We start from the raw sequence: 144,179 nt of genomic DNA, 5'->3' as shown, positions 1-144,179 counted from the left end.
ACTATATCGATAAACAATAACAAAACAAAAAAATTAAATCAAAACAAAAACATTAGAAGTGTGGAAGGTTAAACCATAGACATAATGTTTAAAATAATTTTGAGGCTATGTGCAACTTTATAACCACAGTAGAGGTAACTGTAGATTTTCTAGTAAAATTTAAATTACTAATTTCTACTAAGAAGTAGAAAACCTGAACAGAACATTAGCTATAATGAAATTTAAATATATCTTAAAATAGGTACTATTAGAAAGATACCAGATGGTTATCATTGAGTTTTAGCTAATTTTTGAACTAATAACGATGGTTCAGTTTATTCAGATCCTAGGAAAAGAAGGAATACTCTCTAATTAACTTTGTTTAACTAGCATAAAACCTGATAACGACAGGCCAAAAGAAAAGTTATTAATCAGTTTCATTTGTGTTAAAAGGTAAACTGAGACACAGGCAGCATCAAGTCAAAAGTGGTTAGGAGCACTCAACAAATAGGAGCTAGTGGAGAGGTTTTTATAGAGAAGACCCCAAAGCAAAGCAAGGAAGTTATTTGATTGGCTATACCTTAAGCAGTCATTTTATTGGGGAAAGCTGAGTTGGCTGTTTGTGATTGGTTGTCCCTAAGGTTTATTTTCTCTGATTCCAGTGCACTGGCTCTGGGTTAGGTTTTGGTTTGCTTACATAAGCTACCAAGGCATTAGAGTCACCTCAGTCTAATAGCCTCCTTCTTTAATTACTTTAACATTTGTGATTATAGATGCAAAAATTCCAAATAAAAGGCTGATTTCAATAATGTAGTATAAAATTTGTACAATTAATTTTGTCCAAAAATTTGCTAATGTTGAAAGAACAACAAAATGACAAAACGTATTGCATGAACAAATTAAAGGAGAAAAAAGTATATATAGATATTTTTATATATATATACATATCTATATATATCAAATGATGCCAATAAGATAATGTGGTAGACAGAATAATGCCCCTTCTCCCATAATATGTCTAAGTCCTAAGCTTCAGAACCTGTGAATGACTATGTTATATTACATAGCAAAAGAGACTTTGCAGATAGGCTTAAATTAAGGATCTTTTGGGGCTTCCCTGGTGGCGCAGTGGTTGAGAGTCCACCTGCCGATGCAGGGGACAAGGTTCATCCCCCAGTCCGGGAGGATCCCACATGCCACGTAACGGCTGGGCCCGTGAGCCATGGCGGCTGAGCCTGCGCATCCGGAGCCTGTGCTCCGCAACGGGAGAGGCCACAGAAGTGAGAGGCCCGCATACCGAAAAAAAAAAAAAAAATTAAGGATCTTTTGAAATAAGAAGATTATCCTGGATCATCTTGAGTGGCCCCAAAGTAATCATACGGTTCTTTATAAGAGGAAGGCAGGAGGGTCAGAGTCAGAAAGGAGAAGTGAGGAAAGAGGGGGAGGTTAGAATGATGTGCTCTGAAGAGGGAGTAAGGAGCCATGAACCAGGAGTACAGGTGATTCTAGAAGCTGGAAAAGGCAAGAGAAAATATGTTCCCCTTTGGACTTTTCTTGTGGTCCAGTGGTTAAGACTCTGCGCTTCCACTGTAGGGGCCCGCGGGTTTGATTCTGGTTGGGGAACTAAGATCCCGCAAGTTCTGCAGCCAAAAAATAAAATAAAGTAAAATAAATTTTAAAAGCTCCCCTAGAGCTTTTAGGAGGAATGTTGCTCTGCCAACACCTTGATTTTAGCCCATAAGATCAATTTCAGTCTTCTAACCTCTGTCTGGATGAGTAAATCCCTTCAGAGCAGGAGGAGGAATGGAATGACCTATCAATTCATCAGAAAGCCAAGTCCTTCTGCCTTACTTCCTGAGATACTTCACTTCCCCCCCACCCCTTGGCCCAACCAGGATATTCTGCAATCCTTCTCCAGAAACTTCTTTTATGGAAACAAATTGGGGAACTGGTTCCCTAGTTCTCCTGTTCCAGTGGGGTCTTTGGGTACATCCTTAAGCATCTCAGTGCCCTCCCACATTTATTTCTCTCATACGGTAGAGCGGAATCACTCAAAAGGCACATTTTCTTCAATTTTTTATTTTGAAAATTTTCAAATCTCCAGAAGCACTCAAAGAATAGTACAAAGTACTCTTATACATGCCTATCCCCTGGATTCATCAGTTGTTAACAACTTGCCACTTTTGATAAACTTTATTTCCCATTTGAAAATAAATTCAAGTATCATGATACTTCACTACTAAATATGTCAGCACGTATCTTAAAAACAAGGACATTTTCTTACCACACACCACTAAACACAGTGTCTCACACATATATCACCACATACCGCAAAAAACACTCAATTGTTTTGGTACCACAAAAAACATACCACAAAAACCACTCACACTCACATCAGTAAACACAGTAGCACATCCCATGTATCTCTAACCACAACACCATGATCAGAGCCAAGGAAATTAATAATTCCACAATTCACTTGCAATTTCCCCCAAATGTTCCCCAAATGTCTTGTGCAGGTTTTTCTTTAATCAGGACACAAAGTTTATGCACTATATTTGAGGTTATGTCTCTTTAGTCTCTTTTAATCTAGAACAGTCCCTCCACCTTTTTGTTTTCTTTAAACATTGATTTTTTTTTTTTTAAAAAAAGGGACTTCCCTGGAGGTCCAGTTGTTAAGACTCTGCACTTCCAATACAAGGGGCGCGGGTTCGATCCCTGGTTGGGGAACTAAGATCCCACATGCTGCGCGGCGTCACCAAAAAACTAAAAAAGAAAAAAAGATTCTAGCATAGTTATTCTACAGAATGTCTTACATTCTAGGTTTATCTGGTTATTTCCTCATGGTAAAATCCAGGTTAAACATATTTGGTAAGGATACTACGTAGACAGCGTTGTGTCCTCTTGTTGTATCACATCAGGAGAAACATGAAGTCAGGTCATGTCACTATTGGTGATGCTAAATTTGATCATTTGGTTAAGGTGGTAATGGCCAGATATCTTAATTGTAAAGTTATATTTTTTCCTAACTAGTGAGTAACCTGAGGGTTGATAACTTACGACCACATTAATATCCTATTTCTCAACAATCATATGATATTTAATATAAGGTACATGTTACATAAATTAATATATGTGTTAATATTTCATGTAAATATGAACCATGAAATTGTATTATGTATATGGACTTTATATATGTGTATTAATGATGTATTATTAACACACATATATATACATTATTCCTCAGTGTTAGGTAATCAATCCATGTTATATGCCTTGTGAACCATTTAAGATATTTTATAGTATAATTTAGACTATAACCAATTTTTTATTCTGTTCCTGACTTGAATTTAACCCCCATAAAAATATAACATCACTGTAAACAAATATTCACTTTCAGGTTGTTGAGCTTCTCCATCATGCTCAGTGTTCTGTTAAGAACACTGATTGGCCGAAACACATATCTTGAAGAGAAAGTTGAGGGTCTTTATTGTGGAGATCATGATCTGTCAAGGAGGCAGGTGGCAAAAACTATCCTGCCTTACAAGACTTTTTCTTTTTTTTAAAGATGTTGGGGGTAGGAGTTTTATTAATTAATTAATTTATTTTTGCTGTGTTGAGTCTTCGTTTCTGTGTGAGGGCTTTCTCTAGTTGTAGCAAGCGGGGGCCACTCTGCATCGCGGTGCATGGGCCTCTCACTATTGAGGACTCTCTTGTTGCGGAGCACAGGCTCCAGACGCGCAGGCTCAGTAGTTGTGGCTCATGGGCCTAGTTGCTCCGCAGCACGTGGGATCCTCTCAGACCAGGGCACGAACCTGTGTCCCCTGCATTAGCAGGCAGATTCTCAACCCCTGCACCACCAGGGAAGCCCGAAGACTTTTAATAGTTGTGTACCATAGAGAACTTAAGTGTGAAGGTCTTGGTGAATAATCGTGGGTTTTTGCCAAAAATGAATGAGAAGTTTTTGTACCAGTAGCCAATTCCTATAGTCAGTTTGTATCAGTTTGGGTTCATTCACAAAACAAAAATTGTACCAGAATTTAAACAGAAGTTTAATATAAAGAATTATAAAGCAATTATAGGAGGGTAACTATAAAGACATCAGAGAATTTGAAAGGGTCCTTTATGGCTGAGGAAGGACAAACTTGGAAGGAGAGTCCCTCCCAGAAGCTGGGTTTCAGACCTCATTTGGTAAAGTGTGGTTGCAGCCCACTGGATGGCAAAGAAATTTGCTGGGATGCCAAGTACTCAGAGAAAGTTAGAATAGCACTACAGGTATGAGGCCTGAGATGCATGGTACCCACATCAGAAGAGTTCCAGGAAATAGCCCTCCAAGGGACATGCAAGCCAAAGCTGATGGGCAGGCATGCAGAGAGAGTTGGTATGCCACTATGGGCATGAGGTCTGGAGCACACAGTGTCTCATCAGGAGGACCTCAGCAAGGTGGTCACTGGGTCCAGTTCAAGTCTGCGAGACCTCCAAGAGACTGCATGCTCTGGAGCACAGCTGGTGCTGAGCATTACTGAGGGTTCACACGCACACACACACATACACACACATACCTCATAGACCATGAAGCAAGAGCAAGAAAAAGCAAAATACAGTGACCAGAACCAGGAAGAGATGCCCCCTTCCTCCTCCAGTGCCCTCTACTGACAAAGTTTCATATCATATTCACTGTAAAGATATGCTTAAAGAATCCAGTCCAGGGACTTCCCTGGTGGTCCAGTTGTTAAGAATCTGCTTCCTGAGGGCAGACAGCAGAAGCAAGAACTACAATCCTATAGCCTGTGGAACAAAAACCACATTCACAGAAATATAGACAAAATGAAAAGGCAGAGAGCTATGTACCAGATGAAGGAACAAGATAAAACCCCAGAAAAACAACTAAATGAAGTGGAGATAGGCAACCTTCCAGAAAAAGAATTTAGAATAATGATAGTGAAGATGATACAGGACTGCAGAAAAAGAATGGAGGCAAAGATCGAGAAGATGCAAAAAATGTTTAACAAAGACCTAGAAGAATTAAAGAACAAACAAACAGAGATGAACAATACAATAATTGAAATGAAAAATACACTGGAAGGAATCAATAGCAGAATAACTGAGGCAGAAGAACAGATAAGTGACCTGGAAGACAGAATAGTGGAATTCACAACTGTGGAACAGAATAAAGAAAAAAAAAATGAAAAGAAATGAAGACAGCCTAAGAGACCTCTGGGACAACATTAAACAGAAGAAAATTCGCATTATAGGGGTCCCAGAAGGAAAAGAGAGAGAGAAACGACCCGAGAAAATATCTGAAGAGATTATAGTCAAAAACTTCCCTAACATGGGAAAGGAAATACCCATACAAGTACAGGAAGTGCAGAGTGTCCCATAGAGGATAAACCCAAGGAGAAATATGCCAAGACACATAGTAATCAAATTGGCAAAAATTAAAGACAAAGAAAAATTATTGAAAGCAGCAAGGGAAAAATGCCAAATAACATACAGGGGAACTCCCATAAGGTTAACAGCTGATTTCTTAGCAGAAACTCTACAAGCCAGAAGGGAGTGGCGTGATATACTTAAAGTGATGAAAGGGAAGAACCTACAACCAAGATTACTCTACCCAGCAAGGATCTCATTCAGATTCGATGGAGAATCCAAAAGCTTTACAGACAAGCAAAAGCTAAGAGAATTCAACACCACCAAACCAGCTCTACAACAAATGCTAAAGGAACTTCTCTAAGTGGGAAACACAAGAGAAGAAAAGGACCTACAAAAAGATCCCAAAACAATTAAGAAAATGGTCATTGGAACATACATATTGATAATTACCTTAAACGTGAATGGATTAAATGCTCCAACCAAAAGACAAGACGGCTTGCTGAATGGATACAAATGCAAGACCCATATATATGCTGTATAAAAGAGACCCACTTCAGACCTACGGACACATAGAGACTGAAAGTGAGGGGATGGAAAAAGATATTCCATGCAAATGGAAATCAAAAGAAAGCTGGAGTAGCAATACTCATATCAGAAAAAATAGACTTTAAAATAAAGAACGTTACAAGAGACAAGGAAGGAAACTACATAATGATCAAGGGATCAATCCAAGGAGAAAATATAACAATTATAAATATATATGCACCAAACATAGGAGCACCTCAATACATAAGGAAACTGCTGACAGCTATAAAAGAGGAAATCAACAGTAACACTATAATAGTGGGGGACTTTAACACCTCACTTACACCAATGGACAGATCATCCAAAATGAAAATAAATAAGGAAACAGAAGCTTTAAGTGACACAATAGACCAGATAGATTTAATTGATATTTATAGGACATTCCATCCAAAAACAGCAGATTACACTTTCTTCTAAAGTGTGCACAGAACATTCTCCAGGATAGATCACATGTTGGGTCACAAATCAAGCCTCAGTAAATTTAAGAAAATTGAAATCACATCAAGCATCTTTTCTGACCACAACACTATGAGATTAGAAATCAATTACAGGGAAAAAAACGTAAAAAACACAAACACATAGAGGTTAAACAATACGTTACTAAACAACCAAGAGATCACTGAAGAAATCACAGAGGAAATCAAAAAATACCTAGAGACAAGTGACAATGAAAACACGACGATCCAAAACCTATGGGATGCAGCAAAAGCAGTTCTAAGAGGGAAGTTTATAGCTATACAAGCCTACCTCAAGAAACAAGAAAAATCTCAAATAAACAATCTAACCTTACACCTAAAGGAACTAGAGAAAGAAGAACAAACAAAACCCAAAATTAGCAGAAGGAAAGAAGTCATAAAGATCAGAGCAGAAATAAATGAAATAGAAACAAAGAAAACAATAGCAAAGATCAATAAAACTAAAAGCTGGTTCTTTGGGAAGATAAACAAAATTAATAAACCATTAGCCAGACTCATCAAGAAAAAGAGGGAGAGGACTCAAATCCATAAAGTTAGAAATGAAAGAGCAGAAGTTACAACAGGCACCGCAGAAATACAAAGTATCCTAAGAGACTACTACAAGCAACTCTATGCCAATAAAATGGAAAACCTGGAAGAAATGGACAAATTCTTAGAAAGGTATAACCTTCCAAGACTGAACCAGGAAGAAATAGAAAAAATATGAACAGACCAATCACAAGTAATGAAATTGAAACTGTGATTAAAAATCTTCTAACAAACAAAAGCCCAGGACCAGATGGCTTCACAGGTGAATTCTATCAAACATTTAGAGAAGAGCTAACATCAATCCTTTTCAAACTCTTCCAAAAAATTGCAGAGGAAGGAACACCCCCAAATTCATTCTATGAGGCCACCATCACCCTGATACCAAAACCAGACAAAGATACTACAAAAAGAGAAAGTTACAGACCAATATCACTGATGAATATAGATGCAAAAGTCCTCAACAAAATACTAGCAAACAGAATCCAACAACACATTAAAAGGATCATACACCATGATCAAGTGGGATTTTTCCCAGGGATGCAAGGATTCTTTAATATACACAAATCAATCAATGTGATACACCATGTTAACAAATTGAAGAATAAAAACCATATGATATCTCAATAGATGCAGAAAAAGCTTTCGACAAAATTCAACACTCATTTATGATAAAAACTGTCCAGAAAGTGGGCATAAAGGGAACCTATCTCAACATAATGAAGGCCATATATGACAAACCCACAGCAAACATCATTCTCAATGGTGAAAAACTAAAAGCATTTCCTCTAAGATCAGGAACAAGACAAGGATGTCCACTCTCACCACTATTATTCAATATAGCCACGGCAATCAGAGAAGAAAAAGAAATAAAAGGAATACAAATTGGAAAAGAAGAAGTAAAACTCTCACTCTTTGCAGATGACATGATACTATACATAGAGAATCCTAAAGATGCCACCAGAAAACTACTAGAGCTAATCAATGAATTTGGTAAAGTTGCAGGATACAAAATTAATGTACAGAAATCTCTTGCATTCCTATACACTAATGATGAAAAATCTGAAAGAGAAATTAAGGAAACACTCCCATTTACCATTGCAACAAAAAGAATAAAATACCTAGGAATAAACCTACCAAGTGAGACAAAAGACCTGTATGCAGAAAACTATAAGACACTGATGAAAGAAATTAAAGATACCAACAGATGGAGAGATATACCATGTTCTTGGATTGGAGGAATCAACATTGTGAAAATGACTATACTACCCGAAGCAATCTACAGATTCAATGTAATCCCTATCAAATTTCCAATGGCATATTTTATGGAGCTAGAACCAAAAATCTTAAAATTTTTATGGAGACACAAAAGACCCTGAATAGCCAAAGCAGTCTTGAGGGAAAAAAACAGAGCTGGAGGAATCAGACTCCCTGACTTCAGACTATACTGTAAAGCTACAGTAATCAAGACAATATGGTACTGGCACAAAAACAGCAACATAGCTCAATGGAACAAGATAGAAAGCCCAGAGATACACCCACGCACCTATGGTCAACTAATCTATGACAAAGGAGGCAAGGATATACAATGGAGAAAAGACAGACTCGCCAATAAGTGGTGCTGGGAAAACTAGACAGCTACATGTAAAAGAATGAAATTAGAACACTCCCTAACACCATATACAAAAGTAAACTCAAAATGGATTAGAGATCTAAATGTAAGACTGGACACTATAAAACTCTTAGAGGAAAACATAGGGAGAACACTCTTTGGCATAAATCACAGCAAGATCTTTTTTGATCCACCTCCTAGAGTAATGGAAATAAAAACAAAAATAAACAAATGGGACATAATGAAACTTCAAAGCTTTTGCACAGCAAAGGAAACCATAAACAAGACGAAAAGACAACCCTCAGAATGGGAGAAAATATTTGCAAACGAATCAATGGACAAAGGATTAATCTCCAAAATATATAAACAGCTCATGGAGCTCAATATTAAAAAAACAAACAACCCAATCCAAAAATGGGCAGAAGACCTAAATAGACATTTCTCCAAAGAAGACATACAGATGGCCTAGAAGCAGATGAAAAGCTGCTCAACGTCACTAATTATTAGAGAAATGCAAATCAAAACTACAATGAGGTATCACCTCACACCAGTTAGAATGGGCATCATCAGAAAATCTACAAACAACAAATGCTGGAGAGGGTGTGGAGAAAAGGGAACCCTCTTGCACTGTTGGTGGGAATGTAAATTGATACAGCCACTATGGAGAACAGTATGGAGGTTCCTTAAAAAACTAAAAATAGAGTTACCATATGATCCAGCAATCCCACTACTGAGCATATACCCAGAGAAAACCGTAATTCAAAAAGACATATGCACCCCAATGTTCACTGCAGCACTATTTACAATAGCCAGGTCATGGAAGCAACCTAAAGGCCCATCGACAGACGAATGGATAAAGAAGCTGTGGTACATATATACAATGGAATATTACTCAGCCATAAAAAGGAAGGAAACTGGATCATTTGTTGAGACGTGGATGGATCTAGAGACTGTCATACAGAGTGAAGTCAGAAAGAGAAAAACAAATATCATATATTAACGCATATATGTGGAACTTAGAAAAATGGTACAGATGAAACGGTTTGCACGGCAGAAATTGAGACACAGATGTAGAGAACAAACATATGGCCACCAAGGGGGGAAAGTGGCGGGGTGGTGAGGGTGGTGATGTGCTGAATTAGGCGATTGGGATTGCCATGTATACACTGATGTGTATAAAATTGATGACTGATAAGAACCTGATGTATAAAAAAATAAATAAAATAAAATTCAAAAAAAAAAAAGAATCTGTTTTCCAATGCAGGGGATGCTGGTTCGATCCCTGGTAGGAACTAAGATCCCACATGCCCTGAGGCAACTAACCCCTGCACTGCAACTACTGAGCCTGTGCACCACAACTAGAGCCCATGCACTCTGGAGCCTGCATGCCACAACTAGAGAGAAGCCCATGCGCCACAACGAAAGATCCCTCATACCACAACTAAGACCCAATGCAGCCTAAAATAAATAAATAAATATTTCTTAAAAATCCAGTCCATAGTCACAGAATAGGTATTGAAGGGTGAATTTGGAGCTGAGAGGCAATAACTGGGCACAGTCAACCCCTTTGTCTACTCAGTTTCTAAATAACTTTCTACGCACATTTGAGCTCCCATACAATAACAAAACAACTCTACATATCTGCCTAGCTAGGTAAAACTATCCAAACAAGAAAATGTACAATCCCAAGAGCTAGCTATATTGATTACTAATTAATTAATTTTTGGCTATATTAATTATTCCTCAAGCCAAAGTGGGATTCAGTAATAGCCCCACTGAATATTCTGTTGCCTAGAGAATAAATTGTAAAGTTAACCTCCAACAACTTCTTGTATATAAAATAAAAATGAGAAGAAAAAGTAGTTAGTACATACAAATAAACTCATACAACAAGCAAAGATTAAATATGTAAAGCTACTACAGTCCTCATGTCTAACTAGATATGAGGTCATAGTTGATGTCTATGACTTCTTTCTTCAACAATCCATTCTGTATTTCCATTGCCTTCGACAAGAACCTCAGATGTTCTAGATTCTTTACCTGGTAGATTTACCCAAACCTTCATTCCTGAAGATTCAGTGTCCTCAATCATTCTGTATTTTTTTCTTTTTATTACCTACATTTTCCATTAAGTTTTACTTTACTTTTACTAGTACATAGAAGTACTAAGAGGAATGCCAGAGATGTCCAGATATGTCCCTCTTTACCTCCATTGTATAACACTAACCTGATTTCTCCTTGGTAATTAGGGTCAATCATTCCAGCCAGCAGATTAACTTTTTTCCCCCGTTGGTACAGTGGTATAAGGAGCCCAAAATGTTCAAGAGGTAAGTCTCATCTTCCAATTCCATAGACCAAGTGCCATTGGTGTGTCTCCAGGTGGAAGAATTGCCCTCTTGGGAACTATTCTCTCCACAGCAGCAAAGCTCAAATTCCATGAGTGGGTTATTAGGTGTCATAGTGAGAAAAGCTACTCCCACTTCACTCCTTCATTTCTGGAGCATGTGTTTTACCTATAGGGGAGGCCATAATGGTCTCCAATTCAAAATATATACTGCATCCTGTAAAACAGAATTCCAACCGTTCAGGGTGATGTCTCCAACTGGTTCTGTAACTGAATCTTCAGTAAGCCATTCCATCTTTCAATGGGGCCAGCTGATTCCAGGTGATACAGCACGTGATAAGACCAGTTAATTCCCTGGGCATTAATGCACTGCTGCACTTCCTTTGCTGTGAAATGAGTTTCTTGTTCAGACAAAAATTTGTGCAGGATGCCATAATGGTAGATAAAGCATTCTATGAGTCTGTGGTTAGTGATGCTGGCAGAAGCATTAAAGGGAGGGAAAGGAAATCTAAGATAATATGTGTCTATACTTGTGAGGATGAATCTCTGCCTCATCCATGATGGAAATGTCTAATGTAATCGACCTTCTACCAGGCTGGTCCTCACAGGGAATGGTGCCTTATCAGGGACTCAAGGTTGGTCTCTGCTGTTGGCAAAAATTAAGGGGAAAGACTTTGCTAGATAACTGTTCCCCTTCTATTAAGAAAGAAAATGCTGGTCTTCCCTGGTGGTGCAGTGGTTGAGAGTCCGCCTGCCGATGCAGGGGACACGGGTTCGTGCCCCGGTCCGGGAAGATCCCACATGCCGCGGAGCGGCTGGGCCCGTGAGCCATGGCCACTGAGCCTGCGCGTCCGGAGCCTGTGCTCTGCAACGGGAGAGGCCACAACAGTGAGAGGCCCGCGTGCCGCAAAAAAAAAAAAAAGAAAGAAAGAAAATGCTGACACCCTGACCCCCAAATATATCTGCTTATATATCACTGGCCAGATTTATGGCACATGGTTGCCCTTAGTCACAAGGTAGGTTAGAAAATAAAATACTGAATTCCTCCAAAATCTGTAATGTAAATCAGCAAAGTAAAGGTGGGCTGAGACTGTCTATTATGTCTGTCAAACATCAAGCACCCACCAGAAGAGAACTGGTTTCTTGCAGGAAAGATACAAACTTGGGCCCAGAGTGAAGATTCTGGGTAAAGAGACAATGTTTCTGAGCTTAAGACTTGGGCAAAAATCACACCGTTAGAACTAGAGATACGTGCAAATCAGATTCTTTGGAGGGAAATAAGAGGACATGGCCTTAGAAACAGAAATCATCACTCCTGAGAGTAACCCCTGGTAAAACCTGTGAGGAAGGGCCAAGGTGAGACTCTCCTGGAAGTGGCAGACGCTGGTGATGCTTTGGATGGAGCATTTATTACCAGGGTAGATGAAAGAGTGTACACTCTGAGGCCTGTGGATAGAGGTAATAGTGACAGGCAGATGGCAGTTGGGTAGCACAGAAGAGGTAAGTTCCTACTCAACAATTTAAATAGCTCATTTGTCACAGAAACTGAAAAACGTGTTATGCACAGTGTTCGTTCCAAGTGTGTGTATAGACACAGTATGGAGAATTGCTATTTCCTTCATATTTTCTTTGGTTAGGATTATGGAACTACAAAAGCTATGAGTATAACAGTAATTTTGTATCACCCCTATGCACACTTTAATGAACAATGTGAAGTGTTTAATATTATTTTCTTTTTCCCTGTTATGTTTGTTCTGATTATATTTATGAAAATCTAATTTTATGTTTGTTGAGTCTAAAAATGAAAAAAAATTAAACATAAATTTATGTTTATTATATTTTCCAAAAGTCTTGGTCCACAACAGTTTGAAATTTTTAAATAAGAAAAGAAAAAAGATTTTGTCTTTCACCACAATTTGAGAAGCACTACTTTAAAAGACAAAGGATCCGTTTTTCGAACGGATAGCTGATAGTTTTCTGTATTCTAGTCAATATGACCAAAGAAATAAAATCTCATTTATATCCTTAATGAAAATTTCAAGGCCAGCTGTAATCTTCCTCCTGTAACATTTGTATGTCCCCAAATAACTAAAGACCAAACTAGTGTCCTAATTAAGAGAGTGCAAAAGATAAATTCTTTTATTCAGAGGTACCCCTCTTCTACCTCTAACACTGGGGGCATCAGTCAGCCCATGGGACATACCTTATTTGTCTTCTGCTGCAAGCTCAACCACCTCTTATGTCTACCTTCACTTCACTGTTTTTATTTAAAGATCAGATCAGTTTGAGTGCCTCGTATTTTAAATAACACTTATGACTTACTCTGTGCCTTCAGTATTTGTCCCTTGAAGGAACTCCCAGACATAGCAGAAACCACTCCTGCACGCTAGACACCAGGAGATCTTAGAAAGGTATTGTCCAACATGCAACAAGAAAGTAAAATTTCACGAAGGTTGAGGCCAATTTAAATTCATGTGGCTTGAGACAACTTTGGGATGGGGCAGCAGTCATAGTATAGCTCTCTGCCAAGTTCATTTAACAGAGACTCTATCGGTAGCATTGCATAAAATGGCTGCTCATGGTTGTCAAATTTAGTTAGAGAAGAACTAGCAGCTGGTTATCTGGGAACACTAAAACAGTCATTAATTATGCCCCAGAAACAGCTGCTGAAGCTTTGCCTTGGCTTTTCCACTGGCACTCTGCCCAAAGCCTGGTGCAGCTGACGTTCACCTCTATCTGTTGGTCCAAAATTATCAGTTGAAATTGCCACTCTGGCTAATATTTCCATGGGTTGCCAAGCTAAGAAAATGAAACTACTGAGACTGAATTAACAGTATCAAAAATTAAGAATCTTCATACATATACCTTCTATAGAACCCAGTCAATCCACTCCTAGGTATTTATCCAAGAGAAATGGAAACACAGATCTATACAAAGACTTGTATACAAATGTTCATGGTAGCTTTATCTGTAATAGTCCCAAACTGGAAACAACCCAACTATTCACCAACAGGTGATTTGATAAACAAACTGTGGTACCCTTACTCAGCAATGAAAAGAAAGAAACTGCTACACACAACAACATAGATGAATCTCACATCTGAGCAAATGAAGCGGATACCAAAGACATGGTATGATTCCACTTATATGGAGTTCTAAAGCAAGCAAAACTAATCTATGGAAATGGAGGTCAGAAGAGTGATTACTTCAGAAGAGGATGGTAGCTGTTGTCTGGGAAGGAGCCAAGGGAACTTTCTGAGGGAATGGAAAATATTCTATTTCTTCATCTGCGTGAGGGACACACAGTTATATGCACATGATGCATACTTAATATTTTTATATTTTATTATATGTAAATTATACCTCAATTTTTTAAAAGGGAAAGAGTGGAAAAAAAGACATTAAAAGACCTTTAGTCATTAAGGAAGTAGGTGGGGAAGTTTTAGAGACATGAGTCAGGGATAGAGTAAAGGATGAAGTAATGATGGGCAAACCACCTGACCCCTGTGGACTATTCTAGGGCCTACAAATATTTCAGACCTATGTGTAGGCTTTAAAACATGAGACCTACGATATAAAAATTACCATGTATAGTCAAATGTCCCTAAAATTCAATGTGACAGGTTTAATATTCAACACAATTCTATTGAGCTACATAAAAATAATTTTAATGTAGGCTACATGTGGGGTTTTTTTTACTGCATTTATTTGATTTTAAGTGTACTGAAGCCTTCATAAGTCCTTTAAGTTTATTGCAATCTTAAAGTAGCAGTGACTCTTTCTTCATTTCCTCTCTCCCCTCTGTATTTTGTCTCCCTTATTCCCACACTTCTGAGTTGGAAATAATCTTCTACCCCAAGGATCTTGGCCTCTGCCTTCTACATTTCAACTTCGTTCAACACACCCAGTTCCCATTCAACTCCTGGTGAAAGGACTTTTCACTAGGCCCAGTGCAGATCAATAGGACATGGAATTCTCTCTTATTAGAGATCTTCTTGAACCCATTTCCTCTACAGGACCCCAAACCATCCAATTTTCCCACAAAAAAAACGAACCAAAATCTCGGGTACCTTTGGGCAAAGTTTGAAGCCCATTGCACTAAATCTAAAGAGAAAGGCCAATGAAACATGATTAAATAAAGCAAGTACCCCTCCTTCTTACTTTAGCAAAACCCTTACACACCCTTCCTAGTAATTCTTGAGACACAGTCCAATGGAAATAGAGACTTCCAACAAATCCTTTGAAAATCACAAGGCAACTAACTTCCATCAGAATTTCATCTGAAAACTTCGACTTTACAGACATTATATCTTAATCACAGGCTTGGGAAGTAGGTGGTTATTTATTTATTTTCAGAGATGCTTCTTTTTGAAGTCTTTCTGTCAATTTTGAAGACATTATTTGGACTTCAGAATTGTAAGGAATGTAATTCTACTGAGAAGAAATGTAGATACCAGATCCATGTCTCCTAACTTTGTCTTTGGTTTTGCTGGGTTTTGTCTGATATATATATATTTTTCGATTTATTTATTTATTTATGGCTGCGTTGGATCTTCGTTGCTATGTGCAGGCTTTCTCTAGTTGCAGTGAGCAGGGGCTACTCTTCGTTGAGGTGCGTGGGCTTCTCCTTGCGGTGGCTTCTCTTGTTGCAGAGCATGGGCTCTAGGTACGCGGGCTTCAGTAGTTGTGGCTTGCAGGCTCAGTAGTTGTGGCTCACGGGCTCTAGAGCGCAGGTTCAGTAGTTGTGGTGCACGGGCTTAGTTGCTCCGCGGCATGTGGGATCTTCCCGGACTAAGGCTCAAGCCCATGTTCCCTGCATTGGCAGGCAAATTCTTAACGACTGCGCCACCAGGGAAGTCCCTGTCTGATATTTTTACCTCAGGTGCACATAGTTATATTAATAACAGCCTTTGTCCATTCAGGGCCCACATTAGGTTTTTTAGTTGGCTACTGTGGTAGACTTTGATATTATACCATACTTTTTACCACTTTTCTCTGGGCCTCTCCTTAGAAGAGGATTATACTTCCTGCCCATTGATATCAGGCTTGGTGATGTGTGAAAGTGACATGTGCCAGTTCAGAGCAGGAGCTTTAAGAGTAGTTGCTTGGTTTCACCATCTCTCTTTCCCCTTGCCATGAGACTGCCACATTTTATATAAGTGCTGCTTCTGCAATCTAGGTCCTGGAATAAAGATAACATGGAACAGACCAGCTGCCAACTTACAATGGACATGAATATGAGTGAGAAATAATTCTTTGCTGTTTGTCACTAAGATCTCAGACTAACTCGTTACAACGTGGTAATTCATTCTAAACTGATCAATTAAGTTTGTTATTTTAAATAATGTTATAAGCACTCATGAACCCACCACCCAGCATAATAAATATAACCTCGATAATAGCCTATATGTAACTATATGTTAACTCTCTCCAACCCCCTTCCTCTCCTGGTAATCACCATCCTGAATCCTGTGTTCATCAGTCCCTTCGTTTGCTTTTATGCAGTTTTACTGCATATGTTTTGCTAAAAAGTATATTATTAATTATTTTTTACTTGATTAATAAAAGCTACTTCATTATATGTAATCTTTGGAATTTACTTTTTCTTCTAATATTATTATATCACCAAGACTTTCTGTACTGTTGTGTCATTGCAGTTCATTCATTTTGACTGCTATCTAATAAGTAGTCCACTGTGAGAGTAAAGCACTTTTTCCTGTTGATGGACATCTGGGTTGTTTCTATGTTTTGGCTATTGAGAATGGTGCAGTGATGAACATTCTTGTGCGTGTCTCCTGGTGAACATGTGTAACAGCTTATCTTGGGTATACTCCTAGGAGTACAGTTCCTGGGCATGTAAATGTTCAACCATAGAAGATAAAAACTAAACTGCCGGGCTTCCCTGGTGGTGCAGTGGTTAAGAGTCCGCCTGCCGATGCAGGGCACGCGGGTTCGTGCTCCGGTCCGGGAAGATCCCACATGCCGCGGAGCGGCTGCTGGGCCCGTGAGCCATGGCCGCTGAACCTGCGCATCCGCAGCCTGTGCGTCTGGAGCCTGTGCTCCGCAACGAGAGAGGCCACAGCAGTGAGAGGCCCGCGTACCGCAAAAAAACCCAAAAAACTAATCTGCCAAACTCTTCACAAATGGCTCACTAATTTATGTTACTACCAGCAACGAATGACAGAACTTGGGAACACATCCTCTCCAACATTTGGGATTTGTACTGAATAGCTTTCTTTTGCCTCTCCTGATCAATTCTCTATCATTTTTCACCCTATTCTGTGCAGGAGAGGCTGACTTGCATCAATGTCAGTTATGTGTATAGCAAATATATATTCCTAATTTGTAACTTTTTTTTTTAAGACTAGTCAAGTGCAGTAGTGAGAAGGGGGGGAGGAGCAGAATGAGGAGTGCGATCTGTAACTGACTGTGAACAATCTATTGAGATAATGCACTACCTTCGGACAAGCTGTAACTTGTTTTCTCTAATTGCATTCCTTCAATGGGAGCCCTACCAGGAGATCAGAGGGAGAAAGGAAAGTGGATGAGGCATTTATCCCTTCCCCATTCCTTCCCTGTGGAAGCATGATGTTGGCTGTGACCCTCAACTAAAGTTCTCAGGTCTTGACAAACATTCCCTCTCCACATGGCCCTCTCTATTTGGGGGTTCTGGTACTCTTTTTCCCGGACACCTCTCAGGTTTAGGGTGATAATGGATCTCTGCCTCAAGATACTGTGGTTTCTCTACACTCTATCCACATTTTTATAAATAGTTCCTTTAATTACCTCTACTCAATGTACCCAATTTGAATGACTACCTATTTCCTGCAAGGCCTGGATTGATACATTATTGTTAGACTCTAACTTTTGCTGATCCAATGGGTGTTAAATAATATTTTGCTGTGGTTTTGAACTTGCATTTCCTCTACTCCTAATTACATTGAACATCTCAATGTATTTATTGATCTCATATATTTTTTTCTTGAAATGCTTATGTTTCTTGTCAATATTCATACTGGGTTGTTTTGCTTTTCTCCTTGATTTGTAGAGGGTTTTCTTGATATCAATTCTTTGTCAGCTATGTGTATGGCAAATGTCTTTTCCTAATTTATAACTTGTTTTTTTGGTTTAAGATATCATTTGATGAATGACCACTTAAAATGGCCAAATACATTAATTCTTTCTTTGTTAGTCAACTCTTTGGTGTTTTATTTAAGAAATATTTCCCTACCCCAATGTCTAAAAGACATGCAACTATATATTTTTAACCAGTGTTTTAAAGTTTTATGTTTAACATGAAAATCCTTCATCTTTATGGAGTTGATCTTGTGTATTATTGAAGGCCGAACTTCATCTTTTGCCAAATAAAAAACCAATTTTCTCCTGCTCCTTTGATTCAACTGTCCCTTCTTTCCTCACTGGCCTGATAGGCTGTCTCCATCTATACTGATTGAATGGTGGCCCAGATATACCATGTTCATTGACTGCAAGATTGTTGTTACTATGTCAATATTCATTCAAATTGATCTATAAATTCAATGTAGTCTCAATCAAAATCTCAGCACAATTTTTGTGGAAATTGGCAGGCTAATTCCAAAATGATATGGAAATGCAAAGGCTCTATTATAACCAAGAAAATATGAAGAAGCTGGAGGACTTAATTACCATCTACCAAGACTTGTGCTAATGTCACAGCCAATAAGACTGTGGTTTGGTGCAAGGATAAATAAATAGATCAATAGAACAGAATAGAAAGTCCAGAAACAGACTGAGCATATTTAGATACCTGATTTATGAAAAAGAAGCCATTGACATTCAATGGGTAAAGAATGGTCTTTTCAATTCATAGTGCTTGATCAATTGGATATTCATGTGAGGAAAAAAAATAAACCTTGATCCTTAATTCAAACTATACATAATAATTCAAAATTGATAATACACTTAAGTGTGGAAGATAAAACATTAAGGTCTCTAGAATAAACTAAAGGGAAATATATCTATGATACTCCTATAGGCAAAGATTTTTAAAATTGGACACAGAAAGCACTAATCATAAAAGAAAAAATATTGATGTCACTCAAATTTAAGAAATTCTGTTCATTAAGAAATATCATTAAGAGAGTCAAAAACCAAGCCACTGGGAGAAGATAATGTGTACATCTGACAAAGGATACATATCCAGAATATATATCCACAAATTAATAAAGATGGACAATTCAATAAATATATGGGCAATAGACTACAACAGGCATTTAGCAAATCTAAATGGCCAATAATATACAAAAAGGTACTGCAATAAGATACCACTATACTCCCAAATATCCTTTTGCCACTGGTTTCATCAAAAAAGGATCCAAACACGGACTTCCCTGGTGGCAGAGTGGTTAAGAATCCGTCTGCCAATGCGGGGGAAGCGGGTTTGATCCCTGGTCCAGGAAGATCCCACATGCCGCAGAGCAACTAAGCCCATGCGCCACAACAACTGAGCCTGCGCTCTAGAGCCCGCGTGCCACAACTACTGAAGCCTGTGTGCCTAGAACCCATGCTCTGCAACAAGAGAAGCCACTGCAATGAGAAGCCCGTGCACCGCGACAAAGAGTAGCCCCCGCTCGCCGCAGCTAGAAAGCCCGCGCACAGCAACGAAAACCCAATGCAGCCAAAAATAAATAAATAAATAAATAAAGATCTAAACAGAGTCTACACATTGTGTTTGGCTGTTATGTCTCTCAAGTCTATTTATTTATTTATTTATTTATTTTTAAATTTGGTTTACTTTTATTGGATTTAAATTATCTGAATTTTGAGGTTCAAGTCTCTTTTAATCTAGAATGTTCCTTTGTTTTCATGCCATTGACTTACTGAAACTGAATAGATCAATTGTCCAACAGAATATGCAACATTTGGGATTTGCCTGATTGCTTCTTTTTGGCATTACTTAACTTTTCCTCTACTCTTTATGTAAATTATAAGTTAAATGTTCAATTAGATTCCAATGAAACATTACTGGCCCTGTCTTTGTATTGTATAACACCAATCAGTACCTAGTATTTAGTTGTCCTACTTTGAGTCTGAGATTGACCAGTGATCTTTCCACTTTAAAGTTAAGTTGACTTTTATGTAGGGTGACACTTTGAAATCCTAAAAATATCCACTTCTCAATCAACCATTTATTTAGGGTTTTAGCATAGATTGATGATGATTCCTTCAATCAGTTATCTCATTTAAGGTTGTAAAATGTTGATTTTTCTAATTCTAGCATACTTTTTTTCTAGCATACTTCTTAGACTTATTAACTAGAATTACTCTGTACAGACTTTTCTTTTTAAACTACTTAGCTATTTGCAACCACTATTAGGACTATTTGTGTACTACGAAATACAGTTCATACAGAGAACTCTTTAATTATCACATTTTCAATATAAGGAGTTGGTGCACCAGCCACTGGTGAAAAATAAGTTTTGATTTCTTGCTATTTTTCCAGCATAATTTGATCCTATGGATTTTCACCAATTGTTATATTTCAGTCCTCTGTAGTCATTAATCTTTTCCTTGTTAAAATCATCTTTGGCCAGTGAGAGTCCCTTCAAGTTGGCTCCTGTGTCCTTTGAAATGACCCCAGTAATCTGATAACTTTCTTGCTTTCTGATATACTGAAAGGTTCCAGGCTTTTTGTAACTGATATCTGGTTTAACTGCAATGTGATGAGATTGCAGCTTAAGATATTAATCTACTGATATTTGCTTGATAGTTTCTTTATGGTCAACTTCTATAAATGTTCCATGTTTGCTTGGAAAGAATGTATATTCTGAAGTTGTCAGATGCATGCTCTAGATATGTCCAGCAGGTCAAATTTGTTAATTGTGCTGCTTAGATTATCTATAAGCCTAAAAACATTTTGTCTGCTTGATCAGTCAGTTAGAGAGACTGTAAAATCTCCCATCACTATAGTCATTTTAACTACATATTCTATCTACTTTCAGAGTTTTACTTACCACCACTTTACTGAAACTAATCTTGTCATGGTCACCAATAACTTTGCTGTTGCTAAAGAATTCAGTGGTCAGTATCCCATCTTCTTCTTTTTAAAAAATATTTATTTATTTATTTGGTTGCACAAGGTCTTAGTTGAGGCAGGCGGGCTCCTTTAGTTGTAGCTTGAGGGCTCCTTAGTTGTGGCATGCGAACTCTTAGTTGCAGCATGAGCGTGGGAACTAGTTTCCTGACCAGGGATTGAACCTGGGCCCCCCACATTGGGAGTGCAGAGTCTTAACCACTGCACCACCAGGGAAGTCCCTCAGTCTTTTTACTTGGCCAATTAGCAAAATTTGATAAAGTTCATCATTCCCTCCTTTTAAAAACTCTTTCTTCACTTTGCTCCCAATACCTTTTCCTCCCTAGGTTTTTGTTCTAACTCCCTGGCTCCACTTTCTTACCTCCTATGCTGCTTGCTTTTCATTTCTCTGCCCTCTAAATGATAGAGTTCCCCCCAAAGATCAGTCCTTAGATCTCTTGTCATCCAGTCTCATAGCTTTAAACACAATTAATATTCTAACAACCCATGAAAGTATATCTCTAGTCAGACATCCCTTCTGGATTCCAGATCCACATATCTAGTTGTCTAGTAGACTTCTGTGCTTGGAAATCTAGGCCTCTCCCTAGCAACCTGTCCATCCAGACACTCAAACAAGCTTGTCCTGTAGCTTTTCCATGTCAACAGATAGAAATTGCATCTTTTAAGTTGATCAGGTCAAAAATCTGGGCATCATCTTGATTTTTCTCTTTCTCTAATGAGCCACACCAAATCTATCAGCCAATCTTTATAGCTCTACCTTGAAAATATCTCAAAAAACTGACTACTTCTCAGTACATCAACCATTATCACCCAGATCCAAGCCTTTATTACCTTGAGCCTCTCAATTTGTATCTCTGGTTCCACATTAGCTCCTCTGCCCTCTAATATTAATAGGTCCTATAAGACAATCCCTTTAAAACATAAGTCATATTGTGTTAGTCCTCTACTTATGGCCTTCCAATGGTTTCCCACTCCTTACAAAACAAAAGCCAATCCCTTCCTAGACTCATCTTCAAGACACAACTTAATCTGGCCTTCAATCTCTTTCTAAACTTCATCACTTACTAGTCCCTTCTTACCTCTCTTTTCTCTGACCATAATGTCCTGCTTCTTACCATTCCTTGAACATGTCATGTATGCTCTCTGCAGGGTCTTTGAAATTTCTGTTCTCTAAAGCCAAATGTTCTTTATTCAAAATTTTCCATGACTCATTCCCACACCTCCTTCAGTTCTTTGCTCAAATGTCATTGTCTAGTTCCACTTTCAGTAGTGGCAGACTTGCTTATTTCAGACTAATCCACACAAAGATAATAACTATAAACTCTGGACTATGTTTTTACACACACACACACAGACACACACACACAATGTGAAGGCATTGAGGAAAAAATAAAAGTAGGCAAAAATTGAAGGGGAGTTGAACCTTGAAAAACAAAAAGTGCACTGTGACACATTAACATTTATATAGATTATCACCTAAGAGCACTTTACAGCCTCTGTGGCACGAGGTAGCTAAACACAAGTAGAAAGCCACAATCATACTGGCTTGAGAAGTTGGAGGATGATGTTTGAAGTTTCATGAAATGGTTTAATAATGAAGAGTTAAATTCCAGTAAGGAGGGAGCTACAGAGAAAGAGACTCAAGATCTACATACAAATTCTGCCCAAATCTTTGACTGATGCCTGAAACTTACAAGTAAAAGGAAACTCCAAAGAGCCTAGGGAAATCAACAACTAGAAGACTGGAAAAATGGAGCAGATATTTCAGTTACTGCTTATTCAGGGGAGACAGATTGTATTTTAAATCCAGCCAAGGGATTCCCTGGTGGCACAGTGGTTAAGACTCCATGCTCCCAATGCAAGGGGCCTGGGTTCAATCCCTGGTCAGGGAACTAGATCCCACATGCATGCCCAAACTGAGAGTTTGCATGCCACAACTAAGGAGCCTGACTGCCACAACTAAGAAGCTGGTGAGCTGCAAAAAAGGAGCCAGTGAGCCACAACTAAGAAGCCCACCTGCTGCAACTAAGACCCAGTGCAACCAAATAAATAAAATAAATATCAAAAAAAATTCCATCTATCAAGATTCTTATTAAAAAATAATCCAGCCAAGGTAACTGTTTTTCAGGACAAAAGTCACCACTGTTTTCAAGTTACATCTATATTGTAGTGTATATCAGAATTTCATTCTTTTGCATGGCTGAATAATATTCTATTGTATATATATACCACATTTTGGTTACCCATTCATCCACTGATGGCCATTTTGGGGCTATTGTCAATATGCTGTTATGAACATTGGTTTACAAATATCAATTTGAATTCCTGCTTTCAATTCTTTTGGATATATACTTAGGTGTAGAAATACAGAATCATATGGTAATTCTAAGTTTAACTTTTTTTTTTTTTTTTTTTTTGCGGTACGTGGGCCTCTCACTGTTGTGGCCTCTCCCGTTGCAGAGCACAGGCTCCGGACGCGCAGGCTCAGCGGCCATGGCTCACGGGCCCAGCTGCTCCGCGGCACGTGGGATCTTCCCGGACCGGGACACGAACCCGTGTCCCCTGCATCGGCAGGCAGACTCTCAACCACTGCGCCACCAGGGAAGCCCTCTAAGTTTAACTTTTTTGAAGAAATGCCAAACAGTTTTCCTCAGCAGTTGCACTATTTTACTTTCCCACCAACAATTCACAAGGGTTCCAATTTCTTCACATCCTTGCCAAAGCTTATTATTTTCCATTTAAAAAATAATAGTCATGATAGTGGGTGTGGAGTCATATCTCATTATGGTCTTGATTTTTCATTTTCATAATGACAATTGAAGTTGAGTATCTTTTCATGTGCTTGTTAACCATCTATGTATCTTCACTGGAAAAATATCTATAAAAGGCACTTGTCAAATTTTTGAACTGGATTGTTACTTGTTAGGAATTCTTCATATATTCTGGATGTTAATCACTTATTAGAAATATGATTTTTTCTCCCATTCTGTGAGTTGTCTTTTTGCTCTCTTGATAGTATACTTTTATGCACAGTTTTTTATTTTGATTAAGTCCAATATATCTACTTTTTCTTTCATTGTCTGTGCTTTTGGTGTCATAGCCAAGAAATTATTACCAATCCAATGTCAGTTGTCCCCTAAATTTTTTTTCTAAGAGATTTATAGTTTTGTCATCTTTTTTCTTGGTTAGACTCATTAGAGTTTTATCAATTTATTGATCTTTTCAAAGAATTAGCTTTTGTTTCCACTGATTTTCTCCATTAATTTCCTGTTTTCAATTTCAATGATTTCTAGTTTTTATTATTGCTCTCTTTCTGCTTGATTTAAGTTTAAATTGCTCCTCTTTATCTCATTTGCTAAGGTGGGAGCTTAAGTTATTGATTTTAGATATTTCTTCTTTTCTAATATAGTACTTCAAGCCTATAATTTCTCTCCAAGTACTCATTTCACTGCACTCCACAATTTTGATAAATTGTATTTTCACTTGGTTGAAAATATATTTGAATTTCTCTTCATAATTGTTTAACCCATGTGTTATTTATAAATCTGTTGTTTAATCTCCATTTTGTGACTTTTTTCAGCTTTTTATTATTGATTTCTAGTTTATTTCTCATTGTGGCCTGAGGCCATAATTTATATGATTTCTAGTCTTCAAAATGTGTTAGGTGTGTTTTATGGCCAGAATGTGGTCTATTTTGGTGAATGTTTGAACTGAGTTGAGAAGAATGTGTACTCAGCTGTTTTTGGATGAAACAGTCTATAAGCGTCAATTAAATTCAGCTGATCAATGCTGCTATTCAGTTCAACTATGTCCTTACTGATTTTCTGCCTCATAGACTTATCAATTACTTAAGGTGGGGTGTAGTAGTCTCCTTACGGTTCTATCAGTCATTTATATGATGATAAAATTCACATTTTATCCATTTAAAAAGTGTACAATTCAGTGGCATTTAGTGCATTAACAGCGGTGTGCAATTGTCACCACTAATTCCAGAAAATTTTCATCACCCCAAATGGAAACCCCATGCCCATTAACCAGTCACTCCCCAATCCCTCGTTCCCCAGTGTCCCTGGAAACTATTAATCTGTTTTCTGTTTCTATGGATTTGCCTATTCTGTATAATTCACCTAAATGGAATAATCATATAATATGTGGTCTTTTGCTTCTGGCTTCTTTCATGTAGCATAATATTTTTGAGGTTCATCTATATTGTAACATGTATCAGTACTTCATTCCTTTTTATGGCCAAATAACATTCTGTTAAATGGATACAGTATTTTTTTAAAAACTTATTTATTTTTTTGGGGGTGTGTTGGGTCTTTGTTGCTGCGTGCGGGCTTTCTCTAGTTGCGGCGAGTGGGGGCTACTCTTTGTTGTGGTGTGTGGGTTTCTCATTGTGGTGGTTTCTCTCGTTGTGGAGCACGGGTTCTAGGCACGCAGGCTTCAGTAGTTGTGGCATGCGGGCTCAGTAGTTGTGGCTTATGGGCTCTAGAGCACAGGCTCAGTAGTTGTGGCACACGGGGTTAGTTCCTCCGGGGCATGTGGGATCTTCCCAGACCAGGGATTGAACCCGTATCCCCTGCACTGGCAGGTGGATTCTCAACCACTGTCCCACCAGGGAAGCCCCTGCATATTTTGTTTATCCATTCATCTGGTAGTGGACATTTTCATTATTTCTACCTTTTGGCTATTATGAATATAGTTCAATCCGTTTTTTTTTTTTTTTTATTTTGCGGTACGCGGGCCTCTCACTGTTGTGGTCTCTCCCGTTGCGGAGCACAGGCTGCGGACGCGCAGGCTCAATGGCCATGGCCCACGGGCCCAGCCGCTCCGCGGCATGTGGGATCTTCCCGGACTGGGGCACGAACCCGTGTCTCCTGCATCGGCAGGCGGACTCTCAACCACTGCGCCACCAGGGAAGCCCTCAATCAGTTTTTGCCTCATGCATTTTGATGCTCTGCTCTTAGGTCTATACACTTTAATGATTATTATGACTTCTTGAGCAATTGATCTCTTTATGATTATTTGATGCCCTCTTTTCCCCTGATAATTTTCCTTGTTCTGTTGTAAATAATGCTGCAGTGAATATGGGAATGCATGTATCTTTAAATCAGTGTTTTCATTTTCTTTGGGTATATAACTAGGAGTGGAATTGCTGGATCATATGGTAGTTCTATTTTTAATGTTTTGAAGAACCTCCATACTGTTTTCCACAGTGGCTATACCAATTTACACTCCCACTAATAATGTACTAGGTTTCCCTTTTCTCCACACCCTCGCCAACACTTGTTATTTCTTGTCTTTTTGACAGTAGCCATTCTGACAGGTGTGAAGTAATATCTCACAATGGTTTTGACTTGCATTTCCTTGATGATTAGTAATGTCGCACATCTTTTCATGTGTCTGTTGGTCATCCATATGTCTTCTTGGAAAAATGCCTATTCAGGTCCTTTGGCCATTATTAAATCAGGTTGTTTGTTTGTTTTTGCTACTGAGCTGTATGAGTTCCTAATATATTTTGGATATTAACCTTTTATCAGACATATCATTTGCAAATATCTTCTCCCATTCAGTAGGTTGTTTTTTTTGTTTTGTTGATGGTTTCATTAGCTGTGCAAAAGCTTTTAAGTTTGATTAGGTCCCACTTGTTTTATTTTTGCTCTTGTTTCCCTTGCCTAAGGAGACAGATCCAAAAAAAAAAAATTTGCTAAGACCTGTAAAGAGTGTACTGTTTTCTTCTCGGAGTATTATGATTTCAGGTCTTACAGTAGGTCTTTGATTAATTTTGAGTTTATTTTTGTATATGGTGTGAGAAAATGTTCTAATTTCATCCTTTTACATGTAGCTGTCCAGTTTTCCCAACATCACTTATGGAAGAGGCTGTCTCTTCATTGTATATTCTTGCCTCCTATGTCATAGATTAATTGACCAGATATGTGTGGGTTTACTTCTGGGCTGTCTATTTTGTTCCATTTATCTATGTGTCTGTTTTTGTGCCAGCACCATACTATTTTGATTACTATAGCTTTGTAGAATGCTAGGGTTTTTTTCCCCAACCCTTTACATATTTCACTCCATTCTCTTCATGCTTACATAGTTTCTAGAGAGAAGCCCAATGTAATTCTTATCCTTGTTCTCCAGACTTCAGGTGTTCCCCCCACCACAAAACCTAGCTTCTTTCAAGATTTTTCTCTTTGTCTTTGGTTTTCTCCAGTTTCAATATGATATACAGTTGCTGCTTGAACAACACGGGTTTGAACTGTGTGGGTGCACTTATACATGGATTACTTTCAATAAATACAGTACGTATATTTTCATTTCACAGAATTTTATGTGTGGGGAAAGATTTGTGTTCAATTAGAAATCACAATATGTGGGATCAAAAGAACTAAGGTTTGAGTCCTAATTCTATCCAAACTGTTTCAGCCTCCTGTCCTTGGGTGAGTCATTTATCAATTCCTTTGTTTTTGAGACAGAGATAGCAGTATGTGGATTTTTGACTGTTCTGAGGGTCAGCACCCCTAATCCCTGCATTGTTCAAGGATCAACTGTACATATGTGTAGATTTCTTGGTATTTCACCTGCTTGGTATTTCCTGAGCCTCCTGGATCTGTCATTTGGTGTTATTAATTTTGGAAAACTCTCCTCCATTATTATTTCAAATATTTCTCCTTTATCTTTTTCTCCTCCTTCTGGCATCTTAATTACATGTATGTAACACTTTTGTTATTTATCCAGAGTTCTTGGATATTTTGTTCTGGCTTTTTGTTTTGTTTTGGAGTTGTTTTTAAACCAGTTTTTTCTCTTTACATTTCAGTTTGGCAAATTTCTACTGACATAGCTCCAAGCTCATCAATTCTTTGACCATATTCATTCTACTGATGAACTTATCAAAGGTATTTTTTGATTTCTAGCATTATCTTTTGATCTTTTCTTAGAGTTTTCATCTCTTTTCTTACACACCCAACTGTCTTGCATAGTGCCTACATTTTCCATTAGAGTCCTTTAGCATATTAATCACAGTTATTTTGAATTTCCTACCTGATAATTCCAAAACCTGGGTCATATCTGAGCCTGGTTCTAATGCTTGCATCATCACTTCAGTTTTTTCTTGCCTTTTAGCATAGCTTGTAATTGTTTGTTGAAAACTGGATATGATGTATTGGGTAATATAAACGGAAGTAAAATACCTTAGTGTGAGATTTTATGTAAATCTGGCTAGTAGCTGGACCATGTTTAATGTTTGCTACAGCTGTAAGTGACAGAGGCTTCAGTTTTCTCTGGTGTCATCGTTTCTTCCTCCTCTGTTGTCTTTGGGTTTCCCTAAGATCTCCTTCTTAAATCAAGTCTGTATCCTGTGGCTCTTTCCATTGCAATCCACTGTTATTATACAGGAGCCCTATCAATGTGGTGCTAAGGTGTGGGGGAGGGGAAGCATTCTATACTCTTATAATATTTTGGAAGTATTTTTCAGCCTTTTTTTCCCTTCTCCGTTTCAGTGAGACAGGAAGGTTAAAGGGGGCTGGCACTGGCTAGCTGCCCTTCCCTCCAGGAGATAGGGCTCTGGTAATACCATTTGCCTAGGAGAGCAGGAATTTATTATGTAGAACACTCTAAGTGTATTTCAAAAAGCCTGCCCTTTCCTAGTCCCAAAAATGAGGGGAGGGTGTTTCTTAGATCTTTACCTTGAGAACCTGGTGGGTTCTCAAGAGATAAAACACATGAAAGTGTGGGGGTTCCCTAAGGCTGGGCCCCCAGAGCTTCTCACACTCAAGCTAATCCACACTCACCTTTCAGCAATTCAACAAAACTATCATTTAAGTGTTCTTAACAGTTTATGGCTCCTGTGGCTTTTGCTCCGGGTAAGCTGATTTTGGCTGTTATCTATATTTTTCCATCTCTCCACAATTCAGAGTGGTGGTTTTCCCTGTGACCTCAATTCTCTGATGGGTTTAAGAAAAGTCATTGTTTTCATGAAGTAAGTCAGAAAGAGAAAGACAAATACCATATGATATCACTTATATGTGGAATCTAAAATATGATTCAAATCGACATATCTACAAAACAAAAACAGACTCACAGATACAGGGAACAGACTTGTGGTTGCCAAGGGGGAGGAGAGGTAGGGGAGGGAAGGAATGGGAGTTTGGGATTAGCAGAGGCAAACTATTATATATAGAATGGATAAACAACAAGGTCCTACTGTATAGCACAGACAACTATATTCAATATCCTGTGACAAACCATAATGGAAAAGAATATGAAAAGCAATATATATATATAACGAGTCACTTTGCTGTATAGTAGAAATGAACACAACACTGTAAATCAACTATACTTCAATGAAATTTAAAAAATTCTCCATATCATATGTCAGCAGGGAAATTAATATTAAAACAACCATGAGATACCAACTATACATACCTATTAGAATGGCCAAAATTTGGAAAGTTGACAACACCAAATGCTGACAAGGATGTGGAGCAACAGGAACTCTCATTCATTGTTGGGATGCAAAATGATACAGCCACTTTTTTTTTTTAATGAATTTATTTATTTATTTTTGGCTGTGTTGCTGTGCACAGGCTTTCTCTAGTTGCAGTGAGCAGGGGCTACTCTTTGTTGTGGTGCTTGGGCTTCTCACTGCAGTGGCTTCTCCTGTTGCAAAGCACGGGCTCCAGGTGTATGGGCTTCGGTGGTTGTGGCTCGCAGGCTCTAGGGCGCAGGATCAGTAGTTGTGGCACACGGGCTTAGTTGCTCCATGGCATGTGGGATCTTCCTGGACCAGGGATCGAACCTGTGTCCCCTGAATTGGCAGGAGGATTCTTAACCACTGTGCCACCAGGGAAACCAATACAGCCACTTTGGAAGAGAGTTTGGTAGTTTCTTATAAAACTAAACATCCTCTAATCAAATATTCCAGCAATCACACTCCTTGGTATTGATATTTACCCAAAAGAGATGAACACTTCTGTCTGCACAAAAACCTGCACACGGATGTTTACAGCAGCTTTATCCATACATGCCTAAGCCTGGAAGCAACCAAGATGTCCTTCAGCAGGTGAATGAATAAACTGTGGCATATCCAGACAATTCAGTGCTGAAAAGAAATAAGCTATTAAGCCATGAAAAGACATGGAGGAACTTTAAATGCATATTATTAAGTAAAAGAAGCCAATCTGAAAAGGCTACATACTATATGATTCCAACTATATGGAAAAGGCAAGACTATGCAGACAAAAAGATCAGTGGTTGCCAAGGGTTGGGGTGAGGGAGGAATGAATAGCAGAAAGGATTTTAAGGGCAGTGAAAATATTCTGTATGATACTATAATGGTGGATATATGTGGATACATTTGTCCAAACCCATAGAATGTACAACACCAAGAGTGAACCCTGATGTTAACTACGAACTTCGGGTGATTATGATGTGTCAAAGTAGGTCCATCAATTGTAACAAATGTACCACTCTGGTGGGGGATGTTAGTAATGGGGTGGCTAGGCATGTGTGGGGGCAGGGGGCATATGGGAAATCACTGTACCTTCCCCTCAGTTTTCCTGTTAACTGAAAACTTCCCTTAAAAAAAATCTTTAGGGCTTCCCTGGTGGCACAGTTGTTGAGAGTCCACCTGCAAATGCAGGGGACACGGGGTCATGCCCTGCTCCAGGAAGATCCCACATGCCATGGAGCAGCTGGGCCCGTGAGGCATGGCCACTGGGCCTGCGCGTCCTGAGCCTGTACTCCACAACGGGAGAGGCCACAACAGTGAGAGGCCCGCGTACCACACACACACAAAAAAATCTTAAAAAAATAATAGTAATAATTGTTGGTTCCCAGAGTTCAAAGGCGGGGGGAAGTCACTGACTTTCAGTTTGTTCAGGTTTTTTTTTCCTTGTTGTAAGGATGGGAGCAATGACTTCCAAGCTCCTTAAATATCAGAGCTGAAACCAGAAATCCTGAATTTTTAAATCAGTATGAAAACTTTAATTTCCAAAAGAGTCATACATTTCACATCATTACCATTCACTTACTTGCATAATCATCAGTGCTGGATGTTATGTCTTTGTAATTTCCCAGCTGGCTCTGCAGCTATTTCTGTTCTTGTTACTAAGTGCTAGCCAGTAAAATGTGAAGGAAAGTAATGTCTCCAACTTTAGATACCTGTCCTTAGAGTAAACTGATGTGCCTCTCTGCCCCCTTTTCCACTTGGTTCCTTGGGATGTGAATATGATAGTGTGCCATCTTGGGCTGTGTGAATAAGGTCACCACCCTAGGAGTGCTGGAAAACAAGAAAGAGAAGTCGTACCAGTTCTGTACTACCTAACTTCAGACTATTAAAGTAAGGATAAAAAAAATCAGGTTTTAATTTTATTTTAAGGCACTGTTATTTGAGGTCTCTTACATTCTAAATCTGTATCTCAAAACATTAGCTTTAACAATAAAGGGACCTAAAATACTTTAAATCAAACCCACACCAATCCTGTGAATTATATGCCAGTGTTTTCCAGCAATTTCACTGTCGTTTTTAATGCCATAAGTCAATTCTGCTATTCTGTTCCACTGTCAATATTTGTTCTATTTATTCACATTTTAACATTTTCTTTGCCCACTATTCTTGTTTCTCAAATCCTCTATCTAGGACCACTTATATATTTAAATAGCATGCCAACACCTCTCCTCAGTTCCCCTCCCTTCACAACTTTTTAGTCCACTAACAAAGAGTTTTTGAAGAAACCAGGGCAGATGTCAAAACAGCAATTCTTAAAGAGTGGTCGGAGAATCCCTAGGGGTCCCTTAGGTCAAAATATTTCCATAGTAATTCCAAGACTTTATTTTCCTTTTTCACTTTCATTCTCTCATGAGTGTAGAGTCTCCCAGTCTATATAACATGTGACATTGCTACAGAATGAATGCAGATAGGAGAAACCAGCTGTCTTCCATTAAACTATTAAAGGTACCTAAAAAATTATATAATGATGCCACTCTCATTATTTTTGTTTTGGAAAATAATTACTATTCATAAAATGTTATCATGTTAACATGTGATGATTTTATTCATTTTTAAATGAATTAAAAATTTTTATTTCAGTTTGAGACTTGCTGTTGTAAAATGTCTGCCTGTCTTAAGTCAGGTTGCCTGGGAAACAGAATCTGAGAGGAAGCAGATTGGGTGGAAGGTTAAGTTGATCTGTGATAGGGTTGCAATCTGTTGGGGAGCTCTGGATTGGCTCTTTGGACTTGCTCTAAATTGCCCTTGGGGAGGCAGTGTTAACCGTGCACGACCCAGCTCTCTTTGTGCAAGAGCAACTCCTATAGAGGAATTTAGCTGTGAGTTGTCAGCAGTCAAGATCCTCAGCAGCTGGCAGTACAATGAGGGGGGAATCTTGACAAGTCTAAGGCATAACTTACATTCTAGAGTTTCCTTAGTGATCGGGCTGAAACGACCCATGGCAGGACTACAGCTGAGATCACACCCTTAACTTCCACTTTACTGTCCTGCTTGTTCATGCCCTTACCATTCTTACTGGGAGAACTTCCTTAATAAACCACTTGCATAGGAATCCTCATCTTAAGGTCTGCTTCTGGCAGATACAAGGTAAAAGAATGTCCACAATAGAACTCGACTCCATCCTCCAATCTTTACCCCAAAATGTTTCTCCCTAGTCTGCTGCATTTTTAGCAAATGGCGACCATCCAGCTGTTGCTCTCCACAAAAATGTAAGAGCTATCCTTTATCTCTCTTTTCCTCATCTTTCATATCAGCAAACTTCAAATCAAGTCTAAAACCTAGAATGGAAATTCTCCAGGCAGCAGTTCACATGCATCCAAGTGGAGAGGGATTTATCGTAATTTGATTAATGATTTTTTTTTCAGATGTTATCTCAGTCACTTAGACCTTATTTCTATTCCTTAGGACAGGGAAAAAAACTTAGAGACCAGATCACTTTCTTGTTGACATATAATCAGCAGAACAGCCTTCCTAGACTTGAGATTCAGGTTTACTCTCAGGCACTTTATCTCACCCAATAAGCACAGACACTCTTAGTGGGAGAGGCTAAAAGAGGCCCCTAAGGTAGTCTTTATGGACTACAGGTGAAATTTTAAAATTTTCTGTTGACTCCAAAGCTATGTAAAGGGGCAGAAGATTTAAATGAGATATGAGCCAAATAAAGAAACATGAAGAATTGGGAATTCCCTAGCAGTCCAATGGTTAGGACTCTGTGCTTTCACTGCCGGGGAACTAAGATCTCGCAAGCTGCATGATGCAGCACAAAACGAACAAACAAAAATGAAAATACAAATCATGAAGGAGGAAATCAGGAGACTTCCCTGGTGGCACAGTGGTTAAGAATGCACGTGCCAATGCAGGGGACACAGGTTCGAGCCCAGGTCCGGGAAGATCCCACATGCTGTGGAGCAACTAAGTCTGTGTGCCACAACTACTGAGTCCATGTGCCACAACTACTGAAGTCCGTGCGCCTAGAGCCCGTGCTCTGCAGCAAGAGAACCACTGCAATAAGAAGCCTGTGCACTGCAATGAAGAGTAGCCCCTGGTTGCCCCAACTAGAGAAAGCTGGCATGCAGCAACAAAGACCCAACGCAGCCAAAAATAAAAATTAATTAATTAATTATTTTTAAAAAGAAAATCAGAGTGAAAAATGAAAGTTTAGACCCAAAAAAAGTTTTGCAACTAAAAATATACAGATCTTGTTATGTATATAATACATGAACTTTGAAAACTATTTTTTTTAAAAAAGAAGTCTACAAAAAAGTGTGCTGGCAAAATTGGACTTAGCACAAAATCTATGAAAGAAGAGATTATGAAATTACAACACTCATTTAGATACTTAAGTTTTGGTAAATTAATTTCATAAAAATCAGCACCTGCTATTTACAATTATAAGTCACTGTCAGTCTTCAGAAATAGCTAATAAAAGTAAAATTGACATTACTCATGCTTGTACTTCATAAATTTAGTTTGAGAAAGATTTAGTTTTGTGAAATCAGCTTTAAAATAAATGTAGCTGACATTCAAACATTCAAAGCTAAAGACTCCTTTTGAACAACATCGCCAATCCTAATCATGTTTTTAAAAAGGCACTAATGGTTTTCTGCATGTCAAATAATATTGTACAGGTGGTATAATTAAAAAAAAAATTACCTGAATGGGTGATTCATGTATTGTTACAGAGAATGAGATCCTTTGAGCGAAACTCTTATTACTGCTTCCACCACTGCTTCCAACCAAAACTAGATAGGTACATAAAACAAGGGTTGTAGAAGAGTGAAGCAATTTTACATAATTGCTTATGGCTACCTCAAGAAAATAAAAGTCTTTCTTGGGACTGGTGGTCCAGTGGTTAAGAATCTGCCTTCCAATGCAGGGGACGTGGGTTCGGTTCAATCCCTGGTCGGGGAACTAAGATCCCACAAGGCGCGCACCGCAACTACTAAGCACGCACTCTAGAGCCTGTGTGCCACAACTAGAGACCCTGCGTGCCACAACTAGAGACCCCATGTGCTCTGGAGCCCGCTCACAGCAACAAAAGATCCCACATGCCTCAATGAAGACCCTGTGTGTCGCAACTAAGACCCGATGCAGCCAAGTAAATAAATAAATAAATAAATATTTTAAAATGGCCTATAAAAGGCTTTCTTGTTTCAAAATATTGTAATAATTAACAATGATATTAATGCCTATGCTGGTTGTATGGAAACTTACAGTGCAAGACTAATATTGTAGAGTTAATTTCTCAGGAAAATCTTTTTTTCTCCACAATGACTCTAAGCATATTACTAACTTATTAACTATGAATCCAACAAGTCAGTTGCCAAATAATGCAAGACACATTGAGAGAGCAGGGATCATTAGACCTTGATGACGCCCTAAAATAGTAAAGAACCACATCTTGCACACCTAGAACAAACAAAACATTGTAATCAAATTGGCTGTGATAAAAAATAAAAATTAAATTAAAAAACGAACAAGAAGTAATGAGACATAATCTTAAAGGGCTTTTCCTGGCACTTTCCGTCCTAATTTACAACTTACAGCACAACTTCCATTATGGCTCTGTTGCCCTAGTAACCAGATTTGGTAAGAAGAAATGCTGCCGCCTTCTGGCCGTTTCACACAACAGCAGCTTTAAACCCAGCGCTAATGGTCACTTAATATTCAAAATAATTGCAGGCCTGTAAATGACACTTGCCATCAAAAAAAATCCTGGGGTTGTAAATCGACCAGAAAATTCAAAAGACGTCGGCAAGACACATTAAGAGAGTATGTATCATTAGACCTTGATGATGCCCTAAAATAGTAAATAAAATCACATTTGATTTGTCACACTGCCCTCTGATTTTCAAATTTTTAATAAATAATTATATACTTCCTTGAATCTAAGATATACTTGGTTGAAAACTGAGTTCTAAATTCAGAATGTGAAAATGTGGGGGGGAAAAAAGCATCATGGGATTGATAAAACATGTTAACTTCATATTATATAGTAAACAGAACTATCACTTTTAATTACTACTTTTCTGGAAATATTTTTCAAAAAATAGTTTAGCACCTGATAGGGCATATGAATCCATTGTAACATTTTATTTTCTGGGTATAGGCTTCCCCTAGCCCATAAATCCTGAGAAATAAGTACAAAAACACTATTAAGATAAGACATCCATATCACCATTGTGTATCATTAACTTTTAAGATTTATTTTATATGCTACCCATCTTTTTTTAAGGCATAAAAATTACAAGTAAAGCTAAAAGCCCCCTTTGACCAACACCCTCAATCCTAATCTCCTGCCAGAGACAACACTATCAATAATTTGGTATGTGTCCTTTTTAATCCATTTAAAATAGTTTTACATACATATTTCAATAATAAAAACAATTCTATTCTTTGTGAATGATTTCACTCCAATTTACATAAATGTTATTATATGGTATGTTTCATCTGGATCTTGATTTTTTTTTTCACTCAACATTATTTTAGATAGCAACCATGTTACACAATATAGACCAAGCTCATTTCTTTTAACTGCTGTATACCATTCCATTATTTGAATATATCACATTTTATTCATCCATTATCCCTTCAATATATATGTTGTTTTCAATTCAGATATATATATATTTTTTATTCGTATTTATGAATTTCTTTAGGATGTATATCCAGAAGTGGAATGGCAGGGTCCTTTTAAAAAATATTTCCCTGCCTCAAAGTCATAGACAATATCCTGTTATTTCCTTTCAAGAAGTTCAGAGTTTGGCTTTTCACATTTCAGTGTTCAAATCCTTTGGAATTCTTTTTCTTTATATGTTGTAAGGTTGTATGTAATTTTATTTTCCCCAATATGGAGATTCAAATACTCCCAACTGTATTTATTGACTAGGCCATCATTCTTCTACTGATTCACGATGTCATGTCTAATATATATATATATATATATAACAAGTTTGCATATATTCATTCATTTACTTCTAGGCATTCTATCCTGTAAATCCTTTTTATTTATCCATTAATGTTCTAATACCACACACTATTATATGACCATAACTTCATAATACGTGTAGTATATGGTAGAAGGTGTGTCCTCTCTGTTCTTATTCAATATTGTCTCAGCAATCCATAGACTTTTATTTCATATGGATTTTAGAATCATTTGGTAAAGACCCTAGAAAATTCTTGTTAGATGTTTGGAACTATATTAGGTCCATAGATTAATTTGGGGAGAAAAGACATTTTATGATATTGGGTTTTTCCATCTACATCCATCATATTTCCCTCCATTTACTCGTCTTTTGCCCTTCAACAAAGCTTTACAATTTTTTCATAAAGACCTTTTTCATTTTTTGAGACTATGCCAAGATATTTTAAAGTTAAGTAAAGCATGGATTGAATTTAAGAGAAGGCCTTTATTCATTTAGTACACTCGGCGTTTCTCACCTGTATGACCTCTCTTATGTATAGAAAGGGATGCTCTTTGAGAGAATGCTTTCCCGCATTCATTACATTCAAAAGGTTTCTCACCGGTGTGAATTCTCATATGTATTATAAGTAGTGAGCATTGAGAGAAGGCTTTTCCACATTTATTACATTCATACGGTTTCTCCCCTGTATGACTTCTAACGTGAAGAGTAAGGGATGAGATTCGAGAGAAGGCTTTACCGCATTCATTACATTTAAATGGTTTCTCTCCAGTATGAATTTTTTCATGTTCAAGGAGATTTTGTCTCTGACTGAAAGCTTTTCCACATTGATTACAATGATAGGGTTTCTCTCCAGTATGAATTTTCTCATGTTCAGTGAGATTTGATTTCTGACTAAAGGCTTTCCCACATACTGTACACGCATAGGGTTTTTCACCAGTATGAATTCTCTGGTGTCGGATGAGGTTTGACATCTGAATAAAAGCTTTCCCACATTCATTACATTCATAAGGTTTTTCTCCAGTATGAATTTTTTGATGTGTAATGAGATTTTCTTTCCGGCTGAAGGCTTTTCCACATTCATTACATTCATAGGGTTTCTCAGCTGTATGATTTCTCATATGTACAGTAAGGGATGAACTTTGAGAGAAGGCTTTCCCACATTCACTGCATACATAGGGTTTCTCCCCTGTGTGACTTCTCATATGTATAATAAATACTGAGCATTGAGAGAAGGCTTTTCCACATTTATTACATTTATAGGGTTTCTCCCCTGTGTGACTTCTCATATGCAGATTAACAGATGACATTCGAGAAAAAGCTCTACCACATTCATTACATGCATAAGGTTTCTCGCCAGTATGAATTTTCTCATGCTCAATAAGATTTTGCTTCTGGCTAAAGGCTTTTCCACATTCCTTACATTCATAGGGTTTTTCTCCAGTATGAATTCTCTCATGTTCAATGAGATTTGATTTCTGACTGAAGGCCTTCCAACAATCTTTACATGCATAAGGTTTTTCTCCGGTATGAATTCTCTGGTGTCTAATAAGGTTTGACATTTGAATGAAAGCTTTTCCACATTCATTACACTTATATGGTTTTTCCCCAGTATGAATTTTTTGATGTGTAATAAGATTTTCCTTCCTACTGAAAGCTTTTCCACATTCCTTACATTCATACAGTTTCTCTCCAGCATGAATTCTCTCATGTCTGATGAGGTCAAATTTATGATTAAAGTCTTGTCCACACTGATTACACTTAAAGGGGGATACAACATGTGATGAGCAATGGTAAAATGGTTTCCCATACTTATTACACTCATAATTTTTCTCTCTTATACAGCCTTTCTCATAACTAAGTAAGTCTAAATTATGTTCAAAACCCTTATCAAATGAGTCATATTCAAAGAAGTTTTGTCTTGAAGTAACAATGTCTGAGCCAAGAGGAAATACTTTTGCAACTTTTTTACATTCAATGACATTTTCCTTAATTAGAGTTTTCTTGGAGATGGATGTGATTTTCCTCACAAGTGTTTCCTGCTGCTCCTTGATCTGTTCATCATCTTCCCAAACTTCTAAAATGGAGGACCAAAAATTATAACTTTTGAATTCTTCTCCTACTGCATTATTGATAACATTTCAGAAATTTGTCAAAGTGGGGTTGATCTTAGATATTGGCTCTAGTCTCCCAATATGAAAGAAATCCAAAGTGCAAATGTCCCTAGTTTCTAAGATTTGAGAAGTTAACTCCTATAAATAATATTATGGAGAGAATACTGCCATTAATAGGCCCAAGCTGCTCTGATTGATTTAAAAAACATACAATGCAGATATCAGTAAAATGAACAGAATAATTAAGATGAAAGGGCAAACACATAAATGACTGGATAGCAAGTCAAATGACTAGAGGATAAAATTAACACTTGTGGTTAAACAAAACAGATCGAATGTATATGTTTATTTCTCCCACTTCTTAAAATTCCATTGAAATGACAGTAAAAAATAAACATTTAAACCCATAAGGACAAAGGAAATAGGAGTAAAAATAAGGGTAAACAAGACATTTCAACAAAATACTGGAAGGCAAAAGGGTAAGAAAACTGTCAACTGATAGCTTAGATAAGAAATTCAAGTTTTGAGCTACGAAGATGCAAACGTCCAACAACAAAGTGATTTGACAACAAAACACTAGAAAAGCTCAAAAATTGGAGGATTTAGGTACTTAAAAGGCAGGGATAAGAGTGGGGCTGAAAAACAGAGGATTAATTTAAAGCCTGGAGTTATATACTGATTTGAAGGCATGAATACATCTATATCATGAAGGTACATAAAGGAAAAAGGAGTCATTTGGATAATGCTCAGTAAGGGCTGGAGAAAAGGAGTCATGTAAAACACAGTTCATAAAGGAATAAGAAAAAATAAACAGGAACTGAAGAGAAATCAGAATCCTTTAGAGAAAAGAAGACATTTTCAGGAAGGGTGATCCACAGGATCAAATATAGAAGAGGAATTCCTGTTTCAATATGGTGGAATTAAACACCTCTGTGTCCTCTCCTCTCTGCAAACATGAAGAAAAAACAAAAAAGAAAATATATCTTCAATAAAACTAAAAGACAGCTAAACTCCAGTTCCAGAGTGTAAGGAAAGACCAGAGGGTACACTGAACCAGGCAGGAAAGAAACCCAGACACTGGCTGTTCTTTCTTATCTTAGACAGAAAGCATGGTGAACAGAGTTCTCCAAAACAGATGGAACACCCTGTGGACAGAATGAATGAGTCATTTTTTACAACAGTGGAATCCAGATGTGTTAAGACTGCATGGTGGCAGGAACATAATGGTCTTCTTCTGGCCCTGTCAAATGGTAGGGAAGGCAGAGCTATACAAGGAGATGCAAATAGCCATTATTCTTGTATAAGCAGGATGCTGGCATAGGAGGGTAGAAGAGATACTGAGTGCTAGAGGAAGCATGCAATTAATAATCTCTGATTCAGAAGAAGTAAAGGGCAAACCAACTCTTAACACCAAAACTTGTATGACAGAGGAAGTCAACAGAGCAACAGAGGCTTCCTACTAGCTCGAGTATTTTTCTAGACAGTCTCCAGCACTCTCCTTCTGTAAATAGTGGGTCCAGCAGGAAATAACCATGTTCAAAGATGAGGAATGGGGCTTCCCTGGTGGCGCAGTGGTTGAGAGTCTGCCTGCCAATGCAGGGTACACGGGTTCGTGCCCCAGTCTGGGAAGATCCCACATGCCACGGAGCGGCTAGGCCCATGAGCCATGGCCGCTGAGCCTGCGCATCCGGAGCCTGTGCTCCGCAATGGGAGAGGCCACAACAGTGAGAGGCCCGCGTACCGTAAAAAAAAAAAAAAAAGATGAGGAATGTAGTTATAAAAGGAACCAGTATTCAGATCTATACCACACTACAAGAATCAAAAAACATGAATATACAAGCTTACAGGAAAAACTGATACTGACTGATCAATAAGCCTCATAAAGTTCTAAAGCTTTCAAGAAAAACAAACCTATGGGCATCTAGGCAAATAAATCAAGTCACCTATGAGGGAAAACAATCAGGCTTCAGATTTCTCCAAGCAACAATTCAAAGCCAAGAGGCAGCAGAGGACTATCTAAAGTCTTCAGGGAACTGTCTACAAAACCTCTAGGAAAGACAGTATGGCTCACGAATTGTATACACAGCCAACTATCAACTAAATATAAAGGTTTTTAAAAAAAGATATTTGCTTGTTTGCAAAACCTCAGGGACTCCAGTTCCCACTAAATTATAAGCTCCATGAGCCCATGCCCAGAATAGTATTTTATCTATATTGTTATGACTATAAATGTGGTTTCCTTTTCCTTATATCTTCTACTCGGTTGTTGAAGTATACATGAAAACTACTGATTTTTATTTGTTAATTTGATACCCTACCATATCACTGGATTCCCTTACTATTTGTTGCAGTTGATTCTCTTGTGTTTTAAGGGTTATAATCTTATCATCTATAAATAAAGATGGTTTTACAGGGTCCTTTCCAATTCTTCTAGTACTGATTTTTTTCTCTTGTCTGTTACTTAGGTATAAACTTAGTAAGAAATTGACAAAAGGTATAAAGGAAACCTTGGAAAGCATTTCTGAAGGACACAAAAAATAGATAGACCTGAACAAAGACAGAGAACACGTTCTTGGATAGAAAACCTTGATGTTATAAAGATGTCAGCACTCCGAAAGTTAATTTATGCTTCTAACACATTCCCACCAAAAAATCCAACACGTTTTTCTCTGGAAAGAGACAGTTGAATGTAAAATTCTTATGGTGAAATAAACAATCAAGAATAGACAGCACAGGGCCTCTGTGGTGGCACAGTGGTTAAGAATCCGCCTGCCGATGCAGGGGACACTGGTTCGAGCCCTGGTCTGGGAAGATCCCGCATGCTGCAGAGCACGTAAGCCCATGCGCCACAACTACTGAGCCTATGCTCTAGAGCCCACAAGCCACAACTACTGAGACTGTGTACCACGAGCACTGAAGCCCATGCACCTAGAGCCCGTGCTCTGCAACAAGAAGCAACCGCAATGAGAAGCCCATGCACCACAATGAAGAGTAGCCCCTGCTCGCTGCAACTAGAGAAAGCCCACGCGCAACAGCAAAGACCCAACGCAGACACAAATAAGTAAATAAAATTAACAAAACAAAAAAAAGAATAGCCAGCACAACTCTAAAAAAAAAAGTGTACTCAACTAGGAAAAGAAAAGGACTGAGTGTCAAGGGTAAGAGACACTCACTTTTCAATGTTATCTTTTGGACTGTTTATATTTTTTAACTAACTGTGCATACATTATATTTCAAAAAAATTAAAGGAATGAGAGGTGTAAATAAGCAGGAAGGAGGTAACAATTTGTAAGCCAGAAACTTTTAAACCTATGTGGGATTGTGAGAGTTGTGAAGTACAATGGAAAGTGAGTATTGTTACAAAACAAATCTGAGGCTTTTCAAAATAGAAAGAAAAGGAATCTAACTCTGAAACAAATGTGTTTTAAAAATACTATACATCCACCAAATATTGAATGCATAAGAAAAAACCCTATGAACACAAAGCAAAGAGAGAGCTTAAGGATCATAGAGAGGGACACGAATCCTGAAAGTAATGCTGTAAATGAACTAGGGAAGTTTTGGTATCTAAAATTTGAAAAAAGGAAGATAGCTCCAATACAGTATTTGGAAGTGTCCCCATAATCTAAGGCATTCATACCTTTCGTCACTGTAGAAGACTTAAGCAAATCTTGGAAAATGTGAAATGGTATCAACCCCCTGAACAACTGTCATGTGTCTTTCTCATTCAGACCCGCATTTTCACTTATTCACCTGGACAGGGCCTCCCAAGCATTTCTTCTTCTATCACCCATGGCTCCTCTTCCTGCTCCAACTTGAAGATCACATCTGGTTTGGTGACTTGGCAGCCTATTATGAAAGACAACAAAGGACTTGGATATTAATGCTGGAGACAACCATCCAGACCTTGGTTTGAGTCCTGGGGACTTGAGGGCCTATGAAAGATGAGGATGGAGGAACTTCCACAGTGAGACAAAGTAATTAGCCTTTACCCTAAAGACAAGCACATACAATGAAATGAAGAAAGGGAAGGCTAGTTAAAGACATCTGGCAAGTTGAAGTCGTCACAGATTTCAAAGACAGAAAAGAATTCTGTGTAAAATTGCAAAGTTACCCTTACCCACTGTGACTAGGTTGCTATAGTTCTCCAGCATCACATCACGGTACAAGTCCCTCTGAGCAGGTTTCATTTGCTGCCATTCCTCCTGGGTGAGGTCCACAGCCACATCCTTAAATGTTACTGTTCCCTGTAAAAAGACAATTTGAAGTCATCAAAACTAAACACTGTGGTCAAAACATCTAAGAACCCATTTAGCTGATCAGATACCATATATCAGGCTTGCATATTTACGTAATTTTGTATTTATACTATACGGGAAAATATACTGTAATAGAAATACCCTGTAGAAGTATGTTAATTACTGAATCCACAAACTGATGAATTCATCATCTATTATTCAGGAAGCTGGAAATAGTGGTCACTGATTTATACTAGGCTGTGACAGAGATGATATAGACATGATTCATAGGTAACTGGCTCAGAACCTGTCCAAGCAATTATGTAATCTAGTAAGAAAGAGGACTTGGAAATAGTGGGGAAGGAGGAGAAATAAAGCTGGAGGAAGGAGGAGAGGTATGAAAATTTGAACATGCAAAATTTGATATTTCTAAGACTTCCAGATGGAAATGTCCACTATGCAGCTGGAGGTATGAAGAAAGGAGATGAGAATTTGTTAGCCATCAACTGAAAATTGGGAGCTGAATCCATGGCAGAAGGATATGAGTGGTTGTAAAGAACATATATGGTAGATTGGTTCAAGATGGTGGAGTAGAAGGACATGTGCTCACTCCCTCTTGCAAGAGCACCGGAATCACAACTAACTGCTGAAAATCATTGACAGGAAGACACTGGAACTCACCAAAAAAGATGCCCCACATCTAAAGACAAAGGAGAAGCTGCACTGAAATGGTAGGAGGGGTGCAATCACAATAAAATCAAATCCTATAACCGCTGGGTGGGTGACTCACAAACTGGAGAACAATTATACCACCCACTGGAGTGAGGGTTCTGAGCCCCATGTCATGATTGCCAACCTGGGGGTCTGGCAACAAGAGGGGGAATTCCCAGAGAGGCAGACTTTGAAGGCTGGCAGGATTTGATTGCAGGAAATAGACAGGACTGGGGGAAACAGAGACTCCACTCCTGGAGAGCACACACAAACCAGTGTGCACATCAGGACCCAGGGGGAAGGATCAGTGACCCCATAGGAGAACCAGACCTACCTGCTGGTGTTGGAGGGTCTCCTGAAGAGGCAGGGGGTGGCTGTGGCTCACCATGGGGACAAGGACACTGGCAGCAGAAGTTCTGGGAAGTACTCCTTGGCAGGAGCCCTCCCGGAATCCACCATAAGCCCCACCAAAGAACATGTAGCCTCCAGTGCTGGGTCACCTCAGGCCAAACAACCAACAGGGAGGGAACTCAGCCCTACCTATCAGCAGACAAGTGGATTAAAGTTTTACTGAGCTCTGCCTACCAGAGCAACACCAGCTCTACCTACTACCAGTCTCTCCCAGCAGGAAGCTTACACAAGCCTCTTATATAGACTCATCCACCAGAGGGCAGACAGCAGAAGCAAAAAGAACTACAATCCTGCAGCCTGTGGAACAAAAACCACATTCATGGAAAGATAGACAAAATGAAAAGGTAGAGGACTATGTACCAGATGAAGGAACAAGATAAAACACCAGAAAAACAACTAAATGAAGTGGAGATAGGCAATCTTCCATTAAAAAGAATTCAGAATAATGATAAAGATGATGATCCAAAACCTCAGTAAAGAATGGAGGCAAAAATGGAGAAGATGCAAGAAATGTTTAACAAAGACCTAGAAGAATTAAAGAACCAAAAAACAGAGATGAACAATACAATAACTGAAAAGAAAAATACACTAGAAGAAATGAATAGCAGAATAATGGAGGCAGAAGAACGGATAAGTGAACTGGAAGACAGAATGGTGGAATTCACTGCCGCAGAACAGAATAAAGAAAAAGAATGAAATAGATTATTACTCAGCCATATAAAGGAACAAAATTGAGTTATCTGTAGCGAGGTGGATGGACCTAGAATCTGTCATACAGAGTGAAGTAAGTCAGAAAGAGAAAAACAAATACTGTATGCTAATGCATATATATGGAATTTTAAAGAGCAGTACTGATGAACCTAGTGGCAGGTCAGGAATAAAGATGCATACGTAGAGAATGGACTTGAGGGCATGGCAGAGAGGGAAAGCTGGGATGAAGTGTGAGAGTAGCATTGACATATATACACTACCAAATGTAAAACGGATGGCTAGAGGGAAGCAGCTGCATAGCACAAGGAGATCAGCTCAGTGCTTTGTGACTACCCAGAGGGATGGAATAGGGAGGGTGGAAGGGAGGCTCAAGAGAGTGGGGATATGGGGATATATGTATACATATAGCTGATTCACTTTGTTATACAGCAGAAACTAACACAACATTGTAAAGCATTTATACTCCAATAAAGATGTGAAGAAAAAAGAAAAAAGAATGAAAAGAAATGAAGACAGCCTGACCTCTGGGACAACATTAAATGCAAAAACATTCACATTAGAGGGGTCCCAGAAGGAAAAAAAAGAGAGAAAGGACCCAAGAAAATATTTGAAGAGATTATAGTCAAAAACATCCCTAACATGGGAAAGGAAATAGCCACCCAAGTCCAGGAAGTGCAGAGACCCAGGCAGGATAAATGCAAGGAGAAACACACCAAGACACATAGTAATTAAATTGACAAAAATTAAAGACAAGGAAAAATTATTAAAAGGAACAAGGGAAAAATGACAAATAACATACAAGGGAACTACCATAAGGTTAACAGCTGATTTTTCAGCAGAAACTCTGCAAGCCAGAAGGCAGTGACATGATATATTAAAAGTGATAAAAGGGAAGAATCTACAACCAAGATTACTCTATCCAGCAAGGATCTCATTCAAATTCAACGGAGAAATCAAAAGCTTTACAGACAAGCAAAAGATAAGAGAATTCAGCACCACCAAACCAGCTCTACAACAAATGCTAAAGGAACTTCTCTAAGTGGAAATCACAAGAGAAGAAAAGGACCTACAGGGCTTCTGTGGTGGTGCAGTGGTTGAGAGTCTGCCTGCCCATGCAGGGGACACAGGTTCGTGCCCTGGTCCAGGAAGATCCCACATGCCTTGGAGTGGCTAGGCCCGTGAGCCATGGCCACTGAGCCTGCATGTCCGGAGCCTGTGCTCCTCAACGGGAGAGGCCACAACAGTGAGAGGCCCGTGTACGGCAAAAAAAAAAAAAAAAAAGACCTACAAAAACAAACGCATAACAATTAAGAAAATGGTAATAGGAACAAAGATATCAATAATTACACTAAACGTAAATGGATTAAATGCTCCAACCAAAAGACAAGATGGCTTGCTGAATGGATACAAAAACAAGACCCATATATATGCTGTCTACAAGAGACCCACTTCAGACCTAGGGACACATAGAGACTGAAAGTGAGGGGATGGAAAAAGATATTCCATGCAAATAGGAATCAAAAGAAAGCTGGAGTAGCAACTCATATCAGATAAATAGACTTTAAAATAAAGGATGTTACAAGAGACAAGGAAGGACATTACATAATGATCAAGGGAGCAATCCAAGAAGAAGACATAACAATTATAAATATATATGCACCCAACATAGGAGCACCTCAATACATAAGGCAAATGCTAACAGCCATAAAAGAGGAAATCAACAGTAACACAATAATAGTGGGGGACTTTAACTCTCACTTACACCAATGGACAGATCATCCAGACAGAAAATTCATAAGGAAACACAAGCTTTAAGTGACATAATAGGCCAGATAGATTTAATTCATATTTATAGGACATTCCATTCAAAAGCTGCAGATTACACTTTCTTCTCAAGTGCACACGGAACATTCTACAGGATAGATCACATCTTAGGTCACAAATCAAGCCTCGGTATATTTAAGAAAATTGATATCACATCAAGCATCTTTTCTGACCACAACGCTATGAAATTAGAAATAAATTACAAGGAAAAAAGGAAAAAAACACAAACACATGAAAGGTAAACAATACGTTACTAAATAACCAAGAGATCACTGAAGAAATCAAAGACAAAATCAAAAAATACCTAGAGACAAAATGACAACGAATACACGATGATCCAAAACTGATGGAATGCAGCAAAAGTAGTTCTAAGAGGGAAGTTTATAGCAATAGAATCCTACCTCAAGAAACAAAAAGAATCTCAAATAAACAATCTAACCTTACACCTAAAAGAACTAGAGAAAGAAGAACAAACAAAACCCAAACTTAGACGAAGGAAAGAAATCATAAAGATCAGAGCAGAAATAAATGACATAGAAACAAAACAACAGCAAAGCTCAATAAAACAAAAAGCTGGTTCATTGAGAAGATAAACAAAATTGATAAACCTTTAGCCAGACTCATCAAGAAAAAGAAAGAGCAGACTCAAATCAATAGAGTTAGAAACGAAAAAGGAGAAGTTACAATGGACACCACAGAAATACAAAGCATCATAAGAGACTATGACAAGCAACTCTGTGCCAATAAAATGGATAACATGGACAAATTTTTAGAAAGTTGTTACCTTCCAAGACTGAACCAGGAAGAAATAGAAAATATGAACAGACCAATCATAAGTAATGGAATTGAAACTGTGATAAAAAATCTCCCAACAAACAAAAGTGCAGGATCAGATGGCTTCACAGGTGAATTCTATCAAACATTCAGAGAAGAGCTAACACCCATCCTTCTCAAACTCTTCCAAAAATTGCAGAGGAACACTCCCAAACTCATTCTATGAGGCCACCATCATCCAGATACCAAAACCAGACAAAGATACTCCAAAAATGAAAATTACAGACCAATATAACAGATGAAAATAGATGCAAAAATCCTCAACAAAATGATAGCAAACAGAATCCAACAGCACATTAAAAGGAAAATACACCATGATCAAGTGGGTTTTATCCCAGGGATGCAAGGATTCTTCAATATACACATATCAATCAATGTGATACACCATATTAACAAATTGAAGAATAAAAACCATATGGTCATTTCAACAGATGCAGAAAAGGTTTTTGACAAAATTCAACACCAATTTATGATAAAAACTGTCCAGAGAGTGGGCATAGAGGGAACCTATCTCAACATAATAAAGGCCATATACGACAAACCCACAGCAAGAATCATTCTCAATGGTGAAAAACTAAAACTATTTCCTCTAAGATAAGGAACAAGACAAGGCTGTCCACTCTTGCCACTATTATTCAATATAGTTTTGGAAGTCTTAGCCATGGCAATCAGAGAAGAAAAAGAAATAAAAGGAATACAAATTGGAAAAGAAATAAAACTGTCACTATTTGCAGATGACATGATACTATGCATAGATAATCCTAAAGATGCCACCAGAACACTACTAGAGCTAATCAATGAATCTGGTAAAGTTGCTGCATACAAAATGAATGCACAGAAATATCTTTCATTCATATACACTAACAACAAATGATCAGAAAGAGAAATTAAGGAAACAATCCCATTCACCATTGCTACAAAAAGAATAAAATACCTGGAATAAACCTACCTAAGGAGGTAAAAGACCTGTACTCAGAAAACCATAAGACACTGATGAAAGAAATCAAAGATGACACAGATGGAGAAATATACCATGTTCTTGGATTGGAAGAATCAACATTGTGAAAATGACTATACTACCCAAAGCAATCTACAGATTCAATACAATCCCTATCAAACTACCAATGACATGTTTTACAAAACTAGAACAAAAAAATTTTAAATTTGTATGGAGACACAAAAGACCCAGAATAGCCAAAGCAATCTTGAGGGAAAAAAACAGAGCTGGAGGAATCAGACTCCCTGACTGCAGACTATACTACAAAGCTACAGTGATCAAGACAATATGGTACTGGCACAAAAACAGAAATATAGACCAATGGAACAGGATAGAAAGCCCAGAGATAAACCGATGCACCTATGGTCAACTAATCTATGACATAGGAGGCAAAGATATACAATGGAGAAAAGACAGCCTTTCAATAAGTTGTGCTGGGAAAACTGGACAGCTACAAGTAAAAGAATGAAATTAGAACACTCCCTAAAACCATACACAAAAATAAAGTCAAAATGGATTAAAGACCTAAATGTAAACCGGACACTGTAAAACTCTCAGAGGAAAATATAGGAAGAACACGCTTTGGCATAAATCACAGCAAGATCTTTTTTGACCCACCTCCTAGAGTAATGGAAATGAAAACAAAAATAAACAAATGGGGCCTAATGAAACTTAAAAGCTTTTGCACAGCAAAGGAAACTGTAAACAAGATGAAAAGACAACCCTCAGAATGGGAGAAAATATTTGCAAATGAATCAATGGACACAGGACTAATCTCCAAAATATATAAACAGCTCATGCAGCTCAATATTAAAAAAACAAACAACCCAATCCAAAAATGGGCAGAAGACCTGAATAGACATTTCTCCAAAGAAGACACACAGATGGCCAAGAAACACATGAAAAGCTGCCAACATCACTAATTAAAGAAATGCAAATCAAAACTACAATGAGGTATCACCTCACACCAGTTAGAATGGGCATCATCAGAAAATCTGCAAACAACAAATGCTGGAGAGGGTGTGGAGAAAAGGGAACCCTCTTGCACTGTTGGTGGGAATGTAAATTGATACAGCCACTATGGAGAATAGTATGGAGGTTCCTTAAAAAACTAAAAATAGAATTACCATATGATCCAGCAATCCCACTACTGAGCATATACCCAGAGAAAACCGTAATTCAAAAAGACACATGCACCCCAATGTTCACTGCAGCACTATTTACAATAGCCAGGTCATGGAAGCAACCTAAAGGCCCATCGACAGACGAATGGATAAAGAAGATGTAATACATATATACAATGGAATATTACTCAGCCATAAAAAGGAAGGAAACTGGGTCATTTGTTGAGACGTGGATGGATCTAGAGACTCTCATACAGAGTGAAGTAAGTCAGAAAGAGAAAAATAAATATCATATATTAATGCATATATGTGGAACCTAGAAAAATGGTACAGATGAACCTGTGTGCAAGGCTGGAATAGAAACACAGATATAGAGAAAAAACGTATGGACACCAAGGGGGGAAATTGGGGGCGGGGTTGTGTTGTTGCTGTTGTTGGGATTAATTGGGAGATTGGGATTGACATATATACATTAATATGCATAAAAGAGATAACTAATAAGAACCTGCTGTATTAAAAAAATAATAAAATAAAATTAAAAAAAAAAAACATACATGGTGGGTAAAGGGCCAAGGTCAGAATCAACCATTAAGCATCAAAGAAAGGGTCTTAGGTTTTTGTTTCTTGCTTATATTTACAGTCGTGGGATGAGAATCAAAACTATGAGAGTGGTGTGACAGAAACTAAAAAACAAATGATAAATTTTTAGAAAAGAATGTTACTTGATCACAAAAACCAACTCTTCCTCTCCATTTAAAAACTTCAGTATACAAATAAGGAAAAATCTTTACCTGCAAAGGCTCTGAGAAAGAAATATATATCCCATATTTGGGAGAATATTCAAGAAACAGTATAAATAAGATAGAAAAATGGGAAGTACAAATGGAAATTACCAAAAGCTGAATCACAATTAATGTTTCTCAGAAACTATCTCTATGATCATTACTACCATCAATATCGTCATCACTGTCATCTACTGAGTACTTATATGCCAAGCACTGTTAGAATTTCTTTAGATATATTAACTTCCAAAATTCCCTTAATAAGGTTATGAAGTAGCTACTGTTATTATCCATTTGAAAGGTAAAGAAACCAGCACTAAGAGTTAAGTTTCCTAGGGTCATAAAGCTACTATGTGGTAGAGCTGAGATTCCAGCCCAAGCAGTGTAGCTGCAGAGCCCATGTTTTTATCCATCATATTATACTTCTCCAAGTCAGCAGGAAGTCTCAGAATCCCCAAAATATTCCCCAATTCAAGATAGACAATTGGAAACACAAGAGAGTCCGCTGCCCTCTGAGACCAGGGGTGGGGGGCACACCTGGGCCTCTTCTATTCCTTGAGCCTAAGCCTCACCCCCCACAGCCCCCAGGGCCTTTTCCAGCCCTGTGGGTCCTGAGCATTGGCCGCACCAACCACCCAAACCTCACCCTTGCTTAGGCCCTGCCCTCCACAGCCAAGGCCTTTCCCCCCGTCCTTTTTTGTCTATTTCTTTTCCCTCCTCTTTTTTATTATTGTGGTACAGATGTACCTGCCGGTTGTTTATACATCTATATTTAAAATTTTATATTCTTCCTAACATATCTGTTAGTTTCCTAGTCTAATTTTATTTTTTACTTTGCTATTGTTCTTTTTTTTTTTTTGCCGCCCCAGGTGGCTTGCGGGATATTTGTTCATGAGCATGGGATCAGGCTGTAGCTCCTGCAGTGGGAGCTCTGAGTCTGAACCACTGGAATAACAGAGAACCTCAGACCCCGGGGAATATTCAACGCAGTGAGGTCTCACAGAGCTCCTCATCTCAGTACCAAGACCCAGCTCTACCCAATAACCTACAAACTCCAGTGTTGGAAGCCTCAGGCCAAACAACCAGTAACACAGGAATAATATCCCACTCATAAAAGAGAAAAAAAAAAGAGACAGCAAAAAAATATGTCACAGATGAAGGAGCAAGCTACAAGACCAAATAAATGAAGAGGAAATAGGCCATCTACCTGAAAAAGAATTCAGAGTAATGAGAGTAAAGATGACCCAGAATCTCGGAAATAGAATGGAGACATGGACTGAGAAAATACAAGAAATGCTTAACAAAGATCTAGAAGAACTAAAGAACAAACAGAGATGAACAACACAATAACTGAAATGAAAAATACACTAGAAGAAATCAATAATAGAATAACTAAAGCAGAAGAACAAATAAGTGAGCTGGAAGACAAAATGGTGGAAATAACTGCTGAGGAGCAGAATAAAGAAAAATGAATGAAAAGAATTGAAGACAATCTCAGAGACCTCTGGGACAACAATAAACACACCAGCATTCGAATTATAGGGGTCCCAGAAGAAGAAGAGAAAAAGAAAGGGTCTGAGAAAATATTTGAAGAGATTATAGTTGAAAACTTCCCTCACATGGGAAAAGAAATAGTCACCCAAGTATAGGAAGCACAGAGAGTCCCATACGGGATAAACCCTAGGAAAAACACACCAAGACACATCTTAATCAAACTAACAAAAATGAAATTCAAAGAAAAAATATTAAAAGCAGCAAGGAAAAAACAAAAAATAACATACAAAGGAGTCCCCATAAGGTTATCAGCTGATTTTTCAGCAGAAACTCTGCAGGCCAGAAGGGAATGACAGGATATACTTAACGTGATGAAAGAGAAAAACCTACAACCAAGATTACTCCACCCAGCAAGGATCTCATTCAGATTCGATGGAGAAGTCAAAAGCTTTTCAGACAAGCAAAAGCTAAGAGAATTCAGCACCAACAAACCAGGTTTACAACAAATGCTAAAGGAACTTCTCTAAGTGGGAAACACAAGAGAAGAAACAGACTGACAAAAACAAACCCAAAACAATTAAGAAAACAGTAATAGGAACATACATATCGATAATAACCTTGAATGTAAATGGACTACATGACCTAACCAAAAGACACAGACTGGCTGAATGGATACAAAAACAAGACCCATATATATGCTGTCTACAAGAGACCCACTTCAGACCTAGGGATACATATAGACTGCATGTGAAGGGATGGAAAAAGATACTCCATGCAAATGTACATCAAAAGAAAGCTGGAGTAGCAATACTCGTATCAGATAAAATAGACTTTAAAATAAAGACTGTTACAAGAGATAAGGAGGGACACTACATAATGATCAAAGGATCAATCCAAGAGGAAGATACAACAATTATAAATGTTTATGCACAACATAGGAGCACCTCAATACATAAGGCAAATGCTAACAACTATGAAAGGTGAAGTTGACAGTAACACAATAATAATAGGGGACTTTAATACCCCACTTACACCAATGGACAGATCATCCAAACACAAAATAAATAAGGAAACACAAGCTTTAAATGACACAACAGACCAGATAGATCTAACTGATATTTATAGAACATTCCACCCAAAAGTAGCACAATACACTTTCTTCTCAAGTGCACATGGAACATTCTCCAGGATAGATCACATCTTGGGTCACAAATCAAGCCTCAGAAAATTTAAGAAAATTGAAATCATACCAAGCATCTTTTCCGACCACAACACTATGAGACTGGAAATCAATTACAGAAAAACAAACTGTAAAAAACACAAATACATGGAGGCTAAACAGTGCACTACTAAATAACCAAGAGATCACTGAAGAAATCAAAGAAAAATTTTTTAAAATACATAGAAATAAATGACAATGAAAACACAGCAACCCAAAACATATGGGATGCAAAAGCAGTTCTAAGAGGGAAGTTTATAGCAATACAATCTCCCCTCAAGAAACAAGAAAAATCTCAAATAAACAATCTAACCCTACACTTAAAATAACTAGAGAAAGAAGAACAAACAAAACCCAAAGTCAGTAGAAGGAAAGAAATCATAAAGATCAGAGCAGAAATAAATGAAATAGAAATGAAGAAAATAGCAAAGATCAATAAAACTAAAAGCTGGTTCTTTGAGAAGATAAACAAAATTGATAAACCCTTAGCCAGACTCATCAAGAAAAAAAGAGAGAGGACGCAAATCAATAAAATTGGAAATGAAAAAGGAGAAATCACAACTGAAACTGCAGAAATACGAAGAATTATAAGAGACGACTACAAACAACCATATGTCAATAAAATGGACAACCATGAAGAAATGGACAAATTCTTGGAAAGGTACAATTTTCCAAGACTGAGCCAGGAAGAATTAGAAAACATAAACAGGCCTATCACAAGTAATGAAATTGAAACCGTAATTAAAAGTCTTCCAACAAACAGAAGTCCAGGACCAGATGGCTTCACAGGCGAATTCTATCAAACATTTAGAGAAGAGCTAACACCCATCCTTCTCAAACTCTTCCAAAAATTGCAGAGGGAGGAACACTCCCAAATTCATTCTACAAAGCCACCATCACCCTGATACCAAAACCAGAAAAAGATATCACAAAAAAAGAAAATTATAGACCAATATCACTGATGAACATAGATGCAAAAATCCTCAACAAAATACCAGCAAACAGAATCCAACAGCACATTAAAAGGACCATATGCCATGATCAAGTGGGATTTATCCCAGGGATGCAAGGATTCTTCAATATACGTAAATCAATCAATGTGATATACCACATTAACAAATTAAGGAATAAAAACCATATGATCATCTCAATAGATGCAGAAAAAGCTTTTGACAAAATTCAACATTCATTTATGATAAAAACTCCAGAGAGTGGGCATAGAGGGAACCTACCTCAACATAATAAAGGCCATATATGACAAACCCACAGCAAGCATCATACCCAATGGTGAAAAACTGAAAGCATTTCCACTAAGATCAGGAACAAGACAAGCATGTCCATTCTCGCCACTCTTATTCAACATAGTTTTGGAAGTCCTATCCACAGCAATCAGAGAAGAAAAAGAAATGAAAGAAATACAAATTGGAAAAGAAGAAGTAAGACTGTCACTGTTTGCCAATGACATGATGCTATACATAGAAAATCCTAAAGATGCCACCAGAAAACTACTAGAACTAATCAATGAATTTGGTAAGGATGCAGGATGCAAAATTAATGCACAGAAACCGCTGGCATTTCTATACACCAACAATGAAAAATCAGAAAGAGAAATTAAGGAAACAATCCCATTCACGATTGCAACAAAAGAATAAAACACCTAGGAATAAACCTGCCTAAGGAGGTGAAAGATTTGTATTCAGAAAACTATAAGACACTGATGAAAGAAATCAAAGATGACATAAACAGATGGAGAAATATACCATGTTCTTGGATTGGAAGAATCAATATTGTGAAAAGACTATACTACCCAAAACAATCTACAGATTCAATACAAGCCCTATCAAAATACCAATGGCGTTCTTCAAAGAATTAGAACAAAAAATTTTACTATTTACAATAGCCAGGACATGGAAGCAACCTAAATGTCCATCAACAGATGAACGGATAAAGAAGATGTGGCATATATATACAATGGAATATTACTCAGCCATAAAAAGAAACGAAACTGAGTTATTTGTAGTGAGGTGGATGGACCTAGAGTCTGTCATACAGAGTGAAGTAAGTCAGAAAGAGAAAAACAAATGCTGTATGCTAACACATATATGGAATCTTAAAAAAAAATGTTCTGATGAACTTAGGGGCAGGACAGGAATAAAGATTCAGACGTAGAGAATGGACTTGAGGGCACGGGGAGGGGGAAGGGTAAGCTGGGATGAAGTGAGAGAGTAGCATGAGCATATATACACTACCAAATGTAAAACAGACAGCTAGTGGGAAGCAGCTGCATAGCACAGGGAGATCAGCTCAGTGCTTTGTGACCACGTAGAGGGGTGGGATAGGGAGGGTGGGAGGGAGGGAGGCGTAAGAGGGAGGGAATATGGGGATATATGTATACATATAGCTGATTCACTTTGTTATACAGCAGAAACTAAGACAACATTGTAAAGCAATTATACTCCAATAATGATGTTAACAAATAAATTAAATTAAATACATGAGGAGTGCCTTTTTTAATGTAAAAAAAAAGACATGAGACATGGAGAAGAGAAAGGAAAATGGCAGACATAATTTAGTGTCAACATTAGTGGTAAATGGATTGAACAATCAAAAAGGCAGAGACCGTCAGACTGGATAGAAAAACAAGATCAAACTATATGCCTTCTATAGGAGACATACTTTAGGTTCAAACATAAAAGTAAACTGAAATAAATTGATGGGAAAAAATATATCATGCAAAAAATAACCATAAAAAAGCTGGAGTGAATATTAGACAAAATAAACTTTAATACAAAAACTGGGGACTTCCCTGGTGGTCCAGTGGTTAAGAATCCAACTTCCAACGCAGGGGATATGGGTTTGATCCCTGGTCAGGGAGCTAAGATCCCACATGCTGCGGGGCAAATGAGCCTGCGCGTCGCAACTACTGAGCCCGCACACCACAACTAGTGAGCCCGCATGCTGCAACTACAGCCCATGTGCCACAACAACAGGGTCCACGTGCTCTGGAGCCTGCGTGCCGCAACAAAGAGCCCATGTGCCGCAACCAAGAACTGACACAGCCAAATAAATAAATGAATATTTAAAAAAGGAAATCAATAAAATAGAGAACAGAAAAATAATAGAAAGAATCAATAAGGCCAAAAATTGGTTCCCTGAAAAGATCAACAAAATTGACAAACCTTTAAGTTGACTGACCAAGAAAAAAAGAGAATGCTCAAAACATTAAACTCAGAAATGAAAGAGGAGACATTACTACTAAACTTACAGAATTAAAAAGGATTATAGTGAAATATTATGAAGAACAGTATGGTAACAAATTAGATGATTTAGATGAAATGGACAAATTCCCAGAAAGACACAAAGTAATGAAACTGCTCAAGGACAGAAAAAAAGAAAATCTGAATAAACTTGTATCAAGTAAAGAGATTCAATTAGTAATCAAAAAACTACCCACAAAAAAAAGCTCAGGGCTAGATGGCTTCACTGGTAAATTCTACCAAACACCAAAGAACAGTTAATACCAATACTTCACAAAATCTCCCAAAATAGAAGAGGAGTGAATGCTCCTTCTATGAGGCCAGTATTACCCTGATATACCAAAGACAAAAAAAAGAAAAAGAAAACTACAGACCACTATCTCTTATTAATACAGAGGTAAAAAGCCTCAACAAAATACTAACAAATTTAATCTAACAATATATAAAAAGGGAACACAGATGTTTATAACAGCTTTAATTCATAATTGCCAACACCTGGAAGCAATCAAGATGTCCCTTAGTAGGTGAATGGATAAATAAATTGTGGTACATCCAGATAAAGGAATATTACTCAATGCTAAAAAGGAATGTGCTATCAAGCCAGGAAAACCACATGGAGGAACCTTAAATGCATATAACTAAGTGAAAGAAGCTGACTTGAAAAAAAAAAAAAAGAAGCTGACTTGAAAAAGCTATATACAGTATGATTCGGACTATATGACATTCTGGAAAAGGCAAAACTATAGAGACAGTAAAAAGATTAGTGGATACCAGGGCTGGAGGAGAGGAGAGCAATGACTAGACAGAGCAGAGAGATTTTTAGGTCAGTGAAAACACTCTGTATGATACTATGACAGACACATGTATATACATTTGTCCAAAATCCATAGATTATACAACTCAAGAGTGAGCCTCAACGTAAACTATTAGATTTTGGGTGATTATGATGTGTCAGTATGGGTCCATCAATTATAACAATGTACCACCCTGATGGGGGATGCTGATAATGGGGGAGGCTATGCATGTGTGGGGGCAAAGGGTATATGGGGAATCCCTGTACCTTCCTCTCAACTTTGCCATGAACCTGAAATTGCTCTTTAAAAACAAACAAACAGGGCTTCCCTGGTAGCGCAGTGGTTGAGAGTCCGCCTGCCGATGCAGGGGACACGGGTTCGTGCCCTGGTCCGGGAAGATCCCACATGCCGCGGAGCGGATGGGCCCGTGAGCCATGGCCACTGAACCTGTGCGTCCGGAGCCTGTGCTCCGCAACAGGAGAGGCCACAACGGTGAGAGGCCCGCGTACTGCCAAAAAACAAAAATCAAACAAACAAACAAATATATAAAGGATTATGTGCCATCACCAAGTGGGATTTATACCAGGAATGCAATACTGATTTAACATCTGAAAATAAACTAATGTAATACTCGATGCCGAAAGAATAAAGAACAAATCCATATGATCATCTCAACAGATGCAGAAAAAGCACTTGACAAAACTCAATACCTTTTCATGAGAAAAACTCAACATACTAGCAAAAAGAGGAACTTCCTCAACGTTGTTATAAGACAATCTACAAACACCGCACAGCTAACATCATACTAAATGTGAAAGACTGGATGCTTTCCCCTTATGGTCAGGAACAAGACAAGGATGTATATTCTTACCACTTCTATTTAACATTGCAGTGAAGGTTCTAAACAGAGCAATTAGGCAAGAAAATAAAGGTATCCAGATTGGGAAGGAGAAAATACAACTATCTCTATTTTCACATGACATGATTTTCAGAAAACATAAGAAATCCCACTAAATTTTATTAGAACTAATAAACAACTTCAGCAAGGTTGCAGAATATAAGATCAATAGTAAAGAAACAATTGTATAACTAGACATTGCAGTGAACATCCAAAAATGAAATCAAGGAAAACAATCCCATTTACAATAGCATCAGAAAAATAAAATACTGCTCAAGACGATGGAGTAGAAAGACCCTGAGCTCACATCCTCTCATGGGCACACCAAAATTACAACTATTTACAGAGCAACTGTTGATGAGAAAGACTGGAACCTATAAAGAGAACGAACCACAAGGTGGGTAGGAGTGGTAGAGTCAATGTATAGTCAAGACCCATACTCCCGGATGGGAAACACACAAATGGGAGAATAATTACAATTGCAGAGGTTTTCCACAGGGAGCGAGGGATCTGAGCCCCACATCGGGTTCTAGAGCCTGAGGATCCTGCACAGGGGAAGACAAGCTCCCAGAGCATTTGGCTTTGAAGGCCAGTGGGGCTTACTTTCAGGAGACCCAGAGGATTGTAGGAAATAGACACTCCACTCTTAGAGGGCGTACACAAAATCTCACATGCTCTGGGACTCAGGAGAGCAGCAGGAATTTGAAAGGAGCCTGGTTCAGACCCCGCTGCTGACCTTGGAGAGTCTTCTGGAGAGGCAGGAGGCAACTTGAGCTCACCCTGGGGACACAGAAACTGGCAGCAGCCACTTTGGAGAGTTCGCTCAACCACATGGACGCTGGTGCTGGCAAGTGCCATTTTGGAATCTTCTCTCTAGCTTATTAGCCTTGGGACTCAGCTCCACCCCACCCACCAGTTTGTAGGCAAAAGTACTCTGACTCCTCAGGCCCACCAATTAGCCAGGCAGGGACACAGACCCACTCATCAGCAAGCAGGCTGCCTTAAGATTCTCTGAGCCTACAGCCACCCCTGACATGACCCTGTCCACCAGGGGGCCCAGACCCAGCCCCACACACCAGAGATGAAAATATTGAGAGATGATACAAGCATGAGGGATGGAGAATGAAGATCTAATCTAAAAGCTATATACATTGCCAAGGAACCAGAATAAAAGAAAACCTAATAACACAAATGGAAAAAAAACAACTTGGAGTTGAAATAAAATTGAGATATTATGACTATGTGAAAGGAAAAAAATAATAAAAAAAGGGTAAATTGTAACTGTGGATAGGCAATGGTTTTCTTAGATATGACACCAAAAGCACAAGCAAAAAAAGAAAATTAAATAAAAATGGACATCAGAAAAATGTAAAAATCTTGTGCTTTCAAGGACATCATCAAGAAAGTGAAAAGACAACCCATAGGCTGGGAGAAAATATTTACAGATCATATACCAGATAAGAAACATATCTAGAATATATATGAAGATCTCTTACAATTCAATAATAAAAAGACAAACTAATTAAAAAATGGGCAAAGGGCTTCCCTGGTGGCGCAGTGGTTGAGAGTCCGCCTGCCGATGCAGGGGACACGGGTTCGTGCCCTGGTCCAGGAAGATCCCACATGCCGCGGAGTGGCTGAGGCCCGTGAGCCATGGCCGCTGAGCCTGCGCGTCCGGAGCCTGTGCTCCGCAATGGGAGAGGCCACAACAGTGAGAGGCCCGCGTACCGCAAAAAAAAAAAAGGGCAAAGGATCTAAATAAACATTTCTTCAAAGAAGATATACAAATGGCCAATAAGCACATGAAAAGATGCTCAACATCACTAATTACCAGGTACACGTAAATCAAAGTCACAATGAAATATCACTTCACAACCACTAGATGGCTATAATCAAAAGGACAGATAATAATAAGTGTGATGAGGATGTGGAGAGACTAGAATTCTCATCCACTGCTGGTGGAAACGTAAGATTGTACAACTGTTGTGTAAAACAGTGGGGCAGTTCCTTAAAAGGTTAAATGTACAGTTACCGTATAAGCTAGCAATTCCACTACATATAATGAGAACTAAAAATATATGTCCACATAAAAACTTGTACACAAATGTTCTTAGCTACATTATTCATAATAGCCAAAAAGTGGAAATAATTCAAATGTCCATTAACTGATAAAAAGATAAATAAAATGTCATATTCAGGACTTCCCTGGTGGTACAGTGGTTAAGAATCTGCCTGCCAATGCAGGGGACATGGGTTTGAGCCCTGGTCCAGGAAGATCCCACATGCTGTGGAGCAACTAAGCCATGCGCCGCAACTACTGAGCCTGAGCTCTAGAGCCCGTGAGCAACAACTACGGAGCCCCTGCACTACAGTTACAGAAGCCCACGTGCCTAGAGCCCATGCTCTGCAACAACAGAAACCACTGCAATGGGAAGCCCACACACCGCAACGAAGAGTAGCCCCCACTTGCCACAACAAAGACCCAATACAGCCAAAAAAATAAAACAGAAATAAATAAATACATTTATTTAAAAATATGTCATATTCATACAAGAGAATACTGTTTGGAAATAAAAAGAAACAAAGTACTGATACAAGCTACAAAATGGATGAGCCTTGAAAACATTATGCTGAGTGAAAGAAGACAGTCACAAAGGGCCATATATTATATGACTTCATTTATATGAATGTCCAGAATAGGCAAATCCATAGAAACAGAAAGTACAAAGGAGACTTGGGGGGAAATGGGAAGTGATAGCTCATGGGTACAGAGTTCCTTTTTAGGGTGATGAAATGTTCTAACATTGATTGTGGTAATGGCAACTCATAAATATACTAAAAAACATTGCATTATATACTTTAAATGTGTCAATTTTATGGTATGTGACTTATATGTCAACAAAGTTTTCTTAGGTTGTGAGACTGTTCCAATGTATTTCAAGTTTTAAAAAAATTCCAATAAAAACAGTTCCATCAGAAAATATTATTGATTAACTTATTATTCCACAAATATTCATTTGTGTCTCTAGCTAATGTCCCATCCCCCAGTGTGGGTCTTGAGTGAGCCATTTGTTAGAGCTAAAGGAATGTCAGTGAACATGATGTGAGTAGAGGCCTGAAATGCACTTACACCTGTTAAAAACAAGACAACAGGCCCAAAATGAAGTCACTTATGCTAAGCCTCATGTCACCAAACTGAGACTTACCTACAGTTTCAGCCTCTCCTAGAAATAAAATCTTAAACTAGTCAAGCAGGAATCACCTGATCAGCATTAGTGAGGTAATCTGCCTGATAGACCCTATCATCCCCTAAAGGAAAGTAACCTGGCCAGAACCAATCCACTTTTTGCTACTATAACTTCCTTATTCCCACTCCCTTCTGCCTATAAAAATCCTTGACTTGGTATAGCTCCTCAGAGTTCCTATGTATCTGCTAGATTGGATGTTCCCTGACTCATGAATCATTGAATAAAGCCAATAAGATCTTCAAAATGTAATCAGTTGAATTTTGTTTTTAAACAAACCCTTGACTTGGTTCATGTACTCCAGTGATCTGGCAAGTGAAGAGCCTGCCCCAGAAAGCTGCTGCTCTTTCACCTGAATGAACACACGTGGAGGAGATGTGAGCCCATGCCACAGCCTGAGTCAGGGCCAGGTGATCTGCAGCCCAAAGCAGAGCCCAAAGCCCACATAGTGAACCTGCATGAGAATAAAGGTCTCATAAAAGAAGCAGAAAAGCTGAAGAGATACCTGATTGAAAATTTTTCAAAGAATTAGGCTCTCAAAATGGAGGTGGATTTAGATATTTTTACTGGTTAACAGGCTGTAGAGTCTGACATCATGAGTTCAAATCCTGGCTTCAAAATTTAATCGTGTGGGAATTCCCTGCCAGTCCAGTGGTTAGGACTCGGCACTTTCACTGCCATGGCTCGGGTTCAATCCCTGGTTGGGAACTAAGATCCCATAAGCCTCGCGGCGCAGCCAAAAACAAAAAAGTGTTTTTTTAAACTAAACTCGACAAATAGCCAAATTTGAGCCTCATCTGTAAAGTGGCATTTTCCTGCAAGGGCTGTTATGAGGACTAAATGAGGCCAAAAATTGTGAAGCACTCAGAACTGAGGTTGGCACCCAATAATCATTCAATAAATGTTTCAGGAATAGATAACCCCTATGGAATATGAACCACTAAAAAAAATAGGGAAGAACAACAAAGAAAATATATTTTCTACTAGTGCTAGTAAATTAGCATTAAAACATCTTTCCCACTAACTAGTAAATTAGCATAAATTTCATACCAAAAAAAACCTGTGCTCCTGACGAAAATTATAAAACAAGTAACAAAAGTAAATATGGGTTAATTTCTAACTATATAAAATGATGAATCAGTGCTTTAGAACAAATAGTCTATTTTCCGAAGATGTTGACTCTCTTTACATACATATGTCAAGAATTCCATATTAGGAGCAAGGAACAAAGAGGATTGTTAAAAAACACAAATTCACATTTCTTGTCATTAAATTTTATTCCTCCTCCTGTCAGACAGAACCAAGAAAAAATGAGTATCTCCTGGGCCCTGGAAGGAAGCCTTAACATTTCCAGAGGTCCTGCTGGTATCACAGCAGTTTCCTCTCCTTTATTTTTAAGATACTTAATATGATAAATCTTTTTTTAAAAATAACAAAGTTTACAGTGAAAGCATAAAGATAATTACACGTCAGTTCTATGGTATATATGCTGACTGGCAACTTTTTTCTTTCTGACTGGCAACTTTTTGTAAAAGTTTTTTTTTTCCTTAAAGTTACACAAACATTAAACGAATATTCTTTTTAAAACTTAGAGCATAACACACAACATTTTTCTTATTTTTTCTTGGATATTTTACACACTTATTTTTCAAATGTCTTCTACAGTCAGCTTGAATAGACTTGCCTTAAAAAGAATATTTAGAATATGTGAGATTCCAATAAATCTCAAGATTAAAGAGAATTTATATTGATTTAATAATGATGATCTTTTCCAAAAAAAGTATGTATTAAAAATTTATTCAAATCCTCTTTTAGGTCTCAGTAATGCTTTAAAGGTTTCTTTCTCCCATATACATCAGATACAATTTTTTTTTCCTTTAGGATTTTGTTTCTACTCTTAACATTTTTCTTCCATTTTATTTATTTTTTAATTTTAATTTTTTTTGGCTGCATCGTGAGGTTTGTAGTATCTTAGTTCCCCGACCAGGGATTGAACCTGGGCCATGGCAGTGAAAGCACCGAGTCCTAACCACTGGACCACCAGGGAATTCCCACCTTCCATTTTACTTTTGAACTGGTTGGTGGTTTGTATATAGAAATGTTGTTGATTTCTGTATATTAATTTTGTGTCCATACTGTATTGAATTCTCTTGTTTCCTCTTCAACTGCCCACATACATAATTGTATCACCTAGATATAATTTTGTATGCACCTTCCCAATGTTTTATCTTTTTTTTCTTTTCTATATGCATATAGAATTATAGTAAATAAATGTGGTATCATGAGTAATCTGGTCATGCTCCTGACTTTAGTAGGAATATGTGTCATTTCCTGCAGGAAACATGGTTCTGGCCTTTAGCTTAGTATGTGTGTAGAATAATTTTTTAAATATCATGTTAAGGAAGTGTCCTTTTACTTCTATTTTATAAATAGATCCTCTTTAAAAAAGCTCAAATTCTGATTTCAAAAAAATTAGTAGCTTTTTAGAGCTGATTTTATATATATATATATATATATATATATATATATATATATATATATATATATATATTTTTTTTTTTTTTTTCCCGGTACGTGGGCCTCTCACTGTTGTGGCCTCTCCCGTCGCGGAGCACAGGCTCCGGACGCGCAGGCTCAGCGGCCATGGCTCACGGGCCCAGCCGCTCCGCGGCATGTGGGATCTTCCCAGACCGGGGCACGACCCCGTGTCCCCTGCATCGGCAGGCGGACTCTCAACCACTGCGCCACCAGGGAAGCCCTGATTATATATTTTTTTGAATATGATAAATTATATTAATGGATTTCCTTAAATTGAAACATCTTCCTGATAGACAGAAAAAAATGTTTCACTCAATTCTTCTCTAATTACAGACAGTACCCAACCTAAGACAGTTCGACTTATGAATTTTCGACTTTACAATGGTGCAAAAGTGATACACACAGAAAACACAGATACCTGGAATTTTAAATTTTGATCTTTTCTCAGGCTAGCTTTATTATGATACTCTCTGGTGATGCCAGGCAGTGGCAGCAAGCCATAGCTCCCAGTCAGCCACGTGATGTCATGGGTAAACAACCAATACACCCTTACAACCATTCTATATTCATTCAACTGTTCTGTTTTTCACTTTCAGTACAGTAGTCAATAAATCACATGAGATATTCAACACTTTATTATCAAATAGGCTTTGTGTTAGATGACTGAAGGCTAATGTAAGTATTCTGAGCATATTTAAGGTAGGCTAAACTAAGCTATGATGTTTGGTAGGTTAGGTGTATTAAATGTATTTTCAATTTATGATATTTTCATATTATGATGGGTTTATCAGGATGTAAGTCAGGAAGGTCTGTAGTCTACAATTCTTTGCAATTCCAATTAAAATCCCAACAGCGTTTTTTCCTTAGAGCTAGATAAACTGATTCTAAAATTCAAATGAAAGCATAGAGGTCCCAAAGTAGCTGAGGAATTTTTTAAAACTAGAACATTTGTGTAGTGGGAAGTGGGGAAATGCCTGCCAAGCAAACAGGGTTATTATAAAGTTAAAGTAGTTAAGACAATGTAAACACATACACACGCACACACACACACACACACACACACAGAGCATAGCACTGGTATAGATGTAGACAAACAGATTAAAGAAACAGAACAAAGAGCCTAGAAACAATTAAGCATGTATATTATAAAGGTGGCATCACAAAGTAAAGATCTATTTAACAAATGGTATTGGAACACTGGTTGCCTACATGCAAAAATAATTTTACTGATATAATTATCAGCAAATTCCTACCTTGGACCAACTACAAAATTGAATTCCAGTTGGATCAAAAACTAAATATGAAAAGCAAATCTTTGAAAAGAAACTATAACATAATATTAGGAAAGATATCTTATAAAATACCAACATTAGAAACTCATGAAAGAAGACTATTAAACATTAATGTTGCATATGTCATTTCAAAGAGGGCTTATGAGACCAAAACCAGGAGCTCTTAATGCTGTGACCAAAGACTGAAGTTCTCCATGGGATGTAATAGTCACTCAACAGTGCTATGTCTTCCTGAGGAGATACAAGATTTAACCACTTATATCCATGATTGCTGATACGGGAAAGTAAAAATAGATGTTTCCCAAGTTTAACAACAACAATAAAAGTTAATGTTGCATATTAATTTTGACTGAATTATTACTGTATGCACAAACTTATCATATGCTAGATGAAACTACCCAAATTTAAAGTTTATATACAACAAAAGATACACGATAACATATAAGTGACAAATTAGAAGAAGATATCTGCATAAATCCTAATGCTGAAGCAGGCATTCTTAAAATCCCTTAATTTCAAGTAGAAAAAGGACTAACGGCATAAAATGGACAATATGAACATTCGATTGGCAAAACTTGCATTTCTTCACTCATGAGTGGATTTCCATTTGTACAGTACCATAAGAGTGTGGTCCTAGAGTCAGGTTGTATGGGTTTGAATCCTGGCTTTACTGCACACCTGATGCATGAATTTATGTAAGTTTCTTAATCTCTGTGCTTCACTTCCTTTCTCTATAAAAATGAAAATAATATCTACTTTACAAACTTCTGATAATGATTACATGAAATAAGCTACATTAAGCTTATAGCACGATATACCTGGCACATAATAGGTACTCAATAAAGCTATTATACTTATTGCTGTAGAAGATTTTTCTAGCTGCTGTGTAGTCTATTCAAATATAAATAAAAGCTGCCATGTAATATATTTACATCCATATTCTAGAATGAATGCCCAGAAACATAGGCAGTCCATTTCTGTTTGATAGTCCAGACCAAGATGTCTGGCTCTGGTGTCTGAAAGGAACTGAATGAAGTTTTTGAAAGCTAACAGAGTGTCCTATTTGTAGATCACAACTCCTTATCTCCAGCTTTTTACTTTATAAGGAAAATTCACATGTGAACTAATTATTTGGAATCCTCTCATAAAAGATGGTCATTACCCACTAATTCAAAATACACCTAAAAAATGTATCTACAAATCTGAATAGTCTGTTTCTTTGTGACATTTTTATTTTAAAATATTTATTGCCACTTGCATTTTTTCCAACTGCTTGCTCATGTTCTCCACCCAATTTTCTTAATTATTGGTTTTTAAGAATTGTTAGTATATTTCTGCAAATGTATTACAAAAACTGTTCCCAGTTTTGCCTTATTACAGTGTTTATGGTAGTTTTATTGAAGAGAAGGATTAATTTTGTGAACACAAATGAGGCATCTACTCTTTTATCTTATCAGTTTCATATGTTAAACTAAAAAAGTAGGTCAATGAATACAGTGAACACATTCAAAGACATTTTCAGGTAGAAAGATTTATATAGCTAATAATTATTAACAATATTTATCATTTATGGAGCACTTACTATGTGCATTTAACCCTCTCAATATTCCTATGGGGTAAGTATTATTATTATCCCCATTTACAGATGATGTAACTAAGGCCAAAGAGATTAAGAAACTTGCCCATAATCATGCACTTACTGTCACTGAGCCAAGATTTGAACCCAAGTCTGTCTAGGCCCAGAAAACCACTCTGCCAAAAGGAGAAATAACTGGATAAGCCACACAATCATGTGGTCAATAGAAATGTGTGTGTGTTTCAGGATGGAAAAGATACGAGCTGAGGAAAAAGAGGCAGTGGAAAATATTTAAAATACAGGAGTGTGAAGGATTCCAGTGTTGGAAACAAAAAGAATCAACAGCAGAGGAAAATGAGTCATTTTGTAAGAAGATGAAGAATACTGTATCTTTTGAGACCATAAAAAAAGACGTGGAGAGTTACAGATACCAGAACTACAAAAAATTCTGCCACAGAATTTTAGTATATATTTTAGCTCAACTTAAAAAGTCTCAACTGAAAGAAATATATATGGAGGGTCATTTGAAAGAAGTACTCGATTTACTCTTCCCAATAATTCTAGTCTTTAATCTATGGCCAAGAAGGACTTTTAATAAACTGAGCTTAAAATCATAAGAATTATGGAATTATTTCGGATTTCTTTTTGACTTAAGTGCCAATGAAAAGCTTTTTACTTTCCTGAATTATAAGCTTTTTCCTCATAAGTAGTGCAAGTTATGGGATGAACTTTATGTCTCAGTTTGCTTTTGCTTCTCCAGATCGTATTCAAAACAATTTTTTTAAAGATTTTTTTTATATGGACCATTTTTAAAGTCTTTAGTAAATTTGTTACAATATTACTTCTGTTTTATGTTTTGTGTTTTTGGCCGTGAGAAATGTGGGATCTCAGCTCCCTGACCAGGGATTGAACCCTCACCCCCTGCATTGGAAGGCAAAGTCTTAACCACTGGACTGCCACGCAAGTCCCTCAAATTTGAACTCAAGTTTTATAATCCTGTATGGACCTGTTTGTGCATAGCCACATGTCAAATTTCCCCAGGTTCTGACCTGCTAGCTGTATTTTTCCTCACCTTGATTTTTTTTTTTTTTTTTTTTTTGCGGTACGCAGGCCTCTCACTATTGTGGCCCCTCCTGTTGTGGAGCACAGGCTCCGGATGCGCAGGCTCAGCGGCCATGGCTCACAGGCCCTGCCGCTCCGCAGCATGTGGGATCCTCCCAGACCAGGGCACGAACCCGTGTCCCCTGCATCGACAGGCAGACTCTCAACCACTGCGCCACCAGGGAGGCCCTCACCTTGATTTTTGATTTAGTTTTTTCCAACTTACTGGTAGGTTAAGGTAACCCACTGCAACTGCATTGTAAAATAATGCAGGAAACAAATAAATGCTTAAAACGTACAAGAAGGGACTTCCATGGTGGCACAGTGGTTAAGAATCTGCCTGCCAATGCAGGGGAGACGGGTTCGAGCCCTGGTCCGGGAGGATCCCACATGCTGTGGAGCAACTAAGCCTGTGCACCACAACTACTGAGCCTGTGTGCTGCAACTACTGAAGCCCGCACGCCTAGAGGCTGGGCTACGCAACAAGAGAAGCCACTGCAATGAGAAGCCCGTGCACCACAACGAAGAGTAGCACCTGCTCGCCACAACTAGAAAAAGCCTGCACACAGCAACGAAGATCCAACGCAGCCAAAAATAAATAAATTTAAAAAAAAAACACAACGTACAAGAGAACTGGTCATATCCTCTTCTTCCTTGAAAAGGGCAGAATCTGGAGAACACCAAGCTGAGGAAAGAGAAATAAAAATCTGTTTACTTCAGAGCCCCAGATAAAGGACTAGAGAAATCTTCAGCATCAGCTGTAAGATCACCTATAATGATCCTCAGAGCTTCGAGAAATATTAACCACCACCAGGCTACAGAGACACTGAAATGTACATAGATGGCTTGTAATTTAATCATATAGAGTTCTATGGGAATTTCTGGAGGGTTAAGTCTAGGGTACCCAATGAATCTATTTCCCTAGTTTCCTGCTATTTTATTCCTAATAGGAGATTTTTTAAGTACATAATAATAAATACCACAAAGATTTAAGGATTAAATTATTTATGAAGCACTGTAAATAATTTGGAAAAAACTTTAATCAGAGACAGGTTACAGGCATTGTGGAACATTCATATGATGGAATGAAATGCAGCTATAATCCTAAAGACATTTTAAAATAACGTAATTGACTTATTTTTTACTCTAAAAAAATTCAGGGCCTTCAGGTTAAAAATGGAAGACTGAATACTTGCATTTATTTCTGCTCTCTCTGAAACACAACCAAAATGAAAGAAACAATCTCACAAGGACAAAGAATACAGAAGATTTTAGCGGAAAAGAGATGTCAACAAAATTCTGAAAGATAGAGAGCAAATGACTGGTTTCTAACTTAGAGAAAGATGAAGCTTAAGCGAGGGTGGGGAAACCATGGCAGAACACTTGAAAGGCTCAGGAATGGAGGTATGAGGTACTTTTACAGGCAGGAGTTTGGGGTGGGGCTGAAAAACAGGGAACTACATACAAGGTGGGGTTGAAGCAATGTAGAGAAAATAAGGGAATTAAGTAAAAGCTGTCAGATTGAAAGATGAAGTGTTCCCCTCAACTTTTTTCCTTTCTTTGCCTCCCAAAAGCAGGAGTCCTGGCTTATACTCCTCAAACAATCTAGGACTTCTTGCTGGGAAAACTGACTAGCTCAAAAGAAAATGCATACAGATCCTGACATTTGGTCAACCTTCAACCTCGAACAAAACACCATATTAGAAAGAAGGGCAAGGAGAAGAGTGGGTGGGAGTCGGGGTGGGGTGAGGGTGATGAGGAAGGGGTTAGATAGAAAAGAGAGATAAATCTTTATTTCTACTGTCAAAAGTCAATAGGAAATATCTAAAACTGAAATCAAACATTAGCAGTATGAGGATGTTATTCAGGAAAGCAGAGCTGAATACCAGAATATCCAGAAAAAAATGTTCCAAGTAATTGCCTATGGGTAGTGGGAACAGGGTATTGGAAGGAATGGAACAGGAAACTTTTGTTTACAATTATATATTTAACAGCACTTTTAAAAAATCTAAATGTATATAAGAAAAATAGGAATTATATTAAAAATTTATTTTAAAAAACAGTTGTCAAGTGAATAAAATAAAAAACAAATGTCAGCACAGTCAATAACTTGTGAACTTTCTTGGTAGGAGTACTGAACTTCCTAACTCTTTTTACAGACTCTCTCCTAAACTCTGCCCATCTCTGAGCCACCTCACCTGTCCCTTCCATCATCTGGGTCAAATGCTCCGTTGTCACACAGCTACTGCTGATCTCTGAAGGTTGAGATGTCATTCAGGCCTTTCCCACTCTAAACAGAGGGGTTAAGATAGGGTGCACGTCTAGCAATTCCGGGGTCCACTCTATCTCAGGACTCCCCAGCTTCCAGGGAAGGTCTCAGATCAGGAGGTCTCCTTCCATGATAGATACCTGCTCTTCACTGTTCTTTATCCTCACGTCACAGATCTGTCTTATCTTTGTGGAGCCAGGAACTGTGGGCTTATAATATAAATCCAATTTACCTGATGTCTTCTCACTGGATCCCTATTGGAACCAGCCTCCAAGGTGGCCCCCAATGATCGTTGTCTTCTGGTATTCATGTCTTTCATACACCCCTCCCACACTGAATAGAGTTGACCTGCATAACCAATAGGATCTTGCAGAAATGACAGTGTGTGACTTCCAAGGTTAGATCATAAAAGATATGGTTTCTGTCTTGCACATTTTTGAATCACGCACTTTGAAGGAAGCCAGCCACCATGCCATGAAGACACTCAACAAGCTTTAGGAAGAGGCTTGTGCCAGCAGCCAACACCAATTTGCCAGCCATCTTGGAAGCAAATCCTCCAGTCCCCATTAGCCTTCTGATGACTGCAGCCCTGCCAGCAATTGACTGAAACTTCATGAAATATCTGAGCCAGAATACCCAGCTAAGTCACTCTCCACTCCCCAAAAACTGAGATAATAAATGTTTATTGTTGTTTAATATATGTTTATTGTTGTTTAAGCCACTAAATTTTGAGGTACCTTATTACACAGTAATAGATAATTAATACAGTCCCAAACAATTAGCTTCCTTGCTTGTAATTCACAGTCCCTGGAGTCACTGACCAGAGATGCTGAGACAGCAGGAGTCTGGAAGAAAACTCAAAGACTCAGCAACTCAGGTTGAACCAATAGAAACACCAAGAGTCTAGAAACAAAGTGAATACAATAGTGATGTTCACATAATATCTGCTCCTCAAATATCTTTCGTGAGCATAAAGGTGTAGGCCTGATGCAGTGACAGATATAAAGCTGAGTCAAAAAACATTCAGATTTTCATCAACCCCAGATCTGGTGTGAAAGAGAGGTGCATTAAAAGTCCAGCTATTCCATTTCCTATCTATCTTGACAACTGAGATAAACGAGAGTTGTAACACAGAACTCCCATACTCGTCATTTGAAATGAGAATTATACTCATGTCACAGTGACGTTGTCACATGACATTAATTTATCATCTATGGTGAAAAAAATGATACACAAGAGAGTAGGCTAATCCTTACTCTGAATGACAGAAAAGAAATAATAAAACAGAAAACATTCAATTATAATAAATTTTGAGAAGTGTTATGCTTGGTATATACCCCTACTGTCCCTCACACAGTTTCTATTTTTTTTGAATGGCAATTATCACTAACAAATTATATAATTTATCATGCATATTGTCTTTCCACCCCCTCATATAAAATACATGAAAACAGGGATTTATTTTTGTCTTTTTGCCACTGATAGTAGGTGCTCAAAAAATATGTTGATAAACTGGTATAGCCACTAGGGAAAACAGTATGGCAGTCAAAAAATTAAGAATAGAATTACTATATGATCCATAAATTCCACTTGTGGATATATACCTAAAAGAACTGAAAGCAAGGACTCAAACAGGTATTTGTACACACATGTTTGTAGCAGCATTATTTGCAATAGTCAAAAGAAACAAACAATCCAATTTTCCATTGACAGATAAATGGATAAACAAAGTGTGGTATATACAATCAATGAAATATTATTCAGGCTTAACAAGGAAGAAAATTCTGACACATGCTTTAACATGGATGAACCTTGAGGACATTATGCTACGTTAAATAAACCAGTCACAAAAGGACAAATACTGTAAGATCTGGTACACGGAGTACATAATGAGGTAAAGTCAAATTCATAGGGACAGAAAGTAGAATGGTGGTTGTCTGGAACTGGGGGACTGAAGGAATGGGGAGTTATTGTTTAATGGGTACAGTTTCTGTTTTGCAAGATAAAAAGAGTTCTATGGATAAACAGATGGTGATGGTGGCACAGCCATGATGGATGTAATGCCACTGAACTGAACACTTAAAAATGGTTGGTAAGATGGTAAAATTTTTGTGTATTTTTTTTGCTTTTATTGAGGTATATCTGATACACAAAAAAACTGCACAAATCTAATGTATATATCCTGATCAGTTTGGACATATGCATACATCTGTTAATACCAGTACCATAACCAAGGTACAAAACATATCCATCACCTCCAAAAACTTCCTTGTGTTTTGTGGTTTTTTTCCAGTAAGAACAGCTAACATGAGATCTACTCTCAACGTATTTTAAAGTGCATAATACCACTTTGTTAATATAGGTACTATGTTGTACAGGGCTCTAGAACTTATTCATCTTACATAACAGAAACTTTGTACCCATTGGAAAACAATTCCCCATTTCCCTCTCTCCCAGCCCCTGGCAACCACCATTCTACTCTCTGCTTCTTTGAGTCTGATTATTTTCAATACCTCATGTAAAAGAATCATGTAGTATTTGTCCTGTAACTGGCTTATTTCATTTAGCATAATGTCCTAAAGGTTCATCCATGTTGTCACAAATGGCAGGATTTCCTTCTTTCTTAAGGCTGAATAATATTTCAATGTACATATATGCCACATTTTCTCTACCCACTCATCTGTTAATGGATAGATGTTTCCATATCTTGGCTATTGTGAATATTGTTGCAATGAACATAGGGGTACAGATATTATGATAGCAAATTTTATGTCATGTGATGTTATCTCTATTTTACCACAATTAAAAAAATACACACACACAGAGTGTACCCTTGAACAACATGGGTTTGAACAGCGTGAGTCCACTTACAGGCAGATTTCTTTTTCAGTAAAAACATACTACAGTACTACTACACGATTTGAGGTTGGTTGAATCTGCAGCTGCAGAACCTAGGATACAGAGGGCCAACTGTAAAGTTCTACTTAGATTTTTGATTGCAAGGGGTGAGGAGGGAATCAGACCCCCACGTTGTTCAAAGGTCAGCTTTACATATTGAGCAAATGAATAAATACTAATTTGGGGTAATTAAAATTAGAAGAAAGCAAAATATCAGATAAGAATAACATAGAAATGGGTGGGCAGTTTGGAGTTGGCAAGTGTTCTAAAATCTTAAGTTAGGGTTTTGTTAAACATGCATGTTAAAAATTCAAGGATAAGAGGGCTTCACTGGTGGCACAGTGGTTAAGAATCCGCCTGACAATGCAGGGAACACGGGTTCGAGCCCTGGTCCAGGAAGATCCCACACGTCATGGAGCAACTAGGCCCATGCACCACAACTACTGAGCCTGCGCTCTACAGCCCACAAGCCAAAACTACTGAAGCCCGCATGCCCTAGAGCCCGTTCTCTGAGACAAGAGAAGCCACTGCAATGAGAAGCCCGCGCACCACACAACGAAGAGTAGCCCCCGCTCACCACAACTAGAGAAAGCCCACGCGCAGGAACAAAGACCCAACGCAGCCAAAAATTAATTAATTAATTAATTAATTAATTTAAAATTCAAGGATAAGAAACCAAAGCATTGGAGAAAGAAATGGGGATAAGGTAAACCTGCATAATAAAAAAGAAGGCATAATAGAACATAAAACAAATTTTTATCAGCAATCAAAATAAATGTAAATGAATTAAACTCACCTATTAAAATAACAGTCAAACAGGATAAAAAGAGGAAAAGCCCAGCAATATGCTCTTAACAACAGACAGACCTGAAGTATAAAGACATAAAGGGAAGGGGCTGTAAAATGAAATTCCTGGAAAATACAATAACAAAACACGAAAAGCAATATTATCAGACAAAAGAGAACATGGACCAAAAGACATTCACCAGGATAAAGAGGCATGTTTCTTAATGTCGTAGATTGGAATCTTGGTCCCAATGTTTCACCCCCTTCTAAGAGGATTACATATTCACACTTTTTGCCATTTAACTTTGCCTTGCCTTCTGACTGCGTGTAATTAATGTTACACTTAGGCACCTGAATAGCTCTGGCTAACCTAATATTAGTATACTAGGGAGCAGAGGTTTTTAAGGGTGTTTTTATGATCAGTCTTGCACTCTGGTGATCCACCAGAACACGTCCTGGTAACCACTGTCCTTTTAGCCTAAGCTGCAGAAAGAACACACGTGGAGCAGGTTTGAATCGATTCTGCAGTCCAGCCACCCAGGCAAGCCCAGCCTAGATAAGCTGAACACAGAACCTGCAAACCTGTGAACAGGAGAATAAATGTGTGCTGTTTCATGCCACTGAGTTTAAGAGTGGTTTGTTAGGCAGCATTATTATGATTACAATAACTAATACATATAATAAAAGAAGACACAGGAAGATGAAATAATAAAACTGGAAAAGATCACCAAGGGAAACTGGAGAGCAACAGAACCGGGCCAAGAACTGCTGGGGGAAAAAAAGGGCAGCAAAGGGGACTAAGAAAGAGTAGCCAGTGGGGAGGAAAGACCACGTGAAACCAAATATAGAAAATTTTTTCAAGCGGTTACCAATTATGCCAATGGCTACACAAAAGTCAAATGTGGTAAGACAAGAACCACTACACATATCACAATTGCAAACACCTCCACACTCACACACACTGCACATCTACCTGACAATCAGAGACAACACCACACACGTTATCATAAATCACAGACAATTACAAACATCACCATGACAAAAATATCCCATCACAATTACTCCACCACACTCAACACAACCACACCCCCATCACTGTCGCATCATCACAATCACATACACACAGGATCACAACCTCACAGACCATCATAATCACACACAGACTAACTCTCCACCAGTTTCTTGTTCTAATAACTCCAGCCACGCTCCAGGAGCGTACTCCCACCCCGAGCACTCTGCACTGCCACTACTCCAGATCCTCGGGGCCTCCTTAAAGGCTCCGCCCAGACAGCGGCGCGCGCTGGTTCAGCCCAGATTGCTTGAGGTCCTCCTTCAAGTCCCGCTCCGGGGACGCGGTAGCGTCACCTGTCGGAAACGCCCGAGTGCGCATCTAGCGCGCAGTTTCTGGGAGGCTGGGTGAAGGTGACACGCACGATGGCCCGAGCCAGGTGCCGGTAATGCCGAACCAACCCTCCGCGCCTGCCTCCCAACGGAAGTTCCACTACACAACACCTCCCAGAAGCCCTCACGGCCCGACTCAACTTCCGGCCAGAACGGAGCCGGAGTTTCCTGTGTGAGGGAGGCGGGTGGGCTAGGTCTGATCTGGTGGCTGAGCCCGAGCGTGCCGAGTTACCGCGAACTGCAACTCTGAGACCTGGCTAAACTCTGAAAGTTGCAGGAGCAGTCGTTTCGGGTGGACCCAGCGAGGGCGCTGAGAGGAATCGGCCGTGGGGCTCGCTGTGGACCACATTTCCCAGAGGGCCCGGCAGCCCGTCGCTTTTCTCGCGGGAACTCGAACTTTTCATCACGCCTGGCGGGAGCGTTAGATCCTTGAGGTGAGATCGTGGGCCCCTGGGGGAACCGGTTCAGCTCTGCAGGTTCGGACCCCCGGGGACCCGAAAGGCCTAAGTTGAGGAGACCGGAGGCCGATATGGAGCTCGGTACTTGGGCCTGTGCGGGCGGAGCGGCGTGAGAAGGGGGAGGTTATGCGACCCGTGTGCAGATATAGGATGCCTATCATTGTGGAATTGTGACTATGTCCCCCTATGGTGGTGTGTGCTTTGGTGTGTGCTTGTGACCCCGCGACACTGGGGTACTTGCAACTGTGCGAGTGTATGTATTCCGTGTTGAATTTGCGATTGTATCTGTGATACCGTGTTTGGCTCTGTGTGCGGATGTGGAGTGCGTGTTCCCTTGTTTTAAGAATGACTGCTTAAGGTATGTGGCACTGTGTGTATGGGTATGAGGCTCCTGTCAGCTGTGCGATTGTTACTCCAGAACTCTGTCCTTAGGAAATCTCTGTGAGGTTTTGTTAGATTATTGACCTCAACAGCAGTAACCTCAGCTTTCTCCTGAGACACTGGGATTGGACGGGACGCCCCATTCCTCTGATCTCATTCGCTTTTGTGCTGGGGGATGGGGATGGGGCTGACCTGTGACCTGACCAGTTTGAGCAACAAGAAGAACCTGGTGTCTTACGATGACTTTCTACTTTCCAAGTTCTATCCTTCTCCAGGTGAGGCGCAGAAGAGAAGGAAACAATGCATGCTGAACTTATACAAGCAGTTTTCAGGGTATGTTGGGGTTTCCTCTTTTCTTTCGTTCTTCTGAAAGTTAATGCTTAATAAAGATGCCGTTTGATTATAGGTTCCTATAATTTTCCCACTGGAGAACAGGATAGTTGAGCCTGCTACTGAAGCACAATAACTCCCATATACCTAATGTTTACTTATTTGGAAAATGGCTCCACTTCTGTTTGCCATGTTTTCTTCTTTTTATTTTTATATTTTTAATTTTTTTAGATTTTTTTTTTGATGTGGACAATTTTCAAAGTCTTTATTGAATTTGTTACAATATTGCTTCTGTTTTATGCTTTGGTTTTTTGGCTGCAAGACATGTGGCATCCCAGCTTCCCCACCAGGGGTCGAACCCACACCCCCTACGTTGGAAGGCGAAGTCCCAACCACTGGACCACTAGGGAAGTCCCAAATTTTCTTCTTTTTAAATGCAGTATTTATTATGACTTTAAAATAAAAGCATGATTATTTTAGAGATTTTAAAAACACAGATTACCAAGAAAAAATGAAATGAGACCACTCAAATAACTAGTGTTAACATTTTGGTGTATTTTCATTATTTTTCCGAAATCAGATTATGCTTCATTTATCATTTTATATCCTACATTTTCACTAAAAAGTATCATTCTTCTGTGTTGTCAAATGATCTTTGTAAATACCATTTTTCAAAGATACACTTTTTTTGTGAATGAGTTAGGGTTTATTCGTCAGATGAGCTGTGTCAGACATGAAATCTTTCAACACTTATTTAAAATATTTATTTGTACAAACACACATATACATAGATGCATGTAGGTTTGAGTTGCGATTTCCATAATTAATAATGAGATTGAACACCACTTCATATGTTTATTGGTTATCAGGGTTTCTTCTTTTGTGACACACCTGTTGAAATCTTTTATTTTGCTCTTGGATTATCTTTTTTTTAATATATAAATTATTTATTTATTTTATTTTTGGCTCCGTTGGGTCTTCATTGCTGCACACAGGCTTTCTCTAGTTGCGGAGAGCTACTCTTCGTTGTGGTGCACGGACTTCTCATTGCGGTGGCTTCTCTTTGTTACAGAGCGCGGACTCTAGGCGGGCAGGCTTCAGTAGTTGTGGCATGCAGGCTCAGTAATTCTGGCTCACAGGCTCTAGAGCTCAGGCCTCAGTAATTGTGGCTCATGGGCTTAGTTGCTCCGTGGCATGTGGGATCTTTCCGGACCAAGAACCTGTGTCCCCTGCATTGGCAGGGGGATTCTTAGCCACTGCGCCACCAGGGAAGTCCCTGGATTATCTCTTATTGATTCATGGGAATTCTTTATATTTTCTGGATATGGATCCTTTATTGATTATATTTTTCTACTATCTGGATTGTTTTATCACTTCCCTTAAGGTAGTTTTACGAATAAAATCTGACTTTTTTATTATATACTTTTTTATTTTTGGCTGCGTTGAGTCTTTATTGCGGTGCACAGCTTCTCATTGCTGTGGCTTCTCTCGTTGCAGAGCACGGGCTCTAGGCGCGCGGGCTTCGATAGTTAACAGCGTGGGCTCTAGGGCACACAGGCTTCGGTAGTTGTGGTGCACAGGCTCAGTAGTTGTGGTGCACAGGCTTAGTTGCTCTGCAGCATGTGGGATCTTCCTGGACCAGGGCTCGAACCGTGTCTACTGCATTGGCAGGCGGGTTTTTAACCACTGCACCACCAGGGAAGTCCCCCTAATTTTTTATCAAATATTTTTCCCTTGGTGGTATCTTTTTGTATCTTATTCAGGAAATCCTTCCCTGTCCCAAGGTTATGTAAATATTCTATATTTATATTTAAAGCGATAATCCCGTTTATTTACTTAACCTATTTTTAATTATTCTAGCTCCTCATTTGAGGTAATTTGACTTTTCTTCCTCTGGCTGTTTTTAAGACTGTCACTCTGTTTTTGGCTTTCTGTAACTCAAGTATGATGTGCCTAAATGTGCATTTCTTTTTATTTATCTGCTTGGAATTTGTTCAGCTTTTTAAATTTGTGGATAGGTATTCAGGAATATCCTCAGCCATCTTAAAAGATTGCCCTGCTTCATTCTCTCTCTTCTTCTTAGGCTCTAATTATACATAGGTTATAATTTCTCCCCTTTTTTTTTTTTGGTCTCTTACTCTCTTTTTGGTTTTTAGAGTTAATACTTGTAGCTAAAATCAAAGCAATATTAGGCAAAAGAACTTTGCCTTGTTTCAGGACAGGAGTGGAGGGCATGGCAGGTAGCTAGAGTTGTGGGGTTCTTCCTTTAACTGGTAGAAAAAAATATCTTTATTCAGTTATGTTTCAACACTTATAATCTTGGGGAGCTCACCAAATCATAAGGCTCTCAGTTCACTTTATGATTCTCATATCTGAAAATTAGAGTGTACCAAGGTAGAGGACTCAGAATAGGGATTGTGTTTTCTGAAGGTATAAATTGGGAGCTGAAACTAAATTTGGAACTCTCAATTTTAAAAATGTGTGTTTGGTACAGAGCCAAAGAAAACCAGGATGAGAATCAGTCTCCCCAAGTCTGTTCAGTGTAAGGCCTTTCTATCTGAATTTCTTCGGAAAAGGGCTGAGTCTTTCCTAATCCATTCTCCTTTGCCGAAGCCCAAACAGAGCATCTGGTTCCCCTCCCCCATCAACCTCTAATTACACTCACCATCTCTGTAATGAAGATTATTGCCCAATATTAATGGGAGTAACTCTAGGGAGGTAGTATACTGTAGTGGAAAATAAATTTTAAAAGGAATAAAATGAATTTTGTTCTTAGAAGCTAACCTAATGTTTAATCAGGAAATATCTGAAACATTCCAGGTAAAATCAGAAAAAGACAAGGGTATACAGCATTACCAATGTTATTTAACATTGTTCTATAGGTATTAACGAAAGCACTTAGACAAGAGGAAAAATTAGGTTAAAAATTAGAAAAGAGAGTGTAAGATTATTACTTTCTGCAGATGCTATGACTGTGTACCTGGAAAATCAAATCAACTTATAACCAACACTTTGAAATAAGCAGGACTCCATAGGGAGCAAGCAAAAGGATTTTCTTTCCCTATAATTTCCACTCTCAACTCTATGGCTAATGTTTTTGTTGCCCTGAATAAAAGCTTGTGTAGTCCCTATAATTGTTTTGATCACTCTTTGGTATTCTTTGGTTATTTTCAGTCACAAGATCAGTCTCATTTTATTAATTACAACCTCTAGTTGAGGATAATAATGTGCAAATTTCATTTAAAGCCTTTTCTCTGAGCTCAGGTTTGCTCCAAGCTAGAAGCTTACAGTGTGAAAAGGGGGACCTACTAAGCTGCTTTGTTTCTTTAATCTGAACTCCTCTTCACTCAGTAGTCAGTTTCTTTACTATAGTCCTCTATCCTCCTCTTCTAGGTGTTGCTCTCTAGGTCTGCTCTCTAGGTCTAGATATTGTTCGGGGACTTGCCTTTTACAATTATACTGGACTTAGTTCACTATTCTCATGTTAGTTTTCTAGTTTCAGAGTATAATACCTTTCATTTTCTTAATTTACTCTCTAGTTTTGATGGAACACTTAGGCCAGTAGCTTCCTAAGAAAAGCTAGACAGGAGATAATTTAACATTCATTCTCTATGGTTCTACAATTGTCTTTTTTTTTTTTTGCCGCACCACATGACTTGTGGGATCTTAGTTCCCCAACCGGGGATCGAACCCACGCCCCCTACATTGGAAGTGTGGAGTCTTAACCACTGGATCGCCACGGAAGTCCCTAGAATTGTCTTGATTTAATCGTCACACTAACTTGGTATTTAATCTTTCTTTTTTTTTAAATGGGTTTTAAAATTTGTTTTATTTGGGAAAAGTGCGCCTTACAAGAGGGCAGCTACAAAATACAGAGACGTCTGCAACAATTACTTGTTTTTGCTTAAAGTGAAAGAATGAGTGGTATCCAAGGAATCAAAGCAGTAGGTGGACAAATCAGGAGCATCTCCAAGTTATTTTCAGGAAATAAAACAACAAAATGCAAAGCCATAATTTCCGATCAAGGAGTTCTTCTAAGAATTTAGCTTATCTCGTGGATTACCACCCTTCCGTCCACTTTTAGTGGAAAAGCATGACTTACTATTGCAAACCAATTTTGGTATTTAGTCTTGCTTTGTATATAATCTTCATATTAGCTTTGGCTGTGTGTGGAATTCTCGGCCAGAATTTGTTGTCTTTTGTAATATTAAAGGAATCACTTCATTTTCTTGTTTTAAATGGTGCTGTTGAGAAATCCATTGCCATTCTGATTCCTGAAATTTTTTATGTGATCCACAGAAGCTTTTAGAAAGTTCTGTTTTTCCCTGATATTCTGAAATTTTACTCCAAAACATAAGGTTTTTTTTTTTTTTTTAAGTCCATCACATTTTTCCCTCTCTTGGGGTTTAAATAGAACATGGGAAGGAATTCTCATTTATGCAGACTTTACTGTGGCCAGGCACTGAACTCCATGCTTGCTATTTCATCTCATTGGAAAAGTCCACTCTGTTTGCACATTCCTAGACATACCCCTCTGTATATAGGAGATATGTCTTATATTGATTTAATCGATTCCAGCTCCTTCGATTTGATGAATAATCTCTGTCCTTTTATGTAGAGCCCCCTACCACTTCATCTACTATCATCTTTTTCTTCTCTCTTTCCATTGTGAAAGCATGTTTGTTGTTTCAGGGGTCAGTGATGTTCAGGGATGTGTCTGTAAACTTCTCTCAGGAGGAATGGGAGTGCCTGGACTCTGGTCAGATGAATTTATACAAAGAAGTGATGTTGGAGAATTTCAGCAACCTGGTTTCAGTGGGTAAGGATAACTATCCCCCCAAATTCAGAGTCTGCCCTTGGGAATGTGTCCTTTCTCCATTATGAATTACACATTTCAAGTAACCAGCAAAATTTCTGCACTCTGTTCCCCAAGGAATGGTTGAGTTGGAATGGAATGCAAGAGTTGGAAATGGGCAGCTCCACTGGGCTGTGGCTGAAGCTTCATCTTCATCTTTCTCTGGTCCTTCCCTATAGGGGCATCTCTTTGTTGATCACCAAGGGACCGGATCTGATTTCTGGGACACCAACAGCATAATCATGTCCCATGTCTTTTCTTGTGATCAGGACTTTCCAGTTCTAAGCCAACTGTGATCTCCTTATTGGAACAAGGAAAAGAGCCCTGGATGGTTGACAGAGAGCTGACGAGAGGCCTTTGTTCAGGTAAGTGAGAGGTGATAGAGCAGGAGCAGAGCCTGAGGAGGTATTACCTATATAAGATGTTATCAGAAAACTCCCCTCAAAAACCCAAGCCCTCTTCCATAAAAGAGGTATCTTGCTTTTTTTCTCTTATACTTTATTCCCAGTCCAATGTAGCAAGTACCTTCCTTTGTCATTTCTAAGAGTTATTCTACCCACCTTTTAGATTTCATTCCTTCATAGGATCTGCTGCATTTAGACTTGTATTAACAGTAGATATTCCCACCCTAAGAAGTGTGTGTGTGTTGTGTGTATGTGTTCCAATACTGGTTTTCATTTTATTGACTTTCTAAGTATTTGTTAACTTCATTAACCAGGTTGTCCTGGATAGTAGTTCATTGTTTCATTTATCAAACATTTGATTTTTTTTTCCATTAAAAAAATTCAGATATAACATACATATGGAAACTACATGAGTGATTGTATAGTGTGAAGAATTACAAGTGAATGCATCCATGTAACCACCGCTTCAGACAAGTAATAGAAAATTACTAACACCTTAGAATCCTTTCTGCCCTTTCCCAATCACTAGCCTCTTTGTCCTCCTCTTGACTTCTAACTCCGTGAAATAATTTTGCCTTTTTCTGAGCTGAATATAAGTGGAATCATACAGTATTTATACTTTTGCCTTTGTTTTTTCTCAACTTTATGTTTATGGGACACATCACCCATGTTATTGCATATAGCTGATGTTCATTCTCAATGCTATGCTGTATTCCATTCTGTGAATATATTTTATAGTGTGTATTATATATTGCTAATTATTATAAATAAGTCCTTTCTACTATTGACCGTTGGGTTGTTTTCCAGTTTTTAGCTATGTGAACATTCCTTTGGTGCATATGTGTACACATTTCTTTTGGGTGTATACCCAGGAGTGGAATTACTGGTAATAGGATATGTGTTGGTTCAATTTTAAAAGATAATGCCAGTTTTCCAAAGTGGTTATACCAATTTATACTTCCACTAGCAGTATGAAAGTTGCTATTCCTCTGCATTCTTGCCAGTTCTTTTTTTTTTTTTTATTTAATTTATTTATTTATGGCTGCGTTGGGTCTTCGTTGCTGCATGTGGGCTTTCTCTAGTTGCTGCAAGCGGCGGCTACTCTTTGTTGCAGTGCACGGGCTTCTCAATGCAGTGGCTTCTCTTGTTGCGGAGCACAGGCTCTAGGCGTGTGGACCTCAGCAGTTGTGGCTCTCAGGCTCCAGAGAGCAGGCTCAGTAGTTGTGGCCCATGGGCTTAGTTGCTCCGTGGCATGTGGGATCCTTCCGGAACAGGGCTCGAACCTGTGTTCCCTGCATTAGCAGGTGGATTCTTAACCACTGCGCCACCAGGGAAGCCCTTGCCAGTTCTTGATATTGCTAGACCTTTTAATTTTAGACATTCTGCCAGTGTATGTGTGTGTGTGTTCTGTGACTTGCCCGTTTAAGTTTCTTGCTTCTATTCATTAGGTTGTCTTAATTTTTCTTAGTGATTTGAAGGAGTTTTTTGTATATTCTGTATATGAGTCTTTGTAAATATCATCTACCACCTTATAGCTTACTTTCTTATCCTTTTAGTGCTGTCTTTTGATTTTATTAATTTTAAGTAGTCAGGCTTATCTATCTTTTCCTTTATAGTTGTTGCTTTTTGTGTTCTGTGTAGGACTCATTGCCTACCCCAAAGTCATGAAGATGCTTCCTGTGTTATATTCTAGTAGCTTTTTTGTTTTACCTTTTACATTTAGATCTCCAATTTCCTGGAGCTGATATTTGTTTATAGTTTGAGGTAGGGGTCAAATTTCATTATTTTTCCATGTAAATATCCAATTGACCAGACAATGTTTACTGAAAAGACTTTTTCCCTTTCTCTATAATGCTACCTTTGTTATAAATCATGTATTGCCGTATCTGTGAGTCTATCTCTGAACTTTATTCTGTTCCATTGGCTTGTCTACCTTTGTCCCAATATCACACTATAAAAGTACTGTAGTCTATAATAAGGCTTATTTGGCAGAGCAAGCTCTCCTGCTTCTTCTTGATAATTTTCATATAAATTTAATTTATTTTATTATAACTATTTTTCATAAATTTATTTTTAAATTTTTGGCTGCGTTGTGTCTTTGTTGCTGTGCACGGGCTCCTTGTTGTGGTGGCTTCTCTTGTTGCAGAACACAGGCTCCAGGTACACAGGCTTCAGTATCTGTGGCTTACGGGCTGTAGAGCGCAGGCTCAGTAGTTGTGGCACATGGGCTTAGTATCTCTGTGGCATGTGGGATCTTCCCAGACCAGGGCTCAAACCCATGTCCCCTGCATTGGCAGGCAAATTCTTAACCACTGTGCCACCAGGGAAGTCCTTATATAAATTTTAGAATCAGCTTATTAATATTCACACACACATAAAAATAACTGCTGACATTTTGATTAAGGTTAAAATAAAGTTATACATCAGTTTCTGGAGAATTAACATTTTGGAACAGTCTTCTAAAAAAGTTTGATTTTTTAATTTGTGCAAGTAGTCTGCTAGGTGCTACATAGTTTAAAAAATATGTAGACTTATTAAGAAATTCATTGTTTAATGTGGGAGCTAGAACATTTCTGTAAATAATTTCTACAAAGTAGAATTCAGCAAACAAGAAGAACAAATAGGAAGCTCAGAAAAAAGTTATAAAACAGTCAAAAAATACATAAGTGGTATTGATTCAATAGAAATTAATTGTTGGATCCTTGGAAGTAGATGTAACCTATCGAGATAGTGATAGAATTAGACCATGCCTCCATTGAGAGAGAATTCTGGATTCAACAAAGCTCTAGGAACCTAGGCAAGAGTTTGTGAATCTCCTTCCTTGCCCTCCATAGGTCTCAGCTAGCCTTAAATATTTTATAAGCAGGGATCCAGAATTTTTTTCCTCCATAAATTGAATCATTTTCCTCTCTATCATCTGTAAAAGAATTGAGCTTTCTTCATTGATTTCTGGTGCCATCTTTATTGGATAATAAATTCGCATATATGAGTCTTTCTCAGCACTCTACTGTCTTGTTATGGTATAATGCCAGTACGAGTGTCATTATTTCTTTGGTTTGTATTTTTTAATATCTAATATCACCTTATTTTTCAGATCCAAGGTTTACTTAGCCTCTGGAGTATTTTTGCTTTTTTTGTTTTTATTTCCCTGTGTCTCTCTTATTGCTTTTCCTCCCTACCAACTTGCTTACTCACTCCCTTCTCTATCTTTCCTTGACCCCATACTTTTCCACATGATCTCTGTTTATTCTTTTTCCACTTTTTTATAATTAATTAAATAGTATTAAATATATAATGTGAAAGGTAAAACTGTTTAAAAAGGAAATTTTTTAATATTTAAACTTTTTAAAGAGAAAATCTTTGTGAAAAATAGATAAAGATAACTTACCTTAAACTCCAAAAGTAGGAGCACGAAGTCTACCTCAAGGAAGTTGTCAGCGGAAGCCTGGATAGCGGTGGAGAAGAGCTTAGGCCCAATGGCGACTGTGGAAGCAAGCAGCAGCAATGGGAAAGGGCAAGGGGGTCGAGACCTCAGTTACCTTTTACTGATTGGAGGAGGTGGCAAAGCGCAACTTCCTGAAGGACATGTGGCTGGTGATCCACGGGCAAGTCTGTGATGTCACCTGCCTCCTTAAGGAGCTTCCTGGTGGAGAAGAGGTTCTGCTGGAACAAGCTCGTGGAGATGCAACTGAAAGCTTTGAAGATGTAGGCCGCTTGTCTGAGGCCAGAGAAGTGCTCAAGCAGTACTATATTGGTGATTTGCCTCTGAATTACATTAAACCTGGAAGTGGGGGACTTCCCTGGTGCTCCAGTGGGTAAGACTCTGTGCTCCCAAGGCAGGGAGCCCGGGTTCAATCTCTGGTTGGGGAACTAGATCCCACATGGATGCCTCAACTAAGAGTCCATGTGCTGCAACTAAGAAGCCCTCATGCATACCATAACTAAAGATCCCATGTGCTGCAACTAAGACCTGGTGCAGCCAAAATAAATAAATATTTTAAAAACAAACAAAGAAACGTGGAAGTGGCAGCAAGGACCCTCCAAAAAGCAACACGTGCAAAAGCTGTTGGTCGTATTGGATCTTCCCCATCATAGGTCATGTTCTCTTAGGTATTCTGTATCGTTACTACACAGCAGAGAGCTAATCCTCCCAAGGAGACCTTGTTGAAATCTGGAAAGCATATCCACTTGGGAATGAGGACTAGAGGCTTGTTTGGAGGTTGAAGCAGTGCCTTCTCTAATCCTGCTAATTGTACTCTTACCCTTCGGAACCCAGACTGTTGGCCAGATATCCACCTCAGCCCTGGGCCAATGTCCAAGTCATTTCTTAGAGCCTTACTCTCAAAGCACCTGCTCATTGTTCTGTGTCCTTGCCGTTGTTCCCTCTCTTTATTCTTTTCCGTGGGCACCTTTATGTTTCAAAATTTCTTTTGTAATTACAGTCCACATGTCCTAGTGACATTGCCCTTTGGTAAAATTGCTTTCCAGTACTTTGAATTCATATTAGACATACTTAACAGGGCATCACACTCTGGTTTTGAAGCTTTTCTTTTTCCCTTTTTCTTTTAAGTAAATATTGTTAAAAATAAATAAAACTCCAAAAGTACAAACCATACAGCAAAAACATGAACTGGAAATACATCAGAATTAAGGATTTCTGCTAAATGAAGGACACAATAGATAAATTTAATGCACAGTAGACTAGAAGATACTTGCTAATTAAGAGGAAGAAGTTAGTGACCCCAATAAAAATACCAATAAAGGTTAACAAGACTAAAATGCTAATAAGCCCACCAGATGTTCATACTTATTAATAATTAGAAATGCAAATGAAGGCAATAATGAAATATCACTTCACTTATTAGGCTAGGAAAGTAGAAAGCTGGGTAATGACAACTGTGGGTGGGGACAAAGAAATTCTTATGCACTTTTGGTGAAAGTATACAGTGGTGTTGCCTTTCTCTACAGCCATCTGGTACTACTTAAACAGGTATACATATGCCCCACTTTGGGGTATATATCTAAAATTGAAAATAATGCAAAAGGATAAATACTTCATGTCTTTCAAATGTCATACCAGTGCATCATCTATCGGGTCCATTTGAGGATTATTTAATTACCTTGGGAAATGTATCATTGTTTCACTTACTATTTACTACTCATTAGGGACCAGGTTCTCTTAAAATTAGATGTTAAATTTAAAAAGATTGATAAGTTGTGAATGATTCGTCTGGTGGAAAAGGTAGCTGAAGGATATGGTTTTATTATCCTATAACACAGTAACTCGTTTTTGTATCCAACTTAGTGATGTTATTCCTGCATTCTTTAGGGTACCATATGAACTCAGTCTCTCCTAGATAATTGGAACTAGCTTGATCATTCCTCTGCCCCTCTCATTAATGAGTTAAATAAATCTTTAAAACATGCTTAGCATATTCTGTTTCATTGGTTTACGTGATTGTCTTTATGCCAGTACCATACTGTTTTAACTGCTGTAGCTTTGTTTTATACTTTGAAATCAGAAAGTGTGATACCATTAGCTTTCTTACACTTCCTAAAGATTATTTTTAGCTCTTCCAATTTTTTTTCTATTAATATTTCTATAAAAAATGCCTTTGGGATTTTTATAGGGATTGCGTTGAATCTGTAGATTAAATTTTAACAGTATGAACTCTTCCAGTCCACAAGCACTCGATCACTTTCCATTTAGTGTCATCTTTAATTTCTTCAATGTTTTATGGTTTTCACTGTACAAGTCTTTCATCTCCCTAGTTAAGTTTATTCCTAAGTATTTAATTCCTTTTTTTTTTTTTTTTTTTTGTGGTACGCGGGCCTCTCACTGTTGTGGCCTCTCCCGTTGCGGAGCACAGGCTCCGGACGCGCAGGCTCAGCGGCCATGGCTCACAGGCCTAGCCGCTCCGCGGCATGTGGGATCCTCCCGGACCGGGGCACGAACCCGTGTCCCCTGCATCGGCAGGCGGACTCTCAACCACTGTGCCACCAGGGAAGCCCTTTAATTCCTTTTGATGCTATTATAAATGGAATTGTTTTCCTGATTTCCTTTCAGATTGTTTATTGTTAGTGTATAGAAACACTATAGTTTTGTATCCTGCAACTGAAAACTAAATTTGTTTAATTCTGACAGTTTTTATGTGGAGCCTTTAGGGTTTTTTCTATGTCATTTTCAAATAGGGACAATTTTACTTCTAAGTTTGTTGAGAGTTTTTAATCATGAAAGGATGTTGAATTTTATGAAATGCTTCTTATCTATTGAGATGATTGTGTGATTTTTATCCTTTATTCTGTTAATGTGGTATATCACATTGATTTTTGTATGTTGAACTATCTTTGCATCCTACAGATAAATCGTAGTTGGTCATGATGTATGATCCTTTTAGTGTGCTGTTGAGAATTTTTGCATTTATATTCATCAGGGATGTTGGCCTGTAATTTTCTTTTCTGTGACTTCCTTGTGTGGGTTTGGTCTGAGGGTAATTCTGGCTTCATAAAATGAGTTTGGAAGTCTTCCCTGCTCTTCAGTTTTTTTGGAAGAGTTTGAGAAGGATTGGCATAATGTGTGGTAGAATTCACTAGTGAACCTCCCAACAAAGAAGAGCCTAGGCTTTTTATTACTAATTCAGTCTCCTTACTAGTTATAGACTTTCTATTTAGACTTTCTGTTTCTTCATGACTTTCTATTTCTTCATGATTCAGTCTTGGTAGGTTGTATGTTTCTAGGAATTTTTCCGTTTCCTTCAGTTTATCCAGTTTCTTGGTGTATAATTGTTCATAGTATTCTCTTATGACAGTTTTTATTTCTGTTATATCAGTTATAATGTCTCTTTTATTTCTGATTTTATTTGAGTCTCCTCTCTTTTTTTCTTAATCTAGCTAAAAGTTTGTCAATTTATCTTTTCAATAAACCAACTATTAGTTCCATTGATCTTTTCTGTTGTTTTTCTACTCTCTATTGCATTTATCTCTGCCCTAATCTTTATTATTTCCTTCCTTTTGCTAACTTTGGGTTTAGTTTGTTCCTTGAAATGTAAAGTTAGGTTGTATATTTGCAATTCTTCTTTTTCAATGTAGGAAGTATAAAATTCCATTTTCATACTGCTTTTTCTGCATCCCATAAGTGGTTTTGTTTGTCTAAAGATATTTTCTAATTCTTTGGGCCATTGGTTGTTCAAAAGTGTGTTTTTAATTTCCACATATTTGTTAATTTTCCAGTTTTCCTTTTGCTGTTGATTTCTAGTTTTGTTCCATTGTAGTCAGAAAAGATACTTGATATGATTTCCATCTTAAATTTCTTAAGACTTATTTTGTGAACTAACATGTCATCTATCCTAGGGAATGTTCCGTGTATGCTTGATAAGAATATATTCTGCTGCTGTTAAATGGAATATTCTATATATGTCATTTAGGTTCATTTGCCCTATGGTATTGTTCAAGTCACTTTTCTTTCTTGATTTACTGTCTGATTGTTCTATCTATTATTGAAAGTAGGCTATTGAAGTGTCCTGCTGTTGTATTTTTGTCTATGTCTCCCTTCAGTTTTGACAATGTTTGCTTAATATACTTAAGTGCTCTTATATTGGGTGCAGGTATGTTTATAATTGTTATAGCTTCCTGGTGAATTGACCGTTTTATCATTGTATAATATCCTTGTTTGTTTTTTGTGACAGCTTTAGCTTAAAGTCTGTTTTAGCTTAAAGTCTATTTTATCTGATGTAAGTATAGCCACCCTTGCTCTCTTTAGGTTACCATTTGCATGGATTATCTTTTCCCATCCCTTCACTTTGAGCCATTATCTGTGTTCTTAAATCTAAAGTGGGTCTCTGGAGGACATCATATAATTGGATATTGTTGTTTTCTCCATTCAGCCAGTCTCTTTTGATTTGAGAGTTTAATCCATTTACATTTAAAGTTATTATTGAAGGATTTACTATTGCTGTTTTGTTCGTTGTTTTCTGTTCTTTTTGTAGTTCTTTTGTCCCGCTTTTCCTCTCTTACTGCCTTCCTTTTGTTTCTTTGATTTTTTGTATTGATATGCTTTGAATCCTTTTTATTTTTCTTTTCTGTAATCTCTATAAGGTATCTTCTTTGTGGTTATCATTGGGCTTTCAAAAATATAACAGTATGTTTTAAGTTGATAACAATTTAACTTCAATCACATACAAAAACACTTTTACTTCTCACTACCCACACTTTGTGTTATTGACATTGTGCTCTTCTGGTACATAGATATGTTCACCAACCAGGAAGCTTCCCCCAATCCTTGCCAAGTTTTGTACTGGGTGTGTCATTATGTGGGGAGTGGTGACCAGTCCCATCCCTTGAAACTAAGGGTCCATTGTGAATCACCTCCCTATCATAAATTCAGGTATGATCAAAAGTCACTTGTGAATAACAAGACAGTCTAGTGGTTTTTGAAGTTCCAGTGGTTTTTGAAGCTCTGCCAGGAACTGGAAACAAAGACCAGATGTATTTTTTGTATCACAGGTATGTATATTTTCTGTTAATTCTTTCTTCTCAGTTCAGTACCCATGCCCACAGCTATGCTGGATGTTCCTGAGTCCAGATTTTCTCTGGTTCCATTTTTCTAGATTTCTAGTTTTCTGTGAGAATGAACAACTATAATCATCCTGTCCTGTGGGATGGGGAGGAGATACAGCCTTTGAATTCATCCTTCAGCTTTTACTGTTCTCTGCACTCCACTATTAGAAGTGCCTGATGCCTCCAGTTCTTGTGCATTTGTAGGGATTTGCACCATGAATCAGTACTGTGGAATTTACCCACTGTTGGCTCAATTTGATATTCTCCAGTCTGCAGTCACTTATCACTCATCCATTGGCTTTCCAGTTTCCAAGTTTTATTGCTACTGTTTCTTCTCCAGTATCTTTTGTCCTAGTGGGGTTTTCCTTTCCCCTTGTTAAGCTTTTATTATAATTTTCCTGTGGATTCGTGAACAAGAATTGGTAAATTTACATATACTGTCTGCCATTTTTAACAGAAATTATGCCCCCCTTTTATTAAAAATACAGTTGACCCTCATTACTCACAGATTATTTATGAATTCACTTATTCCCTAAGATTTATTTGTAAGCCCCAAATCAATACTTACAGTGTTTTCATGGTAATTAGCAGACATATGCCGAGCGGCAGAAAATGTTGACATGGAGTTCCTGTTTTCTCACAGAGAATGTTTCATTCTTACTCTCTTCTTTCTAACACTCAAGGTTCCTCCCTTCTTAGTAACTGCCATGACTTGAAGATTCCATTTCTCTTTCCCAGCATCAGCATCACAGAATTCCAAGGCAAACTATTTTCAGTGAATCCCCTACATACATGAGGCTCTATTCACAGAAGAAATTTACGTGTCCTCCATTCTCACCAGTTTCATTCAGCACCCTAGACTTGTTGAGGGCTGTCCCCCAGTGTGAATTTGCCAACAACATACCCTTTGCTTAGAGCTGCTGACCCTCTCCCACCCCCATTTATACATTTCAACACATTTATTCCTCAGTAGTCCTATAGGTATGACAGTTATCCACAAATAACAAAACATATAGTATGATGCTCTGTGTATGAGTATATGCTTATATAAATGTATATATGATTAGAATCACTGTTTAATGTGGAGGATGGCCCTGAATAGTGTGGATTCATTGAAGTTGCGGGTGATTCTGATCCACACCAGGATTATAGAGTCATCTACTTCCCTAATTAACCCTCTTCAACTTCCTCTGTTGCTTCTCCTTAATGTCTGTGCTTTTCTTATCAATTTTACAAATTGCCTAGCCATATTTGGGAACTGTCTAAGCATTTACTTTCCCGAATATTTTCAGCTTAATCTTTGCATTTCTTTTTCAGAAGTTTAACCTTTCCCAGCATAGGAAAAATGAGCATATGCCTTTTTATTTTCTTCCAGATCTGGAATCCATGTGTGAGACCAAGTTACTCTCTCTAAAGAAGAGACATTTTAGTCAAGTGATGTTTACGCATGAAGACATACCCACTTTTATTCAGCCCACGTTTCTTATTTCACATCAAAAAACTATTAATGAAGAGAAGCCCTGTGAATGTAAAATATGTGGAAAGGCCTTTAATCAAAACTCACACTTTGTTCAACATCAGAGAATTCATTCTGCTGAAAAAAACTATGAATGTAAGGAGTGTGGGAAATCCTTTAGTCGTGGCTCACTTGTTGCTCGACATCAGAGGATTCACACTGGTGAAAAACCCTATGAGTGTAAAGAATGTGGCAAGGCTTTTAGTTGTAGTTCATATTTTTCTCAACATCAGAGGATTCACACTGGTGAGAAACCCTATGAATGTAAGGAATGTGGAAAAGCCTTTAATTATTGCTCAAACCTTAATGATCATCAGAGAATTCACACTGGTGAAAAACCCTATGAATGTAAAGTATGTGGAAAAGCCTTTACTAAGAGTTCACAACTTTTTCCACATCTGAGAATTCATACCGGTGAGAAACCTTATGAATGTAAGGAATGTGGGAAAGCCTTTACTCAACGTTCAAGGCTTATTCAGCACCACAGGATGCATACTGGTGAGAAACCTTATAAGTGTAAGGAATGTGAGAAGGCCTTTAGTAGTGCCTCAACACTTACTAACCATCACAGAATTCATGCCGGCAAGAAACTCTATGAATGTAAAGAATGTGGAAAGGCCTTTATTCAGAGCTCAGAACTTATTCAACATCAGAGAATTCATACAGATGAAAAACCATATGAATGTAATGAATGTGGAAAGGCTTTTAATAAAGGCTCAAACCTTACTCGACATCAAAGAATTCACACTGGTGAGAAACCTTATGACTGCAAGGAATGTGGAAAAGCCTTTGGTAGTCGCTCTGACCTCATCCGCCATGAAGGAATTCATATTGGATAAATGATAGGCCCTTATGACTGTAAGGAGTGTGGAAAGGCCTTTGGTAGTCACTGTGACCTCACCCACCATGAAGGAATTCATATTGGATAAATGATAGACCCTTTTGATAACCTTTATAATAATATATTTTAAAACAGGTAATGCAAAAAATAAACAAAAAATCCCAGATAATGCATGATCAAAGTTCCTCTCTGTAGTAGTTTTCTAGGGCTACTATAACAAAGTACCAAGTACCACAAAACTAGGTGGCTTAAAACAACAGAAACTTATTCTCTCAGTTTTTGAGCCTTGAAAACCACAAAGTTGTTGGCAAGGTTGGTTCCTTCTGGGGCTTTGAGGAAGAATCTGTTCCGTGCCCTTCTCCTAGCTTCTTGTAACAGTGATTTTTGACATACCTTGGCTTGTAGACGCATTGTCCAATCTCTGCCTCCATCTCCACACTGTGTTCTCTCTGTGTCTCTTCTCTCATATGGACACTGGTCATATTGCATTAGGGATCACCCTAAGGACCTCATCTTAACTTGATTATATGTGCAAAGACCTTATTTCCATGTAAGATCACATTCACAGATACCAGGTGTTAGGACCTCAGCATATTTCAACCCGTTACACTTTGTTAACACTATTTTTTCTAAAGTATTTGTAATTTTATACATAAAGTTAATCAAATGTATTTTAAAATGTGAATTCAAGGTCTAAATTAAACTCCCTTTTCCCCCCAAAAAGATTCTATCCCAAAACTACTTATTCCATAATTCCTTCCCATTTATTCTCTGCTTTGATTATATAGTTTGTATTAACTTATGTTTTAGGGCCGTCTTTTCTGTATCTGTGGCCTACCAAATTACACTGTAAATTGTGTTACATAGGCTATCTATCTTTGAATTCATGGTGGAATTATAACTTTGTTTTTGAAGGCAGCTGTATTCTTTTTTCCTTTTGTAAAATTAATATTTTCTTATTGTAAAAAAAAAAGGACACCAAGAAAAAAATAAAGATTATTTGTAAGCCTACCAAACAGAGATGACTACTTCAAATTATCACAACATATCCTTACAGGCTTTACTTAGTGTAATTGTGACATGCATGCTGTACCATAACCTGCTTTTATAATGCTACTATTTCAGCAAGTATAGATGTTTATGTATCATTCCTTTCAATGGTATCATAATAATCTTTTCTGTGATTGACTATCATTTTGCTAAATAACTACCAATAAACATTTTGGTGCCTGTTTAAACTTTGCAGTTATAAAAGTTGCCTTCTAAATGCAACTTTAGTACTTTTTTTGTTTGAAACTTAAAAACATTAAATATCAGTGCTGAAATAACTGATGAACATTTTCTTCCTATAAAAAATTGCCAATAACTCCCAATTCCCTCATAATCACTATTACAGATTTGTTTTTATCCTTTGAGACTTTTTTAAAAATTTTATTTTATTTTTGGCTGTGTTGGGCCTTTTTTGCTGCATGTGGGCTTTTTCTCTGGTTGCAGTGAGCGGAGTCTACTCTTCATTGCGGAATGCGGGCTTCTCATTGCAGTGGCTTCTCTTGTTGCGGAGCATGGGCTTCAGGTGCATGGGCTTCAGTAGTTGTGGCGCACGGGTTTAGTTGCTCCACGGCATGTGGGATCTTCCTGGACCAGGGCTCAAAACCATGTCCCCTGCATTGGCAGGTGGATTCTTAACCACTGAGCCACCAGGGAAGCCCTATCCTTTGAGACCTTTTAAAAAAACTTTTTTACATGCATGTACATGCAACCAAATAAGTAAATGCTTGTAGAAAAAGTGCTGCTTTATAATTTTTTTTGTATAAATATATACTGATGATGTGTGTCTTGGATTGCTGTAAGGATAAATGAGTTAAGTGTAAAATGGTTGGGACTCTTACTAATATATAGTAATTAGCTGATAGTTATCCAACGTTAGCAGTAATATTTTCACTGTTATTATTTGTGGAAAGGACTTTTACCATGTTTCATCATGTTCACACCTCAATTTATATCAAAGAATTTATAATGAAAAAAGACCAGTGGGTATAATGTTTGTAGAAAAGAATCTCACCAACACTCCTTATTCAGCATGAAGTTTAAAAAGAAAATTAAAATCCTAAGTGAACTCAAAGACAAAGAATGGGTGAATAAGCCTACATTCACACCTCATATTTCATGCTGCACAATTTCAGACCCATCAAAAAAACCTATTTATAGTAGTTGAAAACACATTTGTCAAAAAAGAGCAAAACATGAAATATCAATAATCACTTCCCCCTCAAAGCAGAACACATGTAGGTCACATTCTTTTCCAGAATGGGAAAAAAAGTATGATAGCCAACAATATCTGAATATTGATAACACCCCTCCAAATATTAGTTAAGAAGGAAATCAATCCCTGAATTATGTATATATGAAAATAAGCACATTATGTAGAAAAATGTTGAGGGTTGACAGGCAGACAGATCTGTATTTAGATTAAAATGTATAGCCTAATAGGCATGTGGATATTAAAACATGAAGAAATTATTAATAGGGAATTCTCTGGCAGTCCAGTGGTTAGGAGTCCACGCTCTCACTGCTGAGGGCTGGGGTTCAATCCTTGGTCAGGGAACTAAGATCCCACAAGCTCCATGTAACAGTCAAAAGAAAAAAAATTAAGTGAACTAAATGTACAAGACAAAATGCTAGAAAAATAAAAGCAAACTAAATCCAAATATAGAAGAAAAGGTATCAGTAAAAAATAAAAGGCAAAAATACTTCAAGGAAAAAGTAAAATTATTTCTTTGTCAGAAAAAATATATATAGATACAAGCATTGCTAATTCTGATGGAAAAATTAGAAGACAGATGAATACATAAATTATATATGGACATAATGATGTTTAGAGAGATTAATGTATTTACTAATAACTGGAAATCAAGCAAAATATGTGATATTTATAGGAAAATGTAATGACAGAATTAACTCCAAAAGATGTAAACCCTTAATAGACCCAAACAACGCAGAAATAATATTTTGATGTAATCTCTACTTAAAGAGATCACCAAGCCAGATCATTTTATGGGCAAAATCTATCAAATATTCAAGGAATTTACAAATCAAGTGAGATAAAAAGCTTGTTCTGTGAGTTTCACATAATCCTGATGTAAAAAATATAATAATTTGAGTGTCATATAGTACTAAGTCTGCAAACATGAAAATTTATTTTAGCAGTCTATTAAAAGGATACAGATACTCATCATAATCTGAATCCATTACCTAAACTCAGAAATCAAATACTTTCGATAAAAACTTACCATCAGGGCTTCCCTGGTGGCGCAGTGGTTGAGAGTCCGCCTGCCGATGCAGGGGACACGGGTTTGTGCCCCGGTCCGGGAAGATCCCACATGCCGCGGAGCGGCTAGGCCCGTGAGCCATGGCCGCTGAGCCTGCGCGTCCAGAGCCTGTGCTCTGCAACGGGAGAGGCCACAACAGTGAGAGGCCCGCGTACCGCAAAAAAACAAACAAACAAAAACTTACCATCAAACTCTAAGGGGTCAGTAGACTAATTCAGATCATTGCCTGTTTTCATATGGCCCGCAAGCTAAGAATGGTTTTTACATTTTTAAGTGGTTGAAATAAAATGAAAAGAAAAATAATATATTGTAAAATTATATGAAATTCATTTCATTGTTCATAAGTACAGTTTTTAATACATAGCCACATGTATTCACTTACATATTGTCTTTGGCTGCATTCACACTAAAACAGAGTTGAGTACCTGTGACAGACTAAGTGGTTTGCAAAGCCTATAATTTTTTTTTTTTTTTTTTTATTGCGGTACGCGGGCCTCTCACTGTTGTGGCCTCTCCCGCTGCGGAGCACAGGCTCCGGACGCGCAGGCTCAGCGGCCATGGCTCACGGGCCTAGCCACTCCGCGGCATGTGGGATCCTCCTGGACCGGGGCACGAACCGGTGTCCCCTTCATTGGCAGGCGGATTCTTAACCACCGCACCACCGGAGAAGTCCCTAGAATTGGATTTTTAATATATTCTTATATATTCACCATTTTACATATGTCAACACATGCAACCTGATCTCAAAGTGAGTTGTTACCCTATCTGCTGTGATGTCACTGCTATCATCATTACCATTCTGTCCACATTCCAAATATTTAGCGATCCAGAAAACACCAGTCACCTATAGTTTAATGCATCTCACCATTGCCATGCACTTTGCAAAATATTTTGTTAAAAACAAAACAGTATGTTACATTCTATAATAAAATGAATGTGGATATAATGAGTGACTTTAGGAGATACCTCCACATACTATGTCTGCATCTTAGCAATAGCCTTATAATCCCACATCCTATAAGGCACAGCAGCATATTAACTGTGCAGTTAAAAAAAAGAGACAGAACTCCCACTTAAGTGGTTTATCCAAGTGTGATCCAACTAATTTGAACATGAAATCCTATTTGCTCCTAATCGCTCATAACATTTTTGGTAAGTGTATATGTTTGGGAACTGTTTGGGTTTTTATTTTGTTTTTTGGCTAAAATCATGAATCAAAGGATGAAATTAAAGAAATCATTACAGGTAAGCTAGGAATTTGGGGATGGAGTATTTTCCATCTCCCTAATATCAGGCACTACAGGATGCTGGATACAACTGTAGGCCATCAAAAGTATTAAGATCGCTGATAAAGGTAAATACATGGATAAATATAAAATCAGTATTAATGTAATTTTGCATAAAATAATTGTAAATCTAGGTTAAAGTATACACAATATATAAAGATTTAGTTTGTGATATCAATAACATAAAGAGAAGGAGCCAACTGTAAAGGAATAGAGCTTTAGTATGCAATTGAAGTTGGTATCAATTTTAAATAGATTGTTATAACTTTAGGATGTTATATGTAACCCCTCTGGTAACCACAAAGAAAATATTTATAGAATACACAAAAGAGGAAATGAGGAGGGAATCAAAACGTGTCACTACAAAAAATCAACTAGAGATAAGACTTCCAGTTTCTAGTCCATAATGAGCTTGGAAGTCATCAATCCATTATAACAAGTAAAAAGCAGAATGAACTGAAAATCAACTCTTCCATAGATCCATCAGAGAATTAAGGTCACAGGGTAAACTGCTGTCCACAGACAGGTGGATACAGAGAATCACAACTTACCAGAGCATAGGTACATTAGCAGAAACCTCTGTGGGAACCAGTACAGAAGGTGGAAAACCTAAACTGTAATGGAAAAATTGCAGGAGGCTCAGTGTGGACAAATCTGAGAGTTAAATGCACCAAGGGGGTCTGAGTCTTTAAGAAGCCCCTGCACTTTTATGAGCTTTACCTCCAGGAGCCCAATCAAGTCCTCACTAAGTCCTCACTAAGACTGGAGAAAAATCTCCATTGTGTTTCTGGCAGAGAGAGGGGGAAAGTCGCTATTTTAAAATATTCTCAAAGCATTCTGTTCTTAATAAGGCATGCCGCAAAGAGAAACTATTGTACCAGAGCCGATAACCTACTGAGGTTTCATTAGTGTCTAACCAACCTGAGGGAAAAGAAATGCTCAGCTCCAGCCCACTCTAGCCATCCTGTCCCACCTGAGGGACGGAGGTAGACTGAGAGGCACTGGTAAAGTTCACAGTCCAGTGGCAGTTTCACCAAGACTGAAGCTTAATCACAGGACTATAGAACATAACCCCTCCCCCTACACCTTATCACCACATCACTAAAGGTCTTACCAGTGTTCCTTTTACCCAGAACATGAAGTCTAGGTTTAAAAGAAAACAACAACAGAGACAATTAATAGAAAACAGTAACAAATATGATAGGTATTAATCCAATTATATCAATAACCACTTTACATATCAAAGATAAAATTAAAAATAGAGAAAAGGGGGGTTTCCCTGGTGGTGCAGTGGTTAAGAATCCACCTGCCAATGCAGGGGACACGGGTTTGAGCCCTGGCCTGGAAAGATCCCACATGCCACGGAGCAACTAAGCCAGTGCATCACAGCTACTGAGCCTGCGCTCTAAAGCTCACGTGCCAGAGCTACTGAGCCCACGTGCCACAACTACTGAAGCCCAGGCGCCTAGAGCCCATGCTCCACAACAAGAGAAGCCACTGCAATGAGAATCCTGCACACCGCAACGAAGAGTAGCCCCCGCTCGCCACAGCCAGAGAAAGCCCACACACAGCAACAAAGACCCAACACAGCCAAAAATAAAAAATAAATTTTAAAAAATAGAGAGAGTGGAGTGGGGGCCTCCCCTTTCCCCCTTTGCCTCCTGACAGGAAAGGTTTAAGGGGACTGAGCCCTGGGAGGCCGGGCTGGGCTCGGGGGCCGCCCCGGGGGCCCGGGCCATGGATGTACGCCGACTGAAGGTGAACGAACTTCACGAGGAGCAGCAGCGCCGCGGCCTGGACACTCGCGGCCTCAAGGCCGAGCTTGCTGAGCGGCTGCAGGCGGCGCTGGAGGCCGAGGAGCCCGACGACGAGCGGGAGCTCGAGGCCGACAACGAACTGGGGCAACCCGGGCACAACAACGAGGAGATGTCATGGACAATATTACCATGCAGAACCAATTTTATGAGATGCAGGTCATCAAGAAAGAGAACGAGTCAGGCTACGAGAGGAGAACGCTGGAAATGGACCAGCAGCAGCAGGCCTATCGCCCAGCAGAAGTGAAGACAGAGATGAAGCAAGAAGCACCCACCAGCTTCCTCCCGCCCGAAGCATCTCAACCCAAACCAGACAGACAGCAGTTCCAGAGTCGCAAGAGGCCTTATGAAGAAAACCGAGGACGGGGGTGTTTCGAGCACCGGGAGGATAGGAGGGGCTGCTTTCCTCAGCCTCCCGCTGAAGAGGATGAAGATGACTTTGACAACACCCTTGCTGCCATCGACACATATAACTGCGACCTCCACTTCAAGGTGGCCTGAGGCCGGAGTAGTGGCTGCCCACTCACAACTGAAGGTTTTGCATACCTGTGGTCAGCAGCCCGTGCCAGCTATGGGGTCAGAAGGGGCCGTGTGTGCTTTGAGATAAAGATCAATGAGGAAGTCTCTGTGAAACACCTTCCATCTACAGAGCCCGACCCACACGTTGTCCGTATTGGTTGGTCCCTGGACTCCTGCAGCACTCAGCTAGGCGAAGAGCCTTTCTCCTGTGGCTATGGAGGCACTGGGAAGAAGTCCACCAGCAGCCGGTTTGAAAACTACAGAGACAAGTTTGCAGAGAATGATGTGATTGGCTGCTTTGAGGACTTTGAATGTGGAAATGACGTGGAACTTTCCTTCACCAAAAATGCGAAGTGGATGGGCACTGCCTTCCGAATCCAGAAGGGAGCCTTAGGGGGTCAGGCCCTCTACCCTCATGTTCTGGTGAAGAATTGTGCAGTGGAGTTCAACTTCGGGCAGAGGGCAGAGCTCTACTGTTCCGTCCTCCCAGGCTACACCTTCATCCAGCACCTTCCCTTGAGTGAGCGAATCCGGGGCACTGTCGGACCAAAGAGCAAGGCAGAGTGTGAGATTCTTATGATGGTGGGCCTGCCTGCCACCGGTAAGACCACATGGGCCATCAAACAGGCAGCCTCCAACCCCTCCAAGAAGTACAACATCCTGGGTACCAATGCCATCATGGGTAAGATGCAGGTGATGGGCCTACGCCGTCAGAGGAACTACGCCGGCCGCTGGGACGTCCTGATCCAGCAGGCCACCCAGTGCTTCAACCCCCTCATGCAGACCGCTGCCTGAAAGAAACGCAGCTATATCCTAGATCAGACAAATGTTTATGGGTCAGCCCAGAGACGAAAAATGAGACCATACGAAGGCTTCCAGCGCAAAGCTATTGCTATTTGTCCCACTGATGAGGACCTAAAAGACCGAACGATAAAGCAAAACGACGAAGAAGCAAAGGATGTCCCAGATCACGCCGTCTTAGAAATGAAAGCCAACTTCATGTTGCCAGATGTTGGGGACTTCCTGGACGAGGTGCTGTTCATTGAGCTGCAGCGAGAGGAAGCAGACAAGCTGGTGAGGCAATACAATGAGGAAGGCCGCAAGGCTGGGCCACACCCTGAAAAGCGCTTTGACAACCGAGGCGGTGGCAGCTTCCGGGGCTCTGGGGGGTGGCGGCGGTTTCCAGCGCTATGACAACCGAGGTCCCCCCGGGGGCAACCGAGGAGGCTTCCAGAATCGGGGAGGAGGCAGCGGAGGAGGCAGCTACCGAGGAGGTTTCAACCTCAGTGGAGGTGGTGGCTACAACCAGAACCGCTGGGGTAACAACAGCCGGGATAACAACAACTCCAACACCCGAGGCAGCTACAACCGGGCTCCCCAGCAACAGCCGCCACCACAGCAGCCACCGCCACCACAGCCACTGCCGCCACCCAGCTACAGCCCTGCTCAGAACCTTCCAGGGGCTGGCAGCTACGCTAAGAACAGCAACATCCCTGGCTCAAGCGCCAATTACCAGCACCCCTACTGTCAGCAGCCACAGCCCTCCACAGCCGAGTTACAGCCAGCCACCTCCCTACAAGGGAGCTTACGGCCAGGGCTACACAGCTCCACCATCTCCACCTCCGCCACCACCTGCCTACAACTATGGGAGCTACGGCGGCTACAACCCAGCCCCTTACACCCCTCCGCCGCCCCCCACCGCACAGACCTACCCTCAGCCCAGCTATAACCAGTACCAACAGTATGCCCAGGAGTGGAACCAGTACAATCAGAACCAGGGCCAGTGGCCGCCGTACTACTGGAACTGTGACTACAGGAGCTACTCCGGGAACACACAGGGGGGCACAAGCACACAATAGCCAGTGTGTCCTGGAGGCCCCTGCAGGCTTCCTCCACCAGCGCCTACCTTGGCCCCCCTTGTCCACCCCACCGTGTCATGTGGTGCTGGGGGATGGGTCCTCCCAGGGCTGCCTCCCCTCCAAGGGGCTCTTACCCCACACAGGGCCGGCATTTTCCTCTGGATTCAAACAGGCAACAATGACCTTTCAATTTTTATTTTTTATTTTTTTGCAGTATGCGGGCCTCTCACTGCTGTGGCCTCTCCCGTTGCGGAGCACAGGCTCTGGACGCGCAGGCTCAGCGGCCATGGCTCACGGGCCCAGCTGCTCCGCGGCATGTGGGATCTTCCCGGACCGGGGCACGAACCCATGTCCTCTGCATTGGCAGGTGGACTCTCAACCACTGCGCCACCAGGGAAGCCCAGACCTCTTATTTTGTTTGTCCCCCCACCCCCCTCCTCTTCCTCTTCCTCCCTTCCTCCTTTTAGACTAAAGACGCCCCTTCCCTTGGTCATACAGTGAAGCTACAGGGCTGTTGGGGGGGGGGCCCTTCCTGTCCTCTGGTCCCAGCCCTGCTCCAGCCCCTCAGCTTCCCAGATTCTCATGCAGTTGGTTTTAAATTCTTCCAGGAGCTGTTTTACTGTCTACTTTTCAGGATTTAAAAAAAAAAATCAAAAACTTAAAAACACACAAGTTTAAAAAAGCAAAACGCAGCAGGAGGAAGTGACAGATGTTTTTTGGTAATTATGCTTTTTTTTTTAATTTTTAGAATTTGTCCCTTTTTACTGTGGGTCAGCTGTTGATATTTCATCAGGATAACCATTTCTTTGCTGAGTTCAGGTGACCGAGGAAGAGCCATACCCTCAAAACAAAACACACACAAAACAAAACCACAGAATCATCTTTAACCTAACTTTTTATACAGTGTCTCAGTTTCCCGTAACTTTGCACAAAACCTTCTGTGTTCAGTTGAATTGTACCTGCCTTTTGTATTTGGAGAGAGTGTGACTATTGAACTTGAAACCTTTTATTCCGGGCATCTTGGTGGTTTCTGGTGGGATTAATCGGGTGAGAGGGAAGAAGGGAGTTGGGGGGCTCCTTCCTTTCAGAACATGAAGTTTCTCACTGCCTCCTCTCCAGAGGTCTCCCAGGTGCCAGACCTAAAGGTTTTTCCTACAGTGATCCTCTGATTATTTTTACTTCCCCTTGACCCATATGTTTTAACAGGACTTTAACAAACTGCACTTATTAAGAAATGTGTTTGCTCTGTCTTGTTTTGTTTCAATAAATGACATGGCACTTCCTAGCAGGAAGGAAGCAAGGTTTCAACCCTGATTAAAAAAAAAAAATAGAGAAAAGTATAGCATGCTAACACTAACCAAAAGAAAGCTGGGGCTTCCCTGGTGGCGCAGTGGTTGAGAGTCCGCCTGGCAATGCAGGGGACGCAGGTTCGTGCCCCGGTCCAGGGGGATCCCACATGCCGCGGAGCGGCTAGGCCCGTGAGCCATGGCCGCTGAGCCTGCGCGTCCGGAGCCTGTGCTCCGCAACGGGAGAGGCCACAGCAGTGAGAGGCCCGCGTACCGCAAAATAAACAAAAACAAAACAATGTCAAAGTGACGCCAAGAAAGAGTACAAGGTGTTAAGCTTTCAAAATCCACGTCTTCATTCAAAGTTGAGTCAGGGGGAGGGGAGGGACTGAGAAGACCATGTATTAAAAAAAAAAAAGCTGGATCAGCTGTAGTAATTTTAGAGGAAGCTGACTTCAGGGAAAATTATCAAGGATAAAGAGGGCCATTACATAATGATACAGGTGTAACAAAACAGTAGTAATCTTTATATGTACCTAACAATGGACCATCCAAATATGTGAGGGAAAAACTCTTAGAACTACAAGGAGAAATAAATAAATCCACTATTATAATTGGATTCCTTCAACACCCTTTTTTTAATAATGGAAAATCGGTAAGGACACAGTTGACTTCTAGCCCCATCAATCAACTGGATATAATTGACACCTATAGACTACTGCTTCCAACAACAGAATAAACATTCTTCTCAATTTTACAAGGAACACTCACCAAGATAAACACAGCAAGCATCTGTGGCCTTAAAACATACCTTAACAAACTTAAAAAAACAAACCATAAAATGTATGCTCTCACACCACAGTGGAACTGAACTAGAAATTAACAACAGAAAGATAGCTGAAAAACCCCGAAATACCTAGAGATTAAACAACACACTTCTAAATATCACACAAGTCAAAGAAATCTCAGAAATATTAAAATATCTTAAAATAAATAAAAATGAAAATACAGCTTATCAAAATTTGTGGGATACAGTGAAAGCAGATCTTAGAAGGAAATTTATAGCATTGAATATATATATTAGAAAAGAGGAGGGCTTCCCTGGTGGTGCAGTGGCTAAGAATCCACCTGCCAATGCAGGGGACACTCGTTCGAGCCCTGGTCCAGGAAGATCCCACATACCACAGAGCAACTAAGCCCGGGAGCCTGTGAGCCACAACTACTGAGCCCACATGCCACAACTGCTGAGGCCCGTGCACCTAAAGCCTGTGCTCTGCAACAAGAGAAGCCACCCCAATGAGAAGCCCACGCACCGCAATGAAGAGTAGTCCCTGCTCGCAGCAACTAGAGAAAGCCCACGTGCAGCAACAAAGACCCAATGCAGCCAAAAAATAAAAATTAAAAAATTAAAATTAAAAAATATATATAAATAAATAAATAAGACAGGGGTTGATGCTTCCATGTTACATCCTGGGGCACCAGCTCTGGAGGCGTCTATTGTCCCCATTTTACATGCCATAAAACTGAGGCCTGGGCTTCCCTGGTGGCGGAGTGGTTGAGAGTCCGCCTGCCGATGCAGGGGACACGGGTTCGTGCCCCAGTCCAGGAAGATCCCACATGCCGCGGAGCGGCTGGGCCCGTGAGCCATGGCCGCTGAGCCTGTGCGTCCGGAGCCTGTGCTCCACAACGGGAGAGACCACACAGTGAGAGGCCCGTGTACCGCAAAAACAAAAAACAAAAAACTGAGGCCTGCCCTGGGATCCCAGAGCTTGTAAGCAGCTCTTTTTAAATCCCAACTATATCTCATTTTACTCTACCCTTTACAACTAAATCTTACCTCCTCTGAGTACAAAATGAGTGCATGATTCATGACACCTATTTATACCAAGAAAAAGGACTAGAGCTTGAGCTTGTTAACTCTTGGCTTCTCCTGTGGCTCAGAACGTGGCCTTGTGCACATCACTTAATTCATTCAGGAAATACTGCCTGAGTTCCTGCTGAGTGCTGGACACTTCTAGAAGTGTGGCACACAGCAGTGAACAGGACAGATGGGTCTCAATAGCTTATGTTCTAGTTGAGCAATAGACAACGTTAAACTTTTAAAACACAGGTGAATGCTCTAATGAAAAGACCGTATAAAGGGATGGAGAGAGATAGGGTGAGCGGTGCAGGGGCAAATCATGAAATGGTCTGAGTAAAACAATAGAATCAGTTAATTGTGATAATTAGTGGTAATTAATAGTAGAACAAATTAAACATACTTTATGCAAGGAAGAAACCCCAATATTTTATGTTTCTTTTTTTCCTCTGATACAACAGTTTAACTTTTTAAAAACTCTCCATTGGATATTTAAAATCTGTGGGCTATGTTAATGTATAGTCTACAGTATATAATCCCGTTGCGGAGCACAGGCTCCGGACGTGCAGGCTCAGCGGCCATGGCTCACGTGCCCAGCCCCTCCGCGGCATGTGGGATCTTCCCGGAGCGGGGAACAAACCCATGTCCCCTGCATCGGCAGGCAGACTCTCAACCACTGCGCCACCAGGGAAGCCCCAAGTTTAAGACTTTAAAAGGAGAACATAAATGCAATAGACCTAATGAAAAAGATAATACCTATATTTAATTTTAAAAAGGAAATATTTCTGTCTCATGATATAGTGGGATGTTTTTACTCTGTTTTCTTTGTCAATGTTTCTCTGAACTGCCTGTGGCCTTCAAGACATACTTCTTTTCTTGTATGAACAGTAGTGGTAAAACTGACTACATACAAAATTTACTTTGACTTGGAGCTCTGCTCCTATCAAGCCCACGTTATGCTAATTCCTGGTGTCACCCCAATTTGATGACAGCAAGCCAAATATCTCCTAAACAAAAGCATATGAGCGTGGGATACTTAATGATTTTATCTACTAGCAACAGCAGGTTTTTAGATTTGGATGAATTCATTTCCAGCTCTCTAAAAATGTCTATCCACTTTGTATCTAAAAGGCTTATGCTAGTAAAGCAGCTGTTTGCTGGGTCTTGGATCTATAAATTCATCAGAGGCTATCCATGTCTAAAATGTCCACAATTTTTAAGCACTTCAGTGTTTGAATGTCACTTTAAGTTAACCCCTCTCAGGGAAAATGAGAAAGGTAATTTGAACTTGTGAAGTTGAAGTTAACAGTTTCAGTCAAGAAATTGAGAAAGTTCTATTTAACCAGATCATCAAACAATTCTGGAGAAACAGCATATAACTTTTGTTTTACTATAATCATTTTCTCCTTTCTCATCCTCATTCTCCAAATTAGAGAAGGACATGCTTGTCCCACACTTGGAAAATATAATTTTACAGTAAGACATTTTAACATCTTTTCTATGGCTAGCATCAATAGCAATCTGGTACACATATGTCTAAGGAGGCCATCTCCGTCCATTTCTTTAAAGCTTAAAATCTTACCAAGTGCTTCTGCATGTTTTGAAGAAATCGAGAAATAACCAAAACCTTTCATTATGAAAGCCTCAGTATTCAGATAAGCAAATCACATCCCCTTTTTTGCAGTGTTGCAGATAAAATCTTTTAATTTTCTTTTTTTATAAAGATTTTTTGATGTGGACCAGTTTTAAAGCCTTTATTGAATTTGTTACAATATTGCTTCTATTTTCCGTTTTGGTTTTTTGGCCACGAGGCATGTGGGATCTTAGCTCCCCGACCAGGGATCAAACCCACACCACCTGCATCGGAAGGTGAAGTCTTAACCACTGGACCGCCAGGGAAGTCCCTAATATCTTTTTATTTTCTTCGGTGAAAAGTTTAGGGACTGAATGGAATTTACGAAAATTACATCTACATTGTCTGCCAAATGTGCAGATAGATGAACAAAATCTAGTTATTAATTGAACAAGATATCAACACCCTTTCGTTTTATGTTTGTGTGGGTGTGGTTTCATTAAAATCTTCATAGAAATCAAGATGATGATTTGAAACTCCATTTTTCGAGTACCTAAGAACTAGGGCGAAATTTTTGTTACCATGACTCCACACACCACTTGATAAACTGTAGAAAGCTGATCATGATGGCTGGCAAGATCTGACAAAATAAGCTTTAGACTGTAAGCGACCAACATATCTTGTCAAAATTTCCCCTTTAGCTTGCCCACGGGATGTTTTAGCTGCAAGCTCTGAGTTCGAAAAATTAACTGTACCTGAACTGTACCTGGTTTCACAGAGCAGTCAAAGGAATGATGATGATGTGTTTGGTATACCTAAGCCAATTCACCACCACTATTTTTATTGGTATCTTTGGGGGAGCTGAAAAACCTTGACAAAGTTAAAAGTACTTACCTGTCTTTTCCCAGACTTGTGAGATTGCCACCGTGTGTACTTTTACATACCTTTCTCCCGAATACTCAATTCTGAATTTTCTCCATATTGTTCAGTATTCTCTGTTTTGGTTATTTATCTCCCTAATCCATGTGTCCTTCCATTTGTCATTAAAAGAACACATTTGGGCTTCCCTGGTGGCGCAGTAGTTGAGAGTCTCCCTGCCGATGCAGGGGAGGCGGGTTCGTGCCCCGGTCTGGGAGGATCCCACATGCCGCGGAGCGACTGGGCCCGTGAGCCGTGGCTGCTGAGCCTGCGCGTCCGGCGCCTGTGCTCCGCAATGGGAGAGGCCACGGCAGTGAGAGGCCCACGTACCGCAAAAAAAAAAAAAAAAAAAAGAACACATTCACTTAGCCTTTTTTTGGTCTGGGTTATGCTGGTGTTGGTATCGTAACCATTCTTTTCATTAACTAAAATCTTAGAAAACATTATCACAGTATTCACAATGTCAGAAATTAAAACTAGCACTACTTGATACAAAGCATGAGTTAATCCACAGGCACAGGCAAAGACAGTTACGGCTCCTAATTACAATACACTTAAGTTGCGTTACTCAGAGTGATGCATCAATGAATGATTCCTTATTGTGAACTACCAATCATGGTTATCAACATCAGCAGTCAGGGGCAGTATGGAAGGCAAAAAAATCTCTGCTGTATCATTTGACACTAAAATCTGTTGCTTTCAGCAGTTCCTATTTTGGGGGCCACCATATCAGTTTTCTACTTTACCCACAACCTTTGCACCCATTGCAAAAACTGGGACTTTGCACGTCCTGAGGAGGGGTTTCCCGGGAAGCAGGTGTTTCAGTGCTAAAACCGGGATAGTCCTGGGAAAACCAGGACAGTTGGTCACCCTATAAGTAGTCTTGACTATGTCTTGTCCACCACCTCCCCTTTCCCCTACTTCCCGACCCTGCCAGAGCTGCCCTCACCCCAAGCTCAGCCAGTCACCTTCCCTCTCCTGGCAGTCTGAAATCTGGAAGGGAGACATGCCTAGCCTGGGAGCTGCCACAATATAGAAGGTTCAAGCATTCCCCAAACAGCCCTAGCTGATTATTAGGTAATTCTTGTTGTCCAGGGTTTTCTTCAACCCACTCCTTACCCTAGTATTCTGGTTAACTGCCTTTTCTGCTGAAGGTAGCCAGAGTTGGTTTCTTTAGCTTTCAGACAAGAGCGTCTTCACTACTGCAGTAGTTTTGCTTTTGCTGATGTCCTTTCTATATCCTGTTGATCTGTGTCGGATCCTGGGTTCCTTGACGCCAAATGGATATTCAGGTGTGGTTTAAAACTAAGATGGCTCTCGGTGATTTCCCGAAAAACGGCAAGGAGGTTGGGTGTTTGTACCTTTGCAATTGCTGAAGAGGGACTCAGCTGTGAGTTGTCAGCAGCCGACAATCCCAGCAGCTAGGGGGATGGGTGCTTTGGCCCTGAAAGGGAGAGAGATGGGTGGCACACCTCAGCATTCACTATACTTTATCTCTATTCAGTATCACATTAAAACCAAATTGTACCACTATAATATTTTAAATTGTTAGTAAGATCAGGTTTGTTTCTCTTTTTAAAGTACATAAATATTTAGGAGTTTTTGCCAGTATATATCTTCTAAGAGTTTATTCCACATATAAAGTGAACAATCAGATATAACATTCATTTCACAACTCTTTCATTTTCCCATATTGGGCTAGGGTTTTTTCCTTCAGAACTTTTTAGGTGCACAATCTGTATCAGTAATTGTTAATTTGTCTCATAATTACTAATAAGTAGAATTCTATTTTTAAACCTGCAATTATGGTAACTTACCATCAGTCACTCATCCAGTAAGAGTGGATGAATTCAACCTCTTGCATTCTGGTCTCCAAACCCAAGCTATGGGGTAGTGCTTCTCAAATTTTCATGTGAACAAGAATCATCCAGGAATCAGTGAAAATACAGGTTCTGATTCAGGAGGTCTGGGGTTGGACCAGAGAATCTCTTTCAAATAAGCTGCCATAGGGCTAGTCTGAGGACACCTTAGGAGCAGTGAGGTTCTAAAGCAGGAATTAATAAATTACAGCCCACAGACTAAATCAGCCTGCTGCTTGGTTTTTTTTTGTTTTAATATTACTTATTTACTTGGCTGTGCTGGTTCTTAGTTGTGGCACACGGGATCTTTTGTTGCGGCACGCAGGATCTAGTTCCCTGACCAGGGATCAACCCCGGGACCCCGGCATTGGGAGCGTGGAGTCTTAACCACTGGACCATCAGGGAAGTCCCTTTGTTTTTTATGGCTAAGAATAGATTTCATAATTTTATTTTATTTATTTACTTTTTTGGCCACACTGGCAGCATGTGGGATCTTAGTTCCCTGACCAGGGACTGAACCCATGCCCCCTGCAGTGGAATTGCAGAGTCTTAACCACTGCACGGCCAGAGAAGTCCAAGATTTCATAATTTTAAGTAGTTAAGATAAAATAAAAAAGAATAAATATTTTGTGATATGAGAAAATTACATGAAACACAAATTTCAGTGTCTGTAAATAGGGTTATTAGAACACAGCCATGCTCATTTGTTTATGTAATGTCTGTGGTTGGTTTTATACTACAAGGGCAGAGTTGAGTAGTTGTGACAGACTGTAGGGCCAGGCCTGCAAAGCTGAAAATACTGTCTGGCTCTTCACCAAGCTCTAAAGCACTAAATCTGCTGTTTCAGAGATGATGAACACTTCCTAGGGAGAAAGGGGGATTAGCTGTTGAGTTCCTTCTGGTTCTGGGTTTAACAGATTTGTAAAGTCTGTTAGAAAGAAGAGGAAACAAGGTTTTGAGGAGAAAGGACAGAGAAAGTGAATAAAGAACCAGGAGGTAAAAGTTTCTTGAGATTAAAAGGGCTTTGCAGAAGGGTTTGGGTTATACAAGTGCATGCATTTGTTTAAATTCAGCAAACGTACACTTATAAAATATTCCGATTTCTTCAGCTTACTTGGAAATGAATGAAAAATTGAGAGGGACTGATGAATGGATAGATGGAAAGATAAAAAAGCAAATAGGGTAAAATGTTAATAGTGGTATAGGAGTGTTCACTCGACAATTCTTCCAACTTTTCTGTATATTTGAAAGTTTTCGTAATACAAAGTTAGAGGGGTAACGGGGAAGAGAACGTGAAGGAGGTTACAAACGGAATGATCTTGGGGTAACTTCTGAGGAACTGACTCTTGTGTAAGACATTTTTACTGACTTCCAATGGAGGACCTCCGCTTCCATTGCTCCTGCACCAAGAGACCCAGGGAATTTTAAGCATCAACACGCACAGTGACTGCCATGGCAAGGCAACTCACTCAGGTCTTAACAGATTACCCAGGACACTCCCCTCTACCCAGGGCTGGCTTCATGGGCATGCAACCTGTATAGCTGCAGACAGCCCCACACTCAGAAGGTCCCACACTTGGTTTAACACTCTGCTGTTGCTGTCTTGAAATTTGTGGTAATTTTTGAACAAGAAGCCCCACGTTTTCATTTTGCCCTAGGTCCACAAATTATGTAACTGGTCCTCCCCCAACTCTCTCCTTCCCACCTACCTGACATATCTGAAAAAACAGTGCATCTGAAGTCCCACATCAGGATGGCTCCTGATGAAAAAGCCTCTCAGACCATTAAAATATGCCAGTAATAGGTAATACTTAAAGTTTGAAAGCAGACATGGTTTTTAAATAAATTCAGGGGGACGATTTGCACATGTTTCACATGTGTGATAGGACTTTTTTTGAAGATCAGGTTTTTTACACAAATTAAGGTATGTAAAATGCATGAATACTTTCAAATATTCAAATATATAGATATTAAAAATTAAAATAAAATATTAAAATAACAATTGTTTATTTCATTGTAAAATAATTGTTTTAAGGATTTATTTCTTACCCTGTTACTTATTGAGATGTTATTGACATACAATAAGCTGCACATATTTAAAGTGTACAGCGTAATAAGTTTCAACATATACATACACACGTAAAACCATCACAACCAATATTCGATCATACCCATCACCCCAAAAGGTTACTTGTGCTACTTTGTAACTCTCCCTCCCACACCGGGCAAAACTCCATCCCCTAAACAACCACTGATCTGCTTTCTATATAGAGTTTCATATAAACGGAATCATACAGAATGTACGCTTTTTGGGACTTCCCTGGCTGTCCAGTGGTTAAGACTCAGCACTTCCACTGCCGGGGGCAAAGGTTCGATCCCTGGTCAGGGAACTAAGATCCTGCAAGCTGCGCCCTGCGGAGGAAAAAAAAAAAATCTGGCTTCTTTCACTCAGCATAATTAGTTTGAGACATCCATATTGTTGTATGAATAGTTATTCCTTTTTATTGCTGAGTAGCATTCCATTGTATACCATACTTTGTTTATTCATTCATCTATTGATGGACAGTGGATTATTTCCTGTTTGGGGCTATAACAAATAAAGCTGCTATAGACATTTGTGTACAGTCTTTGCAGGTGGGTCTATGGTGGTGAAGCAGGTAGCTGCGCCCATTGGCTCCCTGGGGGCAACCATCATCAAGGATATTTCTGGCAATTCCCCAATCTTTTTCTGGCCCAGTTTTTGCTTGTAGGGAGGATAGGCGACTGATACCGACCTGCTCCCATCCTTTCTTCAGGGACTCCAGCTCTGGCGCTGCCACTTCTGCATCAATACAACAGCCAGCGTCTCCTCTTAATCAACCTGTTGTCGCTCATAAGAAAGATGGCAGCGCCCTGCAACCAGTTTTTATTAGCGTTAAGGTAGGGCATCCCAGGCGCCACCATTTTGGAGGAGGTGCCAGGCATCTTACATTCTGCTTCTGGGTCCCTACACAGAAGAGGCCATGGCAAGGGGGTACCTTCCAATAAGTGCAAAAGGCACTTGGGCTCTGGCTTGATGGGGTTGGGAAAGAGGCCCTGGGTGGACAAAGGTTTGGGAAAGGGCAGGGCAAGGGGAAAGAAGCCGCAGTAAGGGGGAGTGCAGCTCTAACGGCGCTTCCAACCTGACCCATAGTCACTATGTGAGACAGTGTTTATTGTTGGTTTAAGTCAGTAAATTTTGGGGGCAGTTTGTTTTTCGGCAATAGAGAGTACACCTTCCTTGCTAGTCTCCAACATTCCAGGCACACTGCCTATTTTAGGGTCTTTGCATTTGCTGTTCCCTCTGCCCGGAATAGTTTTTTTTTTTTTGGACACGTGCATTATTAGGTCCCTCATTTCTTTCAGGTCTTTATGCAGAGGTCCCTTTGGAGGCCTTTCTCGGCTACTGCATCTAAAATTTCACTCCCCTCCTGTAATAGGGGAGGCGCAGGCACGACCTATAGCAGTCCTGCTCAGCCATTAGTCAGCACCGCAGTGGGCCTCTCCCCCTCCCCCTCCTCTGTATAAAAGGAGACCGAATTTGGACTGAGGGAAGATGGTTTTTTGAGACTCTAGTCTGCCATCTTCTTGGTCTGCTAGCTTTCCAATTAAAGTCGTTATTCCTTGCCAGAACAATTCACCTCCTGATTTACTGGCCTGTCCTGCAGTGAGCAGAGTGAGCTTGGGCTCTGTAACACTCCTACTATTTAATTAATTTATTTAGTTAATTAGTTTTTGGGTTTTCTGGCTGCGCCACATGGCATGTGGGATCTTAGTTCCCTGACCAGGGATCAAACCTGCGCCCCCTGCAGTGGAAGTGCGGAATCTTAACCACTGGACCACCAGGGAAGTCCCAACGCTCCTACTATTTTATATACCCTTTCCCTATTTACTTTTTGCTCATTGACAATTATCAGTTTCCCTTTCTGTCTGATGTATCCCCAATGCCAAGAACAGTGCCTGGTTCACGGTAAGCACTTAGAATGCACTTGTGGGTAAAGGATGCACTTCTATTTAGAGTTCAAGAACTCCCAACAAGCACATCCAGAATCTGTGGCTCACTCAGATCTCTGCTCCAGCACTAGCCTTCCTGACTCCTTCCTACTTTTCAAATCTATTTCCCTGGTGAGGTGGGTAGGTTCTAAGATGGCCTGCAATGACTTCTACCTCCTGGAAGTCTGGAAAGAGGAATCCCCCGTGTGTAATTTCTTCCCCTTGAATGTGGCTGGGAACTGTGACTTGCATCTAACCAACAGAATACAGCAAACGTGACAGGATGTCACTTGCATGATATTATTACATAAGAGTGTAACTTCTGTATTGGTAGCAGACTCCTTATTGGAAGCAAGCTGCTGTGTTGTGAGCTGGACTTTGGAGATGCCCATGTGACAAGGTACTGAGGGTAGCCTCTGGCCCACAGCCAGCATGAAATGGAGGCCCTCAGTCCAGCAATTCACAAGGAATTGAATTCTGCCAACAACCATGTGATCTTGGAAGCAGCTCCTTCTCTTGCTGAGGATCAGATGAAACCACTGTTCTTGGCAACACCATGACTGTAGCCTTGTGAGACTTGAACCAGAGGACCCAGCTAAGCTGTGTCTGGACTGACAGAAACTGTGAGATAACAAATGTGGGTAGGCTTAAGCTACTAAATTTGTGATAATTTGTTAGGTAGCACTAGGTAACTAACACACTTAGGTTACCAAAGCTAGAGACCAGTGTTAACAGATGTCATACTTTTTTCTCATTACTATCTGTTCTGTGAGGAGGATGCTTTGTTTCAGGGCTAACGATTAGGTGTGTGATCCATACCACAGCTCCACCCTTGTCTGACCATCAGAGTTACTGAGGATGCTTGAACCCTCTGCCAGAGCTAGTCAAACAGAATCTCTGGGGCCAATATGTTTTTAAAAAAAATTCTCTGCAAAGTGTCTTGCCCAAGATATTTATTAACTACAAAGGCAGAAATGGCAGATTTAGAGCGGGGAAATCTGACATTGAGCACCTTGACCAAATGATCAAGGTTGGCATCACCAATAAGATTTATCACCATCATGTACCCTCTGATATGATGCACTGAAGATGCATCACTTCTGTAATATTAATGCATAACCCAGTTAATCAAACCCCAATTCTACAAAATAACTGGCCAGTATTGTTCAAAAGTGTCTAAGTGATGAAAGACAAGAAAAGACTGGGGAGCTATCATAGTCTGGAGGAGACTAAGGAGAAATAACAGGTAAATGCAACGTGGGATCTGGACTGGATCTTGGGCTAGATGAAGACATCAGTGGGAAGGGCTATAGTTTAATTACCAGTATTATATCAATGTTAATTTCCTGGTTTTGATAATTGTATTATGGTTATATTAGATGTTAACATTAGGGGAAGCTGTGTGAAGAATATTTGGGAACTGTTTTGCAACTTTTTTATAAGTCAAAAATTATTTCAAAATAAAATCAAAAAAATCTTTACTTGAGGGGTTCTCAAAGTATTGCCTTTTGCTCTTTAGATCTACACATTTTCTTTTACTCTGGTGATATTCCAAGGACTGAGCTAGGGGAGAGGCAATAGACCAGGCCAGAGTGCCATCTTGTCAGAAAATAAAAACATTTGCAAGGCCATGTATTTCAAAACACTCTTCCCCCCTTTATTTTGTTTTTCAAATTACAAAAGTAATATATGTTTGTTAACAAGTAAAACAATACAAAGATATATAAATTTAAAAACTACTTACATTTCCATTCCCCACCAGGGTAACCAATGTTAATATCTTGTTTTATATCTGTCCCTCCACACTGTTCTCTTTGTTCGTATAAACACACACATGCATAAATACACATATACGTGTTTTAATTAAAAAAATAGATTCATATACATTATTCTGAAATGTTCTCTTTTCACTTAACAATATACCACAAATATCTCCACAAATTAGTAGAGTTCTAGCTTCCCCCTCAAATTTCTTAATCACATATTTGACATATCATACTTGGTTCAGTTATTTACATAATTTTTCTTTGGGGCTTTCATTTTCCTTCTCTTGACTACCCCATTATCCACCTGCATCACCCACCTTCCCCGAACCCAATGTATACTCTTCTATATTTTTCTCCATGCATATAAAATCTTACACAAACATATATGATACATGTTTATCACTCATAAGCACCTAGAAGCATTTTGTAACTGATTTACAAAAACAGAGTCATTTTACACACTTCTACCTTGCTTTTTTCTCTCAAGGAAACATTGTGGAATTCCATTCAGGTCCACTAGCATAGTTTTAACTTGTCCACCTTAATGGCTATATAAACATCCTATGGAATGGATATACTATAGTTCCTTCCCTCTTCCAATTTCCCTGCTGATGGGCATTTATTTTGATTCTAGTGTTTTTTGCCACTAGGAACAATTCACAATAAATATACATGTCCCTTATGTATTGGGGTTTTACTTCTAAGAGAAGATTGCACAAAGTGGCATAAGTATTTTAAGTTATAATAGATGTCAGATTGCTTTTCAAAAGAGCTGTAACAATTTATGTTTCTACCAGCAGTGTCTTAAGAACACCTTTTGTCCTGACAGCAAAAAGCATTCCTGCTGTTTTTCGTCAGCTTGATTGCATACTGTTATCTCATTATAACTTTAATCTGCATTCTCCAACAACTACTGAGGCTAACCATTTTTTTGATAAGCCCATCAGCCACCTGGATTTGCTCTTCTTTCAACTGTCTATTCATTCTTTGCCATGTTTTGCTATTGGGTTATTTTTTTCCTGTCAGTACGAAGACCACTCTTTCTCTGACTGGCTCTGCAAATATTTTCCCCCAAGTCGTTGTTTATTGACTGTTGATGGCATCTTTTGCCATGCAAAAGATTGCACTTTTTATGTAGTCAAATATTTATTTTTTAACAGCTTTTGAGTGTCCTGGGTTGGTAAAGTTAATCTCCCCCAATTCCTAGATTGTACATGTAGTCTCCTTTCATTTTCTTTCAAGAATTTTATTGTTATTTTAAAATTTTAAATCTTAAGTCCGCCTCCAATTTTTTTTTTTGTATGGCTTGTGCTGTTGGTTCAATTTTACTTTCTTCCTGATTAAAAAGCCAGTTGTGCTAGAAAAGGTGGAGAAAATGTGCTGGTTTAATATGTTAAAGCTTTTTAAAAAAATAGTTGGCCATATTATTATTATTACTATTATTGTTTTTTGCATTGTTAGACACCAAAAGACAATGGTGATATTTAGAGTAAAAAAGTTTGGTGAATGGCATTCTACATATGTGCTTGATATTCATAATTTATTAAATTCACATTTATAATTCTAAAATATAAATAGTGCTTATTATGTGGCTCACTGTGGGACATACCATAATATACCTCTAATTTTCTTCACATATATTTTGTATTCTGTTATTTAAACTTTCATAAGCCAGAATGAACAAGTTTATGTTTTATAAAATATTTTCTATAATCTTTAGTATAAAATTTTCTGTCACAATTGGAGCATGACTTGCCTTATGATAAAACACTTGGTCATTAGATCAATGAGATTTCTCCTAAGGATGAATTCCTCCACATATAATGAAATAGGATCTCTTGCTCAAGGTTTTTCTACAATTTTTAGGTTTTCATTCCTATAAGCATTCTTCCTAGCATGAACTTTCTGATGTCTGCTGAGGTTTGGCTTCTGGTAGAAAGCTTTGCCACATTCGTTGCATCCATAGGGTTTTTCTCCAGTATGAGTTCTCCAATGTTTATTGAGGCATGACTTTTGACTGAAGGATTTTCCACATTCTCTGCAACGATAGGGTCTTTCTCCTGTGTGTATTTTTTGATGTACATTGAGGTATGACTTCTCACCAAATGACTTCCCACATTCATTGCACACAAAGGGTCTCTCTCCTGTATGTGTCCTCTGATGTTCTCTGCGGTGTGACTTCTGGGTGAAGGCTTTTCCACAAAAAAAACACTCAAAGGGTCTTATCCCAGTGTGTATTCTCTGGTGTTTAATGAGGGTTGACTTATGTGAAAAGGCTTTTCCACAGTCAGTGCATCCATATGGCTTCTCCCCAGTGTGACTTCTTTGATGCCTAATGAATTCAGACTTGTAGCAGAAGGCTTTCCCACACTCAGTACAAACATGGGGTTTCTCTGTAGGTGGAACCCTCTTCCGTTTGTACACAAGAGAATTGGTTACTGCTGGTTTATACATAAGTGCTGGGTTATGGCTGAAAGCTTTCTCACAGTGACTGCATTCCCAGAATTTTTCTCCATTAGGTCTTCTATCATGCTTTGTATGTTGTAATAATTTCCCATATCCATAGCACTCATCTTGCTTTTTTGAATAGTTTCTCTTAAAACCATTCAAGTCTAAATTATGGTTCACACTCTTTCCACAAGAGTCCCAGTTATTAGGGTTTTGAATTGAAGGAAAAAGATCAGTGCTCAGATGTGATATTTTCCCAAACTTATTATATTCATGGCTTCTTTCCTTGGGCAACGTTTTCTTGCTGATGAATGTACCTTGCCTCAAAAGCATGTCTTGCCGTCTTTTCTTCTGGACGTTACCTTGCCAAATGTTTTCTGGAGAAGGTACAGCAAACCTTTCCTTATGAATCTGTTATTATGACCTGGAATAAAACTATTTGAGAAATGCCCTAAAAATTTAAAGGGTGCACAGTATATGAATAGAGAGCATGAATCAGAACTAAAGGCACCAATGCAGGGAAAAGTATTATACGAGTATAGAAGATTCAGAAACTGGCACAAATGTAATGAAACATGTCATAGATGATAGAGAGAAATAATTTTGAAGATGAGAAGATATTATAGAGCAGTGGTTGGCAAACATGTTCTTAAAGGACCAGCGACTAGTTTAGGCTTTGTGGGATATATGGTCTCGGTCACAGTTACTTAACTCTCCCATTGTATGGTGAGAACACAGCCAGTATGTAAATGTAAGGAGGGTGCAGCTGTGTTCCAATAAAACTTTATGCACAAAATTAGGTGGCTGACCTATAGGCCAAAGTTTGCTGATCCCTGTTACAGAGGAAAGGGGTTTAAATGTCATAAAGCACCTTGTTACCCAATGCGTGGTTCTCAATGGTCAGCATCAGCCTCATCTGGGAACTGATATGTAGGCAGATATGCAGAATCTTGGGCCCCACCCCCAAACCTACAGAATCAGAATCTGTATTTTAACAAGTTGCCCAGATGCTTTGTTATCATATTAAGAGTTTGACAAGCACTGTTACAGCAGTCAGAGAGTTTATGTTGAGCTAGTTAGTAATAATATAAATGGCAAGGGCTCTAAGATGAACTAGATAAAAGAAGGAATCAACGAAGCTAACTAGAATTTAAAGCAGGAACTCTTAACTTGGTATATAGAAATCTGTCCTAACTACAACTGAGCATTTCCTTTGATTATGAATGTGAACAACAAAACACAGTAGTATTAGCTCCTGTAACTGTCCTAGTTTGTGAATAAGGTATTTTCATGTCACACTATAGTTGTCACAGATTTCTCAAAATATGTTTACAATCATCTCTACTTTGAGATCATGACAATTATTTGACCTGATGGGAGATCTCATAATTTAATATATAAATAAGGAAGTATATCTACTATTATCATTAATATCATTAACATCATTAATGTTTTGATATTGCATTTTCTAGCTTTATTTTAGTAATTACTGTATTTTAGTAATTTGTATCTCATGTAATCTTAAGGGTTTTTTTTTTTTCAATATGTAAAAAAGGGGTCTATTAGGCTTTACCAGAATGGTTAACAGTTCCATGGCACAAAAATGATTAAGAACCCCTAACTTAAAGACATTCAGGCATGAGGTAATTTGGGTCCAATTTTAGGAGATGTCAGTGGGAAATGAAAAGTAGACAGGAAGATTTAAAGTAATTTCTCAAAGGAAAACCGACAAAACTAGCACATAAGCGTAGAACAATTAGGGTGACAGAGACAGAAGCTTCAAAATGAGCTCATGGTAGCAAAACTCTGGAATGAGAAGGTGAGGTATATATATGCATGCACTTGTGTGCATGTGGGGTGGAGGGGAGGTAGCAAGTAAAAAAGAGGATGACTTCAGTTCTTGCTCGACAAAAAAACAGGGATAAGTGGACATAACTGTGGAGATGATCCAGACTGGTAAAATGGGGGGTAGGGGAGCCTAGGTGGTACAAGGCGGACAAAAGGTGGCAAAATGTCAAAGAGGCCGGTTGTGAGCATCATATGGTCTCAGAACGGATGACTTCTTTAGGGAGTTACACCATTGAGAAGAGAATCAAGTTTGGAAAACAGAAAATGCAGTAGTCCCTTGGAAGGAAAAGGCTGGGCTGCAGCCGGGGAAATAGAGGATACAGAGAACTTAGAAAGGAGGGCTGACTGGATACTATTTTTTGGCAGTTATTATATAAAATTCTTGAAAGAGGGAAAAGAAAAGCCGTTGATAGCCAGGTTACAATGGTTTCAGGAAGGTTGACGAGCAGTTTCATGAAGCAAAATTCACCTCAGAGGGCACCAGAGTGTGATGGTTAAGAATACTGGTTCTAGGGACTTCCCTGGCAGTCCAGGGTTAAGACTCTGCACTTCCACTGCAGGGGGAGCGGGTTCGATCCCTGGTCGGGGAACTAAGATCCCACATGCTGCGTGGCATGGCCAAAAAATTACAAAAAAAAATACTGGTTCTAGAGCCTGACCACCTGGGTTCAAATCCCCATTTGGTCCCTTACTTTGTTATATGTTCTTAGACAAGTTTCTTAACCTTTCTGTGATTGTTTGCTCATTTGTAAATGGGGGAATAAAGGCTGGTAATAAACACCTCACAGGTATTGTAAGGGTTGAATGAGTTGATATATGTAAAGGACTGAGAACAGACCTGGCACAAAGTGAGCACACACTGAGTGTTGGCCAGAAATTCTAATGATATTGCTGCTACTACTACAACCAGTGAAAGCTGGATGGTGGTAATCTCAAAGACATTATTTTGGGGAGAAGCATGAAATGACTTGAATGTTTTGGGGGTTTATATAATATTTAATTCAATCATGTGATTATAACACTAAGTACAAATGGCATAAAGAGATCCAGAAACAGATGGCACTGACTCTTCTTGCTAAACTCATGACTCTATTGGAGAAGCAGAAGTCCAGAGGCATTCTAAAGAGTAGGTTACCAACACTCAGGATACCAGGGATTATCGTTGAGATATTTTATACAGCTGATGGGAGAGGGGCAGTTATTCTGAAAATTAAATAGAAGTCCAAACTCAGGCGTCTCCTTCACTGCCCAACTGTCCCTGTTCACTTCCTGGAATTCACTGCTTCCTCGTCTGTGACTTAGGAAATTAAGCGACTCAGGGATAACTTAAGGGCTTAAGGAAAGGATAGGAAGTGAGACTCTGAGTATGGCAGGCAGGTCTGGGGCATTTTACCCAAAAACTGTTAGAATAGAGAATAGGAAGGAATCGGCAAGAACAAGAGAATCACAGAAGCTTATTTGTAAGAATGCCTGAATGTGAAAGAGAAAGTGTACTGATAACCTCAAGAGAGAGGCCAAGGATTCTGGAGAAAAGGAAATGGAGCAAGCACACAGGGAGGTGGGATGCATGGAGGCTGAAGGGTTACCAAGAAGGCTGAAGCTCTCAGAGAAATGTCTCCAGCGGCTTTCAAAGCTCTAAGCCTTTTAAAAGCTGGACCCTGAACAAAATCCCAAAGGTGCCAGCCTCCCTTAGTATGTCTTTTGCTGGATTTGTCATACTTACCCCGACAGTGGCAGCCCGAGCATGATGCCTCACAAATCCATGGTGCTTCTTCCTGCTCCAGCCTGAGGATCACATATGGTTTGGTGCCTTCATAACCTGTTCCAGGGAAATGATCCAGGCCTTGGACTGAGCTACTTGGTCTTCTCAGGCAGCATTAAAGGCTACACAGCAGACACTGTACTTGGGAGGAGACTGTACACACACTTTGTCCAGAACTCAAAAGGAAGCAGTAATCCAGGACCACTGAAACTCAAGCCAAGCTCACTGAAGCACACAGTATAAGGGTTAGGAAAATACACTGTGCAGCCAGACTGCTGGGGTTCAAATCCCGCTCTGGCTGTGCTATGTACTGCATGGGTGACACTGGGCAAGTTACTTCACCTTCTCTGCCTCAGTTCCCAAATGTGTAAAATAGTGGTACTAACAGTACCTACCATATAAGGCTCTTATGAGGATTACATGAGCTAATATTTTAAAAGTGGCTAAAACAGTGTCTGAGACATAGAAAGTATTTGGTACTTCAGAGGTTCTAGGTACTTCAGTTACTTTTAGCAACTGAAAAAGGAAAGGTGGTCATTCAAGCATAATCTAGATTGTGTGGCAGAGCTGTTCTTACCCACTGAGACGAGGTTGCTGTAGGTCTCCAGCATCACATCCCGGTATAGGGCCCTCTGAGCAGGATTCAGCCTATGCCACTCCTCTTGAGTGAAGCCCACGACCACATCCTTGAATGACACAGGTCTCTGCTGAAGATGAAATGACATTGAGTCATGTGGGGAAAGTGTAGGCAGAGGTGGATGGTTCTGACTTTTTATAATGTTCATAGGTCAGAGCTTATTACGATCATTTATCTAGGATGCCTTTTATATTCCTGGCTTTGGACTATATATGATGGGATTGGAAGCCACTGTCATTTACATTTGGGTCAACACATATTGACTGAAGACTGTGTCTGACCCAGTCCTGGTTGCTGGGGACACAGTCATGGGTGGCACCTGACCTCAAGGAGCTCACAGCCTGGCAGGGAGAGCAATATGTAAGGCCCTCAGGGTGAAAGGGTAAGAGCTGTGACAGCAGGACATCTGGGCTATGGCATGCAGAGAAGTGAATGGTCCACTAAAATTATCAGGGTCTAGTTAGGCTTCAGAGCTAAGGGATATGTGCAGCTGAATCTTCTCTGCAGAGATGGAAAAACTGCCTTCCTTGCAGAGGGAGCAGCATGAACAAAGGCACGGGGGCCAAACAGTGACTTTAAGGATGGCAAGTCACTCAGTTACAGGAGAGAGTACAGAGGCCTGTGAGTGATGAAATGATGGACTTTAAGACAATGAGAAATCTATCAAGGGAGTGGGGTGTGTAGAAAGCACACTCTAGAAGGCATGTGGTGAGCTTCTTACATTCCGTGTCAAGCTGTACAATGGTAACTCTAAGCAGACTGTGAAAAGTTAAGGAGGGACATTGTTCCCTAGAGTAATCACTAAACTCAGTGCAAAGAGATGTATTGAAGTAAATAAAATTCTAAAAACTATTCAGTTAATCCGCACAAAAACACACACACAAGAGAAAAGAAACAAAGCAAAAGCAGATGGGACAAATAGAAAACTAAATGCTAAAAAGATATAGATCCAATCCTACCAATAATTACATTAAACTATATTAAATTATAAGGTTATTTAATACATGATTAAACACTCCAAAAAGGCAGAGATTGTTAGACTGGATAAAAAAGTAATACTGCCTGGCTTCCCTGGTGGCGCAGTGGTTGAGAGTCTGCCTGCCGGTGCAGGGGACACGGGTTCGTGCCCCGGTCCGGGAAGATCCCACATGCTGCGGAGCGGCTGGGCCCGTGAGCCGTGGCCGCTGAGCCTGCGCGTCCGGAGCCTGTGCTCCGCAACGGGAGAGGCTACAGCAGTGAGAGGCCCGCGTACCGCAAAACAAAAAAAAGTAATACTGCCTACAAGAGATACAGAACTCACAGACAGTTTGAAAGTGAATGGATGGAAAGAGAAATGTGGTGGGTGACCTGGAGCGAGAAGAAAGGAAAGACTCTGTACTAACCTAGGTGGAAGATGATGCTCACAAGTAAGACGGAAACAGTGATATAGAGAAGAACCAATGTAAAGAAGAGCAGAACCTGTACCTTAACTGGTTGTGGGGTGTGAAGAAGGTATAAGGGTAACACCCTTACCTCTGTGGTATCTCAAAGGCAACTGGGTGACACTGGTTACCATTCTCAACCGCAGCTGAGAAAAACTGCAAAAGCAAAGAGGACGTGGTGTGTTGGGGACACAAAGGGGGAGACACTCGGCAGGCAGCAGGATGGACATGGGTCATGTCAGGAACAAGAACAGGAACGGAGCTAAAGCTGTGTGAGCCATCAGCACAGAAGTGGTAGCTAAAGTTGTCACACAGTGTGGTCTCTCTCAGCAAGGAGACAGGATGAGCAGGTACTCAGGCCAGAGCCCCAAGGGACACTAAAACACAAGAGGCCAATGGCAGAAGAGTCCAGCTGGAGACCCAGAGGAGGAAGTTTGGAAAGGAGGCTCCAAAGCCTGGCAAGCTTCAGATTACACTGTCCGGGCAGTCAGTCCTCTGGTTTAGGGCACAGAGAACAAATTCTCCAAAGAGCCCAGTGCCCCGGAACCAGATAGCTGCTGAAAGACCCACAGGTACTAACCTAAGAAGGCATCTGTGATATTGTGATATATTAAGAAATACAGGGCTTCCCTGGTGGCGCAGTAGTTAAGAATCCACCTGCCAACAATGCAGGGGACACAGGTCTGAGCCCTGGTCCGGGAAGATCCCACATGTCGCGGAGCAACTAAGCCTATGCACCACAACTACTGCGCCTGTGCTCTAGAGCCCGTGAGCCACAACTACTGAGCCTACGTGGCGCAACTACTGAAGCCCCCGTGCTCTAGAGCCCGTGCTCTGCAAGAGAAGCCACCACAAAGAGAAGCCTGTGCACCGCAACGAAGAGTAGCCCCCGCTGGCCGCAACTAGAGAAAAGCCCATGCGCAGCAATGAAGACCCAACTCAGCCAAAAATAATAAATAAATAAATAAATATATATATATATTTGATCTTCTTGCCTGATTCCTGGCGCAGAGCTTCTTAAATGTTTGTAACTTCCAGAGCGACAGAAGTAATAATAGGAGTGTCTTTTATTAGTAGTAACAAGCCCGTGTCAATCATCTCAGGGTTTATACTAATGATACAACTCTTTGAGGATGGGGGCTGGTTGACAGAGGAACCACCCAGGTATTAGATGGTTGGAACCTGTAGCCATACACCGCCCAATCTCTGGGGAGGGGAGAGGGATTTGAGATTGAGCTAATCACCAAAGGCCAATAATTTAATCAATTATGCCTAAATAATGGAATCTCCATAAAAACCCTGGAGAGCTTCCAGGTTTGTGAACACAGCCAGGAGGGTGTGCACCCCAAACTCCATGGGGACAGAAGCTCCTGTGTTCAGGACCCTTCTCTACCTTACCCTACGTATCTCTTTATCTGGTTATTCATTTGTATCCTCTATAATATCCTTTATAATAAACCTGTAATAGTAAGTAAAGTGTTTCCATGAGTTCTGTGAGTTATAGCAAATTATCAAAACTGAAGAGGGGGTCATGGGAACCCCCAATTTATAGCTGGCTACTCAGATGTTCAGGTGACCACCTGGGATATCAAATAGGCATCTGAAGTGGGAGGCAGTCTTGTAAGACTGACCCCCTAACTTGTAGGGTCTGCATAGAATTGGAGAATTGTTTGGTGTGGGGAAAAAACTTCTTCTACTCCTGTGAGTAAACAGTTTTTTCTTTAGTACCTAAGATATTATCTTCAAGTGACTGTATAGCAGAGAATTTAACCTTGCCCAAGGAGAGGCCTGACCTTTGCCCTCAGTTCCTAGAAGTTAATCTCTGAGCCTCTGTAACATCCTCCTAGGTAAGAGTGTCTCTGTTTACCTGGGGGCCTTGGGCCACACCAGATAGTCTAACAACATGATTTTGAGGGGAAGCTTTGGCTCACAGACATCAATCAGCTCAACCTCCAGAGGGGCTGGAAACTGAAGTCAGCAGTCAGTCATGTCTAGTTTACCAACCCCCAAAGAAAACTCTGGACACCAAGGCTTAGGTGAGCTTCCCTGGTTGGCAATACTCTGTATTGTCACACACGGTTGCTGGAGAATTTTGCACTGCCCACACTCACTGGGAGAGGACACATGGAAGTCCTGTGTGTGGAACTCTCCTGGACTCTGCCCCAAGTGTCTCTTTTCTCGGCTGATTCTAATCCATATACGTCTGCTGTAATGAACCCTAACTGTGAATATAATATTCTGTGAGTCTTCCTAGCGAATTATCAAACCCGAGGGTCTTGGGAACCTCTCAACTTACAGTTGCTGTCAGAAGTGAGGGTGGTTTTGTGGACTGCTGTCCACTGCTTTACAGTCACTGACAGACGCAAGAGGCAATGGAGCAGATCAGTTAAAAGTATGAACTTTGGGGCAGGACTGCTCGAGTTCAAATACAGGCTCAGCCACTAAATGAGTGACCCTGGGAAAGCTATTTAACCTCTCTGTGCCTCAGTTTTCTCATCTGTTAAATGGAGATAATAATAGTGTGTGTCTCTTAGTTATTATATTATGAGGTTTAAATGAGTTAACATGTGTAAAGCCTTTATAAACTGTGCCTGGCATATGACAGCACAATATAAAAGCACCTATTTTAAGTAGAAAAAGATTGTAAATCATTATTTAAAAATCTGTTAAGAATGGGAAAACAATTCTAAAGGACAGAGAAAAAGGTGGGGGGGGGGCACCCAGGACCTGTGCCTGGGTGTCAGTGGGGTGGAGAGCCCTAGTGCACCACACAGTGCCAGTGGCACTGGCCCACTGTCTCTGGGAGTGGCCGGAGGGAAGAAGCATTGATAGGGCCCCACAGAGGTGAAAGGGCTGAGAGCAGCCACTCTCCACTCTCAGGAGGCTGTAGGTTTCCTTGAAGAATGCTGGGTCCTAAGGTGGTGAGACAGGAAGGGGGCAGGGCACAACCTTTAAAAGAATGACAGCCATTGGGGACACGACATAAACTGGTTAGAACCAACTAGGTCCAAGATGGTGGATGACTGACTTCCACTAGACCTTGAGCCTCAGTATACCTCAGTATATGCTTATTGTAATACAACAGCAAGCTAAATGACACACCCATAGGTGCCATCAACAGTTCCAAGGTGGACCATAAAAGGCCAAAAAGTGGATGGTGGCCCAATTCCTGGTAATCTCTGCCCCTTCCCTAAAATAGTTGGAATAATCCTCCCACTTACTAGCCTATGAGATTACCCACCCCTATAAAAACTGACAGTCCCCGTACATACCCTGGTGCTTCTCGCCTCCTGAGATGGCCCACACTCTGTCTGTGGAGTATGTATCTCCCTGAATAAACCTCCTTTCACTTTACTGTGGCTTGCTCTTGAATTCTTTCCTGCGTGAAGCCAAGAACCCAGGGACTCACCTGAGACCTGGGATGTGACCACCCTCTCGTACCCCGCTCTTTTTTCCTGCAACAGTAGCACTTGAGTAGTGGCCCAGGCAGATGGATCTGAAGGCAGGACCAAAACCAGGGTGGAGGCCATGGAAGCTGGCACGTGAGACCCTAAGACCATGCAAAGGAGGTACCAACTAGACTCCCTCTCTGATGCCAGAACAACGTACTGTGGTAGTGCGTGAGCAGCAGTCAGGCTTCATCACAGAGCACAGGACCTGGCTCGGCGACAGGTTCTGGGCAGTATTTCCCAAAAAGAGCTAACTGGAATGGGATGGGATGGGGTGGAGTGGGATAGGATAGGATGAAACAGAATGCGAGGGAATAGAACAGAGCAAAGCAGAAAAGACATAATCCTGCACCTAAAAGGCCATGTCTTTTTCACCAAACACAGGGATGAAGAGGAGAGAGATGGAAGAAACACTGAGGCTGTAAAATCAGCAAGACTTGGTGACTGAGTGTGAGAGGTGGAAGGTGGGGAGAAGTCAAGGGAAAATCTCAGGGTCTTGGCTTGCCTGGTGGGATGGTACCATCTCCTGAGATGAGAAACAGGGAAGAGGAGACAGAAATCAAGAGTTCAACTTTGTACACATTAAATCTGAAGTGCTCTGGGGCAGCCAGGTGCAGATGTTGGGCAAAGGGGTCTGAAGCTCTCAGAGGAGGCCTCAGCTTAGGTACAGATGTGGGAGTCACTTGCAGACGCACCAGCATCAACCTAAGAGTGGACGAAACCACCCCCAGAGGCCCCAGAGAAGGTTCAAACCCACAGGAACATCAATGTCTAAGACACTTCTTAAAAAAGAAGTGCCCTGGAAAGCTAGTTTTCTCTTGGAAATAACAATACACTTCTTCCTTCTAGCCAATGCAAGTCATGGGCTGTGTTTGCCTTTTTGCTGGGCTACCAGGAAGTCAACAGTTGACTCTCACTGGACTCTCCCCTTGTACATCTGTATTCCAACAAAGAATGTTCCTTGCATCATTGCTTAAAATATCAAATTTGGAAACTACCGAAATGTCCATAATATGGGGGATGGGTTAAGTATTCCATGCATATGATGGAGCATTATGTACATTATTTTTTAAAAAAAGGCATGGTTCTTAGTACTAATATGGTACAATCTCTAGGATATTTTAATTGGGAAAAAAGGGTAGAGTAGTATGTGTAATAAGTATCTGGCCATTGTGTCTATATGTATAGAGAGGCTGTGGTATTCCACCCAAATCTCCCTGCAGTACCGAGGTTCTTCTCCCAGCTGCTAGGAGATGGCTGGCTGTTGTCGGCGTGAAACCTTTAGAGAATTTCCCTTGGCCAAAGGGAGCGACCCCACCCAAGTTTATGTCCCCTCCCTGGGGCAGCCTACAACCAATGACTGGTTGATTTCAGAATACAAAGGCCTCCTTGCCTCCATTCAGGACAACACTGAGGACCATCTCAGCTCCAGAGCATCTTATAAGATCAGCTGATGTCTCTGTTCAACAACTCCCTCTGCCCACCTTGCTTCCTTCACTGACTTACAGGTGTTCCAAGAGCCTCCCTAGTAAACCTTCTGTGTGCAAATTTCCATCCCCAAGTTTGTTTTCCTGAGAACCCAGCCTATGACAAGGCATATGTGGTTGAAATGCATATATTTTTTTCTAGAACAGTTTCCCCAAGAAGGGAAAGTAGGCTCATTTTTTTGTTTTTTGGCCACGCCGTGCGGCATGTGGGATCTTAGTTCCCCGACCAAGGATCGAACCCGCACCCCCTGCATTGGAAGCATGGAGTCTTAACCACTGGACCACGAAGGAAGTCCCGAAAGTTGGCTCGTTAATGTCACACTTACCTGGTACTCGATCATTTTCTGTTGTTCTTGGAAAAAGATCTGCGGCCTGTGAAGACAGAGATGGAGGGTTGGGGAGGAGGATGGAGAAAGAGAACAGAGCTGTGAGGGACCAAGCTTGTTTTAGAACTTGCAAATTCCCTGTAAATCTTGGACAAAAACCCATGCTTTAGATCACTGGGGTAGAAGAAAAAAATGTTGCCATTCAATTCAGAATGTGGATGCACAGAAGAGACTTACCAGGAAACGAAAGTTGCTACCAAGTAAGAACTGAAAGTTATTAAAAAACAAAATCCTTAAAACTTAAATAACTGGCCTCAAGTATATTCTGGAAAAGGGGCTTCTATATCTGTAATGAAAATATTACATAAAAAACTCAAAGCAAAGTAAAATAACTGTGTAACATTAATAAAACTAATAGTTACTTAAAGTATGGTACAAATAATTACTGAAAGGCTAAACCTTGTTATTCACCCAGGAGTTTATTAAGTATTGTCATTAAAAAATAATTTTTTTTTCGGGGGCATTGTGCAGCTTGCCAGACCTTAGTTCTCTGACCAGGGATTGAACCTGGGCCACTGCAGTGAAAGCGCTGAGTCCCAACCACTGGACCCCAGGGAATTCTCTAAAAAATAATTTTTAACAGATGAGAACAAACATCCACCGTATTAGGAAATATGGAACTAAACTTGTACCAAACATTGATTAAGAATGTTCTAAGTTTTTCACTCACAGTAGTGAGAAACCTTATAAATAGGCCTGAATATACTTTGCCAATAATCTACAGCCTGGAATTGAAAATCCACATCCAGAAGCAACAAGAGCTCTCACACATGACTGAGGGGACTGTAATTTGGTTCAACTATTTTGGAAAACCATTTGGCCATATCTACTGAAGCTGAACACAGTTCCATTCCTGGATATATACTAGAGAAATACTAGAGAAATACATGAATATTGTTCAACTAAGACTTGTATTAATGTAAGAATGTTCATAGCAGCTTTGATCATAGTGAATCAAAACTAGAAACTGCCCAGGAGAACGAGATAAATTGTGATGCATCCATACAATGAAATACTATTCAATAATAAAAAGGAATGAACTGCTGACATCCATGCAACAACATGCATAAATCTCACAGGCATTATGCCAAATGAAAGATGTCAAACATAGGAGAGAATATACTGTATAATTCCATTTCTAGAAAGTTCCAGAATGGGTAAAACGAATAATATGGTGACAGAGTCAGAACGCGGGAAGGGAATGAGTCACTGAGATGGGGCAGAAAGCAGCCTTCTAAGGTAGGTCAGCAAACTTTTCATTTAAAGGACCAGACAGTAAATATTTTAGGCTTTGGGGGTCATATGGAGTTTTCCACAACTACTCAATTCTGCTGTTGTAGCACAAAAGCAGCCATAGACAATAATATGTAAATGAATGAGTGTGGCTGTATTCCAATAAAACTAATTACAAACACAGATGGCAGGCCATATTTGGCTAGAGGGCTAGAGTTTGCCAACCCCAGCTCTAAGGTGATGGAAATGTTGACCTAAGTGGTGGTTAAATGAGTGTGTATATGTATTTTAAAAATTCATCAAGTTGTATATTTATGATTTGTACATTTTGCTCTATGTATTTTATACCTCAGTAAAAGAGAAAAGGAAAAGAAAGGCAAAAAGCAAAAGGCCAGGCTCAGACGAAATAAGTCTTACATCCACCAGAACTGATTCACGCCTTTGAGGGCAGGAAAACCATCCCACCACTGTGGGGCTACAAGAGTTTGTCTCCTGATTGGCATTCTTGAGTTGTGGCCCTGATGGCTGACAACTCCAACTTTGTCAACCCCACAGCTGATTCCCCCCAGATCCAGGCTTTGCCCACTGAGAAACAGTCTAGGAGGACAACCTTTAAAACAGAGCAACTAGTATCTCTCCTTTGCAAAAAGAAGAGACTAATTTTCCTACAGGACAGAGAAGAGCTTTTCCTGAGTATAGTGACATTCACACCATTTGACTATCCTGATGTTCTCTCCTAGACGTGAGAAAAGCACGTCTAGCAAATGACTGTCCTGAGGTTTCTTTACGTAATCATGAATAATCCGTAATCATGAATAATCCCTCCGACACTAATCAGTGACTTCCCTATTCTTACAGTTGGTCAATTCTGAGATAAAGAAAATTAACCAGAGACTGAGAAGAACTGGCCACGGCTGGAAGAACAGACTTTACTTAATTTTATACTTTTATGTGTCAAGTAAGCCTGAGAATTTAAAAATGATTTTATTCCAAATGTCACATAAGTATAAAAGGACTTCAGTGTCCCTACATATTAAGCTTGCCCACATGGTGAGCTTAGCACTGAAGGTGAAATTCCTATAATATTATCATCCTCGAACTGAGATAATACTCGTCCTAATCGGACAAGTGGAGGTAAACTTTCTTGGTAAAATAGCCTAGGCATGCCAAATGTTAATAATACAGAGGGTTCATTGGGTCAAACTACCTCAGGATGAAGACTGAGGCCTCAAGGTCACCTAAGGTCCAGACCTACTAAATTATTCAAAAGCTAGGAAGAATTTTATACAATATCTTAATAATGTTGGTAAAAATTGTTGTTTGCATTACTTATATATTCCAATAGTGTTGATGAGGAATTGTTCAAGTTGTTACTAAGAAAAAATAAAGATTCTCTGAGAGGAGGAAATTCTAGAAGCCCTTCTGAACCTCTGAAAGAATGTGAATAAAATTATGAGTTTCTCCTTTTAAGGAAAGTGAACAGCTTCCAATGAGTTTAGTGATTGGCAGAAGACACTAGTTTTAAGGGAAAAAATTGTTTCCAAATGAATACATTTTCCTTGCTTTGTTTTACAGAAGTTCTTTCTCATGAACTACTGACATATCATCTTTTGAAAAAGAGAATAATTCTAAAGTGCAGGAAATATTCCCTATCATGATCTGGGTGGTGGGTACATGAGGGTACATATATGGAAAAATTCCTAACACTACAGTGCTAAGTGAGTTAATGTTTTACTTTTCTCTTAAAGGACAATAAATATCCATTAAATGCACTGAAATACTGTACAGGTCATAAAGCATAAGTCATAAAGCATGGTTAGTGTGAAAGTGTCATTTAACTATCGTATCAGCAGTGGAAGAGACTGAGCAATGAGCTTACTGTGTCTTAAAAAATGTTTTTTCTTTACTGAGGTATAATTTACACATAATAAATGAACCCATTCTAACTGTACAGTTCGATAAGTTTTGACAAATTATTCACTCATGTAATCACCACAAATCAGGATATGGAACATTTCCATCACCCAGAGAGCTCCCTTATGTGTCTTTTGTTAAGCAACACCCTGTTCACAAATATAACAAATTTGTCTCAATGGTATTAAGATGAACTATTTAGATTCCTGTCTCTCCTACAGAAGAAATAAAAAGTGATTTTCTTGAATGTTAGATACAGATACTTCTTTGCTTAAATAATATATTAATCAAGTTATACCTGTAAGTCAAAAAAGCAGTTAAAAAACAAGGTATGATCAACTTGTTTCAATTTCATTTATATGAAGTTCAGAAACAGGCAACCCTGACCTAAGTGATGGCTTTGGGCAGGCGCTGCTTGGGAGAAGTGGGGAAGCCTTTGAGGAGCTGGAAATATTCTCTGTCATGATCTGGGCTGTGAGTACATGAGGGTGCATATATGGAAAAATTCATAAAGCTACACATTATTCTCTATGTAAGTTACATCTCAAGTTTTAAAAAACAAAAAAACCCCACAATCCCGTTATTTAAGAAATATATATGTAGAAAAACTTTTGGTATGAAATACAATAAAACATTAAACATTAGTGGCTCGATTTGGGTGGCAGATGTTTCTTACTCTAATCTGTAACTGTAACACATATGCATTTCATTGTTTACATATTTCATTCATTTTCCCACTGCCTTTTTTCATTATGAGGGAAGTCACAGGAGGGTTCGAAAAGGGGACGCGGTTCTCTGAGAGAACTGAACTCTCCATTAGGAACTGAGCTGTCAGGAAAGGCTTGGGGCAGTTAATCCAGCTTTGGGCCACTACACTCCCTCCCTCACCTGCCTGGACTTGGCTACTCAGCCTCAGCCTGGTCTCCATGGCTATGCAGCTAAGAGTCCAGACAGGGCCAGAAAAAAATAAGGGAGTGGGTTGGCCACATGCCACACTACAAGATGGCAGAATGCACTGGGCTGGACAAACGTCCCCTTCCCCTGAGAGAACATACCTATCACATGAGAGAACATGGCCTTCCCTGCCTCCCCTTTCACTTCTGCCTGTCTCTCTGAATCTTGGGGCCAACCCTTCTCCCACCATGTAGCTATGGAGGGTCCCTGAAGGAGAGACAACAGTTTGAGTCTTGCTAAACTTCTGGCTCAGGGATGATGATATTTCCTGTTACGTAGGAATCTTTGCTCTGGCAAGAGGTCTGGATCCTAAGTGACTCCTTCAGAAGGGGATTTTTGTCCCAAATTCCCATCTCCTGGACCAGAGAGTCTTTTACCTGGTCTGCTAGGCTCTCATGGCTCTATTTCTCAACAGTAACTCATCCTCTGGGACTTCCCTGGGGTTCCAGTGGTTAAGACTCCATACTTCCAACGCAGGGGGCAAGGGTTCAATCCCTGGTCAGGGAACTAAGATCCTGCATGTCTGTGGTGTGGCAAATAATAAATAAATATTTTTAAAAAACAGTAACTCACCCTCAGCTGCAGCTGCTGACAGGGCTTCCTGTAGACGTGTCCAAGGTCCTGTGGGCCCCACGGAGAGTCCTGCCGTCCAGCGAGGTGGTGGGACCCAAAGGTGTACAGGGCACTCAGGAAACCTGAAGATAAGCAGAGCCCATGGTGAGAGTCATCAAACAGACCCTCCCCAAATGCTTTCTGAGGCCTAAGAGGAAGAAGCCTGCAGAAGACTGGGCAGTAGACATATCTGAATGATGGCTATGCTCCGGGTTTGGGGCAGGGGGAACTTCTGGAAAGAACTTGAGCCTGAGAGTTACTCAGACAGAAGTCTGAAGCCAGTGATTCCTTTAACTGACTGAAGGGATCTAGTCTAGACAATTCACTTCACTGGGCCTCATTTTCCTCATCTGTGAAAACAGGAATGATAAATGATAATTTTAAAAAGCCCATCCTTAGGGGCTTTCCAAAAGTTACCTCCTTTAACAAAACCCATGGGAGTTCCCTGGTGGCCTAGTGGTTAGGATTCCGGGCTTTCACAGCTGAGGGCGCGGATTCAATCCCCGGTCAGGGAACTGAGAAAAAAAACAAAACCAAACCCAGGAGTTTCTAGATTTTTTGATGATGGCCATTCTGATCAGTGTAAGATGATATCTCGTTGTAGTTTTGACTTGCATTTCTCTAATGATTAATGAAGTTGAGCATTCTTTCATGTGTTTGTTGGCAATCTGTATATCTTCTTTGGAGAAATGCCTATTTAGGTCTATTGCCCATTTTTGGATTGGGTTGTTTGTTTTTTTGTTATTGAGCTGCATGAGCTGCTTGTAAATCTTGGAGATTAATCCTTTGTCAGTTGCTTCATTTGCAAATATTTTCTCCCATTCTGAGGGCTGTCTTTTGGTCTTGTTTATGGTTTCCTTTGCTATGCAGAAGCTGTTAAGTTTCATTAGGTCCCATTTGTTTATTTTTGTTTTAATTTCCATTTCTCTAGGAGGTGGGTCAAAAAGGACCTTGCCGAGCTTCCCTGGTGGCGCAGTGGTTGAGAGTCCGCCTGCCGATGCAGGGGACATGGGTTCGTGCCCCAGTCAGGGAGGATCCCCACATGCCGTGGAGCGGCTGGGCCTGTGAGCCATGGCCGCTGAGCCTGCGTGTCCGGCGCCTGTGCTCCGCAACGGGAGAGGCTGCAACAGTGAGAGGCCCGCGTACCTCAAAAAAAAAAAAAAAAAAAAAAAAAGGAACTTGCTGTGATTTATGTCATAGAGTGTTCTGCCTATGTTTTCCTCTAAGAGTTTGACAGTATCTGGCCTAACACTTAGGTCTTTAATCCATTTTGAGTTTATTTTTGTGTATGGTGTTAGGGAGTGTTCTAATCTCATACTTTTACATGTACCTGTCCAGTTTTCCCAGCACCACTTATTGAAGAGGCTGTCTTTTCTCCACTGTATATTCTTGCCTCCTTTATAAAAAAATCTAGAAACAATAAATGCTGGAGAGGGTGTGAAGAAAAGGGAATGCTCTTGCACTGTTGGTGGGAATGTAAATTGATACAGCCACTATGGAGAACAGTATGGAGGTTCCTTAAAAAACTAAAAATAGAACTACCATACGACCCAGCAATCCCACTACTGGGCATATACCCTGAGAAAGCCATAATTCAAAAAGAGTCATGTACCATAATGTTCATTGCAGCTCTATTTACAATAGCCAGGACATGGAAGCAACCTAAGTGTCCATCATCAGATGAATGGATAAAGAAGATGTGGCATATATATACAATGGAATACTACTCAGCCATAAAAAGAAACGAAATTGAGTTATTTGTAGTGAGGTGGATGGACCTAGAGTCTGTCATACAGAGTGAAGTAAGTCAGAAACAGAAAGACAAATACCGTATGCTAACACGTATATATGGAATCTAAGAAAAAAAAATGTCATGAAGAACCTGGGGGTAAGACGGGAATAAAGACACAGACCTACTAGAGAATGGACTAGAGGATATGGGGAGGGGGAGGGGTAAGCTGTGACAAAGTGAGAGAGTGGCATGGACATATATACACTACCAAATGTAAAATAGATAGCTAGAGGGAAGCAGCCGCATAGCACAGGGAGATCAGCTCGGTGCTTTGTGACCACCTAGAGGGATGGGATAGGGAGGGTGGTAGGGAGGGAGATGCAAGAGGGAAGAGATACGGGAACATATGTATAACTGATTCACTTTGTTATAAAGCAGAAATTAACACACCATTGTAAAGCAATTACACTCCAATAAAGATGTTAAAAAAAAAGATTTGGTACATGTATACAATGGAATATTACTCAGCCATAAAAAGGAATGAAATTGGGCCATTTGTGGTACATATATACAGTGGAATATTAGTCAGCCATAAAAAGGAACGAAATTGGGTCATTTGTAGAGACGTGGATGGATCTAGAGACTGTTATACAGAGTGAAGTAAGTCAGAAAGAGAAAAACAAATATATTAACGCATATATGTGGAGCCTAGAAAAATGGTACAGATGAACTGGTTTTCAGGGCAGAAATAGAGACACAGATATAGAGAACAAACGTATGGACACCAAGGGGGGAAAGTGGCGGGGGTGGGGGAGTGGTGGTGGTGTGATGAATTGGCAGATTGGGATTGACATGTATACACTAATATGTATAAAATAGATAGCTAATAAGAACCTGCTGTATAAAAAATAAAATTAAATTTAAAAAAAAACATTGAACTTTCCTTAAATCTTTAGAATGAATTTCCTCTCAGTCAGAATCCATTATCATCTGAATATACTGTTAATTTTTTAAAAAAGATTTTGCAAATATATTCACAAAGTTGGTCTATAGTATTCTTATGCAATACCACCTCTTCTAGTCTTACAATCAGTGCAATGTGAAATAAAATCCATATTTTCTGTCAAGGAAAAATTCAAACATAAAAATTTTTCTCTGACTTTTGGCTTCCTCTCTCTGCTGTTGTGCATTGTGTATCTGCGTTACGCCATGGGCAGAAACACCTGCTCAACCATAAAGAGCAACATTCTCCTAGCATCAACCAGACAACTCCTTAAAAGATAACATTCCTTCTTGATCTTGTAAGGGGCCACAATGATGCTTAGATCTAGATTGTGTAAACTGTCAATAATATATCATTTACTGTACGCCCTCTGTCTCAAAACATTTATATAACTGTGCTTTGACTTCTAACAGGCAGAACAGCTCTCAGAGCTTTCTGAGATGCTCCTCCTGGGTTATAGTCCTCAAATTTGGCTTGAATAAAGTTTTCCATTTCTTTCTTAGATCAACTGATTAATTTTTTGTTGACAGCAACAATGATGACTTTATAAAAACATGTGGTAGCATTCTCCTCCTTTATAAATTCCCTTGGAGAATTTAACTATTTGAAGAATTGTAAGTTACTTGGAAGCTACTTCAAATCTCAAACACCAACTGAACTATCTAAGCCTTGTCTTGCTTTCTTGAGAAGAGAAATAGGGAATGGCAGGAGGTGGTGTACAGGTACCTTTCTGAGTATTTCAAATTTGCACAGCTTTTAGTTCTCCTTCTCTTTGTATGGAATTTTCGTATATCCATATATTCCTAGAAAATCATTCTTTGCATGCCAGCCTTGAAAATATATTAATGTAAAGTTTTACAAACATATTTCTTAATGATATGGTTGTTCTCCTTTTTTGCACTATTTGTATATCTGTTAATTTCCTCTTGACTTGATAAGGTTTGCTAGTGGTTTAATCTATATTTTTGATTTTTAAAAAATCGGATTTATCAGTTTTCCCTTTCTTCTTTTCTAACTCATTAATTTCTCCATTTGTATCTATTGATTCCTTCCATTTTTCATATATATCTTCTCACTTCTTTGATTAAACATTTAATCAAGACAGAAAATAAAACCACAGAAAACTACCCACAGTTTGGTATAACTCAATTGAAGAAACTATCCCACATAATCTCATCTGACCTTTTCCACCATGAGTTTTTAAAAATACAATATGATATACTGTCACAGGATCAACAAAACCATGACTTGGGTTTTACAATATGTATGGATCATTTCATCAGGTTTTGACAGTTCTGCTACATTTCTGACAGTTCGTTTCTTTTCCTTCTCTAGCTCCCAAATCCCTCATTGTGACAGCACTTTAGAAATCTATCTGGCCAGAGTGGGACCCTAGAGGTTTCCTGTCTATGTGGGTTATTTATCACATGATCTGACAACTCTTTCTCTGTAAACTAGTCAATCTCCCAAGATGCTTTCTTTGAGATTTAGAAGGTTTGAGCTCTGGCTCATGATCTAACTCAACAGTGTAAACAGCTTGTAAGTTTCTAATGTGTAGCTCCTGTTTTATATGTAACTAGGATGCACTATTATATTTATACTGATAAATACATGGGGGATAAGGGAAAGCTCCAACTAATCAATATAAAAGAATGATACAATTAGAAAATCATCGTTTGGCAACCATAACAGTAGTGATTGACTCAGGCAACAATCATTAAAGGATAATATTAACACTAGTGAATGAAAGTTTGAGGTTATTTACATGGTCTCAAAAAATGCCCCCATAAGATACTTATTAACATAATTTTATGGTAGACAACCCACTATTAAGGTTACAGTGGATAACCTTAACCAAATGATCAAAGTTAACATTACCAGCAATATGACAAACCAACATCATGCATCTCCTGATACGGGACATTGAGGACACACCATAACTCCAACTAGCAATCAGAAATGTACATATTTCATAAGGAAAATCAGAAAAACTCGATTGAAGGACATCCTATAAAAATAACTAGCTTGTACTCCTCAAAACATCAAGGTCAAAAGAGGCAAAAAGTGACTGAGAAAATATTCCCAATTAAAGGACTCTAAAGAGACATGACAACTGAATGCAACATGTAATCCTGGATTAGATTCCTGGACCAGAAAAACATAATTGTTATAAAGGACATTATTGGGACAGTTAAAGAAATCTAAATAAGGTCTGTGGATGAGACAGCTGTAAACAAAAAATGTTGCTCACCATTCCAGTTCTACAAGTATCAAGTCATCAGCCACTGTGGGTGCCTACTGACAGTGTGCCCTGAGGGAAATTGAGAATGGAAAAGACAGGAGGCACTCTGTGCTTTGGATAGAAGGGCACCTAGATAGTTAAGATGCATATCTAAGGAAGAATTTCAATGACCCCAAATTCTTCCATACACAGAAAAGCACTAAAATCATTAACTTGAGATGTCTATTCTTTGTGACTAGCAATAATCGTTTTATGCTTGACTACATGTATTTCCCAGTCAAAAAAAATCATATACATACTGGCTTCTCCCCTGCCTCTTCATAGCAATTCCTCAGAGCTGAGAGGTTGTCTCCTGGGCTATAGTTCTTAGTAAGACACTGAATAAAACTCAACTCACAGCTCTTATGTTGTGTGTTTCGTTTTTGAGTTTTTTTCACTTGATGCTACTATGATAACAATAATAATACTGTTTCAAATGGGACCTAATGAAACTTAAAAGCTTTTGCACAGCAAGGGAAACCATAAACAAGAAAAGACAGGGGGCTTCCCTGGTGGCACAGTGGTTGGGAGTCCGCCTGCCGATGCAGGGGACACGGGTTCATGCCCCGGTCTGGGAAGATCCCACATGCCACGGAGCGGCTGGGCCCGTGAGCCATGGCCGCTGAGCCTGTGCATCTGGAGCCTGTGCTCCGCGACGGGAGAAACCACAGCAGTGAGAGGCCTGCATACCGCAAAAAAATAAAAAAATTAAAAAAAAAGAAGAAAAGACAACCCTCAGAAGGGGAGAAAGTATTTGCAAATGAAGGAGCTGACAAAGGATTAATCTCTAAAATGTACAAGCAGCTCATGCAGCTCAATATCACAAAAACAAACAACCCAATCCAAGAATGGGCAGAAGACCTAAATAGACATTTCTCCAAAGACGACATACAGATGGCCAACAAACGCATGAAAAGATGTTCAATATCACTAATCATTAGAGAAATGCAAATCAAAACCACAACAAGGTATCAGAATGGCCATCAGCAAAAAATCTACAAATGATAAATGCTGGAGAGGGTGTGGAGAAAAGGGGACCCTCCTGTACTGTTGGTGGGAATGTAAACTGGTACAGTCACTATGGAGAACAGCATGGAGGTTCCTTAAAAAACTAAAAACAGAATGACCATATGATCCAGCAATCCCACTACTGGGCATATACCCTGAGAAAACCATAATTCAAAAAGAGACATGTACCACAATGTTCACTGCAGCACTATTTATAATAGCCAGGTCATGGAAGCAACCTAAATGTCCGTCAACAGATGACTGGATAAAGACAATGTGGTACATATATACAATGGAATATTACTCAGCCATAAAAAGGAACGAAATAAAGTTATTTGGAGTGAGGTGGATGGACCTAGAATCTGTCATACAGAGTGAAGTAAGTCAGAAACAAATACCGTATGCTAACGCATATATATATGGAATTTTAAAAAGCAGGACTGATGAACCTAGTGGCAGGGCAGGAATAAAGACGCAGACGTAGAGAACAGACTTGAGGGCACAGAGGGGAAGGGGAAGTTGGGATGAAGTAAGAGAGTAGCATTGATGTATATACACAATCAAATGTAAAATGGATGACTAGTGGGAAGCTGCTGCATAGCACAGGGAGATCAGCTTTGTGCTTTGTGACCACCTAGAGGGGTGGGATAGGGAGGGTGGGAGGGAGGCTTGAGAGGGAGGGGATATGGGGATATTTGTATACATATACCTGGTTCACTTTGTTGTACAGCAGAAACTAACACAACATTGTAAAGCATTTATACTCCAATAAAGATGTGAAAAAAAATTTTTTTAATAATAATAGTGTTGCAATGTTAACGTCCCTGCTTTTGATAATTATATTGTGGTTACATAAGAAAATGTTCTTGTACTCAGGAAATTCACATTAGGGGTAAAAAGGGCTATCATGTCTACAACTTACTGTCAAATGGAGGCAGGCAACCACATGGAGGCTTTTTTTTTTTTTGGCCATGCCCCGCTGCTTGCAGTATCTTAGTTCCCTGACCAGGGATCAAACCCGGGCCACGGCAGTGAAAGTGCCGAGTCCTGTCCACTGAACCGCCAGGGATTCCCTGCAGGCTCTTTTTCAAGCTGCCTTATTCAGTCTCTGCAGCCAACGGTCAGTCTCCAAAGGTTAAGAGATTTTGACCAGGGGGCTCTGAGGTCCCGTTCCAAATTACCTACAAAGAAGAATCAGCCTTAACTTGTTAACTTCATTAACAGGATCCTGACTCCAAATTCACCCCAAACTGCAGGGTTCACTTAAATGTTTATGTTTTTGGATTCCAGAGGGAATAACAGAAAACAGGCAATCTCAAATGGCCAAGCCAGGGCTATAGAAGAGAATTTTGTCCTGGTGTGTGTCTGGTTTCAGAATTTCAGACAAAACTTCCACATTGTATGAATGTTTTGGCTTCAGATTATTTCTATGATTCCATTTAAGTCAAGTTCAAAAACAGGCAAAATTAATCCATTGAATTAGACCCAGTGGCAGCAGTGGGTATTGACTGATAAGGAAGGCTTCGGCATGCTAGAAATGATGTATATCGTGATCTACGTTGTGTTTACACAGTTCTCTGCAATGTAAAAATTCACTGAGCTGTAGCCTTAACATAAGAACATTTGACTGTCTGTGTATCTGTGTCCAGATCTGGAAACGATCTGGAAAAATGTTTCTTGCATAAATAAAATGAAACAATCTGTATTCAAACTTAAAAAAATGTTTCACATAGAGTCACATACTGCCACCCCATCAGGTATAGATATTCCATTTAATTAGAGTTCAAGAACAGACAAAATTAATCTGTAATGTTAGAATTAGGAGAATGGTTCCCCGTGGCAGGGTAGTAACTGGGAGGGGGTATCATGAGAATTTCAGGGTGCTAGAACATTGTTTTGTGATCTGAACACCCAGGGGTGTTCTCTTTGTGACAATTCATTGAGCTGTATGTATATTTTTCTATGCATTTTATATCTCAATAAAAGATTTATGTTAAAAACTTAAAAAAGAAAAAGTATTTGCTCCCACACCTGGCATTTTGAGCACAGTGTAGGTGATGAAGGAAAAGAGCTACAAGAAAAAGAAAATGCCCTAACTCCTTACCCTTGCATATGTGGTCTGTATCTTTGATTCTGTGGAAGGAAAAATCAGAGACTGTCTGCTCTAAAAATGAAAGCTTGACATGTATGGCTTCTGAAAGATGTTACCTGCCTTACTCTCAACTTCCTTTGCTCCTTAAGGTGATATACTCATTGTGTTTTGTCTAAAGACTACATAAGGATTGAACGTAATACTTATAAAAACGATTAAAATACTGTTTAAGCATTTCACCCTTTTAATAAGCTAATGGTCAAAATCATATTTGCATTTCATTTGTAATTTTGTCTCAGTCCATCTTAATCACGATTAGTTTGACTTTAATTTCAGTGAAGAACAGTTTCTAAAAGTAGATTTAACTTTTGTTTTTGCACTTGTTATTGTGGATTTACAGTTATTGAATTGTTCTACCAGGATTTTATATGGCACAGATTCACGGAGGTCAAACATACCATGCCTAAAATACAAAGAACGAAGCAAAAAAATTCTTAGAACACAGTAACTTCTAGATCCAGTTTCTTTTCCTTCCATAATTCATCTTTTTTTCCCCAGCCTTATAGAGATATAATTGACATGTAACACTGTGTAAGTTTAAGGTGTACAATGCCCTGATATGATACATGTATACATTGCAAAATGATTACCACAACAGGGTTAGTTAACATCTCCATCATCTCACATAATAACTTTTTTTTTCTTTCTTTGTGTGTGTGTCTGTGTGTGTGTATGTGTGTGTGTGTGTGGTGGGAACATTATTTTTAAGTTAAGCCTAGATAAAAGTATTTTCCGAATGCTCTCAAGGTTTGCTCCTTCAGCAAAATCTTTTACATCAGTTTAGATACTTACTCAGTAAACCCTTTGTTTTCTAACCACAGGCAAAGTTACATCCATCCTAGCTGCCATGGAGTCAGAATAGATTTCCAGAAACCAGGCTGACTCTTGGGATGCTGTCACAGATGGACGTGTCATTACATTTTCCAGAAAGAACCTTAAAGGAAATATTAGGAGAAATATGCATTTTTAACAAGATGTTACTTTAGAGAATTCTAACACTTGATCTTTTCAAAGCACTTTCATTCATGTGGGGAACAGTAAAAAAGGGAGACGAAGGTTTCTTTTTTTTTGTTGTTGTTGCTCCCCGTGGCTTGCAGGATCTTAGTTCTCCGACCAGGGATTGAACCTGGGCCCTCAGTAGTGAAAGCACACAGTCCTAGCCACTGGACCGCCAGGGGATTCCCAGAGAGGGCGGTTTCAAAAAGAGTTTTGAAGTGGGCTTTCACCCTAACGAACTGAACGGAACTGGTTGCTCATCAGCTGGGGCATGTCACATGGGTGAAGTGTGTTCCCACTGTGCAAGGCTGCAGCCTCAAATCCTTGACTCTCCCATCCCCAACGTCTGCATTTTGCAAGCCTCAACACCAACACCCATTAAGCCTCCCAATCACAGACACACGCGGTGTCTCCAATCTATTAACTCCCAGAGGTCCTTGTAGTCACAGATATCCCGGAATGCCAAACTTGACCATCAAAGGCCACTTAGTCAGTGACTACAAAACTCACTGATCCATTCTGATCGCCGAACAGTGAAACAATGAATTACACAGATCCGTGATGGCGAACCCACACTGATCTCCAATGCTATCCCAAAGACTGGGGATCAATCGCGGACTCCCACTGTCCTACCTCCCCCCACAATTACTAACAGTCCCAGTCACTGACACCTCCCCCCCATTGATCCCTCTATTCCCCATTCCCTGATATACAAAAGTCCAGTCACTGATGCCCTCAGATACCCCCATCGATGATCTAAAGGAAGTCTTCATCACTGATGGCCTAAAGATTTCTCCAAACCCTGATCCTCACTGACCACCCTCAGAACTGAACCTCGAAGTTTCCACAATCACCAGTTCCAGGTACCCAAACAGAACTTAGAACCTCCAATCACTGACTCCTCAGGCTTCTGATCACTGAGCCCTAACGCCGTTCAAATTAGTGTCTTCGAAGAAACCCACTTGGCCTCAGACCCTTGAAGACCACCATAAACTGACCCCCACGCACTCTCTCAATCAAGAACCCTCGTTTATTGATTCCCATATACTCCCAATCCATCTTCTTCGCAGACACTGACACTGACTCACACAAACCCGCCACCACAGACTCCCTCCCCCAAGAGGCTCGGACGCCCAATCACTTAACCCTTCAGTACCCTCAGTCTCTGAGCCTTACGGGTTCCCATGACTGACCCAGTTGGGCCACCGTAGCCGTCTGGTCGCTCTCCTACACAGGTCCTGAATTTGGACTGCTTCTCACACTGACCTTTCCCATTTTCCCCGCATCCGCGCCCATAACCTGAAACTGCCGCACCACGCCGCCTCTCCGCGGTATGAGCATTTCCCATCCGGAGTGGCCGTGCGCAGACTCAGTCGCAACTTTGAGGCTGTCGGTCGCCACCTGGCAATCTTCCAGAGAACAGGATTCTGGGTTTCTGAATTTTAATGGCAGGTATGATGGCCGCGCCTGCTTGACAACCTCTTTCTGGGGGCGGCCATGTTTGAATCTGTGCCGTACGGCGAATGACTAGGCCATTTGTTAGACGATTAGGCTATTTTAGGGCGGGGAAAAGCAAGTGTTCCGGGGTCCCTAAACATAGACGTCACTGCTGCTTTTAGCGTCTCAGAAGCCCAAACCTCCTGAGACCAATATAGAGGCTCTCTGACCTGGAAATTGAGTTTTCTTTGTCTCCAGCTGCGCAGGCAGTGAGGTAAGATGGCCGCGTCCATTTATACCGCTTTTCACGTGCAATGGGCGCGGCCATCTCTCAGGAGGAACGTCTGTAAAGCAAGGTGACACTTTTTCTGGGCCAGCTCTAGGATTTGGAGAACAGCGAAGAAGAGCGGCTCTTCTGTTGGGGAGGCTGAGGCCCGCGCGATACTTTACGGAGCGGGCGGAGCTGCAAGAGAGGGCAAGTAGGAGGTTCTTAGCCGGCTATTGAAAGAATACGTTGAAAGCCGAGTCTTTATCTTAGGTGGCTTGACGCTTTTTGACATTAAAAATGAAATACCAGAAAATGGGTTTATCTCTGCTGGAATAGCAGAGAATTGCAATTCCGGACGAGCAAGCTACAGCAAAAATCATAGGCAAGTCCACCAAACAAAGGAGAGGAACAGTTTTTTGTTTTTTTTTTAAGATTTAATTGTACTATTTAACACACTCTGATTTTTTGTAAATTTTTATTTATTTATTTTTGGCTGTGTTGGGTCTTCGTTTCTTTTCGCGGGCTTTCTCTAGTTGTGGCGAGCGGGGGCCACTCACTATCGCAGCCTCTCTTGTTGTGGAGCACAAGCTCCAGACGCGCAGGCTCAGTACTTGTGGCTCACGGGCCCAGTTGCTCCATGGCATGTGGGATCTTCCCAGACCAGGGCTCGAACCCGTGTCCCCTGCATCGGCAGGCAGATTCTCAACCACTGCGCCACCAGGGAAGCCCCAGGAACAGTTATTTTATAGAGAAAAAGAAGGTAGTTGGGAGGGGTTGTTTTGAAGAAAAGTCCTTTGGAGAAAAGTGAAAGTTCAGA

General features: G+C 39.6%; 4 protein-coding genes, 1 non-coding gene and 1 pseudogene across 13 annotated transcripts; 4 read left to right on the top strand and 2 right to left on the bottom strand.

Annotated features, from left to right (window-relative positions):
* Positions 1-35,567: 35,567 nt before the first annotated feature.
* ZNF568 (zinc finger protein 568) lies at positions 35,568-75,013 on the bottom strand. Of its 5 annotated transcripts, none has more exons than XM_032614497.1 (6): positions 69,971-71,498; positions 69,760-69,849; positions 68,188-68,246; positions 42,636-42,762; positions 42,269-42,364; positions 35,568-38,478 (listed from the first exon to the last, which is right to left on the bottom strand). In XM_032614497.1, the coding sequence occupies exons 2-6, from the start codon at positions 69,833-69,835 to the stop codon at positions 36,896-36,898; spliced, it is 1,941 nt and encodes a 646-aa protein (XP_032470388.1). In that variant the 5' UTR covers positions 69,836-69,849; positions 69,971-71,498; the 3' UTR covers positions 35,568-36,895. The 5 variants fall into 5 exon arrangements, with proteins under 5 accessions (XP_032470388.1, XP_032470389.1, XP_032470387.1 ...); XM_032614499.1 differs by lacking the exons at positions 69,760-69,849; positions 69,971-71,498 and adding exons at positions 73,525-73,595; positions 74,880-75,013 and having other exon boundaries at positions 35,569-38,478; XM_032614500.1 differs by lacking the exons at positions 69,760-69,849; positions 69,971-71,498 and adding exons at positions 73,525-73,595; positions 74,740-74,879 and having other exon boundaries at positions 35,569-38,478.
* LOC116744892 lies at positions 65,005-65,131 on the top strand. Its single transcript, XR_004347216.1, has one exon. It is a non-coding gene; the product is annotated as a small nucleolar RNA SNORA25 (small nucleolar RNA).
* A 68-nt stretch (positions 75,014-75,081) lies between the features above and the next one.
* Positions 75,082-93,584, top strand: ZNF829 (zinc finger protein 829). Of its 2 annotated transcripts, none has more exons than XM_032614606.1 (4): positions 75,082-76,087; positions 80,777-80,903; positions 81,209-81,304; positions 91,275-93,584. In XM_032614606.1, exons 1-4 carry the CDS (start codon positions 76,055-76,057, stop codon positions 92,252-92,254), a joined length of 1,236 nt encoding a protein of 411 aa, XP_032470497.1. In that variant the 5' UTR covers positions 75,082-76,054; the 3' UTR covers positions 92,255-93,584. The 2 variants fall into 2 exon arrangements, with proteins under 2 accessions (XP_032470497.1, XP_032470498.1); XM_032614607.1 differs by having other exon boundaries at positions 75,082-79,868.
* LOC116744004 lies at positions 84,733-85,548 on the top strand (annotated as a pseudogene).
* A 5,024-nt stretch (positions 93,585-98,608) lies between the features above and the next one.
* On the top strand, positions 98,609-101,063 carry LOC116744560 (heterogeneous nuclear ribonucleoprotein U-like protein 1). The gene is given in 4 exon segments (XM_032614453.1): positions 98,609-98,798; positions 98,801-100,368; positions 100,370-100,714; positions 100,716-101,063. Coding segments are annotated over 4 exon segments (2,451 nt in total).
* Positions 101,064-114,201: 13,138 nt separating this feature from the next.
* ZNF793 (zinc finger protein 793) lies at positions 114,202-143,021 on the bottom strand. Of its 4 annotated transcripts, none has more exons than XM_032614609.1 (7): positions 142,924-143,021; positions 141,454-141,595; positions 132,447-132,568; positions 127,713-127,758; positions 120,970-121,099; positions 120,354-120,449; positions 114,202-117,159 (listed from the first exon to the last, which is right to left on the bottom strand). In XM_032614609.1, the coding sequence occupies exons 4-7, from the start codon at positions 127,725-127,727 to the stop codon at positions 116,177-116,179; spliced, it is 1,224 nt and encodes a 407-aa protein (XP_032470500.1). In that variant the 5' UTR covers positions 127,728-127,758; positions 132,447-132,568; positions 141,454-141,595; positions 142,924-143,021; the 3' UTR covers positions 114,202-116,176. The 4 variants fall into 4 exon arrangements, with proteins under 4 accessions (XP_032470500.1, XP_032470501.1, XP_032470499.1 ...); XM_032614610.1 differs by having other exon boundaries at positions 142,814-142,995; XM_032614608.1 differs by having other exon boundaries at positions 142,851-142,995.
* Positions 143,022-144,179: the final 1,158 nt, after the last annotated feature.

The sequence above is a fragment of the Phocoena sinus genome, chromosome 19, assembly GCF_008692025.1.
Source record: "Phocoena sinus isolate mPhoSin1 chromosome 19, mPhoSin1.pri, whole genome shotgun sequence".
Classification (NCBI taxonomy): domain Eukaryota; kingdom Metazoa; phylum Chordata; class Mammalia; order Artiodactyla; family Phocoenidae; genus Phocoena; species Phocoena sinus.
The sequence above is the reverse complement of the archived record's forward strand: the minus strand, read 5'-3'. Positions and strand labels throughout refer to the sequence as shown.

Excerpts from the sequence above, each read along its gene's own strand:
- ZNF568 (XM_032614496.1), bottom strand. The coding sequence starts at position 69,835 with ATGACATCTCAACCTTCAGAGATCAGCAGTAGCTGTGTGACAACGGAG. Across the intron at positions 42,365-42,635 it reads TAGCAACCTAGTCACAGTGG|GCTGCCAAGTCACCAAACCA; the intron begins GTAAGGGTAACT and ends CTTTCATAATAG. Across the intron at positions 38,479-42,268 it reads GCTTGGGAGGCCCTGTCCAG|AAGTTTGGGAAGATGATGAA; the intron begins GTGAATAAGTGA and ends CCTCCATTTTAG.
- ZNF829 (XM_032614606.1), top strand. The coding sequence starts at position 76,055 with ATGCATGCTGAACTTATACAAGCAGTTTTCAGG. Across the intron at positions 80,904-81,208 it reads CAGCAACCTGGTTTCAGTGG|GACTTTCCAGTTCTAAGCCA; the intron begins GTAAGGATAACT and ends TCTTGTGATCAG. Across the intron at positions 81,305-91,274 it reads GACGAGAGGCCTTTGTTCAG|ATCTGGAATCCATGTGTGAG; the intron begins GTAAGTGAGAGG and ends ATTTTCTTCCAG.
- ZNF793 (XM_032614609.1), bottom strand. Across the intron at positions 120,450-120,969 it reads CAGCAACCTCGTCTCAGTGG|GTTATGAAGGCACCAAACCA; the intron begins GTAAGAACAGCT and ends TCCCTGGAACAG. Across the intron at positions 117,160-120,353 it reads CTCGGGCTGCCACTGTCGGG|AAAACATTTGGCAAGGTAAC; the intron begins GTAAGTATGACA and ends TACCTTCTCCAG.